This window comes from Nelumbo nucifera, chromosome 2, assembly GCF_055504915.1.
Source record: "Nelumbo nucifera cultivar China Antique chromosome 2, China Antique-T2T, whole genome shotgun sequence".
Classification (NCBI taxonomy): domain Eukaryota; kingdom Viridiplantae; phylum Streptophyta; class Magnoliopsida; order Proteales; family Nelumbonaceae; genus Nelumbo; species Nelumbo nucifera.
Window position 1 is genome coordinate 47879610 of NC_142650.1, and position 144179 is coordinate 48023788.

General features: G+C 39.9%; 6 protein-coding genes, 1 long non-coding RNA gene and 1 pseudogene across 11 annotated transcripts; 2 read left to right on the top strand and 6 right to left on the bottom strand.

Annotated features, from left to right (window-relative positions):
* Nucleotides 1-29691: 29691 nt before the first annotated feature.
* LOC104602495 (F-box/LRR-repeat protein 3-like) lies at nucleotides 29692-36800 on the bottom strand. Of its 2 annotated transcripts, XM_010266208.3 has the most exons (8): nucleotides 35875-36800; nucleotides 34503-34628; nucleotides 33405-33509; nucleotides 32709-33102; nucleotides 32493-32622; nucleotides 31143-31437; nucleotides 30800-31051; nucleotides 29692-30135 (listed from the first exon to the last, which is right to left on the bottom strand). In XM_010266208.3, exons 1-8 carry the CDS (start codon nucleotides 36511-36513, stop codon nucleotides 30088-30090), a joined length of 1989 nt encoding a protein of 662 aa, XP_010264510.1. In that variant the 5' UTR covers nucleotides 36514-36800; the 3' UTR covers nucleotides 29692-30087. The 2 variants fall into 2 exon arrangements, with proteins under 2 accessions (XP_010264510.1, XP_010264511.1); XM_010266209.3 differs by lacking the exon at nucleotides 29692-30135 and having other exon boundaries at nucleotides 30887-31023.
* A 6542-nt stretch (nucleotides 36801-43342) lies between these two features.
* LOC148802180 (uncharacterized) lies at nucleotides 43343-44257 on the top strand. Its single transcript, XM_088897838.1, has one exon. The coding sequence runs from the start codon at nucleotides 43343-43345 to the stop codon at nucleotides 44255-44257; it is 915 nt and encodes a 304-aa protein (XP_088753964.1).
* An 11111-nt stretch (nucleotides 44258-55368) lies between these two features.
* LOC104602494 (Heavy metal transport/detoxification superfamily protein) lies at nucleotides 55369-56228 on the bottom strand. Its single transcript, XM_010266207.3, has 3 exons — nucleotides 56080-56228; nucleotides 55905-55980; nucleotides 55369-55736 (listed from the first exon to the last, which is right to left on the bottom strand). The coding sequence occupies exons 1-3, from the start codon at nucleotides 56086-56088 to the stop codon at nucleotides 55609-55611; spliced, it is 213 nt and encodes a 70-aa protein (XP_010264509.1). The 5' UTR covers nucleotides 56089-56228; the 3' UTR covers nucleotides 55369-55608.
* A 1968-nt stretch (nucleotides 56229-58196) lies between these two features.
* Nucleotides 58197-66413, bottom strand: LOC104602493 (solute carrier family 40 member 2-like). 2 transcript variants are annotated; one of them, XM_010266204.3, is made up of 9 exons: nucleotides 65577-66413; nucleotides 65315-65488; nucleotides 64694-64844; nucleotides 64054-64250; nucleotides 63347-63829; nucleotides 62984-63155; nucleotides 61685-61822; nucleotides 61326-61436; nucleotides 58197-58593 (listed from the first exon to the last, which is right to left on the bottom strand). In XM_010266204.3, exons 2-9 carry the CDS (start codon nucleotides 65413-65415, stop codon nucleotides 58447-58449), a joined length of 1500 nt encoding a protein of 499 aa, XP_010264506.1. In that variant the 5' UTR covers nucleotides 65416-65488; nucleotides 65577-66413; the 3' UTR covers nucleotides 58197-58446. The 2 variants fall into 2 exon arrangements, with proteins under 2 accessions (XP_010264506.1, XP_088753220.1); XM_088897094.1 differs by lacking the exon at nucleotides 65577-66413 and having other exon boundaries at nucleotides 65315-65570.
* Nucleotides 66414-79859: 13446 nt separating this feature from the next.
* On the bottom strand, nucleotides 79860-85903 carry LOC104602492 (uncharacterized). 3 transcript variants are annotated; one of them, XM_010266203.3, is made up of 5 exons: nucleotides 85718-85903; nucleotides 84999-85295; nucleotides 84667-84736; nucleotides 84491-84587; nucleotides 79860-80028 (listed from the first exon to the last, which is right to left on the bottom strand). In XM_010266203.3, the coding sequence occupies exons 2-4, from the start codon at nucleotides 85170-85172 to the stop codon at nucleotides 84529-84531; spliced, it is 303 nt and encodes a 100-aa protein (XP_010264505.1). In that variant the 5' UTR covers nucleotides 85173-85295; nucleotides 85718-85903; the 3' UTR covers nucleotides 79860-80028; nucleotides 84491-84528. The 3 variants fall into 3 exon arrangements, with proteins under 3 accessions (XP_010264505.1, XP_010264503.1, XP_010264504.1); XM_010266201.3 differs by having other exon boundaries at nucleotides 85699-85902; XM_010266202.3 differs by lacking the exon at nucleotides 85718-85903 and adding an exon at nucleotides 85510-85649.
* Nucleotides 85904-90196: 4293 nt separating this feature from the next.
* Nucleotides 90197-111616, bottom strand: SCAR2 (SCAR homolog 2). Its single transcript, XM_010266199.3, has 9 exons — nucleotides 111033-111616; nucleotides 106709-106872; nucleotides 99930-100053; nucleotides 99701-99830; nucleotides 95374-95435; nucleotides 91108-95272; nucleotides 90927-91013; nucleotides 90715-90819; nucleotides 90197-90608 (listed from the first exon to the last, which is right to left on the bottom strand). Exons 1-9 carry the CDS (start codon nucleotides 111185-111187, stop codon nucleotides 90558-90560), a joined length of 5043 nt encoding a protein of 1680 aa, XP_010264501.1. The 5' UTR covers nucleotides 111188-111616; the 3' UTR covers nucleotides 90197-90557.
* Nucleotides 111617-113249: 1633 nt separating this feature from the next.
* Nucleotides 113250-115451, top strand: LOC148802181 (uncharacterized). The gene is made up of 2 exons (XR_016082210.1): nucleotides 113250-114196; nucleotides 114639-115451. It is a non-coding gene; the product is annotated as an uncharacterized LOC148802181 (long non-coding RNA).
* An 8497-nt stretch (nucleotides 115452-123948) lies between these two features.
* LOC148802182 (U2 small nuclear ribonucleoprotein B'' 2-like) lies at nucleotides 123949-135327 on the bottom strand (annotated as a pseudogene).
* Between the last annotated feature and the right edge of the window lie 8852 nt (nucleotides 135328-144179).

Genomic DNA, 144179 nt, shown 5'->3' on the forward strand with positions numbered 1-144179 from the left:
CTCGAGCTCGCGCTGTAGCGAGCTCTCCCTATAGCAAGTTATGACGTAGCGAGCTGTCCTACAGGCTCGTTACTTGGTCGCAGTCAGGCTGTGGTGCTGAGATGTTGCTCGTGTTGAGTTAGGTCCACGTGTCATTGTCTCAAAGGGTCGGGTCAAATCATCCTCCATCAATTGCCCCCCACTCCTCGGGCTAAGAGTGTTATCTTAGCGTGAGGAGTTCATGAAGTGGGACAGGTGGATTTGACCGAAGTTCAAACTTGATTGACTACTCGCATTAAATGCGTGCACAGAAGTCAGGAGATTTCTGACGTTTCGAATGCTGAGAAATGCGCTGAAGCGGCTCTTAACTCTGGATGTCGTGCAGCTGTCATTACCTCAATCATGGGAGACGTGCAGCCAGTCACATTTCGGTTTCAGAAGACGTGCGGTCTGAGAAATGCGCTGAAGCGGCTCTTAACTCTGGATGTCGTGCAGCTATCATTACCTCAATCATGGGAGACGTGCAGCCAGTCACATTTCGGTTTCAGAAGACGTGCGGTTAGCTTGACTGCGAACCGTCAGGTCTGCCTCAATCTGGGCCGTTGGTCTAGGGGCACAGTGGCTATAAATAGGAGGGCCCCCATGCCTCATTTTCTTTCACGCTAACTTGCTGTCTTCGGATTCTGAGGTCGCGCATCCATCTAGTCTACCCAAGCTCTTCTGTTCACACTATTTCATCTTTCTAGTGAGTCATTCATTCTATCAATCATGTCTGGGTACCCGTACCATGTTTATCCCCGGGACGGTGACCAGGACGACGATGCCCCCTCGAGCTTGGGGGGAGGTTGGGAGAAGGCTCGGGAGGCTTGGGAGGCCTCCGGCGATGTGGCTTCTACCTCTCGGGGCAAAGAGCCCGACACCTTCGGTCCCTCCTCTATGACGATGAGGAGACTCAGATCTCTAGTCCGCCATTTTCACCTTCCCGGGGACCTTATCTACGATCTCCCCTCTGGTAACTTTCCTTGCGAGCATGGTCCCAATGATATAGTAATTTTCCAGGAACAGCTTGAAGGCTGGTCTGTGTCTTCCCCTGCACCCCCTAATAGTGGAGGTGTTGAATCATTTTAACGTCACCATTGACTAGCTCCATCCCAACGCCATCCGGAATGTGATTGGGACCATTTCCCTGTGCTATGAGTATTGCCTCCCCCTTGATCTCGATATCTTTTCTTCCATTCTCTATATTAAGAATGCCACTCCCGGAGCGCCTCCGGAAAGGCGTTCTTATTACTTTTCTCCCCGCCGCGGCTTTAAGCTTCTACACGACCTGCCGAATAGGGTTCCCGCCTAGAAGCAGGACTATTTTGTGGTCCGTAACCCCAAGGGATGGCCCTTCCCAACTTCATGGAGGGGCGCCATCCAGGACCCCGGGGCTGAGTTGGACTCTGAAACTCGAAAAATGCTGCTATCCTGGGCAGCTGTAGGCCTTCTCTATTCAGATTACTTGACCGAGGAGAAGCTCGCGTAGGCTGGCCTGAGCCCGGGTAGGTTGCCTTTTAGGTCATGTAGTGCCTTGTAAAATTATATCATGTGTATACATATATTTTCTTTTTTACTGGACTAATATCTTGTGGTTTTTTGGCAGCCATCATGTCTGGTGTTGACGTGCACCGCCTTCTTTCCAGCAACCAAAAGCATAAGGCTAAGAGGTCGCGTCCTGACCAAACTCCCACTTCTGGGGGCACTGAGTTCGGGTCTGCTGAGCCAGACTTTGTTTCTCCACCGCCTGAAGTTCCACCGGCCCCATCTGAAGGAGGCGCAGGAGAAGGTGGCCTCGAGGAGGGCGAGCTCCCGAGGCAAGGGGTGATTCCTCCTGATCCCTCCCGCCCATTCCCCTACCCGCAATTCCTGGTAGGGAACTAGGAGGGTGTCAACGACTACATGTGGCTGGCCAAAAGAGCCGAAGGGCAACCTGCCACAAGGAGGTCGCTAGGTGGGGGGAGATGGAGCCCACAGCGCTCGTCGCGTTTTCTGCCTCCCTCCTGTATGGTGGTAAGTAGTCTGTTCTTTTTCTTCTCGTTCTTTCCCTTCTTTTGCTGTTCTCTGACCTTAGTCTCTTGTTGTCAGGTGAACACCGCCATCCACGCCATGGCCCTCCAGACCAACATCCACTCCGGCGACGCTCGCAATCAGAGGGCCATCGTCCAGAAGCTCCAAGGCGAGCTCCTTCAGACTCGCAAGGGGAGCGAGGCCCAGGAGCTGCTCGCCCGTGACCAGGAGGCGCAAATCACTAGGCTTTCTGAGGATAGCGTGCGCTACAGGGAGGAGTCATCGAGGGTGGCAGCAGAGAGGGAGCTCCTCCGCCAACAGGTCCGGGACTTGGAGTCTACACTTCTGGACTGAACTCGAAACTTCGACACCATGGTGGAGGCCGAGCGGGCTAAGGCAGTCTGGGACTTCAAGGACTCCCAAGAATACCACGACCTCCAAGTAGAGTATGGCTCGAGCTCGTACCACTCCGGATTCAAGCTCTACCGCTGGTTAGTCCGAAAGAAGTTCTCTAGGCTCAACCTCGATGGCATCACAATGAAGGGCCTGGCTCCCGAGACGGCGGACCAGGCGGAGGAGGAGGAGCTCGATTCCCCGGAGGATGAGGACGAGGTGGAGGAGGTGGACCCTTGAGGTTGGCGACTCTATTTTTCTGCTTTTCTGACTGACTTCGGATGGTTCTTGGGTGCCAGAACCCGGTTTTCAAAAAATCTTCTTCTTGGGCAGTTATTCCCTTTTTAAATATTGTTGAACTTTCCCGAGCTGTTTAGTTCGGTTTTTCTTTTTTTTTATGAAGTAGTAATGGAATTTTTCTTTTTCTTCTAAGTATTGTGTGCTCTTTTATTTTTTTTTGCTAAAGCGATCTCATCACTCGAGCTATTAGAGCTACATACCCGAAATAGGATGTTTTCGGTAATTATTACCCCTAGCTATCCCTTAGTGTTTTGAGGCATTTTGATAGTATGCCACGAAGTAGTTACCGTGCATGCTCGAACTGTATGTTTGTAGGTTGTACCTTATTCGGTCCAACTGTTGTGTCGAGACGAGCTATGCTTCGTAGGGTTCAGCCCCAAACTGGTTACGCCTCTGATACTTCATACTTTGCCTTCACTGATGAAGCGGCTAAGTATTTCATCGCGCCGAGGTCTTAGTTAGCTCGGTGTTTTAGCCCTTAAGCTAAGGGGGTGACTTAGAGTTTGCCCATGCCATGGAGGCGACTAGGTCTCATTGCACCGAGGTCGTGTTAGCTTGGCATTTTGACCCTTAGGCTTTGGGAGTGACTCGTGGTCTACTCAATAGTTACAGGTAATACTGTCTTAAGTTGACAATATTCCATGCCCGAGGTACTTGTTTCCCTTCAAGGGTTTCAAGCTCGTATGTTCCTTCCCCGAGCACCCGTTTCACTCAGTAGGGTCCTTCCCAATTCGGTCCGAGCTTGCCAACGCCGGGCTCAGGTACCATAACTTTATGAAGGACCAGGTCACCGACGCAGAGGTTCCGCTTCTTGACCCTGGCGTTATAGTACCGAGCTACTATTTGCTGGTAAGCTGCGGTCCTGATATACGCGAGGTCCCTTACCTCGTCGAGTAGGTCGAAGTTGGTACGTAGCTCATCTTCATTTGCCTTGTCGTCATATGCTTCCAGTCGTTGCGAGGGAACCTCGATCTCAGCTAGGATGACTGCCTCGGTGCCGTAGGTGAGGTTGAAGGGAGTCTCACTTATGGCGGTCTTCTCGGTGGTTCGATAAGCCCACAGAACACTAGGTAGTTTGTCTGCCCATAGTCCTTTTGCTCGGTCTAACCGTGCCTTCAATCCGCGGAGGATAGCTCTGTTCGTGACCTCTGCTTGACCGTTTGTTTGGGGTGTGCGACCAAAGTGAAGTTCTGTCGGATCCCCATGTCTTGGCACCAGTTCTGGAATTTGATGTCCTCGAACTGTTTACCGTTATCAGAAATCAATACTCGAGGTAACCTGAAGCGGTACACTATAATCTTCCAAAAGAAGTTCTGGACGTTTCGGGTTGTGATCGTTACAAGAGGTTCGGCTTCTACCCACTTGGTGAAATAATCCACTACTACCACTAGAAACTTCCTCTGGCCTGTCGCTGGTGGAAACGGTCCAAGTATATCGATGCCCCATTGCGTGAAAGGCCACAGGCTGGTGAGATACTTGAGATCGACAGCGAGCTGATGATGGATATTGTTATGCTTCTGACACTTGTCACACTTTCTGACGAGCTCAATAGTGTATGCTTTCATTGTTGGCCATTAGTATCCTTGTCGTAGTGCTTTTTGGGTGAGGGCCTTGCCCCCCAAGTGTTCGCCGCACAGGCCCTCATGAGTGTCGTGGAGTACGAGCTCAGCTTCGGAAGGTCGCAAGCAGCGCAGGTAGGGGAGCGTGTAGGATCTCTGGTACAGCCGTTCGTCTATCATGACGTATTTGGCCGCCTGACGCTCTACCCTTCTGGCGGCATTGCAATCTGCAAGGAGGGTCCCATATAGCAGGAAGCTCGCGAGCGGGTCAATCCAGCTCGGCTCTGCTTGAACGACAAGAGCGACCTCCTCTGCCCCCCCCCCCCCCCCGAGAATGCTAGGCCGAGCCAGGTTCTCTATGTACACGGTTCTCATGGTGTTATCACTAGTGCTGGCTAGCCGAGACAAGGCGTCAGCCTCAGCGTTCTCGGACCTCAGGATTTGCCTGATGAAGTGTGACTAGAAGTTGAGCAGAGCCTCTCTTACTTTAGCTAAGTAGGAAATCATAGTCGATTCGCGAACTTCGTATTCGCCTGTAACTTGATTGACCACAAGCTAGGAATCACTGCAGATGATAAAGTGCTTGGCTTTCATTTCTTTGGCTAGAGCTAGCCCGACTATCAACGCTTTGTACTCTGCTTCATTGTTGGATGCCGCGAACTCGAAGTGTAGTGCGTACTCGAGTTTCGTGCCACTTGGGCCATGTAGAATTATTCCAGCTCCACTGCCCTGCTAGTTTGAGGAGCCATCTACGTGAAGGATCCAGGGCTCCTCATCCCAGTTCACGCTTGGCCTAACTAGGAGAGACGTTGCGCTGGTTGTTACCTCACGATGCTCGAACTCAACCGGCCTAGGAGCTCCGGACTCGCCCGAACTGGGGACCTTGTGCTCAACCGGCCTGGGGACTTCAGAGTTGAAAGTCCACTCTGCGACGAAGTCTACTAAGGTTTGGGCCTTGATAGCAGTTCGTGGCTTGTATTGGAGGTTGTACTCGTTGAGCTCAGCAGCCCACTTCGTCAGTCGACCAGAGACCTCGGGCTTGAGTAGGACTTGCCTCAGAGGTTTGTTGGTGAGGATGATAATAGTATGAGCTTGAAAGTACGGATGGAGCTTTCGGGCCGCAATGACCAGTGCATAAGCCAGTTTTTCTATCTCCGGATATCTTGTCTCTACTCCTTGCAACACTTTACTAACATAGTAGATAGGTCGTTGGACCCGATCTACTTCTTTTATTAGTACCGAGCTGACCACTTCATCACTTGCCGAGAGGTATAGCTCTAAAACATCACCCTCTTCGGGTCGGGTTAAGACCGGTATGCTAGCGAGGTACTTTTTGAGCTCGTCAAACGCGAGTTGACAATCATGGGTCCATTCAAACCCTTTGCTTTTAATTGCTTTGAAGAAAGGTAGGCAGCGATCTGCTGACTTGGACATGAAGCGGCTCAGAGCGGCTATTCGGCCATTCAGCTTCTGAACCTCCTTCATTTTTCGGGGTGGTCTCATATCTAGGATGGCCTTTATTTTGTCCGGGTTGGCTTCAATGCCGTGCCAGTTTACGATGTATCCCAGGAATTTACCCGAGGTGACACCAAAAACACACTTATTCGGGTTTAGCTTCATATTGAATCTACGCAGGATTTCAAAAACTAAATTTAAGTCTTGTATTAAATCACATGAGAATTGGGTTTTGACGACCATGTCGTCTACATAACATTCTACTTTTTGGCCAATCAATGGCTCAAACAGTTTATTTACAAGTCTTTGAAAGGTCGCCCCAGCATTTTTTAGCCCAAAGGGCATGACCTTGTAGTAGTACAGGCCAAGCTCGGTTATGAAGGCAGTCTTTTCTTCATCTGTTGGGTCCATCCTGATTTGATTGTAGCCCGAATAGGCATCTAGAAAGCTCAACAACTCGTGCCCCAAGGTAGCGTCCACCAGACGGTCGATTCTGGGGAGTGGGAAGCAGTCCTTTGGGCAAGCTCGGTTCAGGTTGGTGTAGTCGACGCACATGTGCCATTTACCGTTAGCCTTTTTCACCATAACGGAGTTGGCCACCCAGCTCGGGTAGTGGACTTCCCTGATAAAATCGGCTGCAAGGAGCTTCCTGACCTCCTCGTCGACTGCCCTCCATCGCTCTGGGGCTAGGTTGCATTTCTTCTGTCTAACAGGCCTAACTACAGGATTAGTATTAAGCTTATGAGTTATGATGCTAGGGTCTATGCCGAATATTTCTGCCGCAAACCATGCAAAAACATCTAAATTTTCATGTAAAAAGCGTAGCAGTTTAGATCGCAGAGGCTCCTCAATGGAAGCACTGATCTGAAGAGTTCAGGTTGGGTCCTTCGTCGAGGCTGGGATGGAGACTGTCTCTTCTGTGGGTCCAGCTCGCTCCTCGCTTTGCTCTATAGGTCGCTCTAGTTCGAGGTCATCGGCCGCCTTGGCTTTACCTTTAAGGGCGGCGACGTAGCACTTGCGAGACTCAAGCTAGTCACCTCGCGCTATCCCGATTCTGAAGTCTGTGTGGAACTTCATGGCCAAGTAGTAGGTGGACACCACAGCCCGTAAGGCATGGGTAATCGGCCGACCTACTATGGCGTTATACGGGGAGGGGGTTGCGACCACTAAGAAATCGTGGTTGAGTCTCACTATGCTAGGCCAAGTGCCGACCTCCACGGGTACTGTAATCCTTTCCAAGGGCCTGACTTCCTCTTCGTTGAAGCCTACCAGGGGAGTGTTCGTAGGCTTTATGTCGCTCTCCCGGAGTTGCAGTTGGCCAATGGCTGCTTTGAAGAGGATGTCCGCTGAGTTGCCTAAGTCGACGAGGACGCGCCTGACTTCGAAATTGTTGATCTTCACCTTTATGATGAGCGCGCCATCATTGGGGTAGTGGACCCTGCGCGCATCATCTTCTATGAAGAAGATGGGGTCTTCTAACCTTGGCCTCTTTGGGGGGTTCTGGTCTTCCTTGGCAGCTTCACGGGCTAATGCGCGAGCTGCAACTGAGGTACAACCTGCCACAATCGAGCCTCCAACTATGACGTGGATGGTCCCATGAACTGGTCTCTCTTAGGGGGTTGCTTCTGCGGCTGTTCCGCTTGCCTACTGGACTCGGGAGCATCTCTACTCTGCTCCCCTTGCCGACCTGCTTTATTATTATTCTTATTAATTTGTACAAAATTTCTCAAATCTCCGCGACGGATGAGTTCTTCTATCTCATCGTGGAGATTTTTACAACTTTCGGTGCTAAGACCGTGATCTTTATGAAAGCTACAATACAGATTTTTATTTCTAACATTAGGGTTCACTTTCAGTTGAGGTGGCCACTTCACGTACGGAGCGTCCTTGATCGCCATGAGGATCTCGGCCCACTTCGCGTTGAGGGGTGTATAGTCCCTTTCTGCTGCTGGAGCTCAGAAAGGCTGATTTGGCTTTGCCCCCTGAGCTTGGTCCTTCTTCTTCCTGCTCTCCCCCTGAGATGGGGGCTCTGGTTCTCTCTTCCTTTTCTCAAGGGCCTGCTCACCCTTCTGGTTGATTTCCTCCTCCGTCCCTATGAACCGGTCTGCGAGCTTGAGGAACTCGGTCACGGTCTTGGGTTGATTGACAACTACGTGCCACTTGAACTCTTTGTGTGTGATACCTCGCTTGGCTGTGGTGAGGCGAACTGTGGGATCCAGGTCGGGTATCTGTAAACAAGCATTGTTGAACCGCTTGACGTAACTCCGAATGAACTCCCCTTCCTTTTGAACTATGCCAAGGAGGCTTTCCTGAGTTCTCGGGCACCTTTTACTGGTGACGAAGTGGGAGGTGAAAACTTGCACGAACTGCGCCCAGCTTCTTATCGAACCAGGCGCGAGGTTACGGTACCATGTGCGGGCTACCCCTTTGAACGTGGTGGAAAAGGCCACGCACATGCAGGATTCACTGGCTCTTGCCAGGTGCATCTGGGATTGGAAGGCGTCCACATGATCATTTGGATCGAAGGATCTGTCATACTTGTCTAGTGGAGGGAGCTTGAAGTCCCATGGCATGGGGACAATAAGGAGTTTTGGTGATAATGGGGAAGAAACTGAGAGGAGAGGGGTAGCTTTCACTTCACCTGAGCATACCTCCTCTTTTCCTTTGAGCTCGGGAGAGACTCGGGTAGTAGTTCGGTGAGCTCGTCAGCGTCTTCGCTGCTGCTTTGCTGGTTCGGCATTGGTGCTTGATGCTTCAGTGTCACCGAGCTCGAGTGGCTCAAACTACTGGTGGGGGCTCTGAACCGAAGGGCCCTGCCTATAGTCTACGGTCAGGACCTCGAACGGGTTCTCTGAGAGCGGGAGCTCGAACCGCGAAGGCTGGGGCGATACGGGTTTGGTTGGCTGGGAGGCCCCCGACCTGCCCACAGGCTGTGAGGCGGGGGTGGCTAGCCTCTACTTCTGGCTATGGGAAGAGGCTTGACTCTTGGCGGGATCCTGGGCTTGGGAGGCCTCTCCCCGGTGAGGTCGTTCACTCCAGCGGGAGGGATTGGTCTATTTTGTGGCCGGATGCCAAGGGGGGAGTGACGGCTGGGCCTGAGGCAAAGAAGGAAACTGCTGCTGATACTGGTATTGGGAAACCTGGTGCAACACTTGTTGTTGATAGAGTTGGAATTGTTGAAATTGTTGCATTTGATCTTGCATGGCTCGCATGCACTGCATTAAGTCCTCCAACTGGTTCGGGTTGACCACTAGGGGCACTACCGAGGGTTCAACAAAGGTTGTTCCAATTGTGGAAGGGAGTGGAGCAATCGCGGGTGCCACTGTGAGAGGCACATTCAAACTAGGAACTCCGTCCACGGAGAGGGGGACGGTGAACTGCCCAATACAAACAGTAGGAAGTTGGGACTACTCCCCAGAAGCATTCTGGCTGACACCACGTCCGACATTGCTAGAGGAAGCCATGAATGCTGAGTTTTCAAAAAAGGAAACTGTAAAAGCTTAGAGGAAGGCTTCTTGAAGCATCTCCCACAGACGACGCCAAATGATGCGGCACGACCCGGGCACTCCTAACTGGCTGTTGACTGGCTCCTATCTAGCAACGGATGACACCTGAGAAGAAGAAAACGAAGGATTCCTAGGGGATTTTCCCGGCGGGAATACTTCGAAGCTTAAGTTAGAACGCTGGGGGAGAAAGCAAAGAGTGTAAAGAGGCTAAGAGTGTAGGTCGTGCTGGATCAGTAAGTTCTCAAGATTAGCTCGAGAACAAGTAAGTTTCAGATAGGATCTCTGATGTTCAAGAGAGAGAGCTTCCCTTCAACTAGGGAGCTCTTATATAGGCGTTCTTGTCAAATCGGGCGTAACCGCCACTGGGCTTCTGTCGCAACCGTTACCTGCTAGGACTGCGTAGGTGACCGCTGCAGGGTACTACCCAATTGGATGGGTGACACGTCATGGGAGGACAGGCATGCCACCATCTGTCGAGAGACGTGGGTACAGTCTGCCGAATGGACAGAGACTGCGCCGTCAGTCAAGAGACGTGGCGCAGTCTAACGGGTACTGTCTTGTCAGACAGATGCTTCCTTGAGAGCGTTGCGTTGCTTAGTCGCGAGCTACCCTGTCACCCAGCGAGCTATCTTGTCACGAGCTACTTCGTAGTGAGCTATCTTGTCACGAGCTACTTCGTAGCGAGCTCCTAGGGGTACTTCGAGGTGACCCTCATTGGGATTGCCTTTGGGGCAGTCTTTTTGCCTAAGTGTTGGCTCGCGAGTTGAGATAGTCTTGGAGTATTCCCTTTCGGTAGCTTGGGGGACCTCGAGCTATCCTGCAGGCTCGTTAATTAGTCACAGTCAGGCTGCGGTGCTGAGCTGTTGCTCGTGCTGAGTCAGGTCCACGTATCATTGTCTCAAAGGGTCGGGTCAAATCATTCTGCATCAATTGCGAACAAGCAATAGCCAATAAGCAGTGGTTATAGGTGATGTCATCTATTTAGGACATGAGAAGGGGGGTATTTCAGTAAATTAAGTTCGCCCTATGCATCTCTATGAATATAAATAAAAGAAAAAATAAGGAGGAGATGAGCAAGAGCTCAATGCAACCCCCTTTAATGTAAAAGGTTATATAGACTTATAGCGGGTTCACATATGTGATGTGAGGACCACACCACCGTCACAGTGACAGTATTTCCTTATTGTGATCCTCCAATTAAACACGAACACACTTGCATTGGAAATAAAAAGCAGTTTGCATGAATGTTTTGAAATTTATTTCCCTTGGTGCACGTGACTGAGTTTGATGAGTTTGATTGGAGGCCAGAGGGCTGAGACCATCTTCGAAGTTTGAACCAGGATTTGCTGACCTCAATCACAGCTGTGCTCCCATGTTCCTTTCATGCTTATAAGTGTAAGATTTCGGGGCTTTATTTTTATTTTACAATTCATAATATTCAAAGAAATTAATTATTGGTGATAAATCATGGTAGTTCAGATTAAATAATAATAATAATAATAATAATAGGAGGAGGAGGACGGAAGAGGAGATTTATCGAACTGATAGGTTGGATGCTTTTATTTTGTGTCCGGCATGTCAATTAAAGTAGTTAGGGTACAAAAACTGTCGAAAGGTGGGACCAAAATCATCATTATTTGCAGCTCTCACGCAGGTCGTTTTGGATCCCAAACCAGCTGCTCAGTGTTCCGGATTGGTCCGCCATTTTATTATTATACTAGTCTTTAGTAAAGATCAGCCGCCTCCCTTCCCAGTGCCCACCCACCCTTGACCCTCCCATATTCTACATCATAACTGTTTTATTTGGTTTCTCACGGAATCAATTCACAAGGTTTTGGATCCAAAAAGAATGGAAGAAAAGATGATGAGAAAAAGATATATATATATATATATATATATATATATATATATATATACACTTGCATATGAAAATTGTCAAAGACAATCAATAAATAATTCAATATTGTAGACTCAACCCAACTGACCGGCCGAGGACTGCACAAGGACCATTGTCAAAAGGAAACTTTAAATTTGGGAGTTGATAACATAAACGACGGCTATGGAAATTCGAAATCAACCCCCAACCCCAATGTCTTTCTCTGATAACCATCTTCACTGCAGAGAGTATAGATTAATTAATTCATCGATACTTCCAAATTTCATTTACTTAATTGGTTCTTCTCTTTCTTTTCTTTGGCGTACGGCATAAGAGGGTCAGAGCATGGGTATGGATTGATCATTGATGTGATGACCTCCCTTCACTAATATGGAGCCCATATTGCTCGTCTTTTCTTGCTAAGACTAGCTTAGAAACAGTCAAATATGAAACATCCGGTACCGGTGGCCGCCCGGCCCTTGCACAGTTGAGTAGGATCGTACTTGTTTGGGTTATCCCAAGACAAATTCTCCAATTAAAATAATAATCTATAAAAATAGTATATCTCTTATTATAGACAGACACAATACCAGTTTGATTGAATCCCGTTGGATTGGTTTGATCGTACACAGCTTGTTAAATGTGATCATAGGAGTTAGGACGACAATACATATATATATAACTACAATCTATACACAAACAAATTTATTCATCTAGACATCACCCATCACACTCCAGAGCTGGGGAAATTAAAGTGAATGGTGAAGAAGTTGGGTAGGGTTTCCCATCACCATCAGAGAGACAAATGGAAATAACAAGTACCTACTTAGGTTGTTGCTTCATTGATAACATATATATATGGCTGATATCTGAGTAGTATAGATAAAATGACATAATGTTACCCACAGACCAGACAAGTCATATATTTTGTGTAACCTCAAACTCAAAGCGCTCACAATACGCCAAACACAAAAATTTCATCTTGGCCCTCACCATATATATCATATCACATTATCACCTACGTGTGGTCATACCAACCCCACTCTTTTCTCCATGATGATGAGCATAAGAGAAACTTTTTCTTGTTTTAATCAACGTGCAACGTGATGATCCATTACCATTACCTATTTCACAGTAGATAAAAAGGCTACGCCTCACATGTTTCAGCAAAATTTGAGCTTTTGTGATTACCTATAGACAAGGTAACATCCACTGTCAAAAGGAGCATTCCTTCCTTTTTTTTTTTTTCTTTTTCTTTAAAGAAAAAATCGTGTTTTATAATTTATATATAAATATTATAAAATAAAGCTTATTATATATAAAAATCAAATTTAATAAAGCTTAATAAGCTGGCCACCGGGCCATGATCAGCCTTAACTTGGAAGCAAGAACATGCAGCTCATGACCACACACTACCTGGAAGGCTGGAAGTTGATGGTTCCGCTTCCTCTGTCCAGTCCATAAGACACAAGGTGGCACAGTCAAACATTAGCCTCCTGGCCTATCATCTAAATAACTTAAAAAGTTTTAGTTCCTTTAATTGATGATGTGAGCATCCTTGAGATTTCAGAACACCCTGTTTCTAGAAACAAACCCAACTTGATATTTTCTTTTTCTCTGAGGCTGACATCCAATCTAATTTCGTGTCCCACCCTCGGTTGAACGCTTCCAACGATGCTTGCATCATAAATTTAAAGAAACGAATTGAAGATAAACTCAGCTAATACCATAAAATGCCAAAACTTGGCTTGGCTTCACGTGTTCGCTTGTCCAGTTGTTCCCTCTCTCTCTCTCTCTCTCTCTCTCTCTCCTCTCACACGAGAAAAATCTTCATTTCTCATCCTAAAACTAGTCGAATATAAGATCATCAATGAGAAGATATAACCAATGTTTTGTCATGAGAGGCATGAAGTGTTGTATAGAATGCAAGAGGCATAAGCCTCCTCAAAACTTGGAGGAATAAGAAAAAGAAAAAGAAGAATTATTGCATCTTGTTTTTAATTAAAGATGTGATTTGTTAAAAAAAATTAAAGATGTGATTTGTTAAAAGGGTCGTCGAAGCAAACTAGAGAAACACTTTTTGAACATTTGGTGAGGCACTTTTTCAACTTAAAAGAATGGCTTCTTCTAAACGGAAAAATCAGAAGCGGTTTTTTTGTGGCTTTTTGTTTTTTGGGGGAGGTGGGTGTTGAAAAAGTGCGTTTTGCACTTAATCACCAAAATAGCAGTTGAAGGTGCTAAAATGCAATAAGCTGCAGAAACACTTTATTAGAAGCCCCCCGAATTCAGCATAAGCTTAATTGAGATATTTTTGAGGTGACTCAGTTTGGGTCCTATGACGGAAAGCTTATTAGAAGCCAACTGAGCCATACGTTAGCTGGTTTGTTCCAGAGGTGATGAGGATTCGAGTCCCACTACCACTGACCTTGAAGTAGAGTTAGTGTGATGCTGAGCTACTTCCAAAATAGAGAAAAAGAATTGCCCCTACGGCTACGGGGGATTCAGGCATACGATATGGGCCCATTACTAATCGAAGATGTTTTTGATATTGGACCCAATTTGGCAACATCAATGGATCTCTGATAGGAATTCACCTTTGAGTGTGCAAACACAGTCACAGACTCTGTATTTCATTTAGGCAGCACTTACCATAAATCTTCTGGTAGCATGACAAAAACCAGGAGAATACATTCTGTTTCTGTTTTATTAATGGGATGGGAGGATTTCTCTTTCTCCACGAGAGATAAGAGAATTGAACAGAACACATACCATGAAATCCTCATCGGTTCACTATGGATCTTTCCTTCAGGAAGTGGAAAATGCATCTCTCCTATTCACCTCAAACAGACACAAGCAGAGATGCAGAAAGGCAAAAGACAGAGGACGAGAAGTTGCAGAAAGATTACAGGACAAAGAAAAGGAGATTTGGAATTATGATCGAACAAAGAAAAGATGTGGTCCAAAGTTGTCCTTTCAAAATTGAGGTGGGAAAGACAATTGGGGTGCAGATGGTAGTCCAGTTTTGGTCCTTCAAAATTTAATGGAACTTTGACCTGGGGAGTGACCACATTGCGCTCACAGATAATCAATGTCTAGTTAAAAGCTAATGTCTTCTCATAAATCATACAGAATTTGCTAATAAGGCCAACATCAGCATTCTTCACCCACATTGTGATTACATATATATATTCTCGACCATGTGAAGTGTGTGCATTTGAACTTCAAACTGCGTTTGGTTTGATAGCAAATAAGAGAAACAGAAAGTTACGCCCTCTGTTTGTGTTGTAAATCCCAACTGGATGCAAAATTTACATCCATTTGTCTGTTATTATGATTTGTACCTCTTACCTGAGGCAAACTTTGTACCACTGTCGTCCTATATTGATTTTCTTTCATAGTGGGGATTACCTCTCAAATAAATAAACTTCTTCTGCCTTCATTCCTTTTTCTTTTTATTTGAAGCCTGGAAAAGGCAAATTCCATTAAAAAAATGCTCGTATTACAAAACCAGATAACACAAACAGCAAGAAAAGAGTGAAAAATAAACAAACAAACAGTAGAGACCAGGGTAAACTTGCATAGGAAAAATTGGATTTCTGTTTCTCTCTGACTTTCTATCAAATCAAACATAGCTTTAATGTCTCAAAAATAGTTATAGATCGACCCAAGTACCCGACCAACAACGAGTTAACAAAATTGGATTCAGCCATCACATTCACACTGTACTCACAGCCACTTGCAATCGTGCATTGGGAATATTTCCCATGAATAAAAACATACGAGTACAGAGATATTCCCTGTACACAGTTGCAAATGGCTGTGAGTAAGGTGTGAGCACATGCAGTCTTGCGAGAACCAATTCCGATCTCAAAGTTAACACGACAGAATAGTGTTTGCAGAAAATCCAGGTTTATCTTGTAAACCTTTTTGATTCTGAAATTACACTTTGAATCTACTATTCACAAATTGTTCCTACATCCCTATCTACAGAGCACTACCACTGTGTATTAAGAACATTTCCCTATCCACAAATTGTTATCACAGCTGTAATGTCTTGTGGTAGAGATGTGGAAACAGTGGGTAGCAGATCCAAGCCCCTGAAAGTAAAATAGTTGTTTTTCGAGACCCCAACAATTGAAAAAGCAAATTGGCAAATGTTAAATGCAGTGGATGAAAATGGACAGTGTAAAGTTTAAATAAAACCAGTGTTTTAAAAACTGACATGAATGTCAAACCATTTTTGCCTGTAGGACCCGTTTAGGTCAAAATAAGTCAAATTGTGATACATCATTGTTTGAATTTTATATTATATACAATAAGCAATAATATAATCCTACATGTCTATACATATGGTTTGTATTAAGTTAATTTGAGACAAAAAAAAAAGAAAAGATTTTTCGATAGAAAAAGTGGGCAAGGCACCTTCTGCTCCTGCCCAAATACAACAATTGAATGCAAAGTTATAACCTCGGAAAGTTTTGATATGCATGTAATGTGTAACCATAACCTGATCATGATGAAATGGATTGAATGGATCAAGAGTTCAACCATTCATATGAAAGAGGTTTTGACTAAGTCATCAATGATTTTTATCAAATTTCAAGTAAAAAAAAAACCCAAAAAAAGGAACTGGATAACAGTTGGAATAATTCAACTGTCCGAATCAACAAAGAAATTGAAACATTGGAAAAAGCCGTTAGTTGCAAGAAAACAGTGTACTTTCACATGCTTTTGCCTTCGGAAAGACTTCTAGTTATACACCAATAAACCATTTCTCTGGCTAGCTTTTAACCCGCCCACCCCCCCCCCCCCAAAAAAAAAAAAAAAAAATTAAATTAAAAAAAAACGAAAGAAGTATTCTCAATAGGTATAATTAGCACTTAGCAAGGCCTTATCAATGAATTTAGAGAGACAAAATGGAAGCACCCCACTAGCATGAAGTTAGTGTCGCTTGCAAAGATAATATAATAGATTGGAAGGGCGGTTAAGGTTAGGGTTGTCCATAAAAAACTGAAAAACTAAAAAATCGAATTGAATCTAGAAAATCGAACTGCAAAAAAATTTGCGATTAACCGAACCAACCGGTATATATATTTACATGTATATTTTATATATATTAAATATAAATATATACTTATATTATATTTATAATAATCTATTTATAAATATTATATATCATTTATTATTTATAATATAATATTATACATATATTTATATAATATATATTATAAATATAAAAAACCAAAAAACCGAAGAACCAAACCGATCAAAAACCGAAACCGGCAAACCGATTAATTGGTGGTACCGGTTTGGAGAAATAGAAAAACCGTACCACCGATCGGTTTGAAAAAATTGCCAATGGTTCAGTTAACTAAACCGTGGACACCCCTAATTAAGGCACATGGTTGACCCAGATCGAGTTGGAAATCTCCCTTGAATTTTCTGGCAGTTGCCGAAACTTCTCCTGCAATCAACTCCCTAAAGTTTTTGATACTTTGTATTTACACCCCTTCCATAAAAGGGGCAAAATAACCAAAATACCCATGATGGTTGCTATGTTATTTGCTTCCCAAAATTGCAGTCCATAGTAGGGGTGCTCATAGTTCGGTTACCCAAAATGTGGCGTGGGCCTATTTTTTAAATCGAACCAGTATTACCGGTTTTTGGTTAACCATTGATTTGATTCATTGGTTTTTGGTCTTTTATATTTATAATAATATTATAAAAAATATATAAATATAAATATTAATAAAAACTAGAAATATATATATATATATATATAAGATATTATATTTTAAATAATAAATAATGTATTATATATTATAAAATATGTATTTATATATAATGCATATTTATTAATTTATAATATATAGAAAATATATAATATACACAAAATATATGTATACTGGTCAATTCGGTTAATCGCTGGTTTTCTATATTGGTTAACCGAAACCGAATCGGTATCTATAGTTTTTTAAAAATATCGAACTGAAACCCAATCGTCTAGCTCAGTTAACTGAATTTTTAGTTCGATTTTGATTGATTTTCAGTTCAATTTGGTTTTCTAATTTTTCTTGCTCACCCCTATTGCACATTAGTTGTCTTTTTTTGTCTCACCAAAAGCTTGAACTCTAACATAGAACGATGGATCTCTAACCTACAACTACCCCAAACCCTAGCCATTCATGTGGTTTTCACTTTTCAGTCACTTTCGTTCAATTAGAACCCGATTCTTCTACATTTTCCATACTTATCGTGCGAGACTACACCACCATCCCCAGAGCCCCCGACTCCGGATCTCCTACCCACGAGAACCTTGCCCATGCCTACCCACAATACACGACCACCCATGAATTGGGAACATCTCCCCCTGCATAATACTATTCAGAGGATGAGATGTTCTCCATGTGTGGCTGCAATAAACGTGAGTTGGGTTTTCGTGGGCAGGAGTTCCGGGCTCAAAGCCCCCTTGCTCTTGCGACAAGGACAAGAACAATAGTAATAAACTCTAGGTCATCTTGGAATAGAGAGGAAGAAATATGGCCGATCCATAATTGTATGCCAAAAAATAAGATCAGTTCTTTGAACATTGATTAGCACTACCCCTACTGTTTCTGACAATTGACTAATATTTCTCTGTTAGTATCTCTTAATATTCTGTTAATAACAAGATAAAAATACTATTTTACCCTTCTATTTTTTGTAATCTATGTAAGAGGGTTATCTCGGATGGGCTGGTTTTTCGACAAACTTCTGATATGCAGCGGGGGTGATGATTTCATCGTCAGAATCGCCAAAGAAATCAGGGATTAAGCCACGAGTCCAAACTTCTCTACAACTCTTTCTCTCTCCCCGTTCCTTCGTTCTCTCTCTCCCTCTCGCCCCTGTTTCATCACCGCCGTAGAAGTGGCGCACCTCTCTCTCTCCCTCTCTTTCTCTCTTTGTCCCCTTCGTTCTATCTCTCCCCCCAATTCTGCTCAATCTCCAGGCATAAACCTTAATGAAATTGGGAGTTGTGATGCCAGTTTATGGCTAAAAATGTTGTGAAGACGGTGCGGGGACCAATTTTTTGAGGATTGATGAATCAATTTTTGGCTAAGTACCTCGTCATTTGGTCTACTTCCAAGTGGCTGATGACCCAGAGGCCGAAGTAGAGAACTTTTGCTGGATGAGGACCTGGATGCCGAGCTGACCAGGCCGAGCTAGGGGCAGATTAGGTGTCAAGCTGGGCAGGTTAGGTGCTGAACTGACTGGGCTGAGCTGGGGAGGTTAGGTGCTGAACTGACTAGGCCGAGCTGCATATTAGGTAACGAGCTGACCTGAGGGCCGAGCTGCCTATTAGGTGCCGAGCTTCCTATTAGGTGCCGAGCTGACCAGAGGGTCAAGCTGCCTATTAGGTGCCGAGCTGACCAGAGGGTCAAGCTGCCTATTAGGTGTCAAGCTGACCAGAGGGCCGAGCTGCCTATTAGGTGTCGAACTGGGGGCAGATTAGGTGGCGAGCTGACCAGGCCGAGCTGGATTGATTGTTGAGCTTCGTAATTCTTTAGAGACCTATAAGGAATCAATGTCAGAGGACCCAAGGTGGCTAACCTGGCGAGGTCACTCCGATGCTTAAGTCAGTACTCTCATAGTAGACTGCGAGCTAAAAATCATAAAGTATGAGAGCTAGAATATGCTTACTTGCCCCCCCATGCCATTGGGGTTGGTGCCTTTATATAGGCATTGTTTGGTGTGGGCTTCACACACCGTTTCCGAGATTTCCGAGAGGTCGCCTAAGTGGTCTGAGATTCCCGGAGGCAACCGCCATGCACGTTGACCACCCTCCGGATCGTTCCGTACATGGGCCAACTTCCAAGGATCGTGGGAGTGTTGGGATATGCATGCCAAATTTGTCGGTGAACACGTCTCACAAGTCGCTAGGTCAGCGCCTGTGCCAGGTTGCCAGCTGGGACACCATCATCTTGGCTAAGGCAAGTTGTTGCCTAAGTGGTTCTGGATGTCACCTAGTTGTTCCGAGATGCCATGTGTCACAATGTCATTGGAGGGCCAAATCCGCCCTCATCATTTTCCCCCACTCCCGAGCTGAAAGTAACTCGGCGAAGGGAGTAGATTGCTCCTTTTGGCCTGGAATGACTAATTCGATGAGCTCGTAAGCGTCGATCCAATTTGCTTCTCAGGTCGGAAGAGTCCAAGTGTTTGCAGCCTTGGGCTCTGGGAGTGACTCGCAGTCCACTCTCTTTACCCTTGAATTTTCCCATGCCGAAGAGGCGACTGGGTCTTATGTGTTGCTGAGATCTTTTATCAGCTCGGTGCTTTAGCCCTTGGGCTCTGGGAGTGACTCGTAGTCCACTCTCCTTACCCTTGATTTTGCCCATGCCGAAGAGGCGACTGGGTCTTATATGGTGCCGAGGTCTTTTATCAGCTCGACACTTTAGAGTTATGGCTGCACTGCATCAGCCTCGTTAGTGACGCTGGTCACCCACTCCTACAAAAAGCTATTGGGAGCTTGACATACGGGGGCAACACTACTGACTTTAGGTCACCAGCTCATGCGGGAGCCCTCGAAGGCTCGACCAGCAAGGGCATCCATGCAGTCTGTTGGCTGCCAACTCCCGCGAGAGCCACGAAGAGCTCATCTTGTAGAGGGTACCTTGTGAAGAGGACTGATGAGGCTTTATCCAAGTTGAAATAAAGTCGGCAGAGCTGCTTAGTCTGTTGGCCATCAACTTCCTGCATAGTCTTTGAGTTCTTAAAATTGGAAACTAGAAAGTGAGAGCTTTAGTTTCTAAAAGGTGAGAACTTAGCTTTCTAGAAGAAGAGGACTTAGCCTTTCAGAGGATGAGAACTTAGCTTTTTGTAGCGTTTCCCACAGATGGCGCCAATTGATGAATCAATATTTGGCTAAGTACCTCGTCATTTGGTCTGCTTCCAAGTGGTCGATGACCTAGAGGCTGAAGTGGAGAACTTTTGCTGGATGAGGACCTGGATGCGGAGCTGACCAGGCCGAGCTGGGGGCAGATTAGGTGCCGGGTTGACTGAGTCGAGATAGGCAGGTTAGGTGCCAAACTGACTGGGCTGAGCTGGGCAAGTTAGGTGCCGAACTGACTAGGCTGAGCTGCATATTAGGTGACGAGATGCCTATTAGGTGCCGAGCTGGGGGCAGATTAGGTGGCGAGCTGACCAGGCCGAGCTGGATTGATTGTTGAGCTTCGTAATTATTTAGAGACCTGCAAGGAATCAATGTTAGAGGACCCGAGGTGGCTAACTCGACGAGGTCGCTCCGATGCTTAAGTCAGTACTCTCATAGTAGACTGCTTGCTAAAAATCATAAAGTATGAGAGCTAGAATATGCTTACTTGCCCCCCATGCCATTGGGGTTGGTGCCTTTATATAGGCATTGTTTGACGTGGGTTTCACGCACCGTATTCGAGATTTCCGAGAGGTCACCTAAGTGGTTTGAGATTCCCGGAGGTAACCGCCATGCATGTTGACCACCCTCCGGATCGTTTGATACATGGGCCAACTTCCGAGGATCGTGGGAGTGTTGGGATATGCATGCCTAATTTGTTGGCGAGCACGTCTCGCAGGTCGCCAGGTCGACGCTTGTGCCAGTTCGCCAGTTTGGCGCATGTGCTAGGTTGCCAGTTCAGCGCCTGTGCCAGGCTGCCAGTTCGGCGCCTGTGCCAGGTCGCCAGGTCGGCGCCTGTGCCAGGTCGCCAGGTCACCAGCTGGGACACCATCATCTTGGCTAAGGCCAGCTGTTGCCTAAGTGGTTCCGGATGTCATCTAGTTGTTCCGACATGCCATGTTTCACAATGTCTTTGGAGGGCCAAATCCGCCCTCATCAGTTGCCCCCTACTCCCGAGCTGAAAGTAACTCGACGAAGGGAGTAGATTGCTCCTTTTGGCATGGAATGACTAATTCGATGAGCTCGTAAGCATCGATCCAATTTTCTTCTCAGGTCGGAAGAGTCCAAGTGTTTGCAGCCTTGGGCTCTGGGAGCGACTCCCAGTCCACTCTCCTTACCCTTGATTTTGCCCATGCCGAAGAGGCGACTAAGTCTTATGTGGTGCCGAGATCTTTTATCAGCTCGGTACTTTAACACTTGGGCTCTGGGAGCGACTCGTAGTCCACTCTCCTTACCCTTGATTTTGCCCATGCCGAAGAGGCGACTGGGTCTTATGTGGTGCTGAGGTCTTTTATCAGCTCGACACTTTAGAGTTATGGCTGCACTGCATCAGCCTCGTTAGTGACGTCGGTCACCCACTCCTACAAAAAGCTACTGAGAGCTCGACCTACGGGCAAGACTACTGACTTTAGGTCATCAGCTCGTGTGGGAGCCCTCGAAGGCTCGACCGGTAAGGGCGTCCATGTAGTCCATTGGCTGCCAATTCCCGCGAGAGCCACGAAGAGCTCATCTTGTAGAGGGTACCTCGCGAAGAGGACTGATGAGGGTTTATCCGAGTTGAAATAAAGTTGGTAGAGCTGCTTAGTCTGTTGGCTATCAACTTCCTGCATAGTCTTTGAGTTCATAAAAATTGGAAACTAGAAAGTGAGAGCTTTAGTTTCTAAAAGATGAGAACTTAGCTTTCTGGAAGAAGAGGACTTAGCTTTTCAGAGGATGAGAACTTAGCTTTATGTAGCGTTTCCCATAGACGATGCCAATTGATGAATCAATTTTTGGCTAAGTACCTCGTCATTTGGTCTGCTTCCAAGTGACTGATGACCTAGAGGCCAAAGTGGAGAACTTTTGTTGGATGAGGACCTGGGTGTCGAGCTAACTAGGCCGAGCTAGGGGCAGATTAGGTGCCGAGCTGGGTATGTTAGGTGCCGAACTGATTGGGCCGAGCTGCATATTAGGTGACGAGCTGACCTGAGGGCCGAGCTACCTATTAGGTGCCGAACTTCCTATTAGGTGTCGAGCTGCCTATTAGGTGGCGAGCTGACCAGGCCGAGCTGGATTGATTGTTGAGATTCGTAATTCTTTAGAGAACTGCAAGAAATCAATGTCAGAGGACCTGGGGTGGCTAATCCGGCGAGGTCGCTCCAATGCTTAAGTTAGTATTCTCATAGTAGACTGCGAGCTAAAAGCATATGCTTACTTGCCCCCCCATGCCATTGGGGTTGGTGCCTTTATATAGGCATTGTTTGGCGTGGGCTTCACGCACCGTATCCGAGATTTCCGAGAAGTCGCATAAGTGGTCTGAGATTCCCGGAGGCAACCACCATGCACGTTGACCACCCTCCGGATCGTCCGGTACATGAGCCAACTTCCAAGGATTGTGTGAGTGTTGGGATATATGCATGCCGAATTTGTCGGCGAGCACGTCTCACAGGTCGCCAGGTTGGCGCCTGTGCTAGGCTGCCAATTTGGTGCCTGTGCTAGGTCGCAAGTTCGGCGCTTGTGCCAGGCTGCCAGTTCAACGCCTGTGCCAGATCACTAGGTCGGCGCCTATGCCAGGTCGCCAGTTGAGACACCATCATCTTGGCTAAGGCAAGTTGTTGCCTAAGTTGTTCTGGATGTCACCTATTTGTTCCGAGATGCCATATGTCACAATGTCATTGGAGGGCCAAATCCGCCCTCATCAAGGATGAAATCCAGATTCGAATTGTGAGGATTAAATTTGTGAGGACGATATCCCGATTCGAGTTCTCGGTAGCGCCGACTTTATTATTTAACCCTTCTCCGACCTGTTAAAAATGGTGGTTTCCAGGTTCCACTAATGTTTACTCTCGGCTCTAGTAACGCAATTTGGAGAAGCTGTGCTGTCAGTCGATAGGAAAAATAAGATTGATCACAAGTTTGAAACTTAGCATTTGTTTTGGCAGAATACAAGAATCAGGTGCAGGTGTGCATTGCTGTAAGGATGTTATGGAACAGAATAGAAGAATCAAGTGACCACCTGCTGGTGCATTGCAGTTTCACCTACAACAGTCGATTCGTTGGAGGAGGCTTCCACAACCAGCATAATCACCCACGACTGGCTTCCTTTGACGATCTGCCATTATAGAAAAAGAAAGATAGGGTGGCTGATACACCCCTTCATGTTGCCTTTTCACCGATGGCTGGCAAGAGGCACCATAGGACTACAATAGTTTGGGTTTTACGTTCGAACTTAATCAGTGAGCAAGGAACTGACATCCAACCAATACACGGACGGGCAGGTCGGGTTTGGATTGGTTTCAATGAAACAACAATGAAACCGAAGCAGGGGTTATGTTCGGTGATGATGGTCTCAGTCCTAGTTGACGGTAGAGACGAACTGAAACGAGAGAGAGAACGAGAGAGAGAGAGAGAGAGAGAGAGAGGAGCGGAGAAATGGTAGAAGGAGAAGAGGAGACCAAAGGAGAAGAAATGGAGAGGGTGGAGAAAGAGAAAGAAAGAGGGAAAGTGGAAGGAAGAAGAAAAGAGTAGGAGAGGAAAGAGAAAGGAGCAGAAGAAAGGAAGGGAAAACAGGGTCGAGATGCCGACGGCGATTGGTTCTTACCTCCTCTGATTCGTTCGACCAAAAGGGAAGAGAATGGAGAAAGAGAGAGATAAAGGACGAAGGAAGAAAAAGGAGAGGAGAAGAGAGGGGAAGAAGATGAAAAGGAGGGAGAGACTGGCGGTGAGTTGGTTCGTCACCTTGTTTCGGTTGGAGAAAACAGAGTATGGAAAGAATACTAAGAAGGGGAGAGAAAGAGAAATGGGGGTGATCGCTCATTGATAATGGCGATGGGTCTCCGCTGCGTTCGTTCCGTCAAGAAGAATAAGACCCCCTCTGTTTGCAGCTTTGTGGAGAGAAAACGCCTTTTTCCTACGTTTTTATTAATTGAAACCGAACATAGAAAGAAGGGGAGAGAGATGAGAGGTGGAGGGGGACGTCTGAGAATGGAGGAAGTGGGGGCTCAGGAGATGAGGGTAATATTGGGTTTCAAAAAAATTTTATAGGTCAAGTGGAGTCACATGTGCGCAGATTGTAACGTAGCATTATCAGATGCTAACAATAGGGGTAGAGTTAGTCAATTATAAAAAACAATAGGAGTAATGTTAGTCAATTTTCAAATAGTAATGATACATTTAGTCAATTAGCTAGACCATATAAGTATAGTTTAAGAAATTTACCCTTTTTTTTATTATTTCTCTCTATCCCTCTGTCATCCAATTCTGTTTTAGGCTTAGTTTGGAAGAAGTGCAAATACAAATCGAACCTTTTAAGTTTTAGCCATGGTGAAATCGTTATATGCAGGAGATTTTCTCTAAAGCTTCCCCTACTAGTTTTACGGGTTTTGGTAAATCAAATATTTGGCAATACTTAATAGGGAGAGGGATTTCACGATTAGCCAAGACTGGTGCGGATCAAAATCAAACCCTTTGATCTCCTCGCAGTCTCGCACCCTTCTCTGTTCATAGTCTCTGAGATTTTATTCGAAGATAGAACATTTCTCTCTCAAAAGCCACTCTAATTTTTAATCAAGCTTTCAGAATTAATATTGTAACAAAGAAGAATGTAGAGAGATGAATTCTACTGTTATGTGGTAAGACTATCATTTCTGGTTCTCTCTCTCTCTCCATTATATTCGAACTCTCTTTTTAACCACGCTGAGATCATACTGCGTAGACAGTGATCATTGATTCCTAGCTCTAAAGCTTTCCCTAGTTCCATGGATTTCAGTTCTCTCTTCCTGTTATATCATTGTTCATAAAGGAATCGTTCGGTATATTTTGATAAAAGATTCAGGCAGAGGCAGTTATTAATTAGTGAAAGATATTTCACAACTTGCCAAGAAAAATGGTGCAAATCAGTCTCTTCCCTCGTCTTACTATTCTCCGTCCATGGTATTTGAGATTTTATTTTGATAGAAATTTCTCTATCAAAGATCTCTCTAATATTTAGGGTTTGATTATGATACCCGAAAGACATGAACCAATCAACCGGCATCTTAAAAGTGTTAATCAGTCACATGCATTTTCATCAAAATTTACAATGGGCTGTATTTGGTCAAATCCTTTCCGAAATATGTTTTTCTGGCATTATAGATTTTTTTAAAATTTAATCAAACTTTTAGAATTAATCTTGTAATAACTTCAACAAGGATCGACCAGAGATGTTTAACCAAATTTCTAAAGACGTCTAGGAAGAATATAAATACAAATATATACAAGTGCAAAATCTTCTATTTTGTATCAGGGGTATCAATGGGCCGGTTTTGGATATTGGACGCCATCCCCATCCAAATCAAAATCAATTTAGATGGATTGGACAGACCAACAAAACATATTGAATGGGACCAGTCTAGACTTAATGGTCCAAAGTATTTATTGGATTGATTAAACCTGATTCATCCATAATAAATTTATATTGGATTGGGTTGGATTGAGCCTATTTTTGGTTCATTTATAGAAGATTAGAATATTGATGCCAATAGACCAGGTTTGGATTAGAATTAATCTAAATTAAAACAAATTTAAACAGATTGGATGGTCCAGACATTGGATTGGACCAGTCCAAAATGGTCCGAAATAATTATTGGATTGGATTGGACCTGGTCCATTTGTAATGGTCTCACATTGGACTGGTTAGGATTGGACCAAATCCAGTCCAATTGAACCCCAATTTTGTATTATTTTATATTCTTAATTTTAAACATTGTATTTGTACTGTATGTATTTGTATTTACAGTGCAAAAATAAGGATTAAACGTTCAAGAAGATTGTAAATATAAATATGTACAGTGCAAATATAAGGTTTAGAAATAGAATATAAATGGTTTTATGGTGTATATATTTATACTAGCAGTGACCCGTGCGATGTACAAGCTTTGTTAAAAGAAAGCTAAACAATAGAAATACATAAGAGTATATAATTTTGTTATATTTTAACTTTTAAAAACCAATTCGATTGAATTCGACCCGAGTTGGTCGATCGATTTTCTAGAATTTTCAATCGGCTTTGGTTCAATAATTTATCAATCCGACAAAGTTAGGTTAGTTTCAGTTTGGCCATTTGTAAATCGAACAAAACTGAACCAACCCAACCATAGATATATATTAAGATTTTATATTTTAAATATGATTTTTTTAATACAGGAAAGTGAAAATTTCCATATTTCTTAGTCTAAAATATTTTATATCATAAATTTAATTATTTTTTAATAATATCATTTTGATTTATTAAATTTAATTTTACTTTTTAAACTTAAATCTTTTGAACAAACAAACCAAATAAGAAAATAGACCCAAACAGATACAACTCGAGTTGACAGGTTTTCACTAATGGTCAGTCAATTTTGTGTGACAAACTCCTAACTTGACCAAGTTGATTTGGTAAGCAAAACAACCTACAAACCAAATTGAACAAATCCTTGAACACTCCTAACTTCAAATAAATTAATAGTTATTGAAATTTTATAACAAAAATACACAATTATTGAAAATAAATTTATAATGAAAATACAATAAATACTAAAAATATATTAAATTAGTCAACAAATAGTTTAATATCTAATAAATATTAATCAATAAATTAAAAAAAATACATAATTACTAAAAATAAATTTATAATAAAAATACAATAAATTAAATTTCAAAAGTTAAATAATAGTTGTTTGATCTACAATAATTATTGACAATTTTATGTTAAATAACACAACAAAAATAGATTTATAAATAATTATTAAAAATATATTTATAAAAAATACAATAAAAAATTATTGAAAATACAATAAATATTAATTTTAATACATATAAATATATAATGAACATACACTAATATTGTAAAATTATTACTAATAGATATTAATTTTTATAATTATTAATTTATATAAGTGAAATTAGGTATTTATAATATTATTTAGTTATTTAAATAATATTGTTGTTTCAATTTTTAAAATATTAATTATTTATTGAATTCAATAATCTATAAAATTATAATTATTACCATTGGTACATAATTCGTTATTAAATTTGTAAATATTAAATTATTATTACTATGAATATTATGAAATCTACTATAATTATTTATCTAAATTTAAGAATTTTTTATTAAATTTATTACATGATTTCGTTATTTTAACTATTTAAAATTTAGTCATGTTAAATATTTAAATAATATGTAAATTATTTAAAATTTTTTATTTATTGAATTTTATTTACTTTAAAGTTATTACATAATTTTAAATATTATTTTTATATAATTATTTAACTATTTTTAATGTTTTGTTATTTAAGATATTTAGTTATTGAATTATTTAAATAATGTTTTATTTTTAATGTTAAATTTTTATTATTTTAATAACTCTTAAATTGAATAATGCATAAAATTATGATTTATATTGTTACTACATAATTTCATGATGAATTTTGTAAAAGGATAGAACTATTAATAATATGAATATTATTAAATCTATTATAATTAATTTTGTGTTTTGAATAAATATTTTAAAGTAAGTATATAATTTCATTATAATATTTAAATAATTCTGGAAATTTTTAATTGACACTTTCTTTAGATAGATATAGATAAAAAGTGGGGGAAAGGATAAATAGGAATTATAAATAGTTTAGGAGAGAATATCTCTACTAAATTAGAGATAATTTAAGAGATAAATAAGATTTAGAGATAATTTAGGAGATAAATATGAATTAGAGACAATTTAGGAGAAGGTGGGGTAAATGGTGCCACTTGGATAAACATTAGAAAAGCAAATCTCTTTTTCTTTATGGTTGTTAGAAATAGCTAAGCCTTGTTATTTACTTATTGGTTTAATGGATAACTATGTAGAATTAAAAAAAAATAAAAATTTCAATAAAACAAAAAATTAAATAGGGGGCCTGGACCAAGGAGAGGCATGGTGACATGGACTGTCTTACTATATATATAGTTAGATTTGTATTCTTTCCATACTGAGTCTAATAAATTTTCATTAGCCCATCTTTAGTTATTCTCTCTTCGCAATATTAACGGTGTTACGTGAGCAGAAAACATGTTGATTTGGCGAGCAATGAAAATGTCACGTTGGAGGGTGAGTGTTCACAATAAAAAATAAACTCCTATAGCAGTCTAGCTGAATGTTCATAATTTTTTTTTTTAATATTTGGATCACTATAGAAGAATGTTCATTTTCAACCTCATGCCTATAGGCTCAAAGCTAAATAAGCAGTTCCCAAATGAAAAAGAGTGGCAATTTAATAAAGGGTTGTAGGGTTGTAATACAATAGGAAAAATAATGATAAGGGAAAACCTCATCGAATCAGTTTCTAGGAATTGAGGGTCCATTTGGATTATTGTTAGAATCGGAATTAAAATTGGAATGATTTATTTTCATAATCTGTTTGATTCACAGAAATGAGAATGAAAATGGGAATTAGTAAGAATGAGATTTTATTCTCAAAGGAGGGGCAGAGAATGGCCATTTCCTGAAATAGGAAAATGTCATTCCAACAAAAATAAAAATAAAAATCTAATTCTATCCGATCAAACAGTTAGAATCAATATAACCTATTTCGATTCCAATTCCAAATTCCTATTTTCGCGAACCAAACGGAGAATGTGGTCTTCAAGTGCGAAACATGCCAATTCAGGGGGCGCGTAGTTATTTTCATGTCACATGAAAAATCCACACCCTAGACTCATCTTGCTCATACCCCTAGAATTATGGAATCAATGTTTTCAAACTCTCGTTGACAGAGGTTCGTTGACGACAAACTGGTGAGCGGTGACAAGACGGATAACCAGGTCGTGGGCAGTGGGCTTACTGATGGTTTTGACCATTTTTCACCGGACCAACTGCCTCGTTGAATTGACAAACCAACCACCTGGTGCTATCGGGGTAAATTAGTGGTACATTTTTTAAACCAACCAGTCTGGACCAGGTGGACACACATGGTGAGCACACTTTTTTTTCTATTTGAAGGTTGTGATCACACTGAATACTGATCAGTCAGTCCCATTTTAAGTTTATAATCCTCAATATCCTCCAGGTTCAGTTTTCACTGTATATATTTGTTTTTTACTATTTTCTTAGGTTGCGTTTGTTTGTGATAATACAATATGCACCCCGTTTCAGATTTACAAGTGTTTATTTGAAATATAAAATTGCAATGATTTAAAATGAAAAAACGTCTTTTCTGATATTTTCCTAGCATGAGGAGAGTGGATTAATTTACTCATTTTTTGGGTACAAATTTGTATGTTTTGAATCCTGAGTTGATTGAATGGCACAGAAACCACTGTACAGCCTTAAGCCTTTTGCATCAATTTAAAACAAACAGAAAGAAAACAAAAAGGGGTTAAGAATCCACTTTGCATCATTAAACAAAAAAAAAGGGTATTTATGCAAAATACATATTTGTGTTTATTTGTGTTTGTATCGAAAATAAACAGACTTACAGTCAGTCAGAGGCACAAAGTTTGATGCCTGTTGGCCAGTTAAGCTCCATGGATCTATGCGACTTTTAAGGTCCATCCTTAAAATATTCAGTCCAAAATACATATTTTAAGCGAAGTCCAAATCCAATCACTCGTGGTTAAAATATTCAGTGCAATATGATCCAAACAAGAGTACAAAGTAAAAAGTGCCACAGCATTCGATATCAGGGATAGCTTTTTTTTTTTTTTTTTTTTTAAAATCTGGTTCAGAGGAACTGGTTTAAGATCCATCCACCCTCTGAATCATTCGAGGCCCTGAAACACTCCCTGTAAGGGCATATTGAGAAGCCCCCAATACGATACATATCGGCTGATATCAAAATTTTGAACCTTGATTCAAGGAATTAAAAGACCACCTTTTTTATGGATAACAGCCTTCTTCCTAAGATCCATTTCCAAATTCTTGAGAGAACAATGATTCAAGGCTTGCAAGTACAACTATAGAAAGAGGGAAACGACCAAAAATGGATAATGTAATGAATTGTCTCTTATATACAATTTGGATTAAACTCCAGCAAAATAATACACCATCCCCAATCCAAAGAAGAGCTTCAAATCTCTTATGGCATATCTTCCAACTGTAACTTCCAACCCTTTGAATTGTCAGCCTGTCAGTCATAAACGAAAGCCATCAGTGTCATCCAACGATCTTGGTTAATATTTAACAGGTTTTAGTTACTAAATTATCATATAAATATAAGTTTAATTCCACCTAAGACTACTGACTATTCAAAGGCCCCTATGGTCCAGATATTTGTAGAAAAAGTGACTTGAGATCTGATTCTTTAAAATTTTTCAGGAAACGATTTGTTTTTAAGCCGATTATACATACATACATATATACATATATATATATATATGTTATTATTGTTTCTTTTTGACATATTTGTGAAAACAGAAGTTATCGTAGTATTTACAATATGATTGACAATTAAATTTGGTTCAACTTTCACTTACCATATGATTAGGATGTATAAAAAAAAGAATCAAGGAATGCATACTAAGGCAAAAAATCTCAAGAATGACTCACAAGACAAAGCCTCAAGCAACATTGCAATCAGAAGTAATAGAAAATTTGAAATATCAGCAAGATGTAGTTTGTTTTTCCCCCAGCTACTTTTAGATCTACCACAATCTTTACACATAAGTTGGTGCTTGCAATTCAAATATGTAGAGGTAGCCATGATAACAAATTCATGTAAGAACCAAGGTGAAATTAAATGGACAAAATACACTGACAGATATTGTGTGGTAAAACTGTGTGATAAGTACCTGGAATGCTTTATCTCTCCAGTGAAACACACATCCACGGGCTTCAATGTGTTCACAAAGAGGTTTAGAGAGCAAGGGCTTAAAGGACGAATGGAGCTTTACTTTTGTAAGCCCACCACATGCCAGCAGGGCAGCTGCCAGACCATTTGCAGTCAAACCCCTCAAGTGCATCATGTTTATGCTTTGTAGGCAACTGATGCTTGCTAGTGCCAAGAGCCCTACGTCTGTTATCGAACAATATGACAAGTTTATCTACAAAAAATTAATTGAAAAGCTACTGTTTTAGTTGCCAAGTTTTAATATCAGTCTGTAGATTCCCAAGCAAGAATTGAACGAGAATTACCTGTCTGAGGTTTTGGGAGAAATGAGCAAGTGGAAGTATTCCAACATCATTGATATTGTGGCACTTTTTTATGTCTAGCTTGGTTAGTAGCCTACATCCCATGGCTATGGTTGAGAGACCCACAGATGAGATAGAAGGACATCCCCTAATTTCAAGTGTATTTAACCTTGAGCATTTTGACAATGATATCAATGAACTATCTGTAATATCTTTACAATAGGCCATATTAATCATCTCCAACCGAGGGCAGCCACGTGCAATTGCAGCAATGCCCAAATCAGTTATTCCTGCACATCTGAACAAAAGAATTGCAGTCAGGTATGTCTTGACCAGAATTCTGTGCCCATAAACACAAGCAAGCAATGGACAACTCCAGTTCATTTTCCAATAAAACCTTTAACCCTGATACCCATGCCATAAAACATAAATGTGCAATGAAAAGTTGTAAAGAAATACATAAGTAAGAAATACAAAACTGAAAATTCAAAATAAGGGTATAAATGAAATAAAGTATGTTTAGTTCATATGATACAGGGTTTTATTCAGCTCTATGTTGTATGAAAGAGCTAAACAAAAGAAAGTTATGAGAAAAATGGAATGGGACTGCCTTCATAGAATCCATATATTTGGTATGTGTTTGGTTCCGTGGGTGTTTATGGATGAGGTGTTTCTCAGATAAATGTTTAATTGAAAAACATAACATTAAATGTTTATTGTTTTTGTTGTTTGGTTGGGCATTTCATGGGTGTTTCAAGTAAAACCCCATAAAGCTATCTTCCACCTCAGCTTACAATGCTCCAGGTAAGCATTTCATTTCAATAAATGTTGGGGTGTTGGGAGAAACCAGAATTTGAAGTGCCCCTAATGCTTCATGCACATAAATCAAAGTGTTTCTGTTTTTAATGTTTATTTGATAAACATTGAAACCGAGCAGTGGTTTCATGCACAATAAATGCCAACACCTAAGTGGTGCTGATGTGGCAGCGTTTTTCCAATAAACACCCACAGAATTTAACATAACCTTGATTGTTCAAAATCCAGTGGAAAACATGGACAGCATATACATACAAGTGTAATGTTAAATCTTCAGTTTCTTCTTGTTGGAACTCCGTTACCAATTGCCATCTGTTGTTATTCCTAAAAAGTAGCCTATATTTTAAACCCATCCCCACATGCAACCACATGCATAAAATGCACACAAATCATTTGCCATCACTTCTACAAAATTGGCTTACACTCGTATTCGCACATATGTTAAACCCTCTTCCTTGAATATTGACATTTGATTTGTACTTCCATCTATATACATGCTTACTAAGTAATATTGACCTACTTGGTAGAGTTGCAAACCTGTACAGATCAAGCTCTATAAGCTTTGGGCAAGACATGCCAACATGGGTAAGCCCCTCATCAGTTATATTCAAACAAATGCCTATTTTTAAGCTGGAAAGTTCAGAACATCTTGAGATGGACTTGAGACCTGTGGAAAAATAAATAAATAAATAAGATGAATAAGCCACTAAGATACCATAATTATGGTATAGGCTGGGTAGGTATGGCTAAAACCTTCATCATCAATTTTGTTATCTGTAAGGTCCAGTTCTTCCAATAGATGACAACACTCTCCAATAGAAACGAAGGCTTCCTTTGGAATCAGGCTACAAGATTCCATTCTGAGGGAAATGAGTGAGGTGCATGAAGTTGTGATGTTGGCAATAGAGACATGAGTTATCTTGCGACAACATGTTATGTCTAGCTTCCTCAACTGTTTATGTTTTAACAAGAGGGAAGAGAGCCCTTCATCTGTCACTCCTGGGCACTTGCTTAAGCTCAGCTCCCTCAATGATGCACAGCAATTTCCAATAGCTTGTAGCCCAGTACATGTAACCATACACCCATCTAATTTGATCGAATGCAACTTTGAAAGTTTTTGCAATGCCGCAGCCAAAGCAGGTGTAACCTGAACCACAACCATGAGCAAATAATAAGCCATAAAAGGATTTCCCGAGGAAAGCATTAGCTGTTGGGGGCCAACAGCCTATGCTGTTGAGAGTGTTTTTGGGAATGCCACGTTACCATGAGAGTGGGTAAAATAGTAATTTCCCCTTATTTTATTGACCAAAAAGAAAGACATGGGTGTGAATAGGTGAACATGCCCAGCCCAAAAACGCTCTCAACAGCATATGCTGTTGGGCCTCAACAGCTAAAATTATCCCATTTCCTGAATAATCAAGGGAAAATGATATGAAACTGCAGACTTACAGGAGACCCATAGGCTAAAATAAGTTGGCGTAGATTTCTTGCTCCATTTGTTAGGGAAGACAAACCCACATGACCCACATTCTGACAACTCGCTATATTAAGTCTCTGTTACAAAAGGAAAATGGAAGGTTCTCTGAAAACAGACAATTTGGTATATGGAAACAAAGAGCAACTTTTTCTAAATCTTTGCAAATAGAACTTTATGTACAAATTATGAATTGTAAAACATTTATGCATCATGCATCATATATACCAAATGATAGACCCATGCATACAGCAATTTTGGATGTCCATATGAAATATAATACTAGTATGCCATGAATCAAATACTTCATTCTCTGTTAGGAACTTCAAACTAATACTAAATGTGCATTTGGAAGGCTCACAGATAAAACCCATTTTCTTTGAGTCTATAAGAAGCAAAGGGTATTTTGGAAAAATTTATCATGTGTTTATCCTGGTAGCACAGCTTTAAAAAGTTAAAGAAGACAGTGAGACATCTTAAGGCATATTAACTCTTCTATACCTGCAAAAGACAAAGTAACTCTTTATCTTTCCAATCTTTGTTGATAAGATGGGCTTGAAAATAGGGGTGCAAGTTGGGTACCCAAGTTGGAGCCAGGATCTCCCAAAAGAAAATACACTGCAAACACTCCCCATGAACATACATGTATGGGAAATATTCTTGATGTGCAGCTTCATGCTCTTCGTAGAGTTCTGGCTTTCATGAAATCTGGGCTCCCCAAGTTGAAGAATTTATACTATGTTGGGCCCAGGGTTTGAGGCCAGTCCCATTCAAATTTTGACAAATTTTCAACCTGAGCCTGCCCAGGTTGCACCCTACTTGAAAACACAACCAGTAATCTATGTAATTAACCATGTTTTGCCTAGTTTTTGTTAAAGAAATGGCAATTGGTGCTATCAATATACTTCATTGTAATTGCTTGAAAATTGTACAAAGCCCAAGTCACTCAACTAGTGGAAACTGAAATTTCTTAATATTGTACTCACAGAAGAGGCAATCTTCAAGATATAAATGATCAGATATTTCTCTTTAAAACCATAGTAATGATAAATTCATTTGCATATTATAAGTACCTCCACTGATGGGCACCCTCTACTGAAGGTTGCAATGCCTTCATCATCAATACCAAAGCATCCCACAAGAACCAAATCCTCTAAATATTGTAATTGCAAGATAGATGGCAAGCTTTTGTTTGTGATCTGCAACATAAAGAATTTCATTTTGATGAGGTATTTCCCACAAGGCCACAACGCATTCAAAAGGGAACAAGATAAAAAGAGAAATATTTCTTGGTAAACAGATGTAACAGAAGAAACAATATAAAGAAATCTTAAGGATGCAGACCGAGAGTATTCAGGTAATTGAAAGAAACGCAAATACCATTCCTTTAACAAATCTAACCAAATTGAGCATCTAACATGTAGATCTATCATTTTGATTCAGGAATACACATTTAACTTTAAATGTGTTTCATGGACACACACGAGAATCAGAATATGATGCATTTCTAGGAGTTTGACTCAACAAGAAAAAACAAGGATACACAGAATCCATATTTTTTCAAGTTCTAACATTATACACCTGTAAATAAGGTATAGAACTTTATCATTGGTTTTTTATCGTTTATTTTGTTACTAAATTTATCTTTGTTATTTAATAATGGTTGTCATTAATTGTCTATATTACCTATTCATTTATATCAAATAAGCAAGTAGACAAAAGGAAAGTGCTATATTGAAGTGTCCATCAAGAATCCAATGGAGTGTCAGAATCCAACATGTGTCCGCTTCAGCCACTTAGGAGAGTGACGAGAGTCCATACAATACTCCTTTAAATCCATGAACTGCATTGTGGATTTCAGCTTTCAGTTTCCTAAGTACAGATCTAGAATTAACGAGATAGCGTTTCAGCCACAGGGAAGTGCAAATCTATTGAAAGATCATTAGCACTTGTGGAGTTGTGGGTCACCATGTTCAATCCCTTCTTCAGCATTCAACCTCTACTAGTTTTAATTAGGATAAAAATTAGCTGATCTAGCAGTCTTAACAGAATAAGTTCATAGTCTACAAAATCAGGAAATCAAAGTCAAGAGAGTGCGCTATATCCGTAGGGTTAATGCCATCAATTAAGAAATCGAACTAAGTGGAGTATATTCCTAATCATCTAGGAAAAAAACAAATCAACTACGTTCAGTTCAGCATATGCAGAATAGAACAATAACGCGGAGCAATATAGAATGCAAAAGCAGAAAACAAAAGCAAACAGATAATTAATAAAAAAAAAAAAGAATAAAAGCCATCACCAAGTGATATTTCCATTCAATAATAATACAAAAAAAAGAAATCCTATTTTCTGTGAAAAGGATATGAACAGAGAAGCAAGCAGCATTGCTAAATGATAGCTTAGAAAGGAAGCCGATGAAGAAAAGAGGTATTAGTGTATTACCGGTACGTAAGAGAGATCTAAACTGCGGATATCCTTGCATTTGACAGCGAGTAAACCAACACCAAAATCAGTGACACCCAAACACCACTTGAGGTTGATAACCCTGAGCTTCCTACATCCAACCGCAATACACCCAATCCCTGAGTCCGAAATTGATTTACACCTGGCCAGGCTCAGCTTCTCCAAATTCTTCGCCGCTGCAATTGCCACGGCAGCAGAATCCGTCAGCTCCGTTCCATTGGACAGATCGATCTCGAGCAAGGACGAGCAATTCAGAACCAAATTGGCGAGGCCCACATGAGAGAAGAATTTAGATCTGGAGAGGTCAATGGAGTGCAAAGTGAATTTACAGAGAGCTGAGACCACGATGAGGGTATTGTCCGTTATGCGAGGGCATAGAGAGAGATCGAGATGCGTAATGCAAGGATATCGGTTAAGAATCGCGGTAAGAAGCTCGGAGCGGAGAGGTTTGAGAGTCTTCCGGTGTCGAGATTCGGCGATGTAGAAGGATTTGCAGACTAGAGCGAAGGATTTCTTGTCGAGAGGGTTCTCGTCGAGGCAATCGAGAATCGTGAAGAGAATTTCTTCCGAAAGGAATTCGAAAGGGTTGAAACATTCAACTGGTTTCTGCCGTTTCATGGATCCAAGCTTCTTTTTTCCCAAAAAGATTCTCCGGAAGGCTAGATTTAAGAACCCGAAAACTTGAACGCCTGAATTGTAGTTTTTTCTTCTAGGATTGATGAAACATAACCATAGGAATGAAGAATGCTGGATGAGGAGGACGAAGAAGAAAAATTGATCGAAAAGGAAAAATTTTTGAAGATATTGAAATGGGATTCTTTAGGTTGTTAACCGAAAACAGAAATACAGTATTGCTCTGGTTGGTGGCTTGGTGCAGTTCGGAACTTCGGATGGATGGAGTGACTGGCGAGGAAGAAGAAGTTGTAGATTTTAAAATTACTGAAAGAGCCCTTTTATACTTGCAAAGACGAAATCGTCCCTTACTTGGTAAAAAATGACGATTTCCCGGGAACTTGACGCGCAATAATGGTGGGAAATGATGTCTCGATATCAATCATGGATTTCGATCTGATTCAAAGAGGAAAGGTGGACTTTCAGTCTCAGCTGAGGAAGGCTGTCTGGGTTCGCCAGATCGGAATCTAGTTAGGACTTAGGAGCTGTATGGCAATATATATGATGGTTTGTCCAGTTCACCCATGTGCGAGCATGTTTGAGGGGAATTGGTCATTTAAGGATAAGATTAGGGTGTTTAAGACATTTTGAAGAAACAAAGTTCTCCGTACGTGAAAGGACGCGGAATTAACGGGGTACGTCTAGTACTAGGGGTGGGGGGTGTGGAAAAGTCAAGAGTCAGAGTCGTTTTCTTTCTTCTTTTTTGTTATTTGTTAATGCCTTTTTATCTTTCTGTATTTATTATATTTATTTATGTGAATGAATGTAGAGTGGCTAGACTATCTCCATTTGGTGGAGGATCATTTGAGGAAGGACAGATCCAAGTGAAGACGGTACGAACGAACGCTATAGTAATTATATTTTGAAAATTTCTTTTATTATATCCCACTTGTCCTTATCGAAAGGTTAGTGCACTCGCTGTTGCTTGTTGGTTTGGAAATGGAAATATGGTACTTTCGAGATTCGTGAATCGGATCGGAAAAACTTACCATTATCGCTCCAACAAATATTCCAATCCAACAACACATTACGCTTTGGTTTTTTAACAAGTTTTTGTTAATCACCCCCCAAACAAGTCCTTCTTTTGGTACTTGTAACTTTTTCAACAACATAAGGTGGTTATTTCGAATCTGCGTTTCTATTAGGCCTATCCAGTTAACATGCCAAACTCAGTTGATCGGGTTTACCATGCTTATGATTTATAAATTGAATTCTTTTTTTTTTTTTTCTTTTTACAACACTTACGAATTGAACCTTCAAAGTAAAAGAAAAAAAAAAAACACTATGAATTTGACTTTGCAACCCCATAGCGTCAGTTTGGGAGCACTTAACTGGATAAATAACTGTTTATCCTAATAAACGCTTATAAGTGTCTAGTAAAAAATTTCTTAAGTATTTTGAAAATTATATGGCGGGCCAAGATGGGTTAAAAATAGGGATTATACCTGATTAGAGCAACTTTTGGACTTTAGTATCAATAAAAATAATACTTTTATTATAATTTCTTAAAAAAAAATCAAATAAGAGCAAAAGCATTGTTCATCTTTTTCTTTTTGCAAAACATTTATTAGTGCTGCCACCTCTAGCAATGTTATGTGCCTTAGGAGAACTCACCCCTAAAAGCTAGTTGTTAAAGGGAGGGAACCTATACACATATACACCCCATAACAACATCCCATACTACCGATGTGGGATCAATAGATCGTAACATTCCACCACACTCTGCAGTCCCGATGCTCATGCAGGTTGGTTTTGCACTAGTCCACCTAGTTCCGGCCGAACACTGCAATATCGACATCACTACCTGCGCCGCACGATTGCAACTAGGAGGCATAGTGTAGGCTCTAATACCATTTGTTATGTGCCTTAGGAGAATTCACTCCTAAAAGCTAGCTGTTAGAGGGAGGGAACCCAGACACATACACCCCGCAACAGCATCCCATAGTTTAATTTGGAAGGAATTGTATTGTTATAATTAGTACAATGCTAACATACCCTTGAAGAGCTCCCTTGTGAGTCCGCCCGTGTCTGGAATTAAAAGACAAAATGTCGGCACCCCTCCAGGCGTACGCATTACCGGAAATGTCCTCCAGCTTCAGAATTCTCCTCCCCTGCACCGCGTCTATGTCCACCAAATATGGAGCTCTGTAGAACGATACAGACACTCCGTATTCCTATCATCGAGAAATATGATCTGGATTAAAGATCTCCATGCCATTCTCCCTATTAATGGTTTCACAGTCCCAGGTGATATTTTCGTTGTTCTGTGGTGGTGATGTTCATTTTTAGGAAACCTATAATCATCTTAGCATCTCCTTCAGTTCACACATTGTTCCACCTAGACTTCTTTCCTATAATTAATATGAGCCTCGCTAGCTATTAGTGCATTTGCCATAATGTTGATCCAAACCAAACCCACTACTAAGCAACGTCTTCTTTGCCTCTTAAAGCATCAAAGTTAATTTTAAAAGTGTCCTAAATTGGTGATTTTCATTGAGCTCATCTAATATGTATGGAGTTTCTTTCATTGCCCTTGTCATTACTATTCTGTTAGTTAAATAAAGGGAATATTTTCATGTAATTGACATATAGCCCGCCCCCCAGGAAAAAAAGTTGCAACTCGTCTCATGAATCCATTATTTGAGGAGGAATTTTAAGTGGCCTTTTTCTGCTATTAAGGCTCTAGGGTGAGATACATGGTAGATCTACCCAAAGCTTTGGTTTTAATCCCTAAGCACAACTATCCATTAGAGGTGAGCCATTACAAAGCCTATGAACTTAAACAAATTTCCTATTCCTTGTGAAGTGTTTAATTCAAACGCTCAAGTCCTATTTGATGGACTTGGTAGACTTGTATCAAGTAGCATTTGTAGAAGGGAGAAGCATCAATGGCAATATTGTAATGGAAAATGAAGCTTTCCACTTCCTCAAGCATCATAACAAAGGTAGGACTTTTTACATGGCCATCAAGCTTCACTTCAAGAAGGCCAATGATAAGCTCCATTGGGAGTTTGTGATGTAAGTGATGGAAAGGATGAGCTTCCCTATCCAATGGAAAGATTTGATCTACTAGTATGTGTCAATGGTGGAGTTGCAATTAATTCTCAATGAATGTTTCGAGAGGGCGACTCAACCAAAGGCAGGGATCTGCCAAGGGAACCCCCTATCGCTATGCACTTTCATCTTAACTAACCAAGCATTAGCCTTAGCAATCCAATTGGAATCAAACAAAGGCAGACTTTAGGGGCTTAAAATTAAAAGAGGAGCCCCTTTCTAACTCACCTCTTCTTTGCAGATGATATTCTACTCTTTCTAAATGTTCATCTCAACAATTGCCTCTACATCAAGAAACTATATTCCAAGACTATTGCTCAATATTAGGTCATCAAATCAGCCTCTAAAAGTTAGAAATATACTTCAATGCTAACACTCCTCCCCAACTAAGAAGACTACTTTCTCGCACTCTACAAATCCTGATGGCGCCCAAGGCAAAAAAACTATTATGGTTTTCCTACCCATATCATTTGAAAAAAATGGAATTATTTCAATATCATTTGAAGACAAAGTGCACTCAAGGATTCAAGGCTAAAATTGTACCTACTTCTCTCTCTCTCTCATGCCAAGAAGGAGATTCAAAGCAAAAACAATGGTGGGTTAGTTGGAAGAACTTGTGCTGAAACATTGTGGCATGACACTTATTTCATAGTGAAGGCAATAGATGAACGGATCTACTTCAAGGTATCCACTACCAAGTCCAATCCTTCCTTTTTTTTTGTCCAACCTAAGGGCAACTAGTTGTGGTGTTGGAAGAGAATATGCCATGACTTGTCCCTTCTTTGCAAAGGGATCATTTGGAGGGTTGGTAAAGGATTCAAAACAAATAGTTTAGAAGGATGTTCGACTTCCCATGCTCCCATGTGGAAAAATTTTCTCTCCTAGGGCCACAAATTACCATGTTACTTATTAGGTCTAGGACCTGATGAATTTAAACTCATTGAACTGGTGTAAGGTGATGGTGAGAATGGTCTTAGTCCTAAAGTTGAGAAGGAAGAAAGCAGTAAGAGAAAGGGAGGATTAGGGTTTTGGGAGCTCAGTAATGTGCTACAACAGAATGGAAAATATATTCAGAGCTCCCCTCCCTTCCTCAAGGGAAGGGTTCTTTATTTATAGTGAAGAAACCACGCATTCTTGCATGGAACAAGAAGTTTTAGAATATTCTCAAGGCAATTAAGCACAAGTCCCTAATCTAATTTAACAGGGATGCATGTCGGATCGAAAAGTGGAGACCAACTATCGGACTGTGCAGGCTATCATTGTCACCCCTTCTTGAGATCTCACCATGTATCTCTCCATGGACTGTGCATGTTGTATGGAGGATGTACGCCTCATGTTTGCGGGCTTATCTAAGGAGGGGATGAAAAGATCTGCCATGGGTGTAAGGGCATGCCACAGTTGGTAATTGAATGCTCGTTTTATTTTGTGATCAATTCGTGGGCGGTGGTCCGTGATACTATTGTAGCAATACATAGGTTCATCATCTTACAACTAGAACAACCACTATAATTACTACAAGGCCTTTTCTCACTAGATGAGGTGATTCCTATATTCAATCAATTCCTCTGAGTAAAGGTGGTAGAGATGATAGTTAATTTGGTGATTTACAAAACATGAACAATACTTTATTAAATATGGTTACCATTTGTCTTGGAAGGAGGAAAATGATCACCATCAAGGCGACATTTTTTTTTTTTGAAGCCCAAAAGCTAGAAACAGTCAACTTGAAGTTATAGATCACCCCTAGAAGATTTTTAATGAAAGATGGGGGGAGGACCAAGAAATTGTTCGAGTACAAGAGAGGGAAAATCTAGCTAGACGGTGAGCAACCTAATTACAATTTCTTGGACTGTGACTAAAAACACAGTTATTTAGCTGATGGGAGAGCCTCTTGCATTCTGCAATCACTGTTCTCCACCAACAAGAGGTCGATGATAGGTTTAGCATCACTTTCAATAACTGTGATTGACAGGTTTAGAGAGAGGGCCATTCTTAAACCTTCCAAGAGATCATAGGCTTCCGCTACCTGTGCTAGCAATGGTCTAAAGGAGCACTGGCAAAGATACAGGTACCCCGATCACCTCTAATGACAATTATTGCTCCAGAGCGTGAATGGGCGACTACGCCATCAACGTTAATTTTGACTGACCCGGACTGCTTGAATGCATATCGATGATTCAACAATTTTGATTGATATACTATCAAATGTGGTATCTCAAAATGTTTCACCGTGGCTAGCTTTGTTTTCACCCATGGGAAGCTAATCATGACTCACTAAATCACTGAGAGAGTGCATAGCTGTCCTTTTATCTTGTTGCTTCAAACCATTGATGTTATCACGAATTCAGATTAACTAAGTGCACTGGCTGTTCAGCTGGTTGTGAAACCAGTGATAATGTTCCAATGTATAGAAGAGTCCCAAGTCCACTCAGCTACTATGACACTTATCACATATTATCTACACCATAGCATACTCCCACTTGTTATGTACCTTCTTATCACTTATCTCTTTGTAAACTTATCTTCTGGATTCCTTGTAAATTACAAACTCTATGAGTTATTATAAATACAACAACTAGCCCAACCGTAAGGACATCTGGGCTTTTCTTCAAACTATCTGTTTATTGTTTTATGGTATCAGAGCCAATATAGCAACGATGAGTTCCTCAAACATTGCCTCTAGCATTTCTTCAAACCCATCCACCACAATCTCATCTAGTTTGTTGAGTATACCCAGCACATATCAAGTCCCCAATATCAGTCATTGTATTCCAGTCAAACTTACTAGAGATTATTACTTGGTATGGAAGGCTCTAATCCTTCTTGTTCTCAGAACCCATCATCTGATGGGGTTCATTGATGGAACTGAAAAGACTTCGCAAAAGATGATAGAGAATCCGGATCGCCCAGGAACTCAATTACTAAATCCAAGTTACATGTTAGGATAAGGAGTCCGATCAGTGTATTATCTTGTTTGTATATATCTTCTTATCTTTTCCTTATCATGAATAGTTCAGATAGGGTAGGAAAGATATGTTTGAGTCCTTGTAAACTTAGGAGTTCTAGTTGCCATAAGATTAGGAGGTTTGGTGGTTGTATTCATGTGTATATATATTTGAATTCTCAATGAATAAAAGACAGAAAAGAATACACTAGAAAAGCTCTGGTATTACATGGTATCAGAGCCATGAAACAGGAGCAAGAGGTCTGCGTTCCAAGACCTCTGGAGATCAGTGGCGGCAGTAATGATTGTTCGGCGCCAGCAAAGGACCAGCTTTGCACTCCAGATTCAGTTTGGCAGCAACGATTGTTCGGCGCCGGCAAAGGACAAGCTTTGCACTCCAGATTCAGTTCGGCACTGTGTTTTTCACAGAGTTCTTCCGATCTTTGCCTTCGGTCTTCTCTTGGACGGTTCTTCTTGTGCGAGTAACAGAGAACTCGTTCTCCTTCTACAGAAGTTCAGATCTTCGCCTTCAGTTTTCTCTTGGACGGTTCTTCTTGTGCAAGTAACAGAGAACTCGGTCTCCTTCTACAGAAGTTCTGACCTTCGCCTTCGGTCTTCTCTTGGACTGTTCTTCTTGTGCGAGTAACAGAGAACTCGGGGGTTCGTTCTCGAACGCATTGATTTTTGACAAGTCTCCAGTAGGTTTTAGGGAGATCCTGAGATCGGTTCTTTGTTTCTGGTGGCACCAATTGTGGGCTTTCAGACACAATAGTCGGCATGACTGAAAACAGAGAAAAAGAGCAGGGCGGCAATCAATGGACAAGGAACGTGATCTCGCCCTACCTTCTATCAACCAATGACAATCTAGGTAGCATTATCACACAGATCCAGCTTAGAGGCGACAACTATGATGAATGGGCTCGATCGATAAGAACGGCGCTGCGAGCCAAGAAGAAATTCAGCTTCATCGATGGATCGGTGAAACAACCTTCAGACGATTCAACGAAATTGGAAGATCGGTGGATGGTGAATTTCATGCTTGTGTCATGGATTCTGAATACAATTGAATCTAATTTGCGTTCAACCGTAACGTACATTGAGATTACGAAGACGCTCTGGGACGACATAAATGAGCGATTCTCTGTTGGTAATGGACCACAAGTTCAACAACTCAAATCAGAACTGGCGAATTGCAAACAAAGGGGTATGACGATTCTGAATTACTATGGAAAACTCAAGATGATTTGGGAGGAATTGGGAAATTATGAGCAATATCCCACTTGTCAATGTGGTAAGTGCAGCTGCGACATAAGCAGGGCATGGGATAAGAAGCGAGATGAAGAGAAACTTCATCAATTTTTGATGGGGCTAGATGACATGGTCTATGGAGGTGTGCGTTCGCATATACTGAGTACAGAACCCTTGCCAAGTTTGAATCGAGCCTATGCCATAGTGATTCAAGAGGAGCAAGTTCAAACCATGACTTGCGCAAAGGAAGAGAAGACTGAAGCTGTGGCCTTCGCAGCCCACGCAGGGAAGAGGCAAAGTGAAGGCAGAGACAAGAACGTGGTATGTACTCACTACAACAAGGCAGGCCACGATGCAGAGTCTTATTTCCAACTGATCGGCCAAAAAATAATGCCTGTGGAACAGGCCGAGGGCGTGGTGGACAGAAACAAGGAGAAGGGGTAAGAGGAAAAGGTCGTGGCGACCAAGTCAAGGCCAATACAGCCAAAGCCTCTGCACAAGGCAATGCGTCTCAAGGAGAATCAATGGATGCAGCCAAAACTGGGTTAAATGGACTGAGTAGTGAGCAGTGGAACATGTTACTCAACCTTTTGAACACACAGAAAGAGGGGAGTCAACGACTAAGTGGTAAGCAAAAATTGTCAGAATGGATAATAGACATAGGGGCCTCTCATCATATGATAGGAAGCCTCGAGTCGATGAGAGACATAAAGAATGTCATTCCGTGCTCTATCGAGCTACCAGACGGGAAAGTGACAATAGTAGAGAAAGAAGGCATAGTTGCACTAGACGATCATCTGAAACTGACTAGTGTTTTGTATGTGCCTAGTTTGAATTGCAATTTACTTTTTGTATCGCAATTGATTGAGGAATCGAATTGTATTGTCCAGTTCACTAATAAATTCTGTGTGATATAGGACCGTACTACGAGGATGCTGATTGGAGTGGGTGAACTGCGAGAGGGACTCTATTATTTCCGGAGTATTGCATCAATAAGAGCATTGAAGACTACAGAGAGTAGAACGTGTGATATTTGGCATCAAAGGTTAGGGCATCATTCTTATAGAATTGTTAAGTTGTTGCCTTTTATTAGTACTAAGAATAATAATGATGACATTATTAAGGGTTGTGATGTATGCTTCTGAGCTAAACAATGTCAAGAAGCGTTTGTTTATAGTAATAATAAAGCATCCGATATTTTTGAGTTAATTCATTGTGATTCGTGGGGTCCTTATAGAACTGCAACTTCTTGTGGTGCTCATTATTTCTTGACCATAGTAGACGATTTTTCTAGAGGCGTTTGGATTTATCTTCTGGTTGATAAGACGGAAGTGGGACGAGTTCTTCGAAATTTTTTTGCTATGGTTCAAAGGCAATTTAACAAACCTGTAAAGGTGATCCGTACTGATAATGGGACTGAGTTTGTTTGCTTGGCTAGTTATTTTGCTGAAAATGGTATTATTCATCAAACCACTTGTGTCGGGACCTCTCAATAAAATGGGAGGATTGAACGCAAGCACCACCACATACTCAATGTTGCCCGAGCCCTGCGCTTTTGAGCAAGTTTGCCTATTGATTTTTGGGGGAATGTGTCCAGACCGCATGTTATTTGATCAATCGGACACCGTCCATTCTGTTCAAGGGAAAGACTCCCTATGAAATGTTATTTGGGCATCTTTCCCTTCAACATGGACATGTTGGGTATCCTTTCGGACACCGCATGATTGTGCGCATATGCTAACAAGTTAAATAAAATAGCAGTCTAATGGATTAAAAGAGATTAATTTTTTTGTAGAATGTGGTCATGGTTTTCTGTAGCTTGTCCTTTGCATGGACCGGATATGGCAAATGGTGGAGAATTTTGTACGAAAAGCAAAGTAGGTAAAGAATAGAACAGGGCAATTTTCAACAGTAATGGCTACATAGAAATCATACATGGATGGAGAGGTAAATACCCAAGTGGGCTCTACCTATGACAGACAACTTTGGCACCACCTACCTAACAAGTCAAAGGGCCAAAGCAACTTGTGAAAAAGGGTTATGGCTTTTCAAATTGAAGTTTTAATGGCTTTGTTGATTGAGACTCATAGTAGATCTAAGATGAAGAAAATTTTAACAGTGGTTATTTTGGAACAAGGTTCCTAATGGACTCATGTAAACAACCAACCTATTTTTGCCTTGTCAAGTGATCATCCCTCCCATCTAGACTGCTGAAATTTGTCTCCTTGCAGAAGGTGAAGAAGATAAAGCATGTTTGGCCCCAATCCTGTCAAAAAGTAACCTCTTTAGTAAAATAATTGTTTTCAATTTCAACATCTGAAGATGAAAGAGGACAAAATGGCTGGCTGGTTCATTGTCACTCTAATCCATTTTTTCATTTAGAATAATATAAGAGCTCATGAGGCATAAGCCTCTCCACCTTATATTTGGAATTCTTGGTGTCTTGATCTAAAAAATGGCTGGCTACCATATTTGAATGCAGATTATGAAAATGATAAAGTTGAGGTATAGACACATATATGTTTCACAGTTTATTCAAAAAAGTTAATGTATTAATAAACATCCAATGAGGTATTAATGACTTGAACAACTATGTCCAATATCCTAATAGTAACTCTGAGGATTCACAGGGCATACATGATTTACATGGAGTCATTTACCTTCTTGTAGAGTTCCTAAAAGTAAGATGTTGGCAGTTTGATGTTTTCAACAAAATAGTATTAAAATAGAGGAAATGATTTGGGAGTTCTTTAAGGGACAAAACCATTCCGTATGCACTATATAGCCATCAACGTATATGAAGAACAATCAGAAATCACAATGCATGCAACAATGAGTAGTTGTGTCATGTGTGCATGCACAATTCCTCAAAACTGTTGCAAAATAATGGAACCTACAAGTTGCACACTATTCAAGCACAAGACATCAGAAATCGTTGAATCATGCCATTTGAGTTGAAACTTGAAAAGATCCAATTTTAGCTTAAACAATCTTCAAATGTATTGTCAAAAGAAAATAATGATCTCTGTGGTGGATGGCAAAACTGCCATAGACTAATTAACAGGTTTGAATTCACATTAGCTGGTGTTAGTCACAGACTAATTAACCACTCATAAAGGAGAAACACAAAAATCATAAATATATACTTCTGCTGATGCAACGCAAACTCCAATCAAGAATTGTGAATAAGGAGAGTGACCGTTTTGGATAAAGAATTAAAGATGTTGATAAATGAAGAAATGGAAGCTTAATATTGAAAAACTGTTGTTAAACATATCCTAAAAGTAAAAACAAGCTACTAATGTACAGTATACATAGATTAAGATACGATGTGCTTAGAAAAACATAGTCGGGATCTTCAAACATTGGAATGTAAAATGGGCTATGTAACCAATCACAAGTGAACACACCAGTGTTTCATACAAATGAGACCCAGATGTGGTATGGGCGCATGTGGGTCTCATGTTTACTGAACACTAGCTTGTTCACTAGTGATTAGTTACATAGCCTGTTTTAGACATCAGTGTTTGCAGCAGGTTTGGAGTTGGAAAATGCTTAAAAGTGGGTGTGAGGCAAATTGGGGATCCTAAATGTTTCTAGCATATAGTACTGTATAATAACATGTCTAGTACCAGTGACATAATTTAACCCAGAATGCAATATGTGGTGAATAGACAAACTAGATCCTCAACAATTTCAAAATATGAGATTATATAGGTCTCATGTTAATGGCAATTGCTTGGTGCAATGGTAAAATCTTAGATTGATAAGTGTGAGAGAATATGGATTTTAGTCTAAGAGTAGCCACTTTGGGCAATGGAAAACGAAGACATAAAGAGAAAAAAAATCCAAGGTTTAGTTCCATGTCCATTCTACCTGTCTCCAGACCCAAGAGAACTAGGACAATCATTAGGTAATGGCCCTTTTAGATTATATAGGTCTCAAGGTTGAAATGGGATCTTTCATAGTTATTTGGGAGCTTATTGTTAATCATTTTTTATCAATAATCAGATTAGACTTTATTAATAAACCAACAAGGTGTAATTCAAATTACACAGCAATCTGAAACAATTTTCACCACTTGGCTAGTCAACAAACTCCCCATTACACATAACTGCATTCCCTAAATAGTAGGACTACAATGCATTTTTTCCCCATTATGCCGTCTCTGGCAAATTCACCTTCCACTAAGTTAGTATATCCTTGAACCTACCTAAAAAAGAAATTTGATATGGACATAAAGGACCTCAACTCTTCTCTAATGTAATATTATAATATCTAAGGAACTAAGGTCCCCTCTTTGTTCATTCATCCATCCTATTACCAATTTGGAATCTCCCTCCAAATCATTGGAGAATGCACGCCAAAGATCTACAAATTGTAAACCTAGTAGTAAAGAAAGAATATCTCTGCCTGACTGAAGTTCAATACCCATGGGCCCTAAGTTGACCAGTGGTTCCTTCATGATTTTTAAAGCACTCTCCCACCTTGGATAGCTCTTAATTGCCTAAAAAGAACTATTTGAAGTTTAGTTTCAATAGTCCTATAGGAGGTCAAAGCCAATGTAGGTTCTTTCTCAATATCAAAGTATTTGCATCCACAAAATCCATGAAATTAATTAAATCTTACTAACATCATTCCACCACAAAAACAAGTTTGCAAACAACCAACCAATTTTGCAGTAAGAGAAAAGTAAAGCTTAAATATAATTTTTGTCCTAGTTGCAAAACAAGCTTTGGTAAAATCAGGAGTTTTTTTTCTCAATCTCAAAGTTGTTTCCATCCATAAAACCACTTAAGTCACAAAAATATGACTAACACAGTGATTTAAAAAGTAGCCACCTACATTGGCTGGTTCCCTAGCTTGTGGTGGAATTAATAAGAAGCTTTGATTTGGGGGGGGGGGATACCTATTGCGTCTGAGGAAGACTGTGTAGTTGTAGTTCAACTCTATAAAGGGATAAAGGAGTAGAACTGTGCTGACTATATATACACATATAGTGACTATACTTATTGTATGTCATCATTGTATATATTTTACCATCAAAAAGCACCACCATTTATCAATAAAAAGTTATTCAAGAACTTGTTGGTCTTCGAATATTATTAAAAATGCTCTATTTCACTTTCTCTCCATGATGTCTTAGGGAAAAACCTGTTGTTGTTTTATTTTTGTACTGTACGGAGGCTACAGAGCTGTTAGCTAATGGTTGTTGACTGTAATTCTACATTGGAACTGGTTTCAATTCCAATGGCAGCCCAAAAGGACTCCACGTGTTGCTAATTGCCAACCCTTCAATGGGAGAGGAAACCCTTTTCTTCTTCTTGGGTTTCCTTTTTCATTAACAAACATGAGGCCAAAATGCTCCAATAATGGGATTGGCTTACTAATTAAAGAGTTCAAACTTCAATGGTGGACAATACCATCCCTCCACATGGCTAAACTCCAAGTGGAATGTTGATTTAGTCAAATCCAAAACATCCATCTAGTTGGGATTCCTTAAGATTGATAGCACCAAATTCAAATGAGTAGCCTTGATTCAAATCCAACAAGGTATGTTCTGAATCTAGTGGAAAATCTAGAGGATAGCTACTGGTTTTTTTTTTCTAGTAGCAAAGAACTACAACCTACAAAAATCCAGGTAATAGATACTTACTTTATTGTTGAAGCAAAAACTTTTCCTAGTGCATATTTGTCCAAAGATCACATGTCTACAACCTACAAAAAGAAAATAAAAATCGGTAAATCAAAGGTTCTAAAAAGGTAAGAAAGATAAACTTCAATGAAAAGAAACTTACCAATAAAGTCATCCAAGCAACACTTGAACCATTGCATATATTATGATTTGCATGTGATGTAGTGATACGATTCGGTAAACTTTCAATGTTACAAGTCTCAGAAATTTGAGGACCCAGCAGAAGGGAAGGAAGCCCTGGTGGCAAAGTTTAGGAAACTACATGAGAGATCCTAAATAAATTCAAGAAATTACATGAAAGATTCGATAATCTTATCACATGTATTAGTTAGTATTCTTATTTCATAATCTTCAAGTTTATCAAATGTGAAATACTAATACCTACTTAATAGAAATTACCATTCTTATTGTGAGAATGCAGTTGAAGGACTTTCATTTGGGAATAGTGTGTACTGGATTTAGAAATTACCAGATTCCATGCAAAACTTACTAATTAGAATAAAACAAGACCATGAAAGTTCAAAGAACAATCTACATAAATAAAAAAGAAAGGCCATTCTTTCATAACCTTTTTTAGTTGTCTATATTAATAAATATATTCTAAGATTATTTGTGGGGATAATGTTCTTGAATAGTGTCACATATCAGAAGAGGTCAAGAAGGGTAAACCTGAAATGAAAATCTAGAACATCCACTCTTGAAAAGAAGATCCTTCAGAGCTTTCTTTGCATCTGCACGTTTTTGACGTGTTGCATATCTCACATAGTTCTGATTCCAGGTATGTTGCATTAGAGAATCTCAAAGAAACATATATGCAAACATTAAATGGAGATAACAAAATAAACTGATGCAATGCTGACCTGAATTGGGCAATGCTGAATAGGGCAATCCTTCTAGGTTGGATTGGGCAATGCTGACCTGGTAGAAGTGATCAAACCTTAAATGGAGGTAACAAAATAAACTGATGCAAAGAAAGAGGTAACATCAGTAGGCCAACATATATGCAAATGCATGTTTCACAAGTTGCACTTTTAAGACATTAGACTACTAAGAAAGACTAGGAAAAAATAAAGAAAAGATCATCAATTTTTTTATTGAAACACAACAAATAAGGGAATAGAATTCTTTAGAATTGCAAAATCAGATGGACTCTGGCTTAAGTTGAAAGAGGTTCTTGGTCATACTGAATAGGCTTTGCATACATACAAGTGATTCGGGTAAAACCTAGTACAATCTTTCCTAGTAACTGGATGCAAACTCAAACAAGTCCTTTAGATCAATTATTTTAAAACATGGAGGCAAGATGCAAGATGTTCTACCATGCTAAGGCATGAGGTGTAAGCCTCTCAGGCATGGAGTTTTTAATTAATAGATAATTAAAAATAAAATCAAATAAATAAAAAAGTAAATATCCAAAGAATAGTAAAATTTATGAGAAATTAGAAAGTTTCATATTTGCAATTTCTAATAATAAAACCATCACATCTAAATATAGAATTGAAGCATTTGTATGCAGCTAACTTTTTCCCACATCAAGTGGTCTAGCCTTCTCTTCCAACATCTTTTTTCCACCAAGAAATAAAATCCCCATTATTTTTAGGGGGACTTAACCATATCTACACATAGAATGGCAATAGGGAGAGATTAATTTGAACACCCCTGTTAACTAAGTTCAATTTTGTAGGTAATTTATCTAAAATCAAAAACCAAAGATATACTTTTATTTTTTCTGGACATCATAAGCTCCAGGGTTTCTTTAGTTGTTTTATCAGATCACCATTTTGTACTACTTAGCAGTACAAATAATATTTATACTAAAATTTCTAATCAGGAGCAAGTGGGTGGCTCCTAAAAAAAACAGAAAACAAAAAGAAAAACAGAAGCTTGTGTTTGGGGGCTTATGCAACGAGATAAGATAAAAAATAGAAAAACAAGTTCTTCAAGAACTATTACAAGAAGAATGCCCAAATGTGAGATAGATTCGATTTCGCAATGACAAAAATATGTTCTTCTCTAAAACCCAAAGAAGCAAAATGATACCCAATAGAGAAAGAAGATAAAAAATAGAAAAAACAAAAAAAAAAAAACCTATACTGAGAATGCCCAAATGTGAAGGATTCGATTTTGAGAGGAGATTAATAGTTGAATCCGTAACAAGAAGCTTCTTCGGTGGAGATTGTTCACCAGAGAGAGTTCGACTGAGTTCTTCCTTGAGAGAGTTGAATCGGCAGGCTGAGTTCTTCCTTGAGAGAGTTGAATCAGTGTGGTGGTAGACTTTGATTCTGAGAAAGTTGAATCGGCAGAGAGAAGTTAAGGTGCGGCTGAGTTCTTGTTCGTTCTAGAATGAAAATGAGCAGGTAGAGAGAAAAGGCGCGCGGGAGGAAGAAAATTGCATCCCCACCTTTTTTCTTTCCTCTCATGATTAGATTTTTCATTTGCATTCTCAACTATTGATTTTAATTCAAATCAATGGTTCAAAAAAATGATATATCTTAAAAGTTTGAAATTACATTAGTTGAGTTTTAAAAGTGTTTTTAATGGCAAGTTCATAAAAGCCACTTAAAACAAAGATATAGTGGCGTTTTATACATGCATTTTATGGCAATTTAAAATCAGCCGGTAAAAAAAATATATTTAGTGGCGATTTTTCTGCATATATAATGGCAATTCTTAAAATTGCCACTAAAACTAATGTTTAGTGGCACTTAAATAAATGCTACTATAGAAAACGCCTCTAAATAATGATTTTCTTGTAATGTCTATTGAAACGTACCAACCTTGATGGTGCCAAGCCAGTATCCACCCCAATGGCAGCCTTTTGCAAGCTTTCCAAGCTTTCTGGATATCCTTTACCTGACCCAACAGAATATAGGAGTGTCGTGGGAGCTCTCCAATACATCACAATTACACGGTGGTCTTTTGTTCTCTTCTTCTACTTCTCTTACACTCACTGCCTACTCTGACGCCGATTGAGCTGATTGCTCTGATGACAGACGGTCCACTAGTGGATATAGCATTTTCCTAGGTTCCCATCTTGTTACTTGGAGTTCCAAGAAGCAGCCACCTGTAGCTCGTTCTAGCATCAAAACAGAATTCTGTGCCCTTGCCACTGTCACTACCGAACTGTTGTGGTTGAAGTCATTACTCTCAGACTTGGGCTGTACTCTACCCTCTCCTCCTAGAGTTTCCTGCGATAATATGGGAGCAATCTATATCAGCACACACCCAGTTTTCAAAGCTCGAAGTCGCCATGTTGAAGTTGATTTTTACTTTTCAAGGGATCTTATTCTCAGTAAGCAATTGGATATTCGGTATTTGCCTACAGAACATCAGCTAGCTGATTTGCTTACAAAGCCATTAGCACCTCAACAGTTTCTCCTTCTTAAATCCAATCTGCCTGTTCGTGACGCCCAACTCAGCTTGAAGGGGCGTATAGAAGAGTCCAAGTCCACTCAGCTACTATGACACTTATCACATATTATCTACACCGTAGCACACTCCCACTTGTTATATACCTTCTTATCACTTATCTCTTTGTAAACTTAACTTTAGGATTTTTTTGTAAATTACAAACCCTATGAGTTATTATAAATACATCAACCAGCCGAACCGTAAGAACATATAGGCTTTTCTTCAAACTATCTGTTTGTTGTTTTACAATGCCAGTAAAAATTAAATCATGGGCCTCACCGTATAAGTTGTGAGTTCCATATAATTTTATTACTGGCGTAAAATATGATCGTTGATTGCACATCCTGCGTTCAGCTAATCCTAGCTCTGTTATCACACCCCTAGGTTGGCCCTTTACTTCGGGCCGCGCCAACTCTATATAAATTATAGTTGTTCAATGAAAATTTTATCGCTTCAAGAAAAAAAAGCTAATTAATCACGTCTATTCATGTGCACATCATCTTCATGTAAGTTATAACGTGGCTAGATATACCTCCCCCTTTTCCGCTACAAGACGACAACACACCACCTATCTCTTCTCTCATTGCCGTAGTGTTACGGTTCAGCACAGGCTTAGCCTTGCCTACGCTTGGCAAGCTTACGTTAGGGACATGCCCGTCATTTTCGCCTGTAAGATTTTTGGGAGAACTGATGTCATCTTCAGGCAGACCACCAGAAGCTTAACGTACTCTTTGAGGAGGGGTGGTCGACCTCCTTGGGTGCCTAACCTTGGCACTCCTAGACCTTCATCCCCTTGCGGGGCGGCCCTGGTTAACGGCTAGCATGGCTACCAGGGTTCCTCATGGGCGCACACTTGCTCATGGGGACAGTGTTGGACCGGCACTGCGCTACCGATACTCAAGCGAGGCTTGGCATGCGGGCCTGGCTCAAACATGTCCCTTTACCTCGCCAGCCCCTTGCCCAAGCTGATTGAGCTATCCCGTTGCCCCTAGCGCACGGGTGTGTTCCGGCCCAAGCGGTTGCCTATCATCATGGCACACAGGTGCCTGTCATCATCGGCATACAGAAGACCCTTCACAACGGTGCCAAGTCACCTCATCGGCGCATGGTCGCCTTCCATGATGATTGTCCCCCTTTAGCACGTAAGTGGCGCCTCCCATGGACCGGTCTGAGCCAGGAGAGTGCCCCGGCCATTGGACTTGAGGTCATGATCCAGTGCTACTGACGTTGGTGGAGCCATCCCATCGGGCAACTCCTAGCCTCTAAGCGCAGAAAGGCTTGTCTTGGCCTGCCTTGGCCAGGACGCCGCACAGATTTCTTCGGCTGTAGAACTACTCCCGTGACAGTAGGGCTATTTAAGGGGGAAAAACTAAAAAGTGCTTTGATTTGCGATATCAATTATCAACAACCCCCACATGGACGCCTGCTGTCTCTTTTCAATGAAAAAGAAATAATTGGAAAAGAAGTGATGTGTGGAAAATCCAACGTGTTTGGTGGACAGTGGGGTGTGGTATTGTTGGTGATAACTGGCTGCATTTAATAACGGCTTTTGTCTGGAGCGTAGACATATAGTCATATAGATAAGATATGCAGGGGAAGGGGACATACGGACATAGTGCGTATGCGGTGGCAAATTCATATCGAATCACACTACCTTAGTTAGAGAAGTTAGAATCTCACCAGTTTTACCTAAAAAATCGTTATTAATACAAAAAGAAAAAAAGAGCGCACTTGGACGTTGGACCTGGATGGCCGATGGCGGCATCGGCATGCCCCCCCACCCTTTGTCAGTTTGTCGCCGCGCTACAAAGTGCTCCTCCTGATCATGCGTAGTCATGCACGGCAGCGATAAAGGCGCAATCGCAAGCAAGCCGCTAGTGGCGTTGGTTGATCTAGTGGCAACCTCATTGTATGTTGGATAAATCGGAATCGTTTTGACCATTAGTTTTTGGCCTTGCTTGATCAAATCAATAGTTTTTAGTTAACGGCCAAGTTAAGAGTGAAACAGAATCAATTTTCTTAAAAGGCTTTTGGGCCCAACAGTCTGACCGTTCAAGTTAAAGGCGGTTCAAAAACACTGAGCGGAAGGATACAATAGACGATAAATGGAGGAAAACGATTTCCATTGCAATATTTTAGTTATCCCTGTAAACGGTTGACCAAAGCAATTTTTAAAACAGTATAGTTTCTGTTGTAACTTGTAAGCCCGCCCCAAAACGGCAAAACGTACACATCAGGCAAGAATCCTGTTCAAGGGGCGGTGCAATTTGAGGCGGGGCTTAACCTGCTGACCCTGCCAAGTTTTGGTTCAGTTCCCCCTGGATATTTGTATAACAATAACACCCATTAAAATTAATAATAATAATAATAATAATAAAAGCGACTAATCCATAAGCAACTGGTTTGAAAATTCGTAAATATCTTCAGTCCATGTCCAACCCACCCCACCTGCACCTCCAAAAATCTCTACTAATATTATCTTATTTATTTATAAACACAAATACATGTCTGTGGATACAAACTTATGACCGCTATATGGATATAGTGCTATTGTTGAATTATTAAGAACATCTAGTTTGACTTCTTTCTTCTAATTAATAATAAAATCTATCTAGAGCAATCCTCCTCCAATAAATTTAAAACCACCATCCTCCACATAGTCCTTCCAAGAGGGTAGGGCTCTAAATTTTTATTCTTGATCCCATGAAGTCGCCGTCTTCCCAATCTTCTGAAGCACTCTGATTACCTCCTCTGTTGTAACGTTACCCGTCACAGTGATCTTGTTGAGCCTTGTATCAAGGTTATACGACTCAATATCTATTATCAACAAAAACCAAATCAAAAAGAAAAAGAAAGGGATTAACTTATTGAACAATTTAATCAACATATTCTGCAATTTCTTCAGATGTTAGATAGGCTAGCCCTGATTGTGACAATTACTAGAAGAAAGTTAGATATATATAAAAAAAAAAATTTATACTATACCCTCGATTTTCTTGATGGCTTTCTTGATCTTCTTGATGCATTCATCACAATGCATGCCTACCTTCAATTCCACCACCTAGTATGTAATGCAATACAATATGCTCTTCATTCCCAACTCCATTTGTAAATAAAAAAAAAGTAAAAGGAACAAAGATGAAGAAGAGGAGTTACTTACAGTAGCCATCAAGGATTCAAGATTATTGTGTTGGATGATCTCTGCAATTTGATAAGAATTTCACTTGAGAGAGAGAGAGAGAGAGAGAGAGATTGGATCTGGATGTAATGCCAGAGTGCCAAGACTCGAGTAAGATTGGTGCTTGGCCACGCTTGCCCAGTTCATATATAATAGTGACACGGATGGTTTCAAGTTTCAACTTTGAAACTCCAGATTCTTTCCTTTGTTGATGATGGACAACACACTTTATTTACTTTTCATAAAGTGAAGGGAGGAAGCACCGATTATTCTGCTTCTTTTCTAGAAAAGTAAAAAGTAGAAAATAAAAAATTAAGTTAATAAGTGGCTTGGCTTAAAACCAAGCTGCAGCCTGGATTCATTGAATTGGAGAAAGATTTTCTAGTCAAGTCTATATGACCACTCAAATTTGTTCAATTCTGTCCAACAATATGGCTACCCAACCAATGAAAAGAAATACAATGTTGTGATTGTCCAACCTCCCACATCACAATTTTTTATAATGAGAATGATGATTTAAAATAGGGCCGGGTCAGTGTTCAGCCAATAAATAAACATGGTTCCACTTTCTATTTGCAGTTGGAGGATTATGTCATCATCAGAAACCAAGTACAGGTCCAACAACTACCTTATAAGAGAAGGATGACGATGTGGTACGGCATTGGCGAGGCAATTAAGCTTGGTCAATTGATTGAATTTTGTTAAATTTATTACACCCTAGCCTGATTGGGACGCGCATGGTGTGGTGTGGCACAACCATTGTTTGACCTTAATGATCTGGGTATAGCAATGGACAGAGGAATTGGGACTTCTGAGACAAAACGATTGTTCTTGTGTGGGATAAAATCATAAAATCCTTAACAAATTTATTTCCCAAGGGAACGAGGTCAAAAGGGCTTTTGAGTTGAGCCAAGGACCCAAGCAAAAAGGGTGTGTAAATTTATTGCGGATGAAAAGATGAAAAGCACTTTTTTGTTTTTTTTTTTTTTATCGTCTTGATGCTCTCTCTTCGTCGAATTGGAAATTGGAAAGCCTGAAGACAAGGGCATAAGGCAACAGTTGGAACCTCGTCTCTCACTTACTTTAAATCTGAGCCTCAACTTGAATAGACGGTGTGTGTCGTGCGCACAAGGAGTTGCTTTAGCCTTTAGCCTTTACCTTTAGGGAAGAAACGGAGCTCCTTGTTTCCTTGCACATCAAGAATCAACAACATATCATGCTCACAAGTTGTCAATTCACATCCCCCCCTCCCCTTTATTATCATTTTTGCAGTCCCAAGTGCTCATTAATTGGCAACCATTGGACCCAAAATACGTTAAATTCTCTCTAGGCTAATCGGCTTGTCAGCATCTGTCATCCCTCTCATCTTACAAATGGCGAATATATTCTGGAGACCGCAGACACAGACACATGTATGTTGTGGGTAGAGCCCGATCGTACCCATCATTTGAACATGATTCGGGTACCAGACAAAAGTCTATAATCTGATCGATGCATCGATTCACAAGCCTGATTAGAATGCAGATGTTAGTGCAAGCTTACCGAAGAAACATGTCGCCAAGTTTTAATGGTGACTCACCACCACCGCTTCAAGTGCAAACGAGCCCAGGCTGCAGATGGCAGCCGAAAGGCTGTGCTGTACCAAGCGTTGATATCAAGGACTGCCCACAGGCCACAGCAAGCCCTCATACATGATCAGCTTGGTATAATAATTTTCTAAGGTATGACAGGCAGACTCACACTCAGCCTTCATATTGCTGTTATGTTTTACAATAGTAATGGGGTCTTGCTCTTTGACCCCCAAGCCCTTCGAAGAAGAAATACTGAACCTGTAAGCAATCAGTGTAAAACCACTTCATTTTGTATTCTGGGTTTAACCCTGTTTAGCGGGCCAGAAGCCCAGAATTAGGTTTATGACCAAGGGGCCGGCCATTTGATAACGGCTGAAAGGCTTATCTACTAAAAGAAAAGGCATTATATAAGTCATTCAGCTCAGCCACTTCAGCCTTTATCAAACAGCCCATTAAAGGCTGCAAGTCTGCAACTTTAGCTTACGAGGTCAATTTGTGGCCTATTGGTTATAAAGTTTTGCAGTCAAATTTGATCATAACTCTCTTTAACATTTGGCTCCTCTGAAGTCTAAATTACTTATTACTGTCCATCCAGTATTGCATGCACGGTCGTTGTTACAGGATAATATTTACAGCCTGCGGAATAACAGCCTCAGATCATTCACCTTTTCTAGTACCATTCTCAGCTCAGAAATACAAATTCCTGTTGCTCTGTTTTTCTTCTTTTTTACTTGAACCCAATGAAAATGGATATTCTACCACGTCCTTCTTGTATTGATCATGATGCCCTTAACAACCAATGGATTGACACAATCAGTTTCTCGAAGTGAAAAAGGTGCTTTCGGACGCGGTAAGCATGTAGCGTGTAGAGTGCTGCAGCCAGTGTTACTGATGAAAATGACAAAATTATCAACTTCCCGAAGTCCTGAAGAATATCAGTATTAGAGAACAAGTTAGTATGTTTATAGTATTTTTTGCAAGTGGAAGAAATGAAGCTGTCGTCCACAACATGTCCTCTCACCCTAGATGATATAAATGTTGAAAGAAAACAAGGACATTTATATCCTAGCTTTTCTATGGTAAGGAGAATTCTTTCTCTGTTTTCTTCCCCTCTAATATCCTTACACAGAGATTCCTGTTTGTTTTCAGGTAATTTAAGAAAACATGGTAGCAACAGCTCACCATAATGAAACAACAGTAAGGACTAATATCTCCATCTATCTACTCTATCAAAAACAGGTAAACAACTAATGAACCTCAACATTGTGGAAGGATCCTGTATAAGTTGGCCAACAAAATGCAGCCAGGGTTGTCCCTCGGGTTAAAACCATCACATTGGAACCTTAGTATCAGGCAATGATAGGAAAATTTGAGATCAAGAAAAACTCCAGTCTATTAATTTCGGGAATAGAAGCCAAAATCCTGAGGGAAACTTTCCCCATCTGGACAATGACCTTAGATTTCATACAGTACAGAACAATTCTTTCCAAATTCCAGTTGCTTTAATTGCTGTACAGATGCCAAGCCCTTGCTTTTAGTTCATACGAACCACCTGAATGTTACAATTAGATATGGTACCATATCGTGCTATAATACCCCCCCCGGTCTCCAAATTCAAGAGTGCGAAATGAGTTTTCTGTACAAGAAACTGGTCTTGGCTTCTTTCATGGAGAAGCCCAATGCCTGGACCTTCTCTATTTAATAGCCAATAATAGCATTAAGTCAATATATAACACTAACATGGTAATGGGTCCTGAAGAAAGATAGTGGACTAATTTGTTATTACTTCTTAATCAAGTTACTAAAAACAAATGCCCCTATATATTTTCATTAACACAACAAGTATATGCTCTCAAGATAGTTTAGTCAGCACCAATAAGGAGTAATGCAGGTTGAAGACCACATAGAGAAGGATATAGGACACGCAGTGAGAAATGGTTTTAAGACAGTACTGGACAAATGAAGAGCCAAAAGCAGGCTTAAATGACCATCCCTCAATAATAAGGAAAAGATGCTAAATTATGTCAATCTTGTTGATATCTATATGGATATGAAATTACACTTGGTAGTGCAGAGTGCAGACAAATCCCAATGTTAGCCTAAATAGATTTTCTCCCAAGTACTTTACCATAGGAGAACTGTGGTAAACTTAAAGTTTTCTCCTTTTTTTTCTTGTTTTGGGTTTGTTATACGAGTTAGTCCTTGTATTATTGGGATTGAAGTTGGAAGGGCTATAAGTGCTAGGGGCAGACCAAAAAGGATATTGATTGAAGTAGTAAGAATGGTTTAACGGCTCATAATTTAACAGAATGGCAGGACAGGCTTCATGTTGCCAACCCCACAAGTTGGGAAAACGCTTAGATGATGATGATGATGATTCTCTTGTAAGAGTAATTTGTCTCTTTATCCAGAAGGAACCTTTATGCAAACTGCAAAGACTATAGTTAATGAATAGGGACAGACCTAGCAATTTCTGGAAATCCCACAGCTTGAGTTTATACCGAAATTCAGGTTTTCTCTCTTTGGCAGGAATTCAAACAAGCCAAGCTGTGCTGAGCATGTCTACACTCAGATCAGGTTGACAAACTACAAGCTGATCTCAACTTTGTCTCGAGATCACAAAAATCCTAGGGGTAGTGAACTCATGCTCAGTTTGGTTTGGCACATTTTAGTGTTTAACCATTTCCCATAAGCCCATGTAAGCTCAAAATCATGAACCTATATAGGTTCCACAATTAAAACGCCTACAATTATCCAATAAAAAGAAACAAAAAGCTGAAAGTAAACTATAACATTATATTCCTTATCTGTTATATCAATATATATTATAGTACCTGAACCAGCTTTAATCTAAACTGTGTTGAACCCTCTAAACTTAGTTTAATTATGCTCATTTAGCCAAGAAACCTCAATTAAGGCTCGGGCCAGGCTCACAAGTCTGGAAATTTGAGATCAAGCTTCACTCAATCAAGCTGAGTTTATGAAGAAGGAATTGAATCAAGTTAGCTCAACTTATTACCAATAAAAAAAAAAAAAAAAAAGCTAGCTCAATTCATTGCATACCTTCTTTTGAATCAAGAAGCCAGAATTCTTTTAGACCTAATAACTTTTTTGTTTTATTTAACATAAATGTTTAACTATCCTTTCAATTGCAGTGACATCTAAATCATTGGATAGAAATCATAAATAGTTAAATAGGCAGCTCAACAACAGGGTTCCTCATGACTTGGCCCATCTCATCTTATGTATTTGTTCTAAACCCATTTTAACTGGCATTGCAGTTGCAGTGAGATATGACTTACCTAATTACAAATCTAGAAAATTCAGTAGTTTGGTTGATATGAATCATCACCATCAAAGCCTTGCCCCAACTATATGAGGTTGGCTTCATGAATTATGTTTTGCCATTCCATTCTGTTCAGTGCCATATCCATCATTAAATTATGGGTTCTTAAATCATTTCTTACTAATTCAACCCAATTCCTTTTCAATCTGCCCCTAGCTCTTCTACCCCTTCAACTTGCAGCAGATCATGCCTTTTTGTACAGAATTATGATGTACGGAAACATACTTTAATTTCTTACTACTGCACTATGTGCTTAAATCATTTCATACTACTGCACTATGTGAGAAGAACTATGTATGAGGATAAAGTACCTGCGGATTTGAGATGATTATTCCCATTATATAAGTTAATAAATCCAACATAGACTGAAGTGAGTTCTGGACACCTCCCACAACACAACGATCAGATTCAGGAACATGATCCTGGTCAAAATCACCTAAAAGATTAGAAGAAAGAAAAAGACTAAAGAATGAAACGTGGAACTTTTCAACCAATAAAGTTGAAACTGAATTACATAAATGTAGAAGATGCATCAGAAATGAATGCACTGAGATTTAGAAGATCAAACTCTTCACTATAATATAGCGAACTGCCAGACATTTTTTTCTTGTCCATCACAAGAAAAGGAACCACCAAATGATAGTAAAAAGTCCAATGACAGTTTATTTACCTGCATTTGTTGGATAACAGATAAGTCAAACATCCACAATCCAAGACGAGATGCTGCTACCCCACCCATCAGCATCCAGGCTGAGATTTGTCCATTTTGAACCCATACTGAAGCAACACATACAAGCAGAAAGATCCACTGCAACAAGCCAGCAAGTATTAATCAATAAATTTCTATAAGAAAGATAACATAGCATGGTCTAGAGTGAGAAAAACAAAATTCTAAAAGGATTTAAACTGTTGAATTTTACATTTCTGTTCTACTCTTGGCTAACTTGAAAAACAAGCTCTACTAATGTCCTATAGTACGACTAGATTTCCTTAATTATCACTTTCAACATGTATAATAAATTTGAAATGGATGTATCAGAATGAAGCCAAATCAGAACAAATATTTTGTTTAAATTTTATATTCTTTCACCCGCCCTAGAGAAATAATGGAATGTCTAGGAGCAACAAATTCAATACCCTGCAGAAAAAAATCAATATTGTTCAAAACATTGATATCTAGGAAGTATTTAGGAAACATAGAGAAATAAGATTGAATTTACCTAGGCACAAAAAAATTGTCTGATTTTGTGTCTGGTAAACATGTCATTACTTTTGGAGAAAAAAAAAAACATTGAAATTCCATCACTTATAGAAATGGATATGCAAGAAAATTATTAGTTATCAAACAACTGGTGAAAAACAATGACAGAAGCTTAGTGTGAATCATGTTAGTCTGAAAGAATTTGCACCCTGTCATTTATATAGCACTTTCAATGGCAAAAGGAAAACAAGTAAACCAAAACAAAACTTCATTATAAAAACATAAATAAAATATTCTCAAGAGGACATGAATAAAGATATCTAGGTCCCACCATGTTGTTTCTATATACCGACATCCAACTCCATGTTAGGTGGTTGGAACAAGATCCATCCTAGGAAACCTCTAGCTATGAACCATCCATATACATCATATTGAGGAGCATGGTCCATATTTCTTCTCACCAAAACCAACTCTTCCTGACTTATTGCTATCTAAGTAGTTCAAGATTCTCACAAGGAGCTCTGGCGGTGTTGATCTTGTTTTACACTGTTGGTCCCAAGCCCATTTAAAGGAGGGTTATAACAGTTTTGGAGCTCACATTAAAACCTTTTTCAAACCCTTATAGACATGGATATCTGGCCCCACATAGTTGGACAAGGCTTTGTTGAGTTGAATTAGGTTAAAAGATATAAAGGACATGGGTTATACTAGAGCAACCAACATCTCTGGTGAACTGTCTATAGTGTATATTTTAATTGAATTGGATACCTGAGTCCAGATAGACCATAATCCTGTTCGAAGAGTTGAAATATGTGATTGTATGATTGGGTACAGAACTGTTGCCGCTATTCCAATTGTGGCACTTCCTCCTCGTGCAATGCCAATAACATAAGCAGGTATACCCATCCATTCCAAAGCAGCTGTCATTAATGTTCCAAAGCTGCAGCAAGAGTCCAATATAAGACTTGAAATTGTCAAGAACTCAAAGTGAAATCAGAAAATTACATTGTATTATCAAGACCTTATCTGATCATCCCACCCTAACCATCCAATCTATCATCAATTTTTTTTTTCTAGATTTTAACTTGAACAGAAGGGAAAAACAGAATGATGATATCAAGCAGGAATCACCTCAGTACGGTAAAATATAGTAAAGCTAGAGCAACTCCTGGGAGCACAACATCTTGCTGCAAGTACACAATCCATGCTTCAATGCATGGGATACTCAAGATGCGATTAATAAGGTTACTAGTCCTTCCTTGTTCTCCTACTCCTGAATGACTTTCCACATTAGAAAGCAAGACCTCTGTATCCTGAGAAATAGATGTTTCTTCTAATTGATCATTTGGTACAAGCCTTGTGATCCTCCTTTGGCCTCTTTCACTTAGAGATGGAATTCCATTATATACAGACATTAGAAGCCAATACTGCAACCAAACAGATATAGTGTTCCAAAGTGCTAAAGTCATTGCTGATGCTTTAAGTGATATAAAGCTGATAATGAACCCAGTACAGACAGGGGCAAATAGTTTGCAGACTAGATCAATCCGTCGGATAACTGCATTCATTTTTGTCAGTACTTCGGGAGGCTGTCCTTCAGAAATCACCACCACCCTGTAAATTCAACATAATTTCATTTTTGGAAAAAATAATAGAGGTCTTTCTTTCTTTAATATTGGCAACATAACTTTGGGACACTACATTTGCTTTTACTAATCAGGAACAAAAATTCAACAACAATCTATGTTTCAAGACTGGTCTTGAATTCCCCTGTGGAAGAATAAGATATCTACACTGATTTATTTAGGTTTGAAAATCTAAAATCATCAATCTTTTACCATTCTCTTTCAATCAAGATGGTTCCAGCCAGAGTTGATAGCACACCAACTGCTCCAGAAATATTAGTTAAAACAACAAGTGAAATGAATGCCACAAAAGATGTTGATTTCAAGCTTGAGTAGACCAGTAAAGCTACTACCGCTCCACCAGCAATAATGAAAGAGAGATTCTGGGTCAACAACCAGAGTCGGAGAACCTACCAGATAAAATGAAACAGTATTTAAAATGTCTTGATGAAATTGGCATATATAAACCATTATAATTCTGTACAGGGGATCACAAGACAAGACACTATACCCCTTCATGCTCCACAACGGGTATGACCACCCACGAATTAATGAAGCACTGGGTAAGTAAGCTACATATTGAACAGCCAGTTACCAAGAGAGTGGTCTTTATACATATATTCATGGCAATACTTACATTATCAACTGTCAACGATGGACTCTGTTAGTCACTAGACAGTTAAAGCACCAACACTAATCTTCCAACTTCTTTCTCCTGAACGAGTGGTTAAAACAATCTATTGATAGAATTTAGCGAAATAGGATGGTCAATCGAGAAGTCTAGATTGATAAATAGAAGGGGCACACAAACATCATGCATTCGATTCAATATCAATTCAGAAGGCTAGACAACCTGCACGTATGTCAATCTATCCACCCATCGTCCAATGATGGGACCAAATAGTGCAGTGGAGGCAGATTCCACGACGCCATAAATAGCAGCAAAGAGTAAAGAATCTGGCCAAATGTCGATCATGTATAACCCAACAGAGAATTCCCACATTCTGCAAGCAAGAGAAGGAGGAATCGTGTCAAAGCCAAACCATATGTCAATACGTTGCCATTTATTATTCCCATTCAACGGCTTAAATCTTATCTATAGTTTTCTTCTTTTCTCAATTGATGTATATGCATAGTTAGGATCAGGAACTTCTCATTATCAATTTTAGCGCAATCAGGATGACAGTCCATGGTCAAAAGAATTGGTAGATGAAAATAAAATAAAAAAAAAGAGAATTTTTTTCAGCAGTATGATGTGTTTAGGCATAAAAAACAGAGCCAGAGCCATAGTTCAAGCAACACGGGTTCATAAAGAAAGGGATTAAGATTAAAAAGAAACCATTACAGAAAAGGAGGGGGAGGAGGGGAGGGAAGGAAAAAAAAGGAAGCTAAGATGCAGCAGAGAAATCAAATTTGTAAAGGAAGAGAAGATTGAAATAAATCTTGAGGAAGGGAGAGATGGGTAGAAACGTACCTTGCTCCCCATCTTGCAAAGAAGTGCCCAACGTACAAACATAGGAGAAGAGAAGGACTAACAGACTGTCGAGAAGATTGAGCAAGAAACGGTTGCCTCATTATGTATTCTTCCAAGTTGCAACCTCCAGATTCAATCTCGTTTCCTTCTCAAACAATTTGTTGACCTTTAAGCCTTTGAGTGAGAACAACAACGAGATTAATGCTTATAGAAACAAATATTATAATGACAAAGGATAGTGATGAGGCGAACTTGTTCAAACCTGAAATGGGAGTAGAGAGCCAAATCTATGCAGGTCTCTAGGATGCATATATATGCATGATATGTGGTTTATAACGTTATATAGTATATCTATGGATGAAAGGACGAGTAACAAGAGGTCAACTCCAGCTTGCTAGTCTAACAAGCTTGTCAATGATGATCCAGGAACCAGGATCCATAACCCATGTGAGATGGAGGAGTCCATGAGCTTTTAACATCTTCAAACACTTAAATCATGCCACATCCACATGTTTCGTGTTTTGTTAGTTTTATCAACTGTCCGACTGTTTCGTCGTTCGTAGTTTGTTTGTACAAAAATACAAAATCATGTCTTTCCCTTCTTTCTTCTTACTGCAAGCTCGCGTCACTGATAGGTATCGTACGCCAAGTTCCTTTGACTTGTAATATTTTATTTTATATTATACATGAACGAAATATAATAATAAAATAAAGGGACACTGCAGAGACACAGAAAATTAATCATCTGGCCTTTTGGCTTTCAGGAGTGAATACGATGCTGACTGAATTCATCAATTGGCATGAGGTGTGTAGTTGTTCTAGTAGAGCTGAAGGAAAGCCGCGGTGGAGAAAAGGTCAGATCAGGTCAGGGAGTCGAAGGGTGGGCAACGGCAATGGGTTGGGAATGTCGATCGGAACTCGGAAGTGCCCATCAGCCCATGACCATGAGTACTGCCCTGCCCCTCGCCCCCACCCTCTTTCATGATTCAACAACTACCATTCAAAATCTGTCCACCAGCTCAGATACCGCCTATTCCAACTTCCAAATCAATGTCTTACATTTACGACTCCGAATCTCCTGCTCACGAAAACTCTGTCCACGCCTATCCACAGTATACTACTACCTTCGTGAATTATTTTCCATGTATTTTTCATGAAATATTTTCCATGTCTGATTGAGATTACCCATCCAACAATCCTGGTGATTGTAAAGTGTAAAAAGTAAAAAACCAACATAATTGTACGTATGTGTGAGAGAGTGAGAGAAAAGGTGTTTTTATTTTTTAATATCTACCTATACTTGGCTTCATATTCATAAATAGATCATTAATGATAATAATTAATTATTGCAGTTGTAATATGGGTGTGGCTTCTATATTAATTATAACCGCATTGTCAGACGTCATTCTATATACATAAAATATGTAAATATATTAACGAGAGTGAGAGAAGAATTAATGAAAGAAACTGACATCAACCTAACGTGTTAATATTATGGGAAAAAGATTCCAGGCAGGGTCAAATTAGAATAGAGAGGCTCCCTCCCTCTGACTCAAAATGATCCAACCTTCGTTATCTAAAAACTCCAAGGTCTCAAGTCTCAACGTCTTTTCTTTCATATAGTTCAGTTTTAACACACACACTCTCTGTCTCGGTCCAAGCTCCAATGTCAAAGTCTCCGACGCGGGCCATGCAGCATCGAACATGGCAACATTGTAGCTGAAGGGGGGGTGCTGTTCCAACATCCAATTTATACACTCCAATCCAAGAGAGGTCATGTTTCTCCATATTTGATTATTCACGAAATTCAATTCAGTTTTTGAGTAGGTGTTAGGCATCGTATTGGCAATATCGCATTGTTTTTCTCATAAAAAACAGTATTGGGCATATGGAGTAATAAGCATGATTTTTTCAGAAAATGGTGTTTATTTTTTGTTTAGAACTTGTGTTATTACATAAGTTGATGGAGGGTGATTTGGCCCGACCTCGCAGCACGAGTACAAGTGGGCGTGACCTTGCTCAAACAGTGACTCAGCGTGACAGTGCAACGGATGCAACCACAACTCGGAGGGAAGGTCCCACCGAGTTTAGCTCGGCAACTAGGCGGATAAACTACTTGTCGGGAGCCGCCTTACCTGCACCTCCTCCCCGGGGTTAAGGCACTTCGGAGTGCCCCGAGTTCGGGGTACCGTGACCTTTCTTGATGCCCGAGCTCCTCCCGATGGACCTCGGGCCACCCCCAGACGGGAACACACCGACCCATCTCTAGATGCCCCAGGGTGAAAACACTTCGGGCCAGACAGCTCGGCATAGCTTGCCACAGGCAACTCGCTGCTTATGGGATAGCCCGACACAAGGTAACCCGCAAAGGGGTAGTACGACGTACCGCAGGAAGATCTCCTGCCCAACCACCGTACCCAACAAATCAGGGGCAGCCGCCATGTCCCTTGCCAGAGAGGGTCGTGCCTGCCACCTTTAGAGGGTATCGTACACCTGACAGGCACAGACCCAACAGGAACAACCCCGCGCGTGCCACCTCAGCCCTGCCTGTAACGGCTGTGGCAGGCTGACAGTGGCGGTTGTACCTGCCCTGTCAAAGGCCAGTAGGCCCGGTGCAACGGAATTCTGTTATAAGGAGCCTATTCTCAAAAGGCGGGGGTATCTTGAAATCTCTTGTGCTACCTCACTCTTAGCTTTTATCTTCTCTTTGCTTCTTACTCAGAATACTGACTTAATCGTCGGAGCGTTCCCGCCGGGCGAACCCCCCGGGGATTCTTCTCCTTCCTCATCTCAGGTACCTCTCAGGAGCCATGCGAGTGCCAGCTAGGAGTGACCGGATTGTGCACTATCATTTGGCGTCGTCTATGGGAAACGCTTCAAAAGGCCTTTCTCCAAACCTTCACAGTTCTTTTTTTCCTTGAAAAAACTCAACACTCATGGCTTCCTCAAGCAACGTTGGACGAAGCATGGAGATGGATAACTCCAGGGAACAACCCCAGGTTCCCACAGTCTACATAGGGCAGTTCACCATTCATCTCTCGGTGGATGGAGTCCCCAGCCTGAACGTGCCGCGAGCAACGGCGCCTGTGGGTGTTCCCCTTCCTTCCTCTGTAGAAACGACCTTTGCTGAATCGACTGTCATTCCTCTGGTGACTAGCTAGATCCAGCTCGACGACCTGATGCAATGCATGCGGGCCATGCAAGCCCAAGTGCAGCAGCTCCAGCAACACCAGCTCTATCAGCAGCAAGTGTTACACCACATCTCCCAGTACCACTACCAGCAGCAGTTCCCCCAGCTGCCTCAACCTCAGCTTCAGCAGCCGCAGCTCCCGCCTCGGCACCCAGCCTCACAGCGAGCTAGGTCTTGCCGCCAGGACGAATGCCCCTCTTGCCAAGGAGAAGCCCCCCAAAACCCTCCTAAAAGCCAGGCCTCCTCCCACGGCAGACAAGAAAGACCGGCTACCCCGGTCTCGCCGCAGGCGGTCAAGTCGGGAGGACCCCAGCTCGCCAAGTCTACATCACCTCGGCAATCGAAGTTTGAAACCCCGCTCCATGAGAACCGGTTTGAGATCCTAGCTGCAGACTCCAAGCAAGATCCCTCTGTCCGCAGCCACCACCAGCGGCCCGAGCTACTTCCTACACAAACCATTCCTGACAGCACAGAGGTGAGCAGCACAAATGCCGAGCCCACCAAGAAGCAGAGACGCCACCGCCGAGCTCGCCGATCTGTCACCCGCGATTTGCCCGAACTCGGGGGCAAAGAAGAGGTAAGCTCGGCCGAAGTCAAAGCTCCCCTCCTTTCAGTTCAATCCCCCTTATCTCTCAAGCTCCTGGCAGTCCCGATGCCTAAAGACTTCAAGCTCCCCCCCTCTTGACAAGTACAACGGGTCGTTCGACCCGAGTGATCACATAGATGCTTTCCAGTCGCAGATGCACCTAGCAAGAGCCAGTGAATCATGCATGGGCGTGGCCTTCTCCACCACTTTCAGGGGAGCAGCCCGCACATGGTACCAGAACTTGGCGCCCGGATCAATAAGAAGTTGGACACAGTTCACGCAAACCTTCACGTCCCACTTCGTTACTAGCAAGCGGTATCCGCAGACCGAAGAAAGCCTCCTTAGCATAGTTTAGAGAGAGGGAGAGTCCATCCGGGGCTACATCAAGCAGTTCAACGATGCTTGTATGCAGATACCGCGCCTGAACCCCACCGTGCACCTTGCAGCAGCCAAGAAAGGTGTGACACACAAAGAGTTCAAATGGAACATGGTCGTCAACCAACCAGCAACCATAACCGAGTTTCTTAAGCTCGCAGACAGGTTCATAGCCACCGAAGAGGAGATCAACCAGAAAGGCGAGGGCGCGCCCGAAAAGAGGAAGAGGGAAGGTGAGCCTTCCGGTCAAGGGGACAGCCGAAAGAAAAAGGATGCAGCTCGGGGGACAAAGCCAAGTCAGTCATTTTGAGCTCCTGTAGTGGACCGAACTGATTACACCCCACTGAACGTGAAGCGGGATGAAATCCTGGTGGCGATCAAGGACGCCCCATATGTGAAGTGGTCATTCCGTTTGAGGGGAAATCCCAATGAGAGAAATAAGAATCTGTACTGTAGTTTTCACAGAGATCACGGTCATAGCACCGAGAATTGTAAAAATCTCCGCGACGAGATTGAGGAGCTCATCCGTCGCGGATATTTGAGAAACTTTGTGCAAAATAATAATAATAATAGCAATAAAACAGGTCGGTAAGGGGAGCACGGTAGGGATGCTCCCGAGTCCAGCAGCAGGCCAACCGAACAGCTGCAGAGGCAGCCTCCGGAGGAGAGGCCGGTTCGAGGGACCATCCACATGATAGTGGGAGGTTCGATCATTGCGGGGTGTACTTCAGCAGTAGCTCGGACATCAGTTCGTGAGGCCGCCCGGGAAGAACAGAATCCTCCAAAGCGGCCGAGGACAGAGGAGCCAATTTTTTTCACATAATACGATGCGCGAGGGGTCCACTATCCCCACGATGATGCCCTCGTGGTAAAGCTGAGAATACACGACTTCGAGGTCAGGCGCATACTCATTGACTCGGGCAGTTTGGCCGACATCCTCTTCAAAGCTGCGTTCGACCAGCTTCAATTGCAGAGAAGTAACTTGAAGCCCACAGACACTCCTTTGGCAGCAAAGAAGAAGTACGGCCCCTTGGGAAAATAACAGTACCTGTGGAAGTCGGCACATGGCCTTGCGTAGCTAGATTCAACCACGACTTCCTAGTGGTCGCGACCCCCTCCCCATACAATGCCATAATAGATCGACCGATCACCCATGTCCTATGGGCGGTGGCTTCCACCTATCATTTGGCTATGAAGTTCCCAACAGACTTCAGTGTGGGAGTAGCGCGGGGCGACCAGCTCGAGTCCCGCAAGTGCTATGTCGCCGCCCTGAAGGGAAAGACCAAGGTGGCCGATGGCCTCGAACTGGAGCGGCCTACGGAGCAAAGCGAAGAACGAGCCGTGCCCATGGAAGAAACAGTCACAGTCCTGACCTCAGCAGCCGACCCAGCTCGAACGCTTCAGATCGGTGCTTCCGTCCAGGAACCTCTACGATCCAAACTGGTAAGCTTCTTACTTCAAAATTTAGATATTTTTTCATGGTCCGCAACAGAGATGCCCAGTATAGACCCCCTTATAACTCACAAGCTGAATACTGATCCTATAGTTAGGCCCATTAGACAGAAGAAACGCAACCTAGCCCCGAAGCGGTGGAAAGCGGTCGACGAGGAGGTCGAGAAGCTCCTCGCAGCTGACTTCATAAGAGAAGTCCACTACCCTAGTTGGGTGGCCAACCCCATCCTGGTAAAGAAGGCCAACGGCAAGTGGTGCATGTGCATCGACTACACCGACCTAAACTGGGCTTGCCCAAAAGACTGCTTCCCGCTCCCCAGAATTGACCGCTTGGTGGACGCGACCTCAGAGCACGAGTTGCTAAGTTTCTTAGATGCCTATTCGGGCTATAACCAAATCAAGATGGACCCGATGGACAAAGAAAATACTGCCTTCATCACGGAGTTCGGTCTATACTGTTACAAGGTTATGCCCTTCGGGTTGAAAAACGCAGGGGCAACCTTCCAAAGACTTGTGAATAAGTTGTTTGTGCCATTAATTGGCAAAAAAGTAGAATGCTATGTAGACATGGTCGTCAAAACTCAATTTTCACATGAATTAATACAAGATTTGCATTATGTTTTTGAAATTTTGTGTATTAATATGAGACTGAACCAAACAAGTGTGTATTCAGTGTGACCTCGGGCAAGTTACTAGGATACATCGTTAACCGGCGCGGCATTGAGGCCAACTCGGACAAAATTAGGGTCATCTTAGATATGAGACCACCCCGGAAGTTGAAGGAGGTTCAGAGGTTGAATGGCCGCATAGCCGCCCTGAGCCGCTTCATGTCCAAATCGGCGGACCGCTATCTACCGTTCTTTAAGGCAATCAAGAGCAAAAGGTTCGAATGGACCCAAGACTGTCAGCTCGCGTTTGACGAGCTCAAGAAATACCTTACTAGTATGTCGATCTTAACCCGACCCGAGGTGGGCGATGTTTTAGAACTGTACTTCTCGGCAAGCGACAAAGTGGTCAGTTCGGTACTAATAAAGGAAGTAGATCGGGTTCAACGACCCATCTATTATGTTAGTAAAGTATTGCAGGGAGCAGAGACGAGATACCCAGAGATAGAAAAGCTAGCATACGCACTGGTAATTGCAGCTCGGAAGCTCCGCCCGTACTTCCAGGCTCACACTGTTATTGTTCTCACCGACAAACCTTTGAGGCAAGTCTTACTTAAGCTCGAGGTCTCTGGTTGACTGATGAAGTGGGTCGTTGAGCTCAACGAGCACGACCTCCAATACAAGTCGCGAACTGCCATTAAGGCCCAAGCCTTAGCAGATTTCATCGCTGAGTGCACATTCAGCTCCGAAGTCCTCAGGCCGGTTGAGCACGAGGCTCCCAGCTCGGGTGAGCCCAAAGCTCCCACGTCGGTCGAGTCTGAGCCCCGTGAGGTAGCAGCCAGTGTGGCATCTCTCCTAGTTCGGTCAAGCGCGAGCTGGGATGAGGAGCCCTGGATCCTTCACGTAGATGACTCCTCAAACCAACAGGGCAGCGAAGCCGGAATAGTTCTACACGGCCCAAGTGGCACGAAACTGGAGTATGCGCTACGCTTCGAGTTCGCGGCATCTAACAATGAAGCGGAGTATGAAGCGTTGATAGCAGGACTAGCTCTAGCCAGAGAAGTAAAAGCCAAGCACATCGTTATCTGCAACGACTCCCAGCTCGTGGTCAACCAGGTCACCAGCGAGTACGAAGCTCGCGAGCCAACCATGATCGCCTACTTAGCCAAAGTCAGAGAGGCCCTGCTCAACTTCCAGTCACACTTTATCAGGCAAATCCCAAGGTCGGAGAACGCTGAGGCCGATGCCCTGTTCAGATTTGCCAGCACCAGCGACATCACCATGAGAACCGTATACATAGAGAACTTGCCTCGGCCTAGCATTCTCGAGGGGGCAGAGGAGGTCGCTCTCATCGTTCAAGCAGAGCCGAGCTGGATTGACCCGCTCGCGAGCTTCTTGCTACACGGGACCCTCTCTGCAAATCGCAATGCAGCTAGAAGGGTGCAGCACCAGGCAGCCAAATACGTCATGATAGACGAACGGCTATACCGGAGATCCTACACGCTTCCCTACCTGCATTGCTTGTAACCAACCAAAGCCGAGCTCGTACTCCGCGACACTCATGAGGGGTTGTGCAGCGGGCACTTGGGGGGCAGGGCCCTCGCCCAGAAGGCACTCCGACAGGGATATTATTGGCCAACAATGAAGGCAGACGCTATTGAGCTCGTTAGAAAATGTGATAAATGCCAGAGACATGCCAATATTCACCACCAACCCGCTGCCGACCTCAAGTATCTCACCAGCCCGTGGCCCTTTGCACAGTGGGGCATTGATGTACTCGGGCCATTCACGCCAGCAATGGGTGGGAGGAAGTTCTTAGAAGTAGCAGTGGAATACTTTACCAAGTGGGTAGAAGCCGAACCCCTTGTAACGATCACAGCCTGAAATGTTCAAAATTTCTTTTGGAAGAACATCGTGTGCCGCTTCGGATTACCTCGGGTATTGATTTCTGACAACGGCAAGCAGTTCGAGGACATCAAATTTCAAGACTGGTGCCAAGACATGGGAATCCGACAGAATTTTACTTCAATCACACACCCTCAAGCAAACGGCCAGGCAGAAGTCACGAATAGAGCCATCCTCCGCGGACTAAAGGCACGGCTGGACCGAGCTAAAGGAATATGGGAAGATGAACTACCCAGTGTTCTATGGGCCTACCGAACCACGGAGAAGACTGCCACGGGAGAAACACCCTTCAATCTCACCTACGACACCGAAGCAGTGATCCCTGTAGAGATCGAAGTACCTACGTTGCGACTAGAAGCATACAGTGATCAGACAAACGAAGATGAGCTACGTACAAACCTCGATCTACTCGACGAAGTAAGGGACCTCGCGTACATCAGGACCGCAACCTACCAGCAGAGAGTAGCTCAGTACTATAATGCCAGGGTCAAGAAGTGGAACCTTCGCGTGGGTGACCTTGTCCTTCATAAAGTTATGGTACCGAAGCCCGACGCTGGCAAGCTCGGGTCCAACAGGGAAGGACCTTACCGAGTGAAACGAGTGCTCGGGGAAGGAACGTACGAGCTTGAGACCCTCGAAGGGAAACTAATACCTCAGGCATGGAATATTGTCAACTTAAGACAATACTATCTGTAAGAATTGGGTAGGCCACGAGCCAGTCCCAAAGCCTAAGGGCCAGAATACCGAGCTGACATGACCTCGGCACAACAAGACCCAGTCGCCTCTATGGCATGGGCAGACTCCGAGAGTGGGCCACGAGCCACTCCTCCAGCCTAAGGGCTGAAACGCTGAGCTAATAAAGAAACCTCGGCAGCATACAAGACTTAGTCGCTCCATCAGCATGAACTAAGTACTTGCAGCGCCCAAGGTGCAGGCGGCTCGGGTACGAACCATGTAACGAACAGCCCGCCCTGGCATGCAACAAATTGATCCCGTTAAGGACAACTAATGGCAACCTACCCTGGGTGTAGACAGGTCGGGCATATACCCTACTATGTCACTCACCTTGGTGTACACAAGGCTACCCCTACTAAACAGTTCGGAACCATGATGACAGTTAAGGAACACCCCCTCCGGGAGTTCAACTCGGTAGGTTAACAGCTTGGGGTGAGACAACCATTTCGGCAAAAATAAATTGCACAAACACTTAGCAAAAAATATTTCTTCATTACATAAATTTCATTAAAAAAGTCTTGATTACAAGAAAGAGAAAGGGAAAAGACTAGGTTTGTAAATACATGGACCAAGCTATTTTGGAAGCCCGTTGTCTTTGCTAGAGGCCTCCTCGGGGGCAGCAACTGGGCCAGCATCCTCTGCTTCATCTTTAGCGACTTCGTCCTCAGAGTCTGGATCATCTTTTGACTGACGTACGATGTCATCAGTGATCCGCAAAGTGGTGATGGCACTCGTATCCAGGTCGGGGTAAAGATGCCTGATTAGCCACCGACTGAGCTTGAAGCCCCTGCGGTAGGCCTCGGTCATCACATCGTCAAACCTTGAAGATCTGACATAGCCGGTGACGGCTTGAGCTTTGGCCTCCTTGAGAGCATCCTCGAAGATCACAGTCTTCTCTTTAATATCTTCTTGGAGGTACTCCACCTCGCGCTCCAACTTCCCCTTTGCCTCCTTGAGGCCCTGCATCTCGAGCTTCAGGGTGTCCCGCTCAGCCTTGAGGCTGTCCACCTCGAGCCCCAAGGCCTCTTGGCCGACCTTGAGCCCATTCACCTCGGCCCTCAACTTGTCCTTATCTCGGGCCAGCTCGCCCTTCTCCGCCATTAGCACCTCGATGAAGCTCTTATGAGCCAAGGCGTCACTCTCTAGGCGGTGGACCTAACTGCGAACTGCCCTCAGTTCGGTATGGGCTACGCGGGATGACTTCTCAGCCTCCAGAGACCGCCTCAGATGCCGATCTGATTGAAGGGTCAAGGCGCGAATGGCGGAGTTCACCTGCAAAAGGGAAACCAGTTAAAAAGAAAAAGAAAAACTCACCACCATAGTATGGGTGGCAGCTCGGATCCCGAGCTGACCAAGAGTGAGATCAGCCCACTCATTGACCTCCCCCGGGTATGCAGCCAGCTTGCTCTTCTTCAGGCTGCATTGGGGATTCAAGACGGTTTGGCTCCCCTGACCCTCCGAGCTGGACGCTGTCATCTCTACATCACAAGTGGACTCCTTAGAAGCCTCAACGGTAGCTTCAGCAGGATGAGCCCTAGTAGCAGCCTCTGTAGCACAAGCCTCGACTGCGCTCTCAGCAGTAGGTTCGGTGGGCTTAGAAGAGGACTCCGCTACCACCTCGGGCCCCTGAGGCACCGCGTTTCCTTCCAGGTCGATGACAGGTGGAGTGCCTGGGAGCTTGGGCTTTGAGTCTCGGCTGAGGCTTGTGGAGACTCAACACATGCCTTCTTGGCTACACGTTTCTTTCTCTTCATCTAGCGGAAGAGTCTCTAGTTGTCTATCCTCGCCGCCTCCATGGGACCTGCAGTAAAACACGACATTAGCAATCCCGAAGTAAACATACATACAAAAAGCCGAAGTAAAACAAAACCTACCCCAGCTCAAGTCGGCCTGGACGAACTTCTCTTCGGATGTGAAGTCTTTATAATTTAACCCAAGCTGAGCCAACATCTGGAGTGCCTTCTTGGTCTTCCCATCTAAGATGACACCGGGGTCTTGAACAGCCACCCTCTAGTCAGTAAGGAAGGGCCACCCCGTGCTACTCCGAACTACGAAGTAGTCCCGCTTCCAGGCCAGGACCTTACTCAGGAGTCTGTGCATAAGCTTGAAACCCGGGCGGGGAGACAGGTAGTAAGACCGTTTGTGCCCGGGGAGAGTGCCCAAAGCACTCTTCTTTATGGCCAAAATGGTGCTAAGAATGTCCAAGTCGATAGGGAGAGATCGGTCAAAGCAAAGAGAAATGGTCCCAACTATATTCCGTATGGAATTCGGGTGAAGTTGGTCCAAAGTAATGTTGAAGTGCACCAGCACCTCGGTAATCAAGTGGTGGAGAGGGAGTCGGAATCCGGCTACTAACTGCTCCCTGAAGACCATGATCTCATTGGGACCATGCTCCCATGGAAAGCTGCCGGTAGGAAGACTGTAAGAGTACTCCCCAGGAAGGTGAAACCTCTGTATGAGGTCCTGGAGTCTCTCCGGAGTCATGGTGGAAGGGCCGAACTGATCTGGCACCCGACCTCGATGGGAGGTGGATGCCAGATGACCCGATGCCACCCGTACATCGGACGGCTGGGCGGTAGAAGAGACACCCTGAGCCGAGGTACCCACCTCGGGCTCGTCGATGAGGCTATCTACACTAGACGACATAACGAGCTGAAGGGAAGAAACAAACTGGAAGGGAAAAGGAAGCTCAGGAGAACTCACCAAAGGAACGTGACTGGACTGGGAGGACGGGACGAACTAGAAGACCCGAGCTAAGAGACCTCTAGCGCGAGCTCAAACACTAACGACGAAAGCTTTGTGGCGAAGAAATGGCCAAGGGTCCCCCCTATTTATAGCCACAGCTGTGGGCTCCTCGAGGCGAAAACGGTTTAGCGCGTTTTTGACGTCCGCGAAGTCCAAATCGCGTGAGGTCCGCGCGTAAACTGGACATGACTCGGGTCTCTCTTGATCGAACCGGGCACTAGACCAGTCCAACTGGACGGAGCACGCAACGGGGTGGCATAAGTACCGACGCCAAATCCACCCGGCGCGTCATGACCTCCCCGCGTTGGGTCATCGCCGCCAGCGCAGGGAGTGGGGGGCAATTGATGGAGGGTGATTTGGCCCGACCTCGTAGCACGGGTACACGTGGGCGTGACCTTGCTCAAACAGTGACAGCGTGACAATGCAACGGATGCAACCACAACTCGGAGGGAAGGTCCCACCGAGTTCAGCTCAGCAACTGGGCGGATAAACTACTCACCGGGAGCCGCCTTACCTGCACCTCCTCCCCAGGGTTAAGGCACTTCGGGGTGCCCCGAGTTCGGGGTACCTTGACCTTCCTTGATGCCCGAGCTCCTCCCGATGGACCTCGGGCCACCCCCAGACGGGAACACACCATCTCTAGATGCCCCAGGGTGAAAACACTTCGGGCCAGACAGCTTGGCATAGCTTGCCACAGGCAGCTCGCCACTTACGGGATAGCCCGACACAAGGTAACCCGCAAAGGGGTAGTACGACGTACCGCAGGAAGATCTCCTGCCCAACCACCGTACCCGACAAATCTGGGATAGCCACCATGTCCCTTGCCAGAGAGGGTCGTGCCTGCCACCTTTAGAGGGTATCGTACACCTGACAGGCACAGATCCAGTAGTAACAACCCCGCGCGTGCCGCCTCAGCCTTGCATGTAACGGATGTGGCAGGCTGACAGTGGCGGTTGTATCTGCCCTGTCAGAGGCCAGTAGGCCCGGTGCAACGAAATTCTGTTATAAGGAGCCTATTCTCAGAAGACGGGTATCTTGAAATCTCTTGCGCTACCTCACTCTTAGCTTTTATCTTCTCCTTGCTTCTTACTCAGAATACTGACTTAATCGTCGGAGCGTTCCCGCCGGGCAAACCCCCCGAGGATTCTTCTCTTTCCTTATCTCAGGTACCTCTCGGAAGCCACCCGAGTGCTAGCTAGGAGTGACCGGATTGCGCACCATCATAAGAGTTTTCTTAGAAAACAACACTGATTTTATTTGATATCAATACTAGGAGTAATATTTTTAACATTAATCTATATTATCCAATATCCAAGATGATGCCACATCATTGCATCACTGATAATAATACATCATTTTCTTAAAAAAATATTAAATTTGACATTGCTCTAAACCACACTTTCCCGATTTTCAAGTCATGGTCTAAAATAACATTTTTTCCGGAAAAACCGTAAAAAACAAAAAAGTATTGTTTGAAGCACTGCTTTCTCTCAAAAAAATGACATTGATACCAAACATCACCTGAATGAATGCAAGGTGGAGGCAAAAGCTGTTTCTCACGGACATAACAGTTTATGTGGACACTCCCCACAGCAGATAGACTCCCTTTCTGGACATTGATCGGATGTTTAAGTTTCCTTGTAGTGTTTGGAAATTGGAATGGTCCCCAATCCCAACGATGGGCCTGAGATGGGGTTCTAGCCTTGACCAACGGATGGTCAAATGCCACAACGAATGGAAAGGGGGCAAAGGAGGAAGAGTTAGGTGGTTAGTAACTAAAGCTTGCTTCGACGAAAAAAGGGCGCGGTTAGTATTAGTAAAGCTTACCTGGTACAGGGGAAGCCGCTTCACTTTGTTTGGGACAAGCACCGCTGTGGCAACCGGCATGCTGCCAACAGGGACTCGGGATGTCTACCGCAAAAGTCTCTGTGAATATTGGCATCATAATCTCAGTTTTATCTATATCTAAAATGGGTTCGACTATGATGCCTGAAAAGACATGATATCCAAGAACTTCTAAATAAATGACCCGGAAATGAAATCATTCTGATCATCAGTTTTTAGGTTGACGGTCTGACTGTCTGGTTCGAATAGACAATTCGTTCTGACAAATAAATTAAAAAAATAAAAATAATAATTAAAAATAAAAAACAGTCAAAAACTGTTGAACAGGTTGATGTTTCAACGGTTTTTGGCCAAAAACTGGGTTTAGGGTAAAACAGAACCGATTGCCTGGATGGTTTCCGAGTCAAATGATCCGACCGTCCAGGTCAATGACAGTTCAAAAACCTTGATGTAAACCAATCCAGACATTGCATACCATAGTTTTCAAAAACCGGACCGGACCAGACAATCGGACCAAAAAAACCGAGAACCGGTCAAATGACCAATTCCATTTTACCCCCAAACCATTATTTTGCCAAAAAAACGTTGATTTGGTCAACAAACCACTGATCCAAGCAGTCAAACTGTTCAGCAATTTTGACTGTTTATTTTTTTAATTTTTTATTCTTTTGTCAGAACAGGCCATCCATTCGGTTTAAACAATCAGACCGTTCCACCCAGAAACTGAACCCCTGACTAGTTCATTGTCCGGTTCGTAAAAAACCTTGATCCAGACATTGAATTGGACAGGTCCAATATGGTCAAAACTATTCATCAGATTGGATTGGACCTGGTCCTATTTGTACCAAATCCAGTCCAATTGACACCGGGCATCTTTGGGCATGGATCAGTTGATAGTTGATACAGAAAACTCTTTGGCAAGATGCCAACACCTAATGATGATGACTGCAACAACAGATTTCTCTATTCATGTAAAGGAGCTACTACGGGAATAATTTGCAGATCTAACCTATGGCCATGGTAACTTGTCCGTAATATACTGGGAAATGGTAATTCTTAATGAATCAGAAAGCATGAATATCATATTCGCTCAAAGAAACAATGCCATAGAACAAGGATAAAAATTCCCTTAAATTAACTAAAGCATAAATTCCAATAAGGTATAGTTACATCTTTTTCCATGGGCAATGTCTGGAAAAAAAGGGGAGGGGGGAATCGAAAGAAATGATGGAACAGGATTGTCTGGTCTGGTGTGGCCATGTCATGACCCTGCAAACTGAAAGCAGCACAGGATTAGCACACAGCATAAAGCGCCTAATATATAGAAAAGGATCCCGCACAACATGGTCTAATGACTAATCGTTCATATACAACAACTATCAGCTGCTAAAATGGAGTAAACTTTTTGACTGTCCACGTTTGACGGCTTGGGCTGTCAACAGGGCTCTCCCTGTGTGGCACGTTACTTCACCCATGACCCAACCATGCTGCATCCAGCACCAATTTTGTTGCACTGGGTGTGTGAGTCATGCAGGGAGAGCGCTGTTGAGTGTTCAAAGCTCAGGCTGTTGAACGTGCACAGCCAATTTTTTCCTCATTAAAATGTGCATAAAACCATAGATTCATGGTGTAAAGCTCCACAAGCAAAACCCAGTAAGCTGGAGAGTTCAACTATCTTTCTTCTTTTTTGGTGCAGGCATTTTCATTTGGACCTTCCATCCTGCATTTCACAATTGTCTTAACCATGTTGATGGTGTCGTCCACATCAGCATCCCATGGATCAATTGAGGAGTCCACAAATCATGTGTCACAAACCTCTTTTATTAACTAGATCTTTGGATTCATGCTTTTTGTTCAAAAGTTCTATAACTAGATTGGATGTAAAAGATAAGGGCACAGTTGAATCAGTATGTACTGGCTTAAATGGTAATTTACTCATCCAGACCATGAAAATTGACAATAACTGGAACCCGGGAAATTCACGGATTCCCAGTCTGACTGTACGATCCCATCCAAGTCTAGCTGCATTAATCATAATTATTCTTGTTGACAGTTACTTTTATTCATTTATTCCTTTACCAAATCATATAACACTCGTATAAGAGAAAAGTCCTGCAGAACAAGGCCAACTTATTTGTTTTTAAGCATTCGGAACCCTAAGTTTGCTTTCACCTCACTGTCATACATTCAGTTTCATTTTTCTTTAATGAACCATACAATGCCCATACAAGAGAAAGCCCTGCAGGACCACTTTGAACACGTGCTTTTAAGTATGTTTAGTCTTTGATAAGTCTGCTTCTTAGAGGCATGCAGGGTACAAGCTACATGATTAGCTTCAATGCATGTAAAAACTTGATATAACCAAATGCAAACAAGTATACATGTAACCACATGCATGTGTATAATTAATCAGATTGAGTTTTACTAAACTGTACACAATAGATTCAATAAGTAACTAGATTTTGCAAGAACTTTCCAAGAACAATATAACAATGAGAAGGAACATAATGAAAAGGGCGAACAACACCATTCAAACAATCAAAGAATCTTCTCAAACAACTAGTAGGTTAAGGGTCCATGCCACAAAGAATGTACAGTAAATAACTTTTTGCAGATGAAATAGAGGAACATACATTTTTTATCAGCAAGGAACATACATATTTTATAGGAAAAAAAAGTAGGAATTTGCTGAGGTGTCTCCTAAAAATATTTTAGGAGAACAGGCATATATCACAGGTAACAGCTCTCTTTCTGCTCACATAAACAGTCAACAATGTTTCAAACTTTCAATGAAACTAACTTTTCAGGGATGTCCCTCACCCAAGCCTGTTTGATTCTGCCTACCTTTCTGAGAACTAATATTTGAATCTTATTGACTATGTATTCAGAACCCTCATGTATAGACTCTTTGTACACAGGATCTGGTGTAAATCTCTGATATAGTTTTAAAGCAATACAATGTTTACTTTAGTATTTACCCTCTTCAAAAAAAAATGTTTCAATGACATTAAATTTGAAGAACAAGTGAAAGAATCCATTAGAAACAGAGATTAAAACCATGCCCCCTCATATGGTTTCTCTCTCATCCAAACAGCTACAATGTGGGCCTCAAACATCTCTGTACTCAGTTTCAGACATCTCCTTCCATGATCTGGCAAAATCTCCACACCCTTTTACCCTTCAAATTAAATACTCAATAAAAAAAAATATAATCTATTCACTTAAATCCTTGAAAGTTTTTCCTTTCTTATTCCCTATTAGATATGTTGCAATTTTAGTAGAAAGTGATGAGGATGCAATTAAGAATAATGCTCAAGATATGACCCAAAAGCGCCATTTGCTATACCTTTGGCTTAACCATTAGGGAGAAACAGAAGAGCATGCTAACTCATAAAATTAGAGCAAGCTGGTTAAAACGAAGAAATGCATCAAGGATTCGAGTATGCTCTGTTATTAGGACATACCAATGAGACCAAAAGGAAAGTTTTATAAAATGACCACAACTATAAGACCAATTTATGTGTAACAGTGTGCTGAGTAATTAGGAATAACATATCAAGAAGATGAGAGATTAGGTAGATGAGAATGCAAAGATGACTTAGTAGCAAGATTAGCAATAATACATTTAAAAATGAAAAGAAGACACAAGAATAGTCCCATTTAGGTAACAAGATGAGATGAAGTTCAGTCAGATGGTTTAGCCATGTACAAAGAAGGCCAGTAATTGCACAGTGAGGAATGGCTTGGTGCAAATAATTGGGATAATCTGGTTGAGGATATGAATCTTGATAAAGTACAATGATGCAACAGAGTTGTGTACAGAACCATAAATAATTAGGGCAGCACTTTAATCAGTTGGGTTGAGTAATATTCTTTCCACTTGCTCAAGCTTTCTAATATGTAGCACCTCTCAAGTAACTAAGTTTCACCTGCTTGTTCATATTCCTTGATATCTACCACTTCCAACCAAGTGAGAATTAGACTACATCATCTTACCAAGAGAGAGAAAGAGAGAGAGAGAGAGAGGGAGAGGAGACTAATTGATATCTGTGATGCCTGGACTACCCTCAATTCAGTTTTAAGATTGGATACCATGGGTCGATGGGTTATGACTTACGAGAGTAAAATGAACATTATAACACCATGCAATGCCAAATAGAAAAAAAAAATAACAAAAACAAAAACAAAACAAAACAAACCAGCATGTAGAGTTCAACCTGACAATAGCATATGCATCTCAATGTACAAAACAAAAAGGGAAAGGAATAAAAAGAAAAGGAAACAGACCACAACCACAATATCTCATAAGGCACCTGACTTGCCATTTGTGTTGCCTAACCAGTTGCACAAGTGCTTAATCTGGCACCTTATGGCAAGGCAGGCACCGACTGTGCATGCATGAAAGACAAAGACTCTAAGAAACCACCCATATAGCACCTTATCACATAGGCAGGTGCCTTGACAACTATGGTATTGTATAATTATAATGGAAACAAAGTTAGTATTCATATAATTAATTATTTACATTAGTTTTTTATCAGAACTAATTATTTACATTAATTAACTGGTTAATTGTCTTGTTTTTTAATTATTTATAATAATTAATTAGTTCTTAACATAATTGTTTATGGTCATTCTATGACTTGATTAATTAATATATGAAACATCACAGATAGTAATCATCAAATGTTAAATAGAATAGTAGAACTAACTAGTATTTGCACAAGATACTATAGCTAATTAAGTAATTAGTTTCTAATTGAACATTTTCGAACAATTTGTTTTAAAAATGAAAAACTAACAGAAGGATAAAGAAGGAATAAATAAGGGCTTACTGTCAGATCCAAAGGGACAGGACTTATGTTAATTGACTTTGCACATTCCACACCTGCATTAACTTGGCACATCATTCTTGTGTCAACTTGGGAGGGCTTGGAATAGGTTACCATAAATAAACCTATAATATATTCTGCGGTTACCTAGGACAAGAAAGATGAGTGTTCTTCAAAAACATTATGGCAGAAGATTGACACCTAATAGTTGATCCCAAAGGTGATGATACCAATTATGAAAAGGAGACAAAACATTCAACTCCATAAAAAAACACAAATCTGGTGCTAAGTAGTCAAGTTATAAAACCTCCCTGAGGTGGGGGAACATAATAAATGAACCTGAGAGAAAAGACTAAATCAATGTATGACCCGAGGCTACCAACTGAAAAACAAAATGTTTATAAGTTGAGCTTTACTTCCCTCTAGACAATAATTAACTAAATTTTTGAGTTTACACCTCTCTCCTCTCATCACGATCAATAAAGACAAGGAATTTAATCAAGAAGATATAATATCACCAAAAGGAAGATGACCTTGTAGAGAAGGTAGTAATTTCACCAAGCTTTCAGTGACCAACAATATCCATAACAGCTATACCCAGTGGCAGGTACTTGATGCTTATTTTAAAACAAATTATACTCGAGCCTTCTAAAGTTATTTGGTAATGGAATAGGATCATACTCTACTACAAACTCATAGTCTATTGTGCTCCATGATTGTCCTTTGATGCCTTTATATTGACCAAGTGCATCAGAATATAAATATTTATTTAAAAGAAAAAAAAGAAAGAAGGCCATCCAATAGCCAGAATTCTTGCCACAAGAATAAATACAACAAATTCGACCATAAGAAGGTTGATGAAGCATAGTCCAGGAAAAAGAGGAAATGTAGAAAAAGCCTACTTACTTTTTCATTTTTGTTTTAATTTTCAAAGCCCATATAATCTATTTGGCATCAGCAGCTTTCACCTCCTCATCTGAATCTGAATCACTCGCATTATAACCTAACGAGAACCAAATAGAAGTTTCTAAGACAAACAGAGACATAATCATAAATGGATAGATAGATAGATAGGGAATCACCTGGATGTTTATCGCTAACCTTCCAAACAGAAGATCGACTTCTTGAAGCTCTTGTAATCCAAGCTCTTCCCTACAATTCCAACATAAAATGAAGTTCTCAAAATAAGACTGATCATAACAGAGGAAAAAGGAAGACTTGCATTGCCCCATAAAATCTACCGAAACAAGAAAAGGTTAAAAAAAAGGATCTTAGTATGAAAAAAGAACCCTAATTCCCTGCGACTTTAGATAATTAGATTTACTGACAAAAAAATACAACTCCGAAAAGCGGATTAGAAACTCAAGAAAAAAACCCATATAAATGGAAAAATACGAAAGCCCCAAGAATTCACCTTCTGCGCATCTCTAGGAACTCCATAACCACTGTAATACATCTGACCCACCAAGACCTGCATGCCACTGTCGCCGGCCTTGGCCTCCTTAAGTGTGTCTTGAAACCAGCGCCTGACACAATCAGAGACCACCTCCGACAAAGGCACCCGGTTCTGCCTCTCTGGGTTCTCCATCTTCCAACGTCAAATTGCTATTTCCGGCGAAAAAGAACTGCTTTAACAAATTCTTGTAGCCTGGTCGTAAAATGAAGTGATTTTCCCACAAAGCACAAGGCTACCGTATCTATATTTATCTATCTAGAATATAAACAAACAGACGAAGAACAATTTGTCAGAACGAATAAAATAGCCATCATATTGGTTTCTCTTAGAAAGGTTGAACCCTGCCCATGTCTTTAAAATCCCTGAAAACCAACATTGTAGTTGTGTTGTAAAAGGCAGAGCTTAAACCCATACTACCACATGAGAGAGAAGAAAAGAATGAACATGAACGAAAAGTATTATTATTTACATGTGTCAGACCGTGGAGCTGGTGGCTAGGAGGAAGGTTCCTAGATTCTTAAATTTTAATACTTTTAAAGAGCAATCTGAGCATGCGATGTTTTTTTAGGATAGAAACAAAAGGTACTATAGGGTAGCACGCCCCACAAAATCACCAAAACAAATAGAAGTTAAATCATAAAATAGAGAGAAACAATACCACTAGACAAAGAAAGAACCTTGTTAGCTGGTCAATCCGTGCTTGGTTTGCCTCTGAATACATGTGCCTGTAGCAAATTCTACCTACTTATCTTTTCTTCCCAGCAGTTTGACATTACATTCCTGAGATTTCAAGGAGTAGGGATTAGATTGGACCTTTCAAATATTTTATAATTAGATTGAACCTCTTCAATAGTGGTTAACAACTAGACATTTTATAACTAAACTTCGTAGCTAAATTATAAGCTTCCCAAGTTATAAGTTTTGTAATTCAAAATCTTGCTCAAATAGTTTCTTGCAAAAGGCATTGAAATTGATTTTAATATAACCCAAAAAACATATTTTTTTTAATTTTCTTAACATCTTTTCTATTGTCTGGGTCCCCATTAACCCAAAAAACATTTTTATTTTCTTAACATCCGGACTCGTTTCTGCAGTTTGAGAAAGCAATCTTTGATTTGCTAAATCCGGACTCGTTTCTGTGGTTTGAGCTGAAAGGGCCTCTTCAACTTGAGTTTTCTTTGCCCCATGGACAAGGTTAGAGTCGTTAGGGTTAGACCCATCACCTATGAATTGAGACCGGATCTGCTCCTCATACCTCATGCCTCACAGGCGTTTCACACGCACATCCAATCATGCATTGGGAATCTCCCCATATTTATTAGTTATTATTCACGGGAGATATTTCCAATGCATAATGGATGTGCCTATGAAATGCCCATTTGTGAGGAGCAGTTCCCGTCACAAATTGGGATCAGTTTTTCATAGAGTATGCTTTACATCAACCTCACAGTTACATCCCACTTATTTTGAAAACTTCTCTTAATGAATAATAAATATAATTACAGAAGATATTCCTGATGTATGGCCAGGACAGGCTGTGAGGTTAGTGTATGGTCTATGGTTTCGAAAGATACAGTGTCAATGGATCGAGTTTGGGTTCGGCACAGGTCTGACTCGATCCGGAACGACCCATCACCCAATACTGATGACAGTACGAAAAAAAAAAAAGAAGGAAAACCATGACTTGATGATGCCAATAGGTCGGGATGAAGAGAACCCGATCCGTTTAATCCGAAGTTAGTACAATATATCGGGTCAATGCAGGTTTATCATAAAGGTGAGACCCACGAAAAGAAGGCTTTGACCATTGCCTTGTAATGTGAATTCACCATGTTTGATGGGCCCTATCAAATGCCATACATTATATAAGTAATTAACCCCTTAATTTAGTGATAAACAGAATAGAATGATAAAAGAAATAGAAATTATGTAATCTAATCAACCCCATCAAGCCTTTGATGATCTCTGCATGTAAAGTGTTGATAGGCTGAGCTCAAACCCGACCCTTGAACAGGTGTAAGGATTCGGACGGACAAAATAGTCGTCATAACTCATAAAATTGAATTGAGAAGGACATTTTCATTCTCAGACGGACAAAATTAATCTTTTTACCCCGAAAACAAAGGGGGAAAAAAGCTGACTAGCCGAGAGATCGAATTTCATAAATTCCTTTAAGCAAGCAATGGTGCAAATCTACCAGATATAAGTAATTAAGCATCCATGACACAAGTTTCTTGCAAAGTTATTTTCCGAGAGATGTCATGATAAACGGATAACGTTCATTTGTTCATCCATGTAGGTTCACAGGGTCCAGATGTCTTGCTATCAATGAAGTTAATGGTTCAGAGTAGTATTGATAGTACTGTATACACTCAGAACCAATCACTTTTGATGAAACTTGGATGACGTTTTGAGCGCGAGAGCCAGCTTCAGTCGATGCAAGGCCTGTTCGAACAGTTTTTACAGTCTTGCTCTGTATTATGTGCTTTATTTCACAGCTTTTACAGTTTTGCATCAGGAACATCTCTGTATTATGTGCTTTATTTCATGGGGAAATATTCTCAATACAAGATTATAATGGGTGTTGAAACGGGTTTTACACTGACTGAATCCGGTTTCACAAGCCTTGGGCCTTTTTAGTGTTTAAAGTCTTGCATTGAGAATATTTCTGTACTTATGTGCTTTATTTTATAATGCAAAATTAAAAAAAGGCGGTTGGAGGGGTGTGGACCCAAACTTGTTAGTCCCTAACAGAAGCCAATCTCCCCTGTTGCGTGCTAAATATCCAAGGGATGGATCCTCTCCGTGGACTGCAAAACATAAATACTCTTTGAGCTCGACTTAGAATGGTATTCTCTTAGAACTGAGCTGATTAATTAAAGGATCCCGTTGGCAAATTAGGGACGGATGGCATGTCATGGCATGGCTCTCTCTGACCCATGGATTCCATGATTTTACATCTGCGCTCCACGATGCCCTACAGTAAAATGTTTTTGGAAGAATAAGCATATCCCACCACGTATTCATATATATGTTCTTGTGGAGGATCTTAATCCTTGACCAATCTAACTGCTAATCCAATTGTCTTCCCTTAGTGAAACTTCCGTTGGCAAAGTCCCATCCCATTCGAGTGTTGCCAGTTTAAGTTGAAGATTGCAGGAGCTTAATCTCTTTGTTTGAACTGATGTGTGTCACTTTATTCATGCGCGTTGTACGGCAAACCGAGTAGCTCACAACTTAGCGAAGGTTGCTTCCCTGATATAAAGGTTGTTTACTTGGTCTTCTTTACCTGAGTTTACTGCTGATTCTTTTGTAAAAGACCTTTCAGCGTAACAAAAGCTTTGCTTCCAATAAAAAAAAATACTTATTGTACTGTATGAGTTTTTAGGCTCATCCAAATGTTAAAATATTGAAAGTTAGGGCTGTTTCATAGGTTTAAACATAAATATCCATCCTAATATATTTATCTGTTAATTAATCAAACTGAAAATTTAAATAAAAAAAGTATTGTACATTTGTACATTGAAATTAGGGTGCTCACGGTTCGGTGAGGTATTTTCTTGAACCTAACTGATAATATCGGTTTTTGGAAAACCAGTAACCGGAACTGAACCGAAACCAATCGGTTGATCAGTTCGGTTAATCGTTGGTTTGATTCGTCGGCTTTTCAGTTTTTTAGTTTTTATAATATATATAAAATATTATATTTTAAATAATAAATAATATATTATAAATATATATTTATATTTATATATAATACATATTTATTAATTTATAATATATAAAAATGTAATATATATATATATATATAATATAATATAATATACATAAATATATAGAAATATATGTATACCGGTTGGTTTGATTAACCACCGGTTTTTTTTATATTGATTAACCGAAGCCAAACCGGTACCTTCATTTTTTTAAAAACACCGAACCAACCGATTCGATTAATCGATTTTTCGGTTCAGTTTTAGTTGGTTCAGTTTTTTCGCTCACCCCTAATTGAAATTATCCAAAATATCAATACTTTGAATCACTGGATTCCTACAAGGCTACATTCCTTTCTATTAATGCGGTTTTATACAATGCTTTTGTTTGGATACCCAACTGGATTTTGTACGTGGCACCATTATTTTCAGCACCAAAAATCTCTCTATCTTAAACACATCCAGTCATTTTTTTCGAAAGAAAAAAACAACATTATTGCATGTGCTATTTACGATGGCTAGTTGGACGGTTTGGACCATTTACGGGGTGTTTGGTTAGATACTGATAAACAACTTTTCTACTAATATCAACTATAAAAGTTAAAAATGTGTGTTTGGTTTTACATCCATAAAATAGTTTTTTTTTTTTTAAGTAAGCTTAAGTAAACCAAGCCAAATAAAATATAACTAGCCAAGCAATGCCTTGGTGGAGTCTAAACGATTTGCAGAACTTTCACATGGCAAGTAGTTTGTGAATCGAATGAGTTGATGCATCCTTCTCCTCATAATAGATTTACGAGTTTTGGTCCCAAAGACCTTGCCACACGTTCTAAACAAGTTCCCCAACTCAGTTCAGTCCAGATCTTAAACCTAAAGGCTGTCCTAGGTTGTAAACTAACCAAATGACAATTCACCAAAATTAATGGGAGTGGTTTTGATTGGTCAGGCTCTCAAATGTGAGATTTTCCAACATCATACATGCACTCTCACTATTTGAGATTGTGACCAATCAAAACCACCTTGTGTATTTTCATAAATCCTCATTACTTGTAAAATTTGTTTTGCCTTATAGTATAACTCCCTTCTTGGACCAAGTAGCTTAGGGCCATTAGTCAATGATGGTCCCAGCCATACAACGTATTGGGAGGGGCAGAATTGCATATTGACCAAGCTTTTCTTTTCCTTTTCTTCTTTTAAAAAAAAAGTGGAGAAGTGGAAGTTCTCAGAACCCAATATTCTTATGATTGTCATGCCAAGAATTTATCATTTTCATCAACCATGTAATTAGTTGGAACTCTTTACATTTTCTTTGGTAGTTAGAAGCTTAAGAAATTTTAATAACGTAAGACCTTTATTTTGAAGGTATCACCTACAATTTCTCTCCCCATAGATATATCTCTGGCATTTTTTTGATACAAACAAAAGGGGAGAGCCTGAGTCTCATAATTAGATTCAAAGAACGAAGTTGATATCAAGCTTTTGATGCTATATACGTATAGAAATTGAAATGGCGCTTACACGCTGAGACTCGGAGTTGATGCATACATACGTTATCCAATCCCACTGATTTCCTTTTTTTTTTTTTCTTTTTAGTTGTGGGTAAGATGCAACCTTAACTATTGAATACATTTTCAATGGCATAAAAAAAAAAAAAAGAAAAAGAAAAAACATATAATACATGGATACAGATAAGAGTTGACATTTTGGTGCAGCTGGTAACCTCCATCTACTAATTCAAGGGGAGAGTATAACGATCAATCTGCTGAGTATGATGGCAGTCCCGACATTCCAGGAAAACGAATGGTTTTCAAGAATCACTCCAACTGTCACCATCATCTTCATCACTCCCGACCAATGCCTGTGTCAACAAATCAAAAGTTTCAACAAGGTATTCTGGAAACAATCTCAAAACATTGAAAGAAATTTGATGAGAAGAGGCTAGAATCTACTAATCAGAAACCAACCTGGCGCATGGCATTTGCTTTCTCTAAAATGGCAACAACATTCAAGTTGGTTTTGGATCTCTGAATGATGGGCCTTGTTGTAACCACAGGTTTCAGGTTAAAAGACTGAGAACCAAAACAAGATCCTCAAGATTAGAGTTTAAGAGAGTCTTATAGAACACAAAATATGAAATTGATGAAATGAAAGAACAAGGAATATCACTATGTCCAACCTTAGCTCTTATCTGTTCTAGCAATGAATCCCTTTCATCCTTCCTTGGTCCAACCAGAGGCCGAATCCATTCTTCCACTTTTCTCAACTGCAAAACCATTTAAAGCAGAAATTTTACAATCCAAAAGTCCTGAAGCAACTTCACGTCTAGAAACTTATACAACATGAATTACCATCATTACCGTGCTTTTGTCATGAGAGGCCACAGCTTCAATAAGAGGATCTCTAGGCCGAGGTTGTTTTATCTGAATTTTTCCATTCGCCCTTCCATCCTCAACATTTGGGAGCTGTTCAAATGTGCCCATCGGCCACATTACCTCTCCCTCTGAACTAAGCGAAGGATGTGGAGGCTTCTCAGCTTGTACAGTCATTGGCAGTACAGATAAATCTAAATGCTGTGTTATTCCTCTCTCTGGAGAGAGGGAACTTTGTTGAAGCATCTCATCTTCTATATTTGGCTTTGGTGCCAGAAGGCTCAGAGGCTCCACTGACTCTCCCTGCAAAGACATAAAAGCATGCCTAGAATTCATATCTTTGATGGTTGATTGTAGCGATGTGAATTGGTTCAAACTAGGCTGCATGGTTTCTTCCCCTGAAGCAAGGGTACTGTGTTGGGGCTTCTCATCTTCTGGAGGTGGTGATGGAAAGAAAGGGTTCAGATTTGGCATTTCTCCCACACAAGTTTGGAAACAATGCTCACTATTTTCATCATCCACCATCACTGGTGGTTGTGGCAAGAACGGATTCAGACTAGAATTCAAGATTTTTCCCCCAAATGTTTCACTATCATGTTGAGGTTTCTCATCTTCACAGGCTGAAGGTAGTGATAATGAGTTTGTAGGCGGTGTTGTTTCTCTCTCAAATGTTGACAAACCCTGCTTAGCCTTCTCATCAGATGTGGCTGATAGAAGTGGTAAGAATGGGTTCAGACTAGATTGCACCATTGCACGCTCTGAAGTTAAGGAACCATTTTGAAGCTTGCCCATCCTCCACTGTATAGGAGGAAGAGGTGGTAGCGGTGGCATCTCCAATTCAGCCTGTAGTGCATTAGGATCTAAAACTGGCAAATCAATTGCTGGTCCTGTTGGCTGTTGTTCCAAAAGTTTCTGGTGGGTTGCTCCAGGGAGAATGTCAAAGCTAGGGAATTGGTCCATGTCTCGCACAGATATACCAAAGCTTTGGCTATCAGGCTTTGGTGATAACATTGCCTCACATTGTTGACTGGCCACCCAAGAAGACTCAGATGCAGTAAAGCGGCCATTCTGATCAATATGATCTGGAGGTCGCATTTGTTCACACTGAAGATCAGACAATTTTGAACTCTCTTCATCATCATGACAAGACTCTATATTGGGTTTATCAGCCTGTAATTCCAACACTTGTTCTGAAGGGAACCCAGATTCTTGTAGCAAATGAGTGGGTGAAGAGACAGCATCTTTTGCATTTTCAGAAAAATCTGTTTGGTAGGTGGATTTTGATTCCCATTCTTGATTTGTTTCATCAGAAGATTTAGGAACCCAGAGACCATCACTGAGATGCAAATGGCTCAAATGGCTTGGAGCATGTTCAAACTGCAGTGAACAGTCATGAATATTCTCAAGTAATTCAGAAGTGGGAGGATCATGCAATTCCAATGAATCATATGAACTCTGAAGTAATTTAGAGCTGGAAGAATCATGTGACTCCAGTTTAGGCTGTTCATTCAAATTTTCAGTGGACAATTCTAGTTGATTCACTTCTTTTTGATCATCTGTAGGTAAAATATGCTCTGGAGTATGTGCCTCAGACATTTCCAATTTAGACAATTCTGAATTACCATTGAAAAGATACTCTTCTTGCAACTTTATTTGACCAAAGGATGGAGAACCTATCAGGTATGGGTGAGCAGAGGCATCATTGTAATCATCAGCCTCTGCATTAACAGTTTCAGTTACTTTCTCATCTAACTGCAAATGAGTCTCAGCCATCAATACTGGTTTTGGAGAATCAGGTACCTTACATATGGATGAAATTTCAAGAGAGAGAGAAGTTCCCATAAAATCACAGGGATTCATATGGACCATATCAGGTTTAGATTCATCTGTTACCTCGACATGAGATATATCAGATGGTACTTCCTGTTTATTGGAAGGTGTTTTCAGTTCAGAATGCTCAGTGTCATTTTTCTCCTCATCCAAATCAAATGTTGGAAACTCATTGATACTTCCTGGGACATCAACTTTGGGTTCATTCTTTAACATGATATCAGATGCATTAGATAGTACTTCCATATTGTTGGAAGACATTTTCACTTCAGAATGCTCACAATTTTCTTCACAAGTTAATTCACGTGGTGGAACCTCATTTGTTCTTCCTGAAACATTGTCTTCAGCAAACTCATTAGTCCTTCGAATATTGAACTCTGGTGTCAAGCTTTCTGAGTTCACTCCTATTGGAAGAAGGATATCCCTATCTGTATCAGGCTTTACATCATCCACATCACCAGCAGAGACAGAGGTAGGCATATGTTCAGGTGTACTACATGGATGTTCAGCTGCTGTAAAACATTCACATGCTTCAAGACCTCCTGTCAGGCCTTCAAGATGTTCTTTTGTAGGCAAGATGACTACATGTGGTAAAGAAGAGCTTTCAATAGAACCATCTTCACAATATCTTGAGTTTCTTTCTGTTGATAAAACAATGATATCTGTTTCCACAACCTTGTTATCAGGATTCACATCTTCTAGACCACCAGCATTGGTGGGAGGAAAAAGTTCAGCTTGTGTGGTACCTGAACAAGCTTCCAGGTTTTGTTCTTCCAAGCCATGGACCTGCACTGTAGGCAAAACAACAGAATGTGGTGAACCAAAGTTTTCACTAGAAACATCCTCAGGATATTCTGTGGGAGGCACTTCTTCAAAGTCAGTACCACTTTCTTCCTTTTCAGGAGCTAGGTTTGAAATGCTATACAGCTGTGGCAAAGCATCAGAAGATCTATCCAAGGCCCCACCATCCAATACTTCCAAATGTTGGCTTTTGGCAGACACAGTACCAAGAAAGTCATCCTTCACACCATCCAATTCCTCAGGCTGGGTTTTCATAGGCCCCTTAAGGAGACTATCATCCTTCATCTGAGAAGAGAAATCCGAGGCACTAATTGGACAGGATAAATCCACGCTTAATATTTTCCCATCATCTTCCATAATTGAGGATGAACCTCCAGTACAAGATTTCACAGAGACAGAGGAGATCTCAACTGATTCTTGTCCCTGCAAGTGAAACTCATTCAAACTGATGTCAGAACTTAACTGGAAATGAGTAGTTGATTCTGTGATAGAGAACTTGGAAGATGTTTGCCCAAACTCAGGCCTGTGACTTGGATCCTTCAATTCCTTAATGCAACAACCACCTGGGATCATGTCATCTGAAGATTTAGTTGCAAAACCATCTCCATTTAGCTTTTTGGAAGACACGTCCTCAGGTTTATCCAGGCATGTCTCGATAGATGGGTACACTTTGGCTGCTATATCACCATCTGACGGTGCAGTCTCAGCACAACTACTTAGAGTATCTGAATTGGAAAAATTAGATCCTCCTTTCTCAAATGAAATATTCCCATCATCTGAAACACTAGATTCATCACCAGAATGAGAGTCCAAAAATTGGGCTTGAAGCTCCAGTTCTTCCTTGTTAGTATCAGAATATACTCCCTGCCTTTCAATATTAACAAAGCCTCTATCATTCTTGGTTTTACTCTCAGTATCAGTTTCTATTTCTGATTCCATGGTAGCAAGGGCATCCATATAATTTTCCACCTCACTGGTGTTGCCGTCGGACTGATAACCATCACCACTGGCTTCTAGCTTCCTTTCCACATTGACTGCTGATTCCTTTTGATTCTCTGTTGATTCCCCTTGGTTGTGAGGTTTATAAAAGGTGGATGGAATTTTCTCAACCTCGTTATTTGGGATTTGTTCAGGTGACTTTTTTAATCCCTCAACAGCATCCTCATGCAACTCCTCCATGGATGGTTCTAATACCTTTTCCTGTTTACTGGGAGATACAACTATGCTTGTTTTCCTCTGCTGTAATATGTTTTTATCAGGGTTTTCTGTACTAATTTCATGTATATCGGAACCCAATGCACTGGCATCTCTGGATGTTGTCTTCAAGTTAGCAGAGGTTAGAGAACTTTCACAGACAATTTTGTGCTTGGGTGAAAGACTCTCCACAAATCTCTCCATGTAGCTTTTCCCAGTTGTTGAGTCAAAAGGAAATGCATTCAATTGCCTCTTCTTCAATTTCATGCGATATCCAGGGACATTATTCTCAGTCTGGTTATTCTCCTCTGAGAACAACTGATGCAACCTGCATCTTTACAACATCAGTCACCAATTTTGCATTCCAAACCTTACCAACCATTAACTATAATATCTAATGTTTTATTAAAAAAGGCATGGAGGCCTTACTTGGAATCAGAAGCTGGGAAAGCCTCTTGTGTCTCTCCATTCCTCCAGCGTGATCCTTTTCTCTGCCATTTGGAGGAGGGGATAGATATTTAGTAGTTAACAGAAAAGGTTAACATGCAGCATGTGGGTGCTATTGTCATCTATATATGGTAAGAAAATCTATCATTGGCAGTTGCCAAAACCATTAAATGGCAATCACAGGAGGCCTAAAATGCAGCCCCTGATGAGAAGACCTAAATGATAGAATGGTAATCTTTGGCTCAGATTGCCGAAGAAGACCAAAAATGCAGCCCCAACGAGAACTTGAGAAGAACAATTATAGTGAAAACTGCCACAGCAAGATGATAATTTTCCTGAGGCATGGAAAAGCCACACTTAAACTATACCATGTATACAGCCTATAGATGTATAAACCCATAAATGACACCACCCATACAAGTGCTGTACCTAAAAATCAAATATTTCAAACATTTCAACTGCCAATTCAAGGACAAAAGAGCAAAACTTATCAAAAAGGAAAGTGAAAAAGTTGTTATCTGAGTAGAGCAATGACTAGTATAGTAAAAGGCAAAGCAATTTAGCAGAACCAAGAAACCAGTCTTTTAGGAATCTCTGTATTTACATTTGTGCATATAACTCATGAAGGATGCAACAACATCAAACATCCAGATTGATCAATGCCTCGATGGCATGCAGTGTAACAAGATGCCAAATAACTCAGGACAACATCAAACAAAAGATGAGAGTATAGAAACGAGTAATCAGACATACATTGTCCGCTACTCTTGTAAAGTGAAACATGAGGAAATTACAACTCAAAAATTCATTCTACCATGAAACTAGAAAGGATATTAAAACCTAACTCTCCAGAGCATGGTATGAAAACCGTATGCAGGAATACCAACAATTAAAAGAATGTCCTGTATGGTCAGGAGTTCCTCCAGAGCATTTTCTAGGGTGACTTTACAGTAAATATAAGGCCATAAAAAGAAGCTATAAGCAAAACAAACACAGGTTAGCTTGGTGTAACATGTTTCTTTTACTGCTTCAGAAAAACTGAATAATCAAGACTTATCTAAGAATCTTTTGGCTATAGATACTACTACTACTACTACTACTACTACTACTACTAATAATAATAATAATAATAATAATAACAGCAATACAGAAATAAAGCAATAAAGCATCTAATCATATTAACAAAGTTTGACACTTAGATACATGCAAGAATGCATGTATACAAATCTTGCTACCTTTAATTTTCTTGTGGAACACACATTGGCAGTGAAAAGCAAATTAAGTAGTCCCTATTAGATGGCAATAACACAAATAGTCTTTACAACACTATTATTCAATTCTCAAGTTCCACATCCAGGTCACCCCTAACATTGGACTATCCACTCCAGTAAAGTCGTGATGCTAAACTATGTTATATTCATAATACTGTGACACATATGAATTCAAAGGCTTGTAGCAAGTTGGGATGTTGTAGCAACTTCCACCATCATACAATTACATTTTGTGGTTATTTCCTCATCTTCTTTAGACATTTTAATCGTTATGACCAATAACTCCACCAGCAAAGATTGCAATGACGAGAGGATGAGTATTTCAGAAGTGAGTCATGTGGAGATTCAGATTAACTCAGATAGAAGGCTTAACGAGAGGATGAAGACTCTTAATGCAAGCTTGATTGGGAGATTCGTTGGAATGGATTTGGAGAAGTGGTCAACTGGGCCTCTTTTGAGTGGAGTAAGGGTAGAATTTTGGGTGTCAGAAAGCTGAACGGGGGACTGTTCTTGTTTATGTTTCATGGCAAGGAGGCAGAGTGGGTTCTGGAGTCTGAAGCTAAGCTGAGCAGGGGTTGTGTGCATGTGACTTATGGTTAATCTGGTGGTTTCCAGTGGCAAATCTTCTACAAGAAAGCAAAAGGAGGAGGGCGATCTGGATTGGAGTTTTGGGAATCCCCCTGCATGTGTCGAGTGAGGAATCCTTCAGAATGATTGGGGATGCCTGTGGTAAATTCTTGATTGCTGATGAAAGGAATAGCAGTTGGGAGAAGATCAACATTGCAAGAATTTTGGTGGAGGTTGATGAGGTCTCTGCGATTCCAGATTGTTTAGTTCTGGCTTTTGCAGGTGAAAAATATGACCTAAGAATTTTTGTCAATGGAGAGGATAATACCTTTTTAGATCATGTGATGAAAAGAGAAAATAACAGAATTCTGAGAGGCCTGAAACAGGGTTGGAGCTTCAGGATGGTTGCTCTGTTGAAGAGGGGAAGTCGAAGGGTCACTCGAATGAGGAAGACAATGGAGGGGGGGAGATACAAGGGGCATAGCAGTAATTTCGAGTGGGACAGGGGCTTTAATTCAGAGGCATGCGGTTGGAGTCGGCAAGGATAATACGAAAAGGTGCAGTTTGGAGGGCAGGAGATTAAGTGAAGCTCTCTAGTTGATATGTGAAAGGTCAAAGGGTTCAATTGAGACTTCAGGTTCTGAGAGTGGGGACCACTCCCTGAGATCAAGATTTAAGAGAATATGCAGTGGTTTTAGGTGCAACAAAATTAAGGCAAGCAAAGTAATTGGTGCCAAGGTTTTGCAGTTCAAGAGAAGAACGAGAAAGAGGGATCTCCACAGGCTTTGAACCAGCAAGGTGGAGAATTGGGTTTGGGTCATCGCTAATTATGACAGCTCTGAAGAAAAACTGTGAGCCTGAAAAACAAGGAGAATCAAGCTGATGAGAAGGAGCTTTGTCGTCTTGCGTGCGCTGAAGTTGTTTTCATTCCAAGGGAGAGGTGCCGGGAGATCAGAGGAACAAATAAAAATTAACCAGCTTATAGGCAGGTCTCTTTGCTTTGGCTCTTTTGTGGTGGAAATTCCTACTGATCTACCTCAAGTGGGGCATTTGGTGTTGTCTAACTGGGATTCCGCTAGGGTTGAGGGAGGCCAAGGAGGAAAGGAGGCTGGGTTAGAGAAAGGGGAGGAGGAGGGTATAAGGGGGGATGAAAGTCCTCAGAAGGGGTGGAGAGGAGGGGAGGAACTCGAAGAAAGGGGAGTGAAGAGGTTGGAAACAAGCAGTCAGCCTAAAGAAGCGAGCAAAAGAGATGAGTGGCTGGACCAGAAGTTTGAGAAGAGTGTTTATGCTTTGAAGTCCCAGTTGGAATGCTTGGAGTAAACTTAGGCCGAAGAAGGAATTCTGAGATCAAGGAAAGGGATGCTACTGCCTTAGATACTTTGAAGAAAGTAAGAGACTCGAGCAAGTTCCAGCTTATTCACATGTCAAAAGTTTTTTCACATTTGAAAGATGGTTTGGTTGGTGCTGGTCCTACTAACAAATTCAAGAAAGCTTATAAGAAAAAAGGCTCAAAAGACAAAGCTTTGAAAACGAAAGTTGCTGAGATCAAGAGAGCCAAGTGCCAAGATTCAGAAGGGGTTCAGTTGCAACGGACGTCGGCTACTAAAGAAGGTTTGGAGTCAAGGTCAGAGTTTGAGGATGAGGAAGGGGGTAATTGAGATAGAGAAGGGATTAATTGCAACTTCATCAGTCAGTGTGCGTGAGAAGGGGGGAAAGTGGAGATTGAATGTTTGGTTGATAGGGATGTTAGGGTGGGCAAGAGCTTAGGTCTGTTTTATTGAGGTGGAGAGGAGTTTGCTAGAAAGGTTTTCAAAGCTTTTGAGAAAAGCAAGAGGGAAGAGAGCTCGAAGAAGATTGCAGTTGGGGGAAGGAGGAGAGGTGTGGAATGAGGAAGGAGATGGACAAGGTGAATTGCTTGACGAAGACTTTTAAGCTTGCTCTTGTTTGGGGTGGCTTTCTATTGCTTCCCTCTGTTTTGTGATCTTAAATTTTTGCTTTTGCTGTTGATGGGTGGGTGTTATCTTAACACCTTGTTCGTTTTTTGTACTCGATCCTTTTCCTTTCAATAATATTTTTTTACCTTTCAGAAAAAATGAATTCACAGGCTTGGGACCCACCACCAGTCCACCACTAAGCAAGTACTAAGTACTAATTTTCCATGCCAAAAGATACCCAATCAGAGAGTTAGTTCGTATAATAACATTTTTGAAAAAGGTATCATATAATAATTTTGATATTTGAGCTAGAGAACTCCTCACTGAGTGTCAACAGTTCCCACACCTATGCTACATGTATACACCATATATATTAAGAATACCCCATTCCAACCCTATGAAGATAATATATTACTTGAAGGGCAGAAATACATATTTTTATATATATCAAAACAGAGCCTCCTTGGAAAGTCACTAGACATGATTCCCGAGTAACACAATATTCATTATGTACTGCTGTTCTTTTCAATACCATACCTTGACTTTCCGTACTTTCTTTTCCCTTTGAATTTCTACTTTGTTGGATTCAGAAGAGGTTAGTTTTATTTTGAAGAATGATGGATCAGAGAATCGCTTTAAACATGCCCCAGCACCTGCAACATCAAACCTGTGGGAGAAGGAAGGTCATTCAATAATAACATTTACAAGGAAAAGAGACCAATGTTTATACATACCCCTGAGGGAAACATGAATAATATAATCTTACTTGTCCAACAGGAATAACCGAGGTGGACCCCGACATTCTTCATAAGAGTCCATTACAAATCGAGGTAAATCTCCCCGACTCACAAGATTTTGGTCCATTTGAAGATTAGGATGCCAGTCGACACCTGGAAAAAAATATTCATGAAACTAAGATTTCTGATTATGGAGCATATCTGAACTAAAATAGACTTCATATCAGTGGAGAAACAGTCCAGTAATTTAGTGAAATCCCTGCCATATTAGTCTTTCTGGGCCTTACTGGACCTACTATGGTTGCTGTTACTATTGCTGTTATTGTTCATTAAGGAGTGTGTTGGGAGGCAGGGGCATAGATATCATTGTAGATCTTGTTATAATAGAAACATATAAATACCAAATCTGGGTGGCAGAAACTGATTGAGATCTTCTCCCTTTCTCTTCTCATTCTTCTTCTATTCTCTTCCTCTCTTCTTTCTTCTGGTTTTCTCTTATTTCTCTTTTGGTTTTCTTGCTGAAACTACATCAGAATACTGATTGACTGTGAACAGCACCAGCTATCTTGGTATCAGAGCAAGGTTTAGGGCTTGCTAGGGTTCCTATGTAGGCTTCTTCCAGCCAGCTACATGAGGATGTATTAGGGATGGATATTTCAGTCTGTCATGCCTGATTCTTGGAGGTTGATTGGAGAAATTCTTGCTGCCCAAGATCTGCAATCTTGGAGATCACCAATAACCAGGAAGAATCAGAGTTCTTTGGATCAGATTAAGGTTTAGGGGCTAAACCTTCAATTGGTACAATGGTACTGGCGCTTAGTGGTTTCTGAGTAGAATAGTTCCTTTATGAGATCGATAGCTTGTAGGAAGTGATTGGGATCTTCTGGAAGGAGTGGCTGAGTCTTTTGTTTTTCTCTCTAGGCTGGTTCTAGGGTTTCTACTGAGAACAGGTCAGTTCTAGAGTCTTTTGACCTACCCCATTTACTTCTACTGTTCTGATTTCACTACTGGACTGTTAAGGGAGTAGTTCAGACCTGTAGTTTGTACTGGATTACTGCATAAGCTCTAGTACTTGTGAGGTCTTTGTGGTGTGATCAGTATGGAAACAGGTGGAAAGGAACCAAAATCCTTTGGAGAAGGATCTATGAGGTCTAGGAGTATGTTAGATAACACTTTTCAGATTACTACTGTTAAATTTAATGGCACAAATTACCTGGAATGGGCCCAATCAGCCATGATGGACATTGGGGGAAGGGGAAAGCTTGGATATGTAACTGGAGACATTAAAAAAACAGCAAAGGAAGACTCGACCTATGCAAAATGGGTTCAAGAAAACTATCTAGTGATGACTTGACTTTGCAACTCTATGCAGCCACACATCAGTAGAAATTACTTATGGGTGAAGACTGCTAAGGAAATCTGGGAGAATACGAAGGAAACCTACTCACAGCCCCTTAATGTTGCTAGGGCATATGAGCTGAAAAGTGAAGTGAATAACCTTAAACAGGGAGAGAAACCTGTATCAATTTACTTCTCTACCTTAAAATCTCTGTGGCATGAGATTGATCACTTGGAGACTATTGAATGGGAAAGCCAAAAGGATGCAGCAACATATAGGAAGTTGGTTGAAACAAATAGGGTGTTTGAATTTCTTGCTGGACTGAATTGAGATTATGATATTGTAGGGCAACAATTACTCACTAGGGACAATGTCACCTTGTCTCAAGCCTCACTAGTACATAGTGAAAAGAGTAGAAGGAAAGTTATGTTACAAATTCCACCCATGGAATCAACCTTGGCAGCAATGAAATCAAAGCCTGTTGGTGATAAGGAGAGGGAAATAAAAATGGAAGACAAGAGGGATATGGTGTGTGATTATTGCAAGAAGCCAAAACACACTAGAGACACTTGTTGGAAGTTGTATCCTCATCTTATTCCAGCAAGACTCAAGAATAAGAAGGGGAATGCCAATGCAGCAATTACTACTGATTGTGCATCTTCCTCTGTTGCAAAATCCACATCCCTAGATGCATTAGCTACAGTCAGAGCTGCCTTAACTCAGTTAGAGTGTGAAGTTGGAGCCTCAAGATCATCTCAACCTTCAGCTGCTACATCTACTACTACTCCCACTTCGGCTTTTGCTCACTCAGGTACAAGAGCTACTGCATATCATGCTTCAGCCCCAGGTAACACTAGCCTTTTTTGGATTGTTGGTTTAGGTGCTTATGAACATATGACTAGTTTATCCTCCATGTTTACTTCCTACTCCTTATCTTTTGGTGAAGACACAGTTTCCATTGTTGATGACTCCCTTGTACCTATTTCAGGCAAGGGAGATATCAGAGTGTCTGATACCATTTCATTATCCTTTGTCTTGCATGTCCCTAAACTTAGCACAAATCTGATTTTGGTTAGTAGCATTACTAAAAATTAGAATTGCTCAATAACTTTTTTCCCTGATCATTGTGTCTTTCAGGATCTGGTGACAAGGAGGGTGATTGGGACTGGCCATGAAACAAATGGAATTTACTTGCTTGAGCATCAACTTGGAAGGAATAAAGATGTTAAGAGGTCTTTTGTGTCTCAGTCTATGAGTCAGATTATGCTTTGGCATAATCGATTGGGTCATTTATCTTTTGGGTCATTAAAGAGTCTTTTTCCTACTTTGTTTGAGTCTCCAAGCGTCTAGCCTAAGGTGTGAGAGTTGTGAACTTGCAAAGCATTGTAGATCAACCTATTCTTTGAGCAATAAAAGAAGCATTGTTCCTTTTGAAATTGTGCATACTAATGTTTGGGGACCTTATCACATTAATGCAGGGGGGGTACAGATATTTCCTACTATTTGTTTATGACTATTCTCGTTTTTCCTGGGTTTATCTTATGCGTTCTCAAGATGAGGTACCTACTCTAACCCGTGCATTCCACCAAATGGTTTTAACTCACTTTGGAGTCAGAATCAAAATTCTCAAATCTGATAATGCCAAGGAGTATTTTGCAAAACCCTTGGCCTCATATCTACTTGAGTATGGAGTTATCCATCTTAGTACTTGTCTTCATACACCTCAATAGAATGAATTAGCTGAGAGAAAGAATAGACACATTGTTGAAATTGCTAGGAGCATCATACTAAATTCTAATGCTCCTATTCGTTTTTTGGGGGGTGCCATCCACACAGTTGTCTACCTTATCAATAGAGTTCCTTCATGGGTTTTAGACATGAAAGCACCTTTTAAGCTAGTGTACCCTAATAAAGATCAATTCACTATTCCCCTTAAGACCTTTGGGTGCACTTTCTTTGTTCAAATCCTTGGGCCTCACCGTTCTAAATTTGATCCTAAGGCAGCCAAGTGTATTTTTCTTGGGTATGCACAAAATCATAAGGGGTATTGCTGTTATGATTCAATCTTCGGGACTAGGTTTGTGTCTATGGATGTTACATTCTTTGAGGATGTCCCTTATTACTCCAGGACTTCACCCTAGGGGGAGAGTGGTGAGTAGGGTGTTTTTGCTCAGGAAGTTCCATTGCCTATTCCTATCAATGAAGGGGAGTGTAGTGAGGAGGGCTGTCAAAAGTGTAAGGAGTTGAGAGTGTTCCACAAACGATGGTGGAAGTAGGTTGGGTTCCAGTAATGAACAGTCTAGGCCACCTTCGGTCTCTTCTGATCAGATTCAGGTATTTCACCCTCTGTACCTACAACTACCATAGATGATATGCCTACTACCACCATTGAACCTCAACTTCCCACAAATGATCTTGACCTTCCTATTGCAATATGCAAAGGAAAGCGTCGTTGCACCTCATCTACTGCCCATTGCATCTCTTAGTTTCTTTCTTATGACCATCTCTCACCATCATATAAGTCCTTTTTGGTGTCCAATGCTTCTGTACCTATCACCAGAACTGTGCAGGATGCCTTAGTAGTACCTGAGTGGAAGGAAGCAATGAAGGTTGAGAGGATGCACTTATCAAAAATGATACTTGGGAGCTCGTAAATCAACCAAGAGGGAAGAAACCGGTTGGATGCAAGTGGATATTTACAATGAAGTACAATGCAGATGGGTCAATTGAAAGATACAAAGCTCGACTGGTTGCTAAGGGATACACACAAACTTATGGTATTGATTATATAAAAACCTTTGCACTAGTTGCCAAAATGAACACAATCAAAGTGTTGTTGTCTCTTGCTACAAAATTCTCATGGTCGTTGTTCCAGATGGATATTATAAATGCTTTCCTGAATGGTGATGATCTACAAGAAGTGTATATGGAGTTGCCCCCATGCTTTTATAATGAAGACAGTGGAAAAGTCTGTTGATTGAAGAAGGCCTTGTATGGCTTGAAACAGTCAAGGGTGTGTGTGGTTTGATAGGTTTAGACATGCCATGGAAAAATTTGGCTATGTACAAGCTCAATCTGATCACACTCTCTTTTTCAAGAAAGTAGGTTCAGCTTTAACTCTCCTGGCTGTATATGTTGATGATATTGTGGTGACAGGCAGTGATAGTAATGAGATTAATTCTCTCAAGAAGTTACTTAGGAATTTGAGGTAAAGGATCTAGGGGATTTGAGATATTTTCTGGGAATTGAAGTGGCTAGATCCAAGCATGGTATCTTCATATCCCAAAGGAAATATTCCCTTGTTCTCTTAGAAGAAACTGGAAAATTGGAAATTAAGCCAACAGACACACCAATTGAGCCAAACCATAAGATAAATGTAGAAGGGGGTGAACTACTTAAAGATAAAGCCATGTGTCAACGGTTGGTTGGAAAGCTTCTCTACCTCTATCTAACACGCCCAGATATTCCTTATGTTGTCAATGTTGTCAATCAATATATGCAATCTCCCAGAACATCCCATCTTCTTGCAATTGAGAGGATACTTGCCTATTTAAAAAGGTGTTCAGGAAGAGGTATACTCTTCAAGAATAATGATCATATGAAGATAGAAGTGTACACTAATGCAGACTGGGCTGAATGTGTGGATGATAGGAGATCTACCTCAGAGTACTGTGCCCTTGTTGGGGGCAACCTTGTTTCTTGGAGGAGTAAGAAACAAACTGTTGTTGTCCGCTCCAGTGCTGAAGCAAAATACAAATCTATGGCTAATGGGGTGGCTAAAGTGTTATGGTTAAAATCACTACTTGAGAAGTTGGAGGTTGAATATGAAAAGCCCCTAATGTTGTAGTGTGATAATCAGACTATTATTAATATTGCTCATAATCCAATACAACATGGTAGAACCAAACATATTGAGGTGGATCAACACTTTAACAGAGAAAGAGTTGCCTCCAAAGAAGTATGCCTTCCTTATGTTGCCTCCGATATGCAGCTTGCCGATCTCTTCACCAAAGCAGTTACAAGGGTCAAGTTAGAGACAGATTTGTGCAAGTTGGGAATGACTAATATCTATTCCCAACTTGAGGGGGAGTGTGGAGAAACAGTCTAGTAATTTAGTGAAGCCCCTGCCATATTAGTTATTTTTTTTTATTTACCTGTTATTACTTATTAGCATTTTGGGCCTTGTTATTAGTCTTTTTGGGCCTTACTGGGCCTACTATAGCTGCTGTTACTATTGCTGTTATTGTTTATTAAGGAGTGTGTTGGGAGGCAGGGGCATAGATGTCATTGTAGATCTTGTTATAATAGAAACATATAAATACCAAATCTGGGCGGCAAAAACTGATTGAGATCTGCCCCCTTTCTCTTCTCATTCTTCTTCTATTCTCTTCCCTTCTCTTCCTCTCTTCTTTCTTCTGGTTTTCTCTTATTTCTCTTTTGGTTTTCTTGCTGAAACTACATCAGAATACTGATCGACTGTGAACAGCACCAGTCATCTATATCATTTGATATCTACATGCTCTAATACAGTTGTATTGTACTTATTTCTGTGGGATGGGGATTATACATACCAATACTCTGCACGGTTACTAAATATCTTAAAAATGAAAGAATAAGGATATTAGGAATCTGGGTTGCCATGGTTGCATTAAAAGAAAAATCCCCCAAGGTGACAAATATATTCATGATCATTTGGTGAACAAATTAGCAGACAACAAGTTCTACTTCTGTTTATGTCAAGGCATAAACCCTTCAATATGCATTTCGATCTACCAGGATTAAAAGAAAAATGAAATGGGTTTTACAAGCTGAACTTAATAATTTACTTATAATGAAAACAAAATATCTCTTTTATTTTGAAATAGGTAAAGTATAAATTCATTAAAGAAGAAAACCATGTACAACAAGAAGCTGTACACAGGGATTTACAAAAAAAAAAAAAAAAAAAAACTGCTCAAGCAGCTCTATACCCTCCAGCCCTGCTTTACAAAAAGATATTTTCATGTACAAAAAAAGAATAAATGAATAAAAACAAGATATCTTAAATGAATAAATGTTTTGTTCCTCTATCACTGTTATATGGCCTTGATAATATATGTATTTGCTTGAACATTTTTGTGCCGTTTCATATTTGTAAGATGTTGCTTAACATAGACATGAATTTGTATATCAATATGACACACATAGAGGATGTTTCAGACATAATAAGCCTAGAAAACTGGATAAGTTTATTGAATATATATATATATATATATATTGATCCATAGTACTCTAGGCACATGTGCAGTGGAGAGGTTTTGCGAAGGTGAGGTAATTAGATGATAAGAAGTGAAGAAAGGCTTGAACCTAGGGTTGTACTCTAGGAACCACTAATAGAGCTGTATTTTTGTGAAGTCCTTTCTTAAGGACAATAAAAAAGTATGTTAAACACTCAATTCAAGGAAAACAAATTAAAAGGAGAATAATAACCTGTATTGAAAAGGAATAATGAATGATTGGTCTGGGAGAGAAGTGCTTTCTCAATTGGTGGAACTTCAGCCTCTAATTGTTGCACACGAATCATCAGCCCATGGCCTCTAGCAGCAGTAGCCAACACTTCTTCATGTAAATCATGGAATATCTCTGCTGCAAACCTGTAGCAACAGAACACATATGTCAATCATAATCACATCTTAAATTTATCAAAAAAAATCATAATCACATCTTAAATTTATCAAAACAAAATCATAATCACATCTTAAAATATCAGCATGCATCCTTCAGCACAACCACAAAGAAACTATGAAATTCAGATAGCATCAATAGTTGGTCATGTATATTGGGGGCTACAATATCACACCCTTGTATACAGTCTGTAAACATGCTGAATATCACAGTATAAAGTAAATCTGTACATCAAATTGTAGAATATGATATAAATATTGTGCAATTCCAACACTTGAGTATCAATGTGCACATTTTCCATTGCATATCACATAATATGTTGCTCATGCAATTAGGGGTGGATTCAAACAGAGCCGAGCCAAATATATTGCTATTCGAGTCAGCTTGCCAAAAGAACGTGAGGCTCAAGCTTGATTCAACAGAGACTTGAGCTTGAATTCGGCTCAACTCATAGGGCATATATTCAAGCTCGACTTGGCTTGAGCTCGATTGTGGTCCATGCTTGATATAAAAAATAAAAAATTATACATATAAAAATTAAGAATTATTATACATATAAAAATTAAAAATATTATATATATCATATAAGCTTGATTAGGCTCACAAGCCTCATGATCTGAGCATCATTGGGCTCGAGCTTAGCTCGAAGCTCGATTTAAACCGAGTCGAATCAAACTTTCCACAAGTCAAGCTTGAATAGATCGTGAAAAGCTCGATTCATGTCTACCCCTACATGCAATCATAAATATATGGTTAAGAGTGTAAAAAACCCAACTTTTTTGGTTCATTGCACTCTACATCAACACTTTCAATAAACCAATCCAACTAGACCATTTTTTTAAAAATGGAAGGTGAGAATCTGTGGATTTAAGACCAAAGGTTCATTTTCTTGCTACAAAAAAAGAAAAAAAAAAGTTCTGGTTTTTCTTTGTTGCCAACTGATCTAACAGCTTCATTAATGAAGTAGGACATGAGAAAAGTGCCACTAGGATGAACATTGTGGGAGGGAGAGAGAAATTAAGGATATGAATTATGAGAGTGATTCAGATATGAAATTGAGAAGAAATAATGCACTTTAGAAGAAAAGAGAGAAAGAAGAAGATTGCACTATTACCCACAGCCTGCAGGTAAGTTCCAAATAAACTCTTATTACATTAATTCAACTCTCAAACTCCAATTACAATGAATATTAATACACTAAACTTGAGAGTTCGAAACTCCCTTTACAAACCCCAATTTCAACTGGGAAGCTGACCCAAAATAGATTCTAACTGCTTCAAAACTAAAGCAACCCAATAGGTAACCCACAGGGACACGTGAATAAGGAGTCTAACTCCTAAGACAATTCTAACAACACTTTACTAATCCTACTACAACTAATTTATTGTAAAGACACCAGAAAATAGTAAATTGTGAGTTTACTATAAATAGCTAAAAGTTACCATAAATGGTAAATTCCAACTTTTACTAATAGTAGTAAATTTTTAGAAGACTTAAAACCTTATTGCTAACGTACCAACAACTAAACGACCAAAATTTGAGTAACCAAGATATGAAGAGTCATGGATTTTTCTTCTAAGGATTCTTTCCCTGGTTTCACGACTGCATCATTTTCTTTGATAAGTAACAGAAAAAACATTAAAATTAAAAACTATATATACAAATTTACATTCTGTTTTTAGAGACACCTAAACCTCTCCGCAGTCATGTATATTACAACATAGCCCAGAACATATTGTACCTTATAACCCCTTGTTTGGCTAAATTATCAGCCAGAGTTAGCTGACCTCTGAACCCACTGCACTATAACTGTCATACTCCTTGTCATCCATCCAATCCTTTTGGTTTCATTCCCAAACATGCTGCATCAATTAATAAGAGAGAAAATAGAAAGGTACACCATAGGGATACCAAAGAAAAGGTGAAGGCTATCCCCAGATACATTCCCCCATTCATGCTTCAAACAAATCCAGTTTCACCAAACAGATGCACCCAATAAAATGCTAGTTGTGAGACCATATTACATTTTCTAATGTCCAGTATTGTTAGGCACTTTTATGTTTTTTTTTCTTGTATTTTTTTTTTCAAACCATTTCAGGGACCATTTAATGCCCGTCAACCCCCTGAAACACCTACTGTAGGGGCATATCGGGGGGGTCACCAATACAATACACCCCAATATGTTGCAAAATTTAAATCCTTGCTTTTGCAAGTGGTATTTGGAGGCAATTCCCTTTTTATTTAGTCTCGTGTTGTCTCCACTGGTGGAGATGAAGTTCCTTTTTTAGACTTCTTTCTTCAAACCACCACAAAAAAGTGGTTAGCAGTCCTATGGCTCTGGTACAAGAACTTCTCTAACAAGGAGAAAGAAATGGAAGCAGTCATTGGTCCAGCCATTGCTATGGTGGCCATTGCTATGGTGGCTCACTAGATTAAGACAAAGGAAGAGTTCAAGGACTACTTTACTGATGACATGTAACACGTGTTTGGGGGACAGAGTAATCTAGTTGCTTCATCAACTAAAAGAGACATACTTCCTTTATAATGGGGATCTCCATCCATCCATTTTATCAAACTCAAATTTGGCAGAAGTTTTATTGGAAGGAACCCAGGTGCATTTGGAGTAGCAGTATTCAAAAATCACTAGGGTGAAGTTTTGATGCCATATTCTGAACCTACAGATGAAGATGACTAAATCTGAGCCAAATTCCTAGCACTGGTACAAGGTATGACATTCGGCTAATCCCTAGGTTTCTACAATTCGGAAATAGAAGGTAACTTTCAAGTGTGATAAGGTGGATGCTAGCTGAGGGGGAAGGGCCATGATTCACTGACATTCCGTTAGAGAGGCCAGGTCTATAGCTCTAACCATGGACACCTTGAAACCTTATTCAGATGGTTTTGAAGATCAGCCAACACTGTAGCTGACTCATTGGCCAGAGATGGATATATAAGGAATCATTGTAATAGGGGTTCACCAAGGTAGACTCATGGCCTCTTTTGTTTATGGATTCAATTATAACCATCCAGTGCTGGAAAGATGTCCTACTTTTTCTTTATTATTAATAAATAGTTTCTTTGCAAAATATAAGGAGAATATATAACTACCATACCCTTATGAGTTAGGGAAGTAGGTAACACAGGACCTCTACAGCCAAAAGCATTGAATTATAAATGTTGCCCCTGGACCAGGTACTCCCCACTCTAATTCACTCTTGTCAATCTGGTTAGACTGTCAGCTAAGCTGTTTGCAGACCTAGGGATCCAATCTGAACATACATATTTTGAAAGCTTCTCTAATTTGATGCCTTAAACACCAAGGTCCTTTAGCCTTTGATGATAGACAGCTTATCACAACTTGACAATCTCCATAACCACGCCATTCTACTCCTTTTCCATAGCAAATCTCAGTCCATGCAGAGAAGCTAGCCGAAAGTTACTCAAAATAAATCAGTGAGACCCAAATTCAAAATGGATTTAAACCAAAGGAGGGGGCACTCCTTTTGATAGCGTATCTCAATTATCCAAGCACTACTCAACTCATTAACTCAACAAAGTCTTTAACCCAACTATAGGAGGCCAGCCCACCCTATCAAGGACCATAGCCATTGTTAAACTGTACGTCGCCAAATCCTTTTTAACAACCTTAATTACCCAAGTATTTAGGTCTTAAATTTACCCCCAACGGGAAAAGAAGGTTGTCCTAGACTGGATGGTCCTCCTCTTCTAGTGTTTGTGGAATGACTACCAAGCCGTTAATACAAACAGCCAAGTCGAATCCTAGTCTTCCCACAGTCTTCCAAGCAACAAAATTCAAGCTGCAGAATGAAGACAAACAGACCATCTACCTATAGTTGGAACTCTTGCGGATCTAAGACTGGAAACCACATTACATTTTTGCAGGAAAATAATAAAAGATAGAACACAGGGTGGCAGAAAAGTTGTCCGATTTTGGCGCGCATTCCAACCACTCAAACTGAAAATCCTTCGGCAAGAGTCCCAAATTCAAAGTTCAAACAGAAAACTTTCAACAATCTAGAACCCCAAACCTTGATAACTAAATATAAGGAAAGATAGAAAAGAAAGAAAAAGAAAAAGGCGAACAAGAGTTGAGGAGAGGAAGACTGACTCGGCGAGGTCTCCGAGCTGACGCAAGACGCCAACGAGTCCAGCCATGGCGACACCTTCAAGTAACGCTTCGGGATCATCTTTATCAGCAGCTTTGTAAAGCTCCGGATCCGCTAAGCTGTACTCGTTCCTTATCTGGTATCTCGTAATGGGCATTTCGTCCAAGGATCGAGAACCCTAGTCTGTGGAGATTGATTGTTTCTTATCTCTGATTGCAGCGCTACGTTTCCGCCATTAAAACTTCGTAAGAAATATTCATCAGAGACGGGAAGAATTTCATTGAGTTGGGGGATTTTGAAAGAATATACACAGTAGATATCTGGCAAGAGGTGATGAAGGGTATTTATTTTTCTTATTTAATATAAATATTAATAATAATAACCATACAAGTTTAATTCAGAGGACGATAAATTCGACACTGCAACGGTGAATCCTCCCCCTTCAAATCCCTCACATTTGATTTCAGATTTCTTTCCTTTTTTTCTGTTCTTTTATTTTTTGTTTTTAACGCTTACTAAGCTAAGGTACTTGCTTTCTCAGCAACGTTCGTTCGGCTGTCTTTGGGCAAGAAGAGCAAGAGACTGTAGTGAAAAGCAATTATTACCGGAGAAAACACCAAATATATAATCTAAAGTTTCTCTTTTTTTTAATACTTTTCCGATACAGATAAAAGAAAATCTAGGTTGAGCTGTTTTAGTGGAAGAAACACGCTATCGAATTCGAATCCACGGGGTTTGATCCACAGCGATCCTAATGTAATCCTTGACCATACTCATTGAAAGTCGTCATCACTGCTGAAGCAGAGCTCGATTGGTTCCACCTGATGATCAGAAAAGTAACGGCAACCAATAATGATGGAACAGACGATGATCTGAACGTAAGCCTGAAGTTTTATTAAACACCGTAGCAGTCCCAAGCCACAAAATAAAGATTTAAAAAAAAAAAAAGAAGAAAGGAGGTTTTGTGATTTGTACGGAATTCCCAACGTTGGCTCTACTCTACTACTCTGGATTCTGGAGTATAGAACCAGGCATCACGAGTTGAATAATTCGATGGGAGCGATTAACTAACACTAGAAGTTGACTTTGACCGCGATGAAACTTAGCGTGGGGCCCATTTCTGGTTGTTCCTCTTCCTCACTCTCCTCTCCTCCAGCGCGGGTCCCGCACCGTTGATGCACATGCGCCAAGTCGGAATGTGATAAATCTAATTGATTGTATTCTATTTCTATTATGTGTAGTGTAGATTCCAGAAAGTGGGATGGAATAGAAATATACGTAGATTTGGTACGTGTCATGCATGCCAGTACCGGAATCTTCTCTCTCCACGTCACCAATATTGCCATTTTTTAAAAGATTGGAGGTGCCAATCGAACGGTTTTCCCCCAAGGACAATGTCACCTATTGTCCGTCCGCATGGCTGGAACTGGAATTTACAATTTGAGACTTGAGAGGGTACTACTACTATAGTCTCGAGATCTGGGAGATGTACAACGCCAAGATACATCCAATTAAGGATGATATAGGGTGATGGAAGTATAAGAGTGGTGGGTCCTGCTGATTTGATGATTGAGCGTTTATAAGTCGCTTTTTATAAATTTTTATTTAATTAATTTCTAAACTGTCCGATTGGAATACATTTCGTGAAAAGCTGGTGCAAGGAATCATTGCAGCTTCCTTTCGTCGTCAGAAATCAGAATAATAAGATTCCTCCTGGACTCTTTTTGTCATCATCGTAAGATGATATTTTTCTACCAACCATAAAGCAGAAGAAATGTCCAAAGTTAAAAACAGAAACTTTTTTTGGTGATGTTGGGGAAACGACGAATATGGAAACAAAGGTGGTGGAGTGGAAGTAAACGGAGAACGCTCGCTCCGCTGGCATCAAAAAAGCCAATATCAGGGGCAGCAAATCACTTAAAAAAAGGGGAAAATTCTCGATAGGTATCCTTTACTTTATGCCGACTGTTAATTTACTATCCGAATTTTAAATGCCACAATTTATTATTTGAACTTTCATTTTGTGGCAATTTAGTATCCGACGTTAATTTATCGTCAGTTAGAGGAATCACAGTGCAGGTTAAAAATTTTAAAATACTAAAATTAACCTTTACAAAAATATATGGATCATTTTACCTTTTTCCCTTTCTATTTCCCTAATCCCTTTTTCTCTTTAATTTGGGTTGAATAAATGAAAGAGAAGAGAGTTCACTCAACTCCCCATTCAGATTTCAATCTGGGTTGAATGAACGAGAGAGGAAAAGAGACTTCACTCAACTCTGACCTTCCTCTTCATTCTGAGCACGCCCATTCCATATTGGAAGCAAGATCAGACTCGGCCATCCGATCGAATAAAAGAATAGACCTCAAAAGCTAAACTGGTTAATCCGCACAAACGAGTCAATGTGATTGAGTAGAAGTGTTGTAACCGAAGTTGCGGGTGGATGGAAAATGAAGAAGGAAATGGCAGTCAAGACGGAGGAAGGAGGGTGAAGGCGAGAATCCACCCAATATCCATGAACATGAAGTTGATTTGGTTTTATGGGTTTTGAAGAGAAATGGAGGGAAAGTAAATTAATTCTTAGTTTTATTGACTACCTCTGTCTTCTGTCCTTCAGTTTGTCTAGTCTACAACGTAAAAGCTTGAGAAAAGGTGTGTCATGTAATGCAACACGCTCGAACTTGGGGTCGCATGCTCCCAGACTGCTCGGGGGAGACACTTGTCGCCCTCGTCTCAGAAATTGTTGCTCTTAGTGCGCCAGGTAGCAATACACCTGTCCTTTGCATCCTCAATCATCTGCAACCCCTTGTGTGTCCGCCTCATGGAAATGATAGTTTGATTCGAAGAGGGAGACAAAGCAGTGGTTACGTTCTCCGATGCAGAATCATGGAGCCATCGGGGGAGCCGGCTCCTCTGGGTCAGAAGATGCAATATAGAGATGTTTTCTTGGAGAAGACATTTATGGCCTTGTTCGCCCAAAAGGTGGAGAAATGAGCTTCCTCTTCCTCTTTTAATCAAAGCAAAAGCAATGGCTTTTAGGATTATGACTACGAGAGCTTTGTAAACGTCTCGAGGAGGGTAATGCAAGGAAGGTCTTGTAAGCAACATCGACAAGTGGTCAAGGAGGTTCTCTTGTCCATGCTCCCTCTCGATGCCCCCACTCAGGTTGGTTCTTCTATTCTGACTCTTTATTCTTTGACTCCTCTCCTCTCCTCCCCTTCACTTCTTAATCTCTACTCCAGACTCTAGAGTTCACTCTGTCTCACTGTTTGTTATACACTCTGATTGTGCCCATCTGAGTTTCTTCGGAAGTTTACTGAAATGGGCAGGGTTGGTGTCAACTCTACGAGGGTTGAACCAACTAATACGGTAATGGTATGTTGAGAATTAAATGTCAATCCCGACTTGAACCCAATTCAAACATGTTTAGGATTAGATAGACAAGACGAGGAGATGAGGGAGAGCTGAGCCCGGGAGAGGGTCCAGATTCAAGCCAGAGCTAGTTTGAAAACATAATCATTGGCTTGGGGATGGGGACTAAGAAGAAATTATGCCTAGTTTCATCCCTTCACAATGAACAAATCAATGACAAATGATATTGTGGTAGGTATTGTTGCAATTTCGAAAATTATTTCCGCCAACCAAGTGGGCTGTTGGACTACTCAGGGGAGACACTTGTCGCCCTCGTCTCAGAAACTACTGCTCTTAGTGCACCAAGTAGCAATGCATCTATCCTTTGCATCCTCAATCATCTTTACTATAAAAGTAAAGCCAAAACTCAATGTTTTCCTTCATCTCAATCGATTTCACACTATGTCTATTTGGATAATCCATTCGCAGAATCTCTACATTAATTTTTCAGTTTTCTAAATTCTCACTTCAGAGAAGGATCAACTTGATTACCTCGGGAGATAGGTCGGCCTTTCCACTGTAACATGTCAGTTGTTTTGGTGTTGGTCCTTGTGTTGATTGCCCCTTGTAGAAGCAGTAGTGTAAGTGAAAAGGGTCACCACCAAGAGAACGAACACGCGAAGTCAGGGAAGGAGGCTAAAGAAACGACGGAGCAGTGAAGGAGATTTGAAGGTGCAGGCAAGACTAGAGAAGCTGCCGAGCAAATGGTAGAATATGGTGTGGACAAAGCCAGAGATTTGAAGGAAACCATGAAGTATGGTGCAAGCAAACCGGAGATTTGAAGGAAACCGAAAACCACCGGTGTGAAGGAGCTGGTTTCGGAATCTCAATAATTGCAAGTGTGAACAGTGGTTCCCACTTGCATTGGTTGAAATAGATAGAGGCATTTTCATAATTTTCATACATTAGTCGAAATAGATGGGGGGTATTTAGGTCTTTTTGTCTTCTAACTGATGGTAAATTAATGTCGGGTACTAAATTGTCGCAAACTGAAAGTTCAGGTACTAAATTGGCACTCGGCCTAAAGTACAAGGTACCTATCGGGAATTTTCCCTAAAAAAACAAATTTTTTAAAATTACCTTTAAGATTTAGAAAATTGACTAACTATACCCTTACTGTTTCAATATTGTCTTAAAGTACCCTTCTGTTTCTAACAATTGACTAAATTTTTCTTACCAACATCGAAGAATTAAAAAGACTATTTTACCCATCATTCTTCTTTAAATTTTTAAGAATAGGAAGCAACTTACTTCTCTACTCTTGGATGTACCTTGCTCTGCTAATACAAGCCTATGGTTTCTCAAGATATTGCTACTCGAAGGAATGACGCCAATGAGGTTGTTGAAGGAGAGATTGAAATGAGTTAAGAGTTTTAAGTTTCCAAGGGAGTTCGAGATTGATGCCAGTGAGGTTGTTGTAGGTTTTGATCTCCAGGATCCTACCCTAAAATCAGTTAACTGATGCATTGACAAAACTGATAATTTTCAATCCAAGGACATCAAAAGGGATTATTTCTCTCACTCACTCCTGCTTTCGCTCTCCCATGTTCCACTATCCACCAGCGATGGTGTACCTCCGGCACCACCCCTTCGCTCAACCTCAATCAAGGGTCAAAATCATGGGTATTTTCGATCACCCTGTTGTTCCCCTCTACCATACATCAAGTTGGAATCAAACAACTAAGTAGTGTGGTCTGTTGTCTTCCCCAACGAGAACGACGAACCTAGCGGCGACATCACTCAATTTTTCACCCATGTTATTGGCTTTTCCAAACTGTTCATCGATTCACTCTTAGACCTCAGTTATCTCCCTCGATCGAAGGAAACACTACAATGTCTAGCATCATTTCTGTGTCGGCATCCGAGTTCTAACAACTAGAAGTTGTGTGCATCTTCTTTGTGTCGTATGAGGAGTGTATGTGTTTGGGGTGGGGGTTGAATGAATGGTTGTTGCTACTTTTGCCGAAGGCATCTTAAGATAAGTGATTTGTGTGTGTGAAGAAGCAAACAGGGTGTTGCAGGCTATGGGAGCTTCCATGCCACCTACTCCCCTTCTCCATAACCTCCCTCGCACTTCGAGAATCATTTCCTTTATTCTCTACTACACTACAATTGCTCTACTCCATGAATTGCCGACAAGAATCAGCTGAGGACACTCTCTGCTACTGTGATGCGGTACAAGAGAAAGCCAATAAGTTCTATGCAAGTTGGGACCATTCCAAGACACATAAGAAGTAGAGATGATGCCATTGACCCAACTTAGTAAATATTTACCGAGATAGCATCGTCACAAGATTTCTATCTTAGTTCGTTTTTACCAAATTAGCATTATTTCAAATTAAATTCAATTAGGACTTTCCTTTTGAAGGATTTTAGTAGGATTCTATTTTGGAGTGTTTTCTTAGATTAGGATTTTCTTTTTAAAAAGAGTTTTAGTAGGATTCTATTATGGAGTATTTTCAGATTAGGAATAGAATCCATAAGGGTGTATGCCTATATAAAGAGTAGCTAGGGAAGGCTAAGATAGTTCTCTTGTTATCAATTTTCTCTTAATTATTTAGTGAATAATTTTTCTTTCTAAAATTTGACTTCTGCTCTTTTTCTGAAGCTTTTCTCACGTTTTCGTTTTTGTACTATTCCATTTGGTATTAGAACTCATGTTTGATCCTTTTTCGGATTATGACTCCTAAGAAGAAACAAGTAGCTCACATCATGGAGCAAGAACCCAACAATAAAACACAAGAAGAGATAGCAAAGCTGAGAAGACAAGTCGTTGCACTTGCTGAAGAGTTGAAATCGTTGCGAGGGGACAACGACTCTGATGCAAGTGTCTCCGCTCGTTCCTTTTTATCATCAAGGCAAGCATCTAGGACGGTTGTAGTTGTGGGTGGTAACAAAAAACTGTGGGAAAATGGGTTTCAATATTGAGATCCCAAAGTTTCATGGAGGTTTTTCTACTTGGCATGCAACAAAATTGATTGCAGTTGCAAGTGGTGAACAAAAGTGATGGGAAACAGATATCAAGTTTGAGTTCTCGGAGTTTAATGGAGGTATAGCCTCAAATGAATTCATGGACTGGAGTTTCATTGAGAAGTTAGCAATTTCAGAGTCTAAAGGTAAAATCAAATCTTATCAAATCTTATGACTTTGTTGATTGTTTTAATATTGTCAAAGATTGTAACGAAAATCTTGTGTAGCCATTCTCCTCAACAATATCTCTTGAAGAGAAACTTGTTGATTGAAACAAACCTTCAATCTATAATGAAGAATCAATTACTAAGGAGAAATATGCCATCATTCATTATGAATTTCAATATGATGAAGATAATACTTATCATCTTGGGGATTATGACCACATTGTTTACATGCATGTCTATGAAGAATTTTCAATTCCTATTAGAGGCTTACATCACCAATTATCTTTCAAAGGGTTAGAAACAAAGAAGCATGGTGGAAGTGCAATAGCATATGTTGGCAACCTCTTAAATGGTAACATGAATCCGAGGTCAAATTCTCTCAAACCTGAGGAAAATGATGCAGTACGGGATTCGGACCAACTGAGTAAACATTTACAAAGTTGGTTTTTGAAGACCCATCTTAGTACATATAGGAGGAAAGTAGTATTTGATGTTGGAGACTATGTTTGGGTCATTTTAACAGAGCAACGTCTACCGGTTGGGCAATGTGGAAAGTTGACACCAAGGAAGGTTGGACCATGCAAGATAGTCGAAGTCATCAATGAGAATGTTTATAGACAGAAGCTACCCAGCCATATACGTACACATGATGTTTTCAATGTCAAACACTTAGTACTTTATGTTGGCGATCAATCAAATGATGATTTGAATATGAGGATGGATTCTCCCCAACCCGGGGAGGATGATGCAGTACATGAGAAAGCCGATAAGTTCTATGCAAGTTGGGACAATTCCAAGACACATAAGAAGCAGAGATGACGCCACCGACCCAACTTAGTAAATATTTACTGAGATAGCATTGTCATAGGATTTCTATCTTAGTTCATTTTTACCAAGTTGGCACCATCATAGAGTTTCTATCTTATTTCGTTTTTACCAAATTAGCATTATTTCAAATTTATATTCAATTAGGACTTTCCTTTTGAAGGATTTTAGTAGGATTCTATTTTGGAGTGTTTTCTTAGATTAGGATTTTCTTTTTTAAAGAGTTTAGTAAGATTCTATTATGGAGTGTTTCAGATTAGGAATAAGAGTCATAAGGGTGTATGTCTATATAAAAAGTAGCTAGGGAAGGCTAAGGTAGTTCTCTTGTTATTAATTTTGTGAAGAATTCTTCTTTCTAAAATTCGACTTCTGCTCTTTTCTTTGAATTTTTTTCTCATGTGTTTCATTTTCGTACTACACCATTTGGTATTAGAGCTCATGTTTGATCCTTCTTCGGATTATGACTTCTAAGAAGAAACAAGTAGCTCACATTATGGAGCAGGAACCTAATAACAAAATTCAAGAAGAGATAGCGAAGTTGAGAAGACAAGTCGTTGCACTTGCTTAAGAGTCGTTGGCCCCTTGCAATGATTTCAACTCTTCATGTTTGCTCCGACACAACAAACCGCCTGGCTTAAAGGAAACAAGGAAGTCTCGGTTCTGCCATTGTGTCAAAACTGGCAACTTGGCAATTGGCAAGGAAGGAAACAGTTAAACTAGGCCCTAAAGGCTCTCATAGCTACACAAAACGTCAAAGATAGATGAACCCATCTTTGATTCCTGTGTTGCAGGCAATCTTGATGTGGTTGCAGATGAATCCCATCTCTGATTCCTATGTTGCTACCGGGAATTGCTAATGAGATCTAAAAGCTCCACGCTTTGCCAAGATAGAATCTACTTGGGAACTTCCCCGAGAGAAACTTGCTTCTTATAGACACATAGGCTATTCTTGAAGGGGTGCAAATTTGTGTAGGAAAACTTTCACTGAAATTGTTGAAAGAAAAATCAAAACCCTCAAGATTCAAACATTTGCAGAAGGGTCAGAGGAGGAGGTGGAGGGGAAAATAGTTGTAGAAGCGGTGGATATGAGCATCTCTTAGATCTCAGATTTGGGTTTCTTGCAGATCTGAGACGAGTTGCAGAAGGGGAAGAAGGGGGAGAGAGAGAGAGAGAGAGAGGTGGTGGTGGTGATGAAACAGGGGAGAGAACGAAGGAGAAGAAGAAGGAAAGAGAGAAAGAGAGTGAAGGGTAAAATTAGGTTTTAGAAAAAAATATGTCACGTGGTATCACATGTATACGGAATTTGACGAAATATTAACAGATGATAATGGTAAGGGTAGAGCTAGTCAATTGTCAAAAACAATAAGAATACTTTAAGACAATACTGAAATAGTAGAGGTATAATTAGTCAATTTCCTAAACCTTAGGAGTAATTTAAGAAATTTGTCCTTAAAAATGATTCAACTGTATTTTACTATTTTAATTTTTCAAATTAAAAAATAAAAGGAGTTGTTTGAGTAAGTGGAGGACTCTCCCTTGTATAACGTTCAAACGATGTATGCAACAACTTAAGTGGGGCCTCAGTTTTCAGTGATGAAATACTACTAGAAGTAGAGGGTGAAAGAGTGAGAAGACTTTTCCGTAAAGCTTTTCCTTTGTTTATTCTTCATGGACGTGGGTAGCTAATACTAATACATGATAGATAGATTGGTTAAGTTGGAAGGCCGCATAATTGAAGGATATTTTTGGGGAGTGGTCCCCAACCCGAACTTCACAGTGAGATTGATCAATATCAAATCAGGGCAACGTGTATAACAAAAAGGGTGAAAACATGCCTCCCATGCTATTTACATTTGTACATACTTGGACGAGCGCAGAAACGCTTCCTCGCCACATAAAATCTCTCAAACGCACACCACAGAAATTTCTCCCAACTCCCAACCTTTTCATTGCCTTTTTTTTTTGTCGCACTCGCAAGAGAGAGAAATAAAAAAGGGTAAATTGTTGAACCCTTCGTTGGAGATTTTCATCTTGCTGAAATCTCTCCTTAAGTTTGGTATTTTCAATCATCTTTTCCGAACTTTTGATACAGTTGCAAGCGATCCTTTTTGTTAAAATCGTTTAACAGAAGGCATACAAAAAAAAGAAGAATTTAAAATTGTAATTTTTACCTTTGGACAATTGATATGAAGGGCAAAAATTAAAAATAAATCAATTTTAAAAAAGAGATTGAAAAAGTTTGGGGTAGTGATTGATATAAATAGAAAATTTGAAAAATAAATATTTTAGTCAAAAAGTAATTGTATGAGTATTTTGGATACTTTTGTGTCTCTTATAAGAGATTTTTAATAGAAAAGATTTACTTGCAACTATGTCAAAAAGCTTAGGCCATGATTGCAATTACCAAACTTCATGAAAGATTTCAACAACAGTCAAAAACTTCATATGAGATTTTAATAATTTACCCAATAAAAAAATGTAAATTGCAATGATGTATTCTTTGACGTAAAGCCTTTATTACTTATGAGTTACTCTCAATTCAATTGTGCTGAGTAATGTGACGTCCACCACCAAGCACCAGGCAACCAGGCAAGCTGAAGTTAACAGCAATCACCACACTTTCATTTGGTTGGCCACTTTGCCTAACCACCAACAACCACCTCTCAACTTCTTCCCGAGTGCGAGCAACTGTGACCACGGCTTAAGATTCGGATTCTCACCAAGACCCGCATTCTCAAATAAATACAAACGAAATATAATAATATGATCAATGATCTGATCAGAATATGGACCGGGCTTGGCATGGATCCCATCATCCAGCCTGTATGCATAAATGGTATCACCCTTTTGGGGTCCACGCCCACTGGGAATCGGAACCATCTTACAATCTAATTCCACCCTGATAAGGATGTGGATTCGTTCCAGATTCCAGCCTGTTTATTGCCCCACCACGGCAGCAGCCAGCAGGGCAGACCCGGCAACGTAGGGTCTTTGTCAAATTAGGACAAAGTTTTTATTGTAACCAAAAGCTCCAATTCTATGACCCATTACCATACGATTGTGAGAACAAGATGGAGTCGACAACTGCAACATCCACTTTGTCTTTGGGGAATGGATACACCGTGGCCATGCAGGAAATAAGAGGAAGCTAAGCCAAATCCAACCAAGCCACCAGACAGAGTACATTGACGTACTTAAAGTATAATTCAAAATGGATCAGATATCAGTAATAGCAGAGGCCTCAGCAAGCAAAAACATCCCATGATTGATTTACCACCTCGATGAAGCAACCTAGGCCTCAGTGTCCGCCCCAACATTCCTATGGAATTTGGATGTACAGTTCCCTTATTATAGTTATTGGCTTGAACATTTTAATGAGAGAATTGAACCGAGGGGTCTCACATCTCACATCCCACTCAGTAGCAGGCCACACCTTATATATTTGTACCCTTTCAAGGAGACAAGTTTGCACCCATGCATTTCATTGATCCGGTAGAGCAAACATGAGGGCCAACCTCCAACCTGTTATCTGCTCCACGGTAAAATTTGTCAAAACCCAAAGGACAGAGAGGATTGGTCCTAATCCTATCTAATATATCTAATATTTATATATATTAAAGGAAGGTTTTTATGCTACAGTCCCTCATGACATATGGCTTTTTCAAATTTTGACACATAATATTTTCTTAGAAGTTCCTATTAAAGCCCATCACTATCACCATTGAGACAAATGACCTTTTCATTTTCTAGAAAGTTAGACACGTGACAATTTTTAAGAAATTCCTGTTAAAACCCATAATCCACTACCAGGCTCAAGCCCATAATCCACTTTTGCCACATTCAGGCAAAAATGGCTATTCATATCCACTTCTGCATACATTCTATAATTATCAGTTAATTATTAACCTTCTAAGTATCATAACAAAAGAAAACTATTCATATTCTAATAATTATTGAAAAACTATTTTTCGAAATAAATATTTCTTAAAATTTTAATAATTATTTAAAATATTAATAAATATAAATTTAACAGTAATTACATAATATAAATTTAACATTACTGAAACACACGATTGGATTATTGGACACATGATGATGGGCCCAGGCTACAATAACTTGTCAAAAATTACTTGTTATAAGTTATAACTTCTCAGGAATAGGGAATCTAATATTTTTTCCTCTCCCCTTTTGAACCATTCTCTTTTTACTGGTTCACTGTCAAAAAAAAAAAAAAAAGAGTGCACATTCACCAATCTTTCTTCATCTTTCACCATCCTAAAAAGAAGGTGACAGAACAAACAATACCATATCAGTTCACACTTCAGTGGGGTCAATCAGATTGGTTACTCAGTCCCTTTTAACTGTCATAAAATAGATGATAATCATGCAATTGGACCAATTCGAAATACAGCCGTTAGTGAACCCTCCTACTTTGCATCCGCTAGTTGACGTGTGAATTGTCCCAAGTCATCACAGTCATATGCGCAATCTTTATTTTCCAACTCAAAGAAAACAATACAATTAGGACAGAAAACAACCATAATTCCAAATGAAATTTCAGTTTTAGAAACAGCCACAAAAGCAATTTATTTATTTTTATTAAAGCCAAACAATAAAAGTTAATAAAAGCTATAAAATATAAGCTTTTATTAAGCAGAAGTTTTCATATATTCTAAAACAATATACGTTATTAATATGAAAATAAATGTTATAAATATTAATAACATAATTAAAATTATTGAAAAACTAGTGTAAAGGCATATGTTATGCACATGTGCAAGTATCGGCACTCAGTTTGATCACGTATCTAGGGTCCAAAATGACCAAAGTTTCTGAATATAAAACCTTACCAGGCACAGAAGAAAAGAAAACCTAACCTGACCAGATATACGCCAAAGGGGCCAAAACTGAAACACATTCAGATAACAAAACATAAAGACCAATTGCACGGTTAACCAAAGCAAACTCTAGACTACTAGTAACCATGACTAAAAGGTGACATCACATAAGCCGCACTATGACATCTATTACCATTCCTTTTAAGAATTTACATCTCATAAACACAATATTTCCTCATTTCTATGTTTATTAATTAACAATCTTCAACGATTGATTCCATTTCCAATGATAAACTAATGCTCCATTTAAAAATACACGCATGATTTCATTCCACATGGCTCCTAAATGACATTAACACTGAAAGGTATTTCAAAATTATTATCACATAATGGTTTCAAGCCAAGCCCATATAGTTGCTACAAGACTTTCTTGAGTTGAGTCATCACATATTTCTTTCAAGTTTATTTCCTATCTTGTTTTCCTTCATTACTATTTTTGTACTTGAAACATTACCTAGAAATTTCAATAACTTACCACTATACCAACATCAGTCCAACCGTCCAACTCATGTTTGATCAAATTTGGTCATTATCCAAACGTCCACTATACCTGCAGTTTCATGTGCTGTCACATTTTGGGAAGATTACAAGAGGATAAATCATAAAGGAATGCATATCACAAAAAAAAAAAAAAAAAAAAAATTGTTTACTTCTTTGCATAAGTGATAGCCATGGGATTTTGGGGAGTAATCTCGAACCCCTGAAGAAGGGCTTTCATGGCAATTAATGACTGTACTTCGTCTCCAAACTCTACAAAGGCAATACCTGGCTTCGCTTCTAGGGCATTTTCAGCATCATGCTTGTTGTCTCGTGGGGTAAATTCTGAATGAAGAGTATATAATTGGGGGCTATGGCTGCCGCTTGTCCACTGGGCTTAATTTCCCTGATGGAATGGAGCCTGTCAATCACATAAGAAAAAGGGCATTAGTCTTTACTCACAGAAAGCAAGCACATTAATAGTAAGAAAATTTCATTAAAAGAGAAAAGAAGAATGCAATAAATGGCTATGTTTCACCAGCGCGCAACATGAGAAAACAACTACACCAAATCAAAATGAAATGATTGACTACCGCTTATGCATAATTGTTAACACATATATTTCATGTCTCCAATCTGCAGATTGACCAAACTCTATGAACTATGATGATAACCAGACCCAATCTCTTATAAGAATCTCAAACTTATCAATCATCATCTTCAAAGAAGGAATTTCAACAAGACCACCGGATGAATGGCAAGAAAGATGGAGTGATAATTTCTTTACTTAAACATGTTTCGTTTCTTGTGTTTTCAAAATTATTATGTCATGTATCCATGCAGGTATATAATATTATCATCTAAGCTTTATCCCAACTATATAAGGATCAGCTACATGAATCCTGTTTCACCATTATTATTATGAGCACTTAAAACATTTCTTACTACTTCAAACCAAGTCCCTTTTCTTAGCGCCTTCAACTTGTAACCATGTGAGAAAAAATTTTAACTTATTTGTTGTAATAATTCTGATTTTTCCTCTTCAATCCTGCTTCCTGACTGAACTATCAGTCAGCTTCAATTCTATCAATTTACAAGGCAATGAATTCATTGAATCAACCCTATCTCATCCTCCAAGTTTTTTCTTCTTTTTGAAAATTCCATTGAATTCTTCAATACCCTAGAGAGAAATCCCTCTCTAGTAAAGTTGCCCATCATTGAAAACCTAGAATTTTCATCCTAAAACCTCCCCTTATACCAGCCATCTCCTATAATTTATTCTTTTACAGAAACATCAAGGCCAAAGAAATCCCTCTATATACCTCAAGATATCTTACATTCGAATCCTTCCTTCAACTTGCCTACCTTTTCCAAACTCCAAACTCCATTATCCAACTGTTTGTAGAAAGGTAAGCCTTTTTGTCCTTTTGCCACTAACTTCAGGAGACTTTCTAAAATGGGGCTCAAACCTAATATCCCCTCTAAACCAAGCCTAAATTTACCTGCAAAGAAAATTGAAAAGGACAATAGTAGAAGGGAAAATCTAATTCTTATTATGCAAGAGATCAAGGGTCATAAATGTGACTTTCTGATTTAACTTAGAAATCCTTTTAGTTCTCGGTCCAGTTTTAGAAAACTGCAATGTTCATTAAAAATGCATATTTACTAATTTATATGTATGACTTGACTAGATGAAACCCTAGTTTTTCAATTTACTAAATTTTTCATTAAAGAAGAAGTTCATTGGTATCAATATTGGTACATATCTTTTTTTTCTCTCTCTCTAGTTCTTATCATCTATCTTTCAATTTTTGTAATAATGATCAAATAGGTTATAGTAAAAATCCGGAAAAGGAAGTTTCCATGATAAATATCAGATAAGTAAACCAAAAGTCCATCATATCCTACACAATAAGACTAGTTAATACGCAGCCTTATCCCTGCACAAACAGAGAGGCTGTTTCCAAATGTTATGACATTTAGAAAATCTCCTTTCATTAGGAAAAATGATCTGTGTCATACGATGCACCCAAATTCCCATACAAAGAACCACATCATCCAGCTCTACCACTCAGCCCATATTCACAGTCGAGAAAGGTTCTGCCAATACAAGTTTGTGAAACCAATGCTTAAATCCATATCTCCACCTCATTGACAGGTCCTATTCCCCATGAAACCCATCTTTCCTCTAACCAAAAAATGAAAACCATGTAACTCATGATCTTAACAATAGTATAACTCAAGAACAAAACTATAAAATGGCTGTAAAATTACAGCAGGGCCCCCATTGCTTTGATCAGCACTACCATTTGTAGCAGTGGCAGAATTTGGAGCATCAACCTTCCATTTTCTTTCAGCTGCAAAATGCAAATACAGTTTCAAGTGAAAGTCAAATAAATTCGAAAAACCGTAACACTTACCAAATATTTTTTGTTCTTCACTGCTAAAATAATACAGAAATGCCTGCACACTTCCCCACCAAGCATGCATTGTCAAAGCCAAAACCAACATCCTTCCATAAATCCCATCTCTCTCTAAACTACTTTCTGTCTCCCCTTTCATTTTCATCACTGGCAGAGAAATACCTACAACTTCCTCGGCCAGAACCCATCCCCTTCCATCAACCCATTGTCTCCATCCATTCATCCCTCTATCTCAACCATTTCTTCCATATTTTTTTTTATTTGTTGTACTTTAATTTTATCCTTATTTGGTTTCGTAGATGGTGAGATCAAAATTGATATCAATAAGATACTTGATCTTCCAAATATCATTTATTAATTTCTTTATATTTTCTTTGGGAGGGGCTTATTTGATCTACTTTTCGGTTCTTGATCTGACTTTTTTTTTTCATTCTTCTATTGAAAAAGGAGAAAGATTAAAAGATTTGGAAGGATTGATCTTTTGGTTGCAAGAGTCACCATTCAGAGAGATCATGTTGAACTCATTGTTGTCAATGACTCCTTACCACGGACTAAGTATGACAGTATTCACTGTCAATGGAAGCACCACAATATCGAGGTCAAGGGCACTAAGACCCTCTTCTTAGGTGAAATGCCAGTTACTGTTTTCTGTATAGGTGTGGCCTCCATATAATTCATCCTTTTAAGAATAGGGGGGCTCCCTTTTTATACATTTGCAAACGACAATAACTTTATTGGTTTGCTCAAAAAAGTACACCATTAAGAGTTAAAATTATTAACCACCTCCACCCAATAAGTCCATCAGAAAATGAAATTTTAGATTTATTAGGATCTGGATGCAGTATTATTTATCCATAAAAACTGGACCCCATTTATATAGGTATGCCCACTGAAAAGAGCAAGCATTATAAAAATCAAAACTGGGAGGTTGGGCATAGGAGTAGTTTTCAAAAATCATGATGGTGTTGCCTTGCTGATATATTGGAGCCTTATTGGCAATGGGACATCTATTAGGATTTAAGGCTGAGTTTGCTCCCTCTAGTCTTTACTTCAAGGTCTGAGATTTGCTGCTTCCATAGGATATGATATGTTAGATATTGAAATTCTCATGTTGTAATTGGGTGGATGATTGAGGAGATGTCAAGTCTCTGGATGTGCCTGCCTCCATTATACAACATACATGGACTTCAATATCAAGTATGAACACTTCATTCTAGCAGGTCCAAAGATATGCAAAATATTTAGCAAATTCTCTTGTTAGAAAAGGAGTGAATAGGGCAATTTTTTGTTAGGATTCTTCCCAAGGGGAGTAGACTATTACTATTTACAGGAAAATCAATTGCATGTTGGACAAAGATGGCTCTTCTCAGCATTAACTGTATCCTGTCTCTTGTATTTTTCCTATTTTCGTTTCAATAAAATTGCATTGATCTGTTATTGACCGAAAAAAAAATAGTAGTTTACCTAAGAATTCAAGTAATTACTTTGAAGAGGAACTCCTTTTCAAATTTCAACATATCAAACTGATATCCTTGCTGCATTTTAGTATAAATCAGCCACAGTAGGAAGCAGTAGAAATACACCAAGTATTACAAGTATAATTACTTTCTCAGAGAGAGGGGGCAGTACAAGTATAATTGTAAGTTTAATTACACTGTAGAATGAATAGATTGAAACATTCTTATTATTGCAACTATTTTTTCCATCCAATTTGATTATTTTGTCATTCTTTTCTTATTCTTCCTTAGGGTCTATTTTCCAACTTTGGTGTTATATCCACATTCTCAGCTTAATTTGCATGAGTGATGATGTTATAGACATGGTTAAATCTTGGCATATCAAACAAACAGAAAAAACAAAAAGTTCAATAGAAAACACAATCACCTTTCTCTTCCTGCTTCTTTTTCTTCTCTTTGAATGTAGGTTCCATCAGCTTTTGCTACACAATCTGATTTTGTTTTTGCATATTGTATCCTCTAAAGCATATAAATTAAATATCACCAAGAGATATTTCAAACGTAAAAATTCTAGATAGCAATGTGTTATGGGCCTGGGAATAGGATCTCGTCACGGGTCGGTCCACGGGGAAAACCTCCTGTTTTCCCTTGTTCCTCCCTGCTCTTGATGAACCTATCTTGGCGCCCTAATGGTGATTTGTCCAAGAGATCAGCTAACTCTCCTTGCTCTCTTTCTTGACTGAAATTTTCAATACCTTTATTGAATAATATCATCTCCTTAAATAGGAGATTACAAGAGGTAGAATCCTACTTTTAGGAGGACTCCTTGCTAATCTACTACTCTATCCTATTAAACTGATAAGATAAGACTGAACTGATAAGATAAGATAAGACTCCTACTAATCCCTGCTACTGAAAGCAGATAAGGTAAGAATGCTGAATAAATAAGATAGGATGAGAACACTAAATTGTTGCTGCTGAGAACACTAAATTACTGCTGTTGCTGCACTAAATTACTGTTGCTGCTGCCGGCGCTCACATCACAATGGCTCTCTAAAACACATGAAAGCAGTTCAGACAATTCTGAGTACATAAAGAGGTAACTAAATCAAGGAACAATGATGCTGATTTCAGATGCAACAAACTATGCTCGAATTGGTGGACAAATAATTGAACATCAACAAATCAAAGCCTTTGGGAGGCTGGGAGGAGCTTAGGGAGTGTCAAATTCAAGGTTATTTTTTTGTTTTCTGCCTAGTTCTGAAATGAAACAATGAATCTTGTGCATTCAGCAACTCTGTTGGTGGTTCTGGAAAAACCAATCCATGGTTCCAGAACCCCCTTGTCTTGAACACGCCAATTTCATTGTGTTGTATACCATAAAATATTTTTCACTGGTGCAAGCATGACATGACTCAATATTGATCTGCACATATGAGTTACAGTAGTTACAGTAATCATTATTGATCTGTTTTTTTTTTTTTCAAATTTGAAAATATGAAACCATCATCATCCGACAAATAGGTTACAGATTGCATTGTATGGTTTAAAAAATATGGTTTCATTTTCTTTATTTTATTTATTTATTTTTTTCTTCAGGACTACATAACCGGAGGTAGCCCATCCCCAAACCAAGGTGCAGGAGGGATTTGATCCCAAGTCTCTGCTACAACCAGCAGGAGACCTTACCAACCAGCCAGTTGGCACCTTGCAATATGGTTTCATTTTCAAACCAGTAGAGCACAATTTTTTCAACCATACCATGGGTTTCCTCAACCATGATACGAATACCACCTTCTTTGTTTGTTACCTTATTTCAAGCATCAATTCTTAGTTTTAACATGCAGAAATGCCATAACCTTGGCATTTCATATAGTTTAGTCAATTAATTATCCAATAGCTCTAGATTACAGTCTATGTAGATGTAATTTGACAGATACGACTGATGAAATGACATACAGACAGTAGGTATGTAGCATGATTGTTCATTTCTAGATTATTTGAGTGTTGAGGATAGAATATCAGTTGGCTAAAGAGTGTCTTCTCTTTTCCTTATCTAAAATTTTACTATCAAATGAATTTTTTATTAAAAGTATCTTCCTTATTTTAAAAGTAAGAGTATATTTCTATCTTTCTCGATGTTGTACTAGAAGCTGAAGTTCCATATGTTCCATTTACACATATAGCTTTAATTCCCTTGAGCAGGATAAACCACAGCATTTAGGATAAAAATAGAAAATGGATAGATGGAAGCTGCAACCAACTAACAATGTTGATTTTTGGCAAAGATTTCCCATGTGAGAACCTGAGAGGGGACCTCAAGCATGACCCATCCACTATGGCACTATCCAAGCCATATTCATGCCCATGCTTGGTATTTGTAATACATTACATTACAGACTCCCTGGAAAGAACACACAAATTTCCCTTAAGAAAAAAAGGTTTGAATAGAAAGTTTCCAAACATGAAGTAAAATGATGATGAATTCATAATACAACGCTTTAATGCAATATTATGGAAAACCAGAACATCTCCCATCAATATCATAATTACTTTTGCTAATATCAAGGGACAAGATGAACATTCAGTCATTGGCTGATATGTGTAAAGTCAACATGCATGATGAAGCAATATCTCACAAAATCCACGAATGAGATGATGAGAAAGAAGATAGGTTGTCTGTAAAAGTCTAAAACTAACAGGAATCATAAAATGAAAGCCAAGGTTATTAAATTATTTAGAACTACCATAGGTTTGTCATAAAATGGAAACCTTTGCATTTGGCGTACTGCATTACTAGCAGCAGTAATTTCACTAAATACAACCCATGCTTGGTCTTGAGGTTTGGCTGTTTTCAAGGCAACAACATCTAAAATCCTTCCATACTGTGACAACAAAGCATAAAATGATCTCTTCAATTCTGTCAAAGAAGAAAGGATACAGATAAGGCATCAGTACATTAGTTATTTGACTTTTTTTATAGCAAATGTAGGTTAGCATCTACAAGCACACTAAAACATAACTGCAAATATGAATATGTAGAACTAGAATTTAAACACAAGAAAAACTTTGTAAGAACAATACAAAAAATTTTATTTTCGTTTTTTCCTTCTATAGGCATGTTTTCTCCTGCATTATGCTTCGCATTGAATCAGTACCAAGAAAAGCCAATGAGTGGTTTTTCTGGTCATGGTACCAATCTAACCAGCTTCCATTTGTACTGTCATGGTGCATTTTGAAAGAAAGAAATCCTAGAAAATTTGCTGGAAAAGTGTACCTGTGGAGATTCTGATTGGGAGGATAAAAAAACTTTGATCTGTTGAGCTGTAATTCTCAATGATCTTTAGGGGTTCAACTATGACAACTTCTGGTGCCCATGGGAAAATATTACTTTAAAGTCTTCTTTTGATGCATAAATGGATATTTGCATATGCTTATGCATGGTTCTGAGTCTTCTAATCATTAAATATGTAAAGATCTTGTGTCTATTTGGTTTCTCCTAATTTCTTTTGCATCAGAAAAAAAAAACAAAAGATAAAATAAGGGTTTCCCAGTATAATGGATTCTCAAGTGCTATTGGAAAATGAGTTGTTGGGTGTTGGTCTAGTAACATTGGATTTAAAAGGAACCTTAGAGAATCTGAAATTCCTAGTGTGTCCAAGTTGTTAGGCTTGCTGAATTCAGTGTTTATGGGGAGAAGGTGGATTGCATTCTAGGGCTTGGGGCCTTAACTCTGATGGGTTGTTTTCTTGTAAATCTTTCTTTAATTCCTTGGTAGCGACATCCCTTCTCCTTCTTTCCCAGTCAAGGAAGTTTGGTGCTTTCCCATTCCCCTTAAAATCAGTGCTTTTTGTTGGGAAGTGTTTCATGGTTGTATTAATACCTTTGACTTGCTTCAAAGAAAAAGACCAACTAGGTTTTTGTCCCCCAGTTGGTGTGTCCTATGTAAGTTAAATGGTGAGACTGCATTCCATCTTTTAATATCTTGTCCTTTTGTTAGCTTTATTTGGAATTGGTTTGCTTCCCTCTTTGGATGTAGATGATCTTCTCCTGACAAGCTAGAAGGATTGTTTAGCTCTACTGGCTTTAGCTGCACCTTGGGGAGGTGTATTAGAGTAGTGGTGCTTTGGATTGTTTGGGAGGAAAGAAATGCAAGAATATTTGAAGAAAGAGAAAGAAGCAAGGAAACCTTTGGTAGAAATTATAACTTTGAGAGTAGCACACTGGGCAAAAAGCTTGAAATTGTTTTCAGATTTTAAGGTTGAAGACTTTTTCAGCACTTGGAGTGTTATTGCTGCCTCATCATCTAGAAGACAAAATTCTGCTGAGGAAGAAACTGAATTTTGATGGGAGTTGTCTAGGTAATCCAGGCCCCTCGGGCATAGGGGGGTCATTAGGGATGAAGAAGGAAACATCATAGCTTTCTACTCGGGACCTGCTGAACAAGGCAATGTGGCAAGAACAGAACTATTGGCTGCAGTATATGGGGCTGAAAAGACAAAAGAGTTGGGTATTAATAGACTGATCATTGAGGGAGACTCGAAAACTGATGTGAAATGGTTGAAGAAGGGGGAGGGGTGACCAGGTGACATGGCATTTGAGGAATGAATTCAGGCGATTTATTGGCTATCAAGGACATGACAATCCAAGTCAAATGGGTGAGGAGAACTGCCAACAGCTTGGCAGATGGTCTACCTAAGGAAGGGGTACAAAGAACCCATCCATATTGGGCTCAATTGTAATTCTTGGGTTGGGTCAGCTTTTCTAAAGTTGTGTTCATTTTTAACCTAGGAACCAGTAGCTGTGGTTCTCTAATCAACACCTAAAGGATCCATTACAAAATATGCAACCCCCTTTTACTGATCACAACTAACCTAAAAATTCCTAAACACTCTCAAGTGTCAATATCATACCTATAGACTAAAGGTTCAAAACTAAGTAAACAAACAAATTCTTTTTCTGTAATAAACAAAATAAAAATTGTGAAAAGAATCAAAATAAATTCCTTTTAATCGTGTCTTCACCGGTTTTAAAAATAGACTGCATCTGCAACTAATTCCTATCAAACATATGTTATAGCTAATAGGATTACTCTAAAAAAGGCAAATAGCCCCAAAAATAGTGATTCCTATCACAGAATCATTTGATTTTTCAAAATTTGGACATAAATTCTCAACTCAAATCAAGTTACGTAATCTTAGACTTTATTTTTGTAATAAAAAAAGTGAAATAGATTTTTATTAATGAAAAGTAAAGCTTCCACAAACTTAGACTTATTGACATGTAATTCAACAATCTTTCCAATAACATCAAGATCAAATTAAACCAAACAAGCAAGTTGAAACACCATAAGTCTTGGTCACGAGTGATGAATTTGAGACAATATTTTCTCTGCCTGAGGTTGAGGTACAAGTCATAGACGTACAATTCTGAATGTCAGTTGCTTTGCATCCTGCATCTCTCTCTCCCATTTAAATAAAATAAATAAGATTAAAAAACTGGTTGTCATGTTTAGAATTGACCAGCAATGAAATAATGAAATTAGATTGGGTTCTCCTCAAAACTTGTAACAAAGTCATTATGAATATAGTTGGATACAGTTTAGCATTTTTAAGAGGTCTTCAGAATCTCCATGCCCTTGTTCATACCTAACATAGCCACTCATAATCTGAAACAAAAGGGTGAATTTTTGAAATCTTATACTTTGAAGATCCCATATAACACTGGGTAATGGCATCATTAACAGATACTACTATAATTGTAGTAAAACATGAAAGCAGAAGGAAGCTAAAGAACTTCCTCTACCTCTGAGTAGTGAGTAATAACAAACTGTACGAAATTAAGGGGGAAAAACAGAAGCCCGATATTATGAAATTGTGCGTAATTTTAAAGAGAGAGAGAGACATGTCTCTAAACCGAGAGCAAATGCAAAGAGACAAAAAAGCCCATATGCCCAACTGCATTTAATGGTAGAGACTAGAGAGTAACCACGGTAGAAATTCATTTCCGAAAGGGTTCCAAATAAACGCTAACCTTGGAAATAATAACTTGAAAGGTTTTGTACACATTACGAGAAGTGTTTCGTAAAGCTCACCGCTTTCTTGACTTTCTCGTTGAGGTTCTTGATGTAAATGGCTTGGTTCGGAGTAGGGATGGCAATTTCCCCCATAAAATCGGGCCCCGCCCCGCTCCGAGCGGGGCGGATTTTCCTCAACCCTAAATAAGGACGGGGCAGGGATGGGAAAAATAATTTTTCCCCAAACCAGGGACGGGGCGAGGACTGGTGTGTCTGAAAGCGTGTGGCTAAGTACTTCGGAATACCAGTTTAATATTTATAATTTTTTTTCGATTCTCAAACAATTACAAATACAGTAAAATGATGAGAACGGATCGTATCCACAGGGAAGCGAGGAAAAAATTAATACGTACTTAAATCCGGATAAGAGAACACAAGAGGGAATGCAGAAATATAAAAATTAATTAATTAAACCGAAAAAAATAGAATTCGAACATTGCAGAAATTAAAAGTGCAGAAAAAATAAATAAATACAGAAATAAATAAATGAAGGAAACAAAAAAAAAATCTGTAATCCGATCAGAGGTAGCAATCTCCGGATCTCTCATTCGACCTTCAAACTTCTCGAGCTAGGCCTTCCGTCTTACTTGGCCGAATTCCAGATCTGTAGAAAAGAAAACGAAGATCAAACGGAATGAAAATAAATTGCAAAAAGGAAATAACGAAACTAGAAATGATAGAACAAAAATTAAAACTAAAGCTAATGATTGGGATCCGAATCCAGAGGTGGTAGTAGTGGTTTTGGCGAACTGTAAGCAAGAACCCCTCCTCTTGCCTGGGCGTCCTCCTCTTACTCTACTCTTGAACTTCTCAAGATCAACTTTCCGTCTTACTTGGGGGCAGAATCCAACCCTTTCTCAAGAGCTCTTGGGTCATTTTTATAGAGAAGGGTGGATACAATTGGGATTAGAGAGAAAGAAGGGGGCGGAAGTTGGGTTTTAGCAAAGATATGGGCGCCCTAGGGTTTCTAATGGAGGGTTAGGATGGTTTTGGGGTGATCCTAAGGCTGACTTAGGACGGGGTGGGTTTTTCCCCCACATAATTTGCATAAAGACCCTAAGAGGTCACAACATTGAATTTAATTGGGAAAATGGCATACTTTGACTATTCTAAGGCCGAAAATACCCTTGAAATGACGCCCTTAAGGCATCAAAATGTAGAATTATCAGGGACGGGTTTTGTATATAATTCCCCGAACCCGAAGGTAAACTAGTAAAATATCTCTAGGTTTAATCTTGATATTTAAAATATCTCTAAGTTTTCTCTAAATTTTTAAAATCCTAGGATCCCATAATTTTATTTTTGAATTACCCCTAAAGTATTATAATTCAATTCTAAAATATCCCAAAATTCCTATATCGTATGTATAAATTGTCCATAAAATAGATAATTTTTAAGTAATTGCCTTGGAGTGGGGAAAATTTGGGGATTCCTTGTCCCCGATGGGGGATGGATGCCCCGCCCCACCACCGGGGATGGGGAGGGTACGGGGCAAGGCATCGTGACTTCGGGGCGGGGACAGGGAGGGGGTGCCCCGCCCCAAACCCGCCCCATTGCCATTCCTAGTTCAGAGGAGTGTCTCCAGAGAGCATGGTTGTTGTCAATCTGTCATGCTGTGGGAGTCCAAGAGAGCCTATACAATTGTACAATAATACAACTGGATTTAATGTCAAATCTTGAGATCAATCAAGTGTTCCCGGACCTTCCTAGTTATGATAGGCCTGAATCCTCTGGGCCTGCTAATTTAAATGAACATATTGTCACTAGCGATCTTGTGGAAAGCAGCAATCCTAATCATGACTCAGAGGATCAGACATAGTAAGTATCTAGTGGATTTTCTTTTACTGTTACTTTGACTATCTATGGGCGGAGGTGGTTGGCCCTTATCAACCCCATCCTCATCAATGATTATTTTAAGTTGAACCGTGGGGAGGGGTGCCCCAAGGTAGTTTAAGGACTAAGGGATATTGTCCATTGCATCAATCCTGATTTTATCTTTTTATGTGAGACAAAAATCCCAAATGATAAAATTAATATTTTAACAAATAATCTTCATTATTCAAATTATGTTACAATCACACTTGAAGGAAGAGTCGGCGGTTTAGTTGTTCTTTGGAAAGCGGGTTTTGGGGTTATTGTAGTTTCGTCGTCTTCAAGGTACATTTTCTTAACATTCATTTACCTTCTTGCTCTTGGTTATTAGGTTTCATTTATGGGCTTTCAGTTAAACATCATACAAATAGATTTTGGTTAGATTTGAATTTGAGGTTGCAAAAAGTTTCTTTACCTTATTTATTAATTGCCTCTATGGATTTGCTAATACCTTCAACTTCTTCTAATACTTCTGTTTTATCTTTTAGAAAGTATAGGAATCTTATACTTGATCAAAATTTGTAAGAAATGAGCATTCAGGGAAGTGGAATTTCCTAGACTAATAAAAGAACCTCAAGCCATATTCAATGAACTCTTGGTAGAGCCGTAGTTTCACCAGACTGGCTGACTTTCTTCCCTAATGCAATCCTTTCCTTAGGATCAAAATGGGGTTTAGACCATTATCCTCTTATTCTAAACTTAATCCCTACCACCCTCAGCCTCCCAAAACCCTTTAGGTTTTTTGAAATGTGGTTAACTGATAGCTCCTGTAAACAATTGATAGAAGATGGTTGGAAGCTTTCCTTTATAGGTTATATAGCTTATAGGTTGACTAAAAAATTAGACTCCTTGAAGAAAAATTTAATTAATTGGAGATAAACTTTTGTAGAACCAAGAGGTAAAACCATTATCCTCTTATTCTAAACTTAACCCCTACCACCCTCAGCCTCTCAAAACCCTTTAGGTTTTTTGAAATGTGGTTAACTGATAGCTCCTATAAACAATTGATAGAAGATGGTTGGAAGCTTTCCTTTACAGGTTATATAGCTTATAGGTTGACTAAAAAATTAGACTCCTTGAAGAAAAATCTAATTAATTGGAGGAGATAAACTTTTGTAGAACCAAGAGGTAAACTCAAGAGTTTGGAAGCTCAAATCTTATAGGTTGAACGATCGGAAGTCCCTGGCAATCTAAACAACTTGTATAAGGAGTATGAACATATTAATGGGTATTTAGAAAGTTATTGGAGACAAACTTCTCGTCAGATTTGGCTACAATTGGGAGACAAGAATACTGTATTTTTTTCATAAAAGTACCTTATTTAGAAGGAAGCGAAACCATATTGAAGGAATCAAAGATGTCAAAACAATTGGAAAATTGTTTATGAAGATATAACTCAGATCTTTTTAGATTACTTTTCAAATCTTTATTCAACCCAAGACCCTCAAGAGTTAGAGGATTTATCCCATGTTTTCACTCTAGTTATTATTGAGGAAGAAAATTCTATGCTCATTTCTATTCCCTCAATTGAGGAAGTCAAGTTATCTCTTTTTAGTATTGGAAGCCTTACATTCTCTGGCCCATATGGTATGCCAGTAATTGTATTTAAGGAATTTTGGGATTTAATGGGCCTGATATAGTACTAGTAATACAAAAGTTTTTCCAGAACAAAAAACTTCTCAAGTGTTTGAATCATACTTTTATTTATCTTATCCCTAAGAAGGTTGACTGTACGAAAGTCCAAGATTACCGGCCTATCAGCCTTAGCAATGTCATCTATAAAGTAATCACCAAACGGATAGCTAGTAGACTTCGTACTATCCTGGACAAATGTATTGCTCCAAACCAAGTGGCATTTGTACCAGGTCGACAAATGTCTGATAATTCAATCATTACCAAGGAAATGTTCTATTTCTTAAAACACAAAAAAATGAGGTACATGCTATATTGGATTGAAGCAAGATATGTTTAAAGACTATGATAGATTAGAATGGAATTTCCTCCTTCAAATCCATTCTCTTCTTGAGTTCTCAACTGACTTTTATCTTCTAATCAAAGAATGTATTTCCATTGTGTCCTTTTCAGTCCTCATTAATGACACTTCTGAAGGACATTTCTACCCTTTTAGGGGTTTAAGACAAGGAGATCCTTTATCTCCTTATTTATTCATCCTAGCCATGGAGGGTCTTTCTAGATTTCTTTGTCAGGCAAAACAGGAAGGGAAATTACAAGGTATACCTCTTTCCTCTCCTAAAATCTCCCACATCTTCTTCGCTAATGATGTCATGTTATTTATGAGAGCTCACTGGGAGGAGATAAATAATCTTATTCAGATTCTAAATAATTTCCAAAATGCTTCGGGCCAACTGATTAATATGGAAAAATTTGGAGTTTTTTGTGGTAAAAATATCCATCCTAGGCACCAACGTTTAATTAGAAGGCAACTAAAAATAGGACCCTTGCACAACAATTCTAAATATCTGGGTCTTCCCCTCTTTTGGTCTAGAAATAAACATGCTCAATTGACTTTTATTCTAGATAATATGAGAGCTAAACTGAATGCTTGGAGAGCCATTGTAATCAGTCAGGTAGGGAAAACGTTTTAGTTCAATCTGTTCTTCAAGCCATTCCTCTCCATGCTATGGCCTTGGTCAAGTTTCCTAAAAAAACTATTGATCAAATGGAAAAGTTAATTAAAAATTTTTGGTGGGGAGTTTCTAATACTAGGACTCATCTTTATCGTTGGTGCGCTTGGAATATTTTAATACTACCTAAAACTTTTGGAGGCTTGGGATTTAAAAATCTAAAATTAGTTACTCAAGCACTCCTTAAGAAATTCGCTTGGAGATTCATCAATGAGCAAAACAATTTATGGGCCCAGATTTGGAAGTCTAAATATCTCAGACATCAAAATATTTTTCCCTATTCTACTACCTCTATAGGCTCTATATATTGAAAAGCAGTAGGTCCAACTCTTATTGAGCTGGCTTTCGAGTGTGGATACTTGGTAAACGATAACTCCTCATTTCTAATATCTCAAAGACCTTGGGTTCAAGTGAATGATAAGTTTTCCTGGGTATCTTTTCCTTTAGCTCCCCATCTTAGAAATTTGAATATTTTCCAATTGATCCACTACGACCAGTGGAATATTGATATCATAAATTCTTTATTTCCCCTTGATGAAGCGACAAAGATTTTGAGTACTCCCATCTTTCCTTCTACCAATACAACTTCTTGGATTTGGTTTCATCACAACTCTGGAAAATTTACAGTAAAAGAAGATTACAAGAAAAAGCAACAAACTTCAATACCAAATATACCTCCTGATCTTAGTTTCTGCTTTAAAAAGCTTTGGAAGTTGGCTATTCCCCCTAGATTCCAATTATTCTTTTGGAGAGTTCTTAATGATTTTGCTCCTGTTAAAGAAGTTATTTTTGAAGAAAACAATAAAAATAATTGTGTTCTTTGTGATTCGGATGCTGAATCTACAACTCATTTGTTGATGAATTGTCCTTATACTCAGTCGGTTTTATTTGATAACCCTTGGAACCTTCATTTACAATATATATTTCAAGGGTCTTGGACTTTATGTATACAAACACTATATAACCAAACTACAAATAACTCTCTTTTTATGAACATGTTGGGTTGGATAGCCAAAGCTTGTTATTATATTTGGTATGCCAGAAATGAAAAATGTTTCAGAAATAGGCAAATCCAGCCTATTAAACTTATTAACTGAATCAATAATTCTTTCCTCCATTCTAATCGACTTTTGAACATTACTGCTCCTTCAATAATAAGAAACTCAACAGATAAATTTCCTCTTAACATAAACCATAATACGGATCTAATAGTGTTTACTGATGCAGGGAAAATCTCAGATTCATTGTATACTTATGGTTTCATTCTTCTTTCTAAAAATTTATCCTGTTTAAAAATTATTCGAGGTAGAACCAATCAGATCTGTTCAGTAATCCAAGCTGAACTTTTTGTTATTATGCAGGCTTTATCAGAGCTCCTAGTCTGGAATGTTCAAGAAGCATGTATATATTTAGATGCTAAACAAGTTGTAAGGGCACTACAACAGAATGCAGATCTTCCCTAGTCCTAATACTTATGGTTTCATTCTTCTTTCTAAAAATTTATCCTGTTTAAAAATTATTGGAGGTAGAACCAATCAGATCTCTTCAGTAATCCAAGCTGAACTTTTTGTTATTATGCAGGTTTTATCAGAGCTCCTAGTCTGGAATGTTCAAGAAGTATGTATATATTTAGATGCTAAACAAGTTGTGCGGTAGGGCTTTTGTCTAGAACCAAATCTTTAATGTTAAACTTTCGAAATGTAAATTTCTGTTTTGTAAACCGAATGTTTAATAGCCCCGCCCATAATGTATCCCAATTGGCTAAATCTCACTGTTTAACATCTTTTGTTCTTAATGATTATCAAGATGGGATACCAAGGGTAGAGGAATTTATTCTTTTGGTTTAGTGTTAATATAATATTAATCTTTCAAAAAAAACTGTACAATAATACAATTGTACAAGAACTGAACTTGAAATTAATTGGCTTAAAAAAACAAAAATAATCATATAAAAATCGCTCAAGAGGAAACAGTATTTTTCATGGTAGATGACAAGGCCAAGCGTCCTTGCTTTTTTTTTTTTGAAAATTTTTAAATTTTTATGATGATATTGGATTATTGGGTGAAGTGGATTTTAACATCTGATAGGGGGAGATTCGGACCTCCCATAATGATATGCCACGTGATGGATGTTTTATGACACCTTGCTATCACATGTGATAAGTGACTCTGGATCACCCACCCACGTCTACCCACAACACACTACCCCCGTGAATTGGGAACATCTCCCCTACATAATACTATGTAGGAGGATGAGATATTCTCCATATGTGGCTGCAATGTTATGTGGGTAGACGTGGGCAGAGTTTCTATGGGTAGGAGATCTGGACTCGTGATAAGTATGGTTCAAATTTTTGATATGATACATCTCGTATCGAGTATATTATATTATATCTTTTTTTTCTGAAAGATGAAAGATTATGTTAACACAAAGAACAAGAAACATAGTTCCTTACATCAGATACATCAGGAGGATAAGTATCTAACAAAAAATAATCTTTTATGGCAGTTTTACTCCTGCATGCTACCTGATGAGCTGCGATGTTATACTTTTTATTAATATATATACAAGAAGATTACTGAAATGACTGAAATAAGTTCTGAGTTCTCTAAAGAAGATCCAAAAGAGACTAGTGAAGAGAAGATTTTCCTTGCAATGCTAGAATAGCCAACTAGAGAGTCCGAGTAGATCAAAATGTTTCTTCGACTTTGTTGAAGAGCTTGGAGGATGCCTTGATGTATAGCAAACAATTCTGCTTCAACGACTGACTAAAAGTTGGGGGTGCAACACGAGGACTTCCCAGGAGGTCACCCATCCTAGTATTACTCTCACCCAAGCACGCTTAACTTCGGAGTTCTGATGGGATTCAATGCATTAGTGGGGACCTACTCTACTCTTTTTTAATAAAAAATATAAATCCACGTGTATCTAAGTATCTATATGCCTTTTCCAATACACAAAGGCATATCGAGATATTTTGAATCTTGGTGGCAAGACCCCGCTTGGACGCCCCTTGACAGATCAACTCATATGGCCCAAGCAAGCTCCGACCTCTCTTAAGAACAAACTGGCAGATCAGATTACAAGACCATGACATATGTCCATTGATTTCTCCAAACACCAACCTATCTCTTCAACCTGGGCACCCCATAACCTAAGGGATCATGTCTACCTCAGAATAATTCTGACCTATATAGCACATCTCTTCTTATTTGTTCACATCGATTAGCACCCTTGAGAGGTATGTGGGCATGACACCCAACTAGTAGTGATGAACTTAATCCCCTCTACTTTGTGGGGGACCAGAATAGGGCAACTACGATGCCATGTGGGTGTGCTCTGTAAGCAACAAACAAGTAAACATTTTCGTCCCAAACATGTTGGACATGCTATAACCGAACCTCGAGGTCTATATAAAAGGGATCCTTCACTAGGGGTGCAAGTTGGACGGGTTGGGCCAAGTTTATGGTCAACCCGGGCACAATCCTAAAATTTGGGCTTAAGGCCCGAGCTCGAGGTCAAGCCCGATTTTCCCAACCTGAGCCCAACCCATACTATAATTTGATGAACTTGGGTTGGGCTCGGGCCTGGGGCCGGGCTTGGATTGGTCATTGTACCCACTCTAAAATTATATATATGTATTTATGCAAATATGTACACATATATTTATGTATATAAGTATGCAAAATATGTATGTGAATTTAATATACATACATACATACATACATACATACATACATACATACATACATACATACATACATACACATATGTGTATAGTTGGGTCGAGTTCAGGGTACATAAGGGTTAGGCCCAGGCCTAGACCAAAAAATAGAAAAGCCTAGTTTCTTGGGCTCGAGCCCAGACCAAGGACTGAAAATCTAAGCCCAGCTCGTGTAAAATTTTGGGCTGGGCCGGTTTGGGCTTGGGTTGGGCTCGCCCAAATCCTTCACCCTTAAAATGTATATTCACTTTTTGCTCTACTTTATTGTACAAGTGCTTATTCTAAATACTTATTTAAACAAGTATTTAAGTTTGTTTGAGGACCCCTTTTCCATACCAATTATAATTATTTTAAGTAATTATTGGGATTGAGATATTTGGTGAACCACTTCACTAGTAAGTACTTATTTTATTAAAAATGACATTTTAATCCCTTACAAATGTAACGTGATTTGCTCCTCACAAATGGGCACGTCACCGGCACATCCACCATGCACTGGGAACATCTCCCGTGAATAATAACTAATAAGTATGAGAGATGTTCCCAATGCATGATAGGATGTGTGTGTGAAGCACCAGGTGTGAGGAGCAGATCCGCTCTCCTCGCAAATGGCAATATTTCCCCTTTTGTGTTTTGGTGGATAAAACAGCCACATCACAAAATATTTGGGACATAGTAAATTAATAATCAACCCAACATGCAAATCAACCATTAAAAGCTCATGACATATATAATTACTCATTTAGAGTAATAAGTCATTCAGTTCAGTTAATTCAGCCATTGTTAAATGGCTTAAAATATATTTTTTGTTACTAATTAAGTGGTATTAGACATCACATAATACGAACAATAAAAGAAAACACTAACCAGTGGAAGAAATTTCAGAAATGATGCTTTCTTCAACGATGGCTCTCACAACCTGAAAAAAATGTGTTATTATTAATAACTGGTTTAACCCAAAAAGCATTCAAAATCCATTGGGGGAAGTGGGGAACATCTATTTGGCGTTGAATTTAGGTCAATTTTTTGATAAATGACAATAAAACCAAATACCATTTTTGTCATCAATATTCTGAATTCTTCTGTTTTGGGCTAGGCTTTCTAGCCTGATCCATTCAAATTTTGACAAAAACTCAACTCAAACCTGCGCAAGTTGCATCCCTAATTAAAATGAATATTTTATATTTGAATACATGTACACTGAAAATATTGTTATTTAGAAATCATTCCAAAACTTAAAATTATTTTATTTTAAGTTTTATTATCGAGGGTTTTGAAAGATGGACAGTGATAAATCAACCATAATAGGAGGCGTTCATTATCTTGGTGAGCTCGTGTTTCAATTAGCTCTCGAATGCGCCACACAAAAACACACATTCTTTTAAAACGTGTAGGCGGCGTGTTCTAGAATCCGCAATTCTTGATGATTCTGAAGCACATGCAAATATAAGGGTTTTGCGCCTAGTTCTTACATTTATTTATTGTGTTCCAGAATGAATTCATTTATTAAAAACTTCATCCTATACACCCATTACCCTCAATCCCAAGTCTCTCTATTACAACGAGCCGAAGATCTTATCAAAAGACCAATGAGTTATCAGAAAACCAATGTGCATTAATGCACCATTTTAAGAACATGATGGGGCCTAATTGCTAGTTTGGAACATATCACGCTTGATTGAGACCATGGTACACAAAACACACCCTGGACATTCTAGTTTATGTGTTCACATTCAGATTTGTAGTGTACCTATATATATATATATATATATATATATTAGTCTCTTATCTCACATTGTATTTATCTTAATGTCCTTACTTTTTTAGGCTGCATTTCAATTTGATTCATCTTTTTATTTTGTGAAATTAATACAAGTGCAGTAGAACTTGTAAAGATGTTTAAACAGGTTAAAGACGTACATCTCATATTTATGATGTCTCACTTTCATTAATTCACATTTTTAGGCCCCGTTTGATTCACAGGAATAGGAGTCTGGAATTGTAATCAATTCAGATTCCAACTGTTTGGTTGGGTAGAATCTGAATTCCATTCCCATTCTTACTGGAATGATATTCTCCCGTTTGAGAGAATGGCCATTTCATGCCATTCTTTTAGAAATAAAATCTCATTCCTACTGATTCCAATTCTCAGCATTATTGTTCCTGTCTGAACCAAACAAATTACAGGAATAGACTATTCCG

What these genes read in the sequence shown, in the direction of transcription:
- LOC104602495 (XM_010266208.3), bottom strand. Translation starts at nt 36,513, where the DNA reads ATGAAACGGCAGAAACCAGTTGAATGTTTCAACCCTTTCGAATTCCTT. An exon ending in TAGATCTCTCTTACGTACCG is followed by an intron (nt 34,629 to 35,874) that starts GTAATACACTAA and finishes TTTATGTTGCAG; the next exon opens with ATCACAAACAAAAGCTTGCC. An exon ending in TTTTAGCCTATGGGTCTCCT is followed by an intron (nt 33,103 to 33,404) that starts GTAAGTCTGCAG and finishes GTTGTGGTTCAG; the next exon opens with GTTACACCTGCTTTGGCTGC.
- LOC148802180 (XM_088897838.1), top strand. Translation starts at nt 43,343, where the DNA reads ATGACTGAAAACAGAGAAAAAGAGCAGGGCGGCAATCAATGGACAAGG.
- LOC104602494 (XM_010266207.3), bottom strand. An exon ending in AGCCATCAAGAAAATCGAGG is followed by an intron (nt 55,737 to 55,904) that starts GTATAGTATAAA and finishes TGTTGATAATAG; the next exon opens with ATATTGAGTCGTATAACCTT.
- LOC104602493 (XM_010266204.3), bottom strand. Translation starts at nt 65,415, where the DNA reads ATGAGGCAACCGTTTCTTGCTCAATCTTCTCGACAGTCTGTTAGTCCT. An exon ending in TTTGCAAGATGGGGAGCAAG is followed by an intron (nt 64,845 to 65,314) that starts GTACGTTTCTAC and finishes TCTTGCTTGCAG; the next exon opens with AATGTGGGAATTCTCTGTTG. An exon ending in TAATCATCTCAAATCCGCAG is followed by an intron (nt 58,594 to 61,325) that starts GTACTTTATCCT and finishes GATATTCTTCAG; the next exon opens with GACTTCGGGAAGTTGATAAT.
- LOC104602492 (XM_010266203.3), bottom strand. Translation starts at nt 85,172, where the DNA reads ATGGAGAACCCAGAGAGGCAGAACCGGGTGCCTTTGTCGGAGGTGGTC. An exon ending in TTCCTAGAGATGCGCAGAAG is followed by an intron (nt 84,737 to 84,998) that starts GTGAATTCTTGG and finishes TTGGAATTGTAG; the next exon opens with GGAAGAGCTTGGATTACAAG. An exon ending in GGTTAGCGATAAACATCCAG is followed by an intron (nt 84,588 to 84,666) that starts GTGATTCCCTAT and finishes GGTTCTCGTTAG; the next exon opens with GTTATAATGCGAGTGATTCA.
- SCAR2 (XM_010266199.3), bottom strand. Translation starts at nt 111,187, where the DNA reads ATGCCCATTACGAGATACCAGATAAGGAACGAGTACAGCTTAGCGGAT. An exon ending in CAGCTCGGAGACCTCGCCGA is followed by an intron (nt 106,873 to 111,032) that starts GTCAGTCTTCCT and finishes CTGTTGCTACAG; the next exon opens with GTTTGCAGCAGAGATATTCC. An exon ending in TAGAACAGATAAGAGCTAAG is followed by an intron (nt 90,820 to 90,926) that starts GTTGGACATAGT and finishes TTTGGTTCTCAG; the next exon opens with TCTTTTAACCTGAAACCTGT.